This window comes from Mustela putorius, unplaced genomic scaffold (genome assembly GCF_011764305.1).
Source record: "Mustela putorius furo isolate JIRA1106 unplaced genomic scaffold, ASM1176430v1.1 tig00001094_pilon_pilon_pilon, whole genome shotgun sequence".
In the NCBI taxonomy this organism is placed as follows: Eukaryota; Metazoa; Chordata; class Mammalia; order Carnivora; family Mustelidae; genus Mustela; species Mustela putorius.
Window position 1 is genome coordinate 3,042,746 of NW_025421566.1, and position 144,179 is coordinate 3,186,924.

Here is a 144,179-nt window from a genome sequence, read left to right on the forward strand (position 1 = left end):
TTAGGGTCAAAATGAGTCTCTTGTAGACAGCATAAGGATGAGTCCTGCGTTTTTATCCAAAAGCAACCCTGTACCACTTCATGGGAGCATTTAGGCCATTCACATTGAGAGAGACAATTGAAAGATTTGATTTTAGTGCCATCATGTTGCCTGCAAAGTCCCTGTTTTTATATATTGTCTCTGTAGATTTCTGGTCTATATTACTCTTGGAGTTTTCTTCTTTTATAGAACCCCCTTAACATTTCTTGCAGTACTGGCTTGGTGGTCACCTATTCTTTTAGTTTTTGCTGGTCATGGAAGCTCTTTATCTCTGCATCCATTCTGAATGTTAGCCTTGTTAGATTAAGTATCCTTGACTATATGTTCTTCTATGTTAGTACCCTAATATTTCTTGCCACTCTTTGCTGGATAGCCAGACCTCTGTGGACAGGTCTGATATTAGTCTGATGTTCTTCCCTCCGTACAGAAGAAATATCTTTCCCCTACCTGCTTTCAGGATTGTTTCTTTGGGTTTAAGATTTTCAAGTTGTATTATTATATGTTGGGGAAGGGTGTTCTGTTGACATTGATCTTGGGAGGTGTCCTCTCTGCCTCTTGGACATGAATGATTGTTTCTTTTCCCAGATTAGGGAAGTTCCTGGCTAGGATTTGCTCAGCTATATATTTTAAATGGGCTCCTCCCCCCCCCCCGGGGTCTAAGTAATTCTGACATTGGAACATTTCATGGCATCATTAACCTCTCTCAGTCTGATCTCTTGGACTTTAAGTTGTTTTTACCGGGCCTTGGTATCCACCTTCTATTTCATCTTATCTTCTGGAACACTAATTTGTTCTTCTTCCCCTTTGCTCTGTCAGTCAGAGTATCCAGTTTAGACTGCATTTCAATCATAGAATTTATAAGTCCAGGCTGATTTGATCTCACTTTTGTCCTTACGATTCTATATTGTTCTTACTATTATTCTCAAGCCTAGCTATTGAATTCATAATTGTTACACTAAAATCTTTCTCTATTTTCTTGCTTATATCCACATTCATTTCCTCTATGGCAGACACCATGTTGTCTGGTTCTTTCCTTTGTTGGGGTTTCCTTTCTTAATCATTCTCTTATGGGGTGTTTAAGGATATCTAGACTCCACAATATTAACCATGACCCAAGCAAGATAACCTGTTTTAGAGGGTGGTTTTTCAGGCTGCCTTCAGGGGGAGAGTTCTGTTATGCTGTTACTCAGGCCTGCTTCGGAAGAATTGCCTTCTCCCCTGTCATAGATGATAGTCTCAGTGAAAACTGTTTTACTTGAGGTTTTGTTCTCCGGTGGCCTTCCACATCTCTTTTAAGAGTCAGAGCAGATGTGGATGCCCCCAAAACTCTGCCCCAGAGCAGAGAAATTGCAGTCTGCTCTTCACTGAGTCCTCCATGGCACAGAGTCCGATTCTGTCTCTACTGCTAACCACCACTGTCTCCCTGGATGTGCATCCCACAACAACACTCCCAGAGGTGGAACCATGGAATGGACCCATCTCTACCCATTGTGCTTCTAAAGCTGTGAGCAACCCCTGGTCCATGTACATGCACCTGCAGCTCCTGGGGGACTCGACAAAAGTACTTTCCCCACCACAGCAATAGAAGAGTATGTGCCCAGGCCCAACACTGAGGCTTTTGTGCTCCTGTGTTATATCACCTTGCCAATACCAGCATATGTAGGAAACCTTCCACTTTTGTTTATCTTCCGATATCTGTGTGCAGAAACAGGCCTCTACCCTTCATACCTCAAGACTAACAATGATTTTCTGCTTGTAGAGATCCAGATATATATTCTTACTTGTTAGGCTGGTTTCATGGGATTTCACAATGGTTTGGTAGATAATCAACTAAATTCTAGAGACTGGTTGAAATAAGACCCCCTACTCTTCCAACATTTTCCCTCCCTTATTCCCAACAATAAAAACCCTGGGTATATTTGAAAGACTCCTATCCCTCAGTTATACAGCTAGCCACTGTTTACAGTTTCCTATGTAACATTTCTGATACTTTTATGCATGTGTGAACACACTTATTACTATAAATAATAAATTTACAATCTGATTTTCTCCATCAATGATATGTTAGAAATGTCATTCCATATCAATTACATGATGGTTTTCTTACACATCTTAATGGTTGTATAGCATCAAATGTTCCCTCATGGGGGAGAATAGAGTGAAAATATGGTAGGAATTAAACATGAATTTACCTATCTGAAAGTATGGCTATGTTCCAGATGAAATAAAGTTAAGAGCAGCTATTTTTAGTTTATCCCCTAAAAAATGGAGATAACAATGTTAAAAGTAAAATTGACAGTTAGTTTATCAGCACAATGAGTTTATTTAGGAATACCCGAGGAACTTCAATTCAGGAGAAGCAACTATGGTGAACAATAGCCTGTCAAAACATACAAAAGTTCACCTTTAATCAAGTCTTAGGAATAAAGTTAGAAGAAGAGTTTAGAAAAAAATTCGTGGAGAAGAACAAGAATCTGTGATGAGTTAAGGTAGTGGAGTAGTAGGGGAAGCTGGGCTTATCTCATCCCTTGATCACAGCTAGGTCAAGATCAAATAACTTTGAGCAACGAGGAAGATGACCTGATGATTAAGAAGGCAATATGCACAGTTGAAGAGAGAGAACATGACAGATGCAAGGTTGAGAGACATAAACTGAGAGAGAGAAAAGCTCTGTGAACCTAAATGGGGAATAATCCTTTTACACTAAGATATGTTAGGGAGAGAGGGGGGCAGTGGGAAAGAAAGGGGTGTGAATGGTTTGTGTAAGTTGCCCTGGTATACAGATTCAAGGAGTTTCACACTAAGAGAGAATGTTTCCCTTCTTGGAGTACATTTGGTAAAAGGATATTATGCCTCTTCGAGGTAAAAGACCCAAAGTTAGATGTTGACCAGTCATTCAAATGCAGGGGCAGAGGCACACACAAAGGGCAGGTGATCTGCTCACTCCTTTTCTCTGTGCTTCATACACCTGCCTGACTGTGTGACAGCTCTTTGGGAAAGATCATGCAAAGTAAAGTCACTCAGAGCTCTCTTCCTCCGGGGGGGGAGCAGATAGTCTAAGATTGGGAGCTTTCAATGCTAGCCAGTGGCCAGAGATAAAACCCATGAGAAATGTGGTGGTAGCTGTGTAAATGGCTGGGTAAATACAGGTTGAGAGCAGGGATCTAGCCTGGGAGGATCTAGCCTACAAGGAGGGAGCCTGTTCACTTTTCTCTGAGGGCCTCCAGAACATGGGTTCCTCTCCCAAGTATGATAGGACAAGGTGATGCCATCTTCCACTCCACCACCCACACCCACCAGAAAGATGGGACTTTAGAGAGAATAAAATATTTTTAGATGAGGTTGCAGTAACTTATGTCAAACTCTGCCTCCCCTGTGCAGGTCTGACTGACTTGGTTTTGTGCAGGGGTCCTCTCCTGAAGTTGACCCACATAAGACCATGATATGTACCAAATAGACTGATCACAGAGTGTTGCAAAATGTCAAATTCACTTCCTCTGGGAAAAGGAACAGAATTTCTTTTCCCACCTCCTCACTTTTTGAATCAGGATTATACTTTTCTGTTAATTGGTTTGTTTCCTTTTCTCATTTTTTGGCTCTGTCTTCTTTTTGTTTTTATTCATTTTTCTTTTTATCCTCCTTTCTTTTTATTTGAAATAAGGCTCCCACATTTTTGTTTGTCCATTTGTTTTTTTTGTTTTCTTTTTCTCTTTCCTTGGACCAACTGATGTCCTTTACAAAGCTTATTTAAAAATAAAAAAGAATAATAAAATATGTCATTTATTTGAAAGTAATCATAACCAGAAAGTAGTGCTAGATGAACACAAAAGTGGTAAAGCCTATAAAGGTATCCCTTTAATGTGGGAAACAAAGACAAAAGAAAAATTATTAAATTTCATCACTACTTACAGCCTTTTGACAAGTCCTTGAAACAGGCTGGGAGAGATTTCTAGGGACTGAGAAGAACAAAATAATAAAAAAGAAAGCAAATCAAAGTACTCCAAGATAAAGGTCCAAACACTCCTCAAGGCAAGCAAGGTTGAATTCTTCAGAGGCCTGACCCAGGGGAAAAATCACAATAGCAGAGTGCATACAGCATACACCAACCCAATAGCAGAATGCATATGGCATACACCGAAAACACTTCCAGAAGGGACAGGCCGCTCTTAATATACCCTTACTCTCAAGTGCAGAAAAGAGTACAAGCTTTCATAACCCACACATGATAGAGATTTAGTCAAAATGACTGGATTGAAGAATTCTTCCAAAAAGAAAGTACAGAAGAATAGACAGACAGGGACCTGCTGAAAACAAATATAGGGAATTTATCAGAACAAGAATTAGATCAACAGTGAGAAGACTGCTAGCTGGACTTGAAAGAAACAGAAGACGCCAGAGAAATCCTGGCTTCTGGGATAAAAGTTCTATCAGCCGGTCAGGCTGAAATGGAAAATGCTAGAACTGTGAGGCAATACAGATTCGATATCATGACAGTGAGGGTTGAAGACAAATATAGGTGAATTATAATATAATGAAGTTGAAATGTAGAGGGCAAGAACACTATCAGATCACAATGGTACAAACTGGCTATCAAAGAAAGCAAGCTTATATCCATATTGTAGAAGCCCCAGAAGAAGTAGTGCAAAGAAAGAGTAGAAGAGTTATTTGAATAAGTGATAGCTGAGAAGTTTCTTAATCTGGGGGAAAACATGGGCATTTGAGTCCTAGAAGCACATAGAACTCCCCTCAAAATCCACAAAAATAGGGCAACCCAAGACCTATCAGAAGGAAACTAGCAAATGACAGGAAGAATGATAAGAGTCTGAAAGCAGTTCAGTAGAACAGGTCCTGAAATAACAAGGGTAGTTGCAGAAGGCCAGCAGCAGAACAGTCCACCAATGCCTGGCAGGCTAAAAAAGGACTTAGGCTCAACGTGCTAAATGGGAAACATATGCAGCCCAGTATCCTTGATTCAGCAAGACTATCATTTAGAAGAGAGGAGAAATAAAGAGTTTCCACAACAAACAAAAGGAATTCAGGAACACTGAATCACTTTTGCAAGAAATAGTAAAGGGGACAATTTGAGTGGAAAGAGGCTGGAAGTATCAAAGCTGAGAAAGGAACAGAGACAATCTACAGGCACAAGGAATTTACAGGTAATACAATGGAACTACATCCATATATTTTCATTCATTACTCTACATGTAAATGGACTAAATGTTCCAGTCAATACACTGTGGGTATCAGAACCGATTAAAACAAAACAAAACAAAATGAAACCCAACCAACCAACCAAACACAAAAACCAAATTGGCAACAATACCCATCAATCATTGAGCTCATTTGTGACCCATAGACTCCTCCTCATGGAATTTCCTCAAAGAGTTAAAAATAGAACTATCCTATGATCCAGCAATCTACCTCTGTATCTCCTCATCTTACCGTTCGTCCATATTCTTTCGCATGACCTTTAATAAGTTCATAAACATTAGTGAGTTTTGTCAGCTTCTCTAGCAAATTAATTGAACACAAAAAGAGGGTCATTGGAACCTACAAATTGCACATGGTGAGTAAGAAGCATATGATATCCCATGCTTGTGTCTGGTTCCCACAGGGAATGGCAGCAGTGTTGTAGCTGTCCTGTGGGGACTGACATTATCTCCATGCAGATAGTGTCAAAGTTAAGTTAAATTACAGGCCGGGGTTATTTTAGAGAATCACTTGTTACAGGGTAAAAAACACACTTTTGTTACCCAAAATGTGACAATTTAAAAATATATATATTTATTTAAAATAAGATTTATTTATTTTATTTGAGAGAGAGAGAAAGAGAGAGAGAGGAGGGGGCAGGGGAAGAAGAGGCAGAGAATCTCAAGGAGACTCTGCACTGACTGAACAGCTTGGCATGGACCTCAATCTCACAACCCTTGAGCACATAATCTTTGCTGAAACTGAGTCAGACCCTTAACTGACTGAGGCACCCATGTGCCCCAGAAGTGTCACAATGGTCATGGTGTCTGTATAATAATAAGGGAGAAACACAAGAGAGAAAATTCACATTCCCCAAAAGAGGAAGAAAAAGACTTGAGATTTTCCTGTTAACTTACTCATATTATATGTCACTTAAATCTTTAAAAAGCTAATAAAAATAAAGTGAGGTTTCAATCCAACTATTAAAAACAGTATCAGCTTTTGTAAGCATTTTGGTGATATGCCCTTCTTGGTGTAATTCCATATATCCAAGGGAACTCTAATTAACAATTATTGTAACAACAGCAACAAAAAAAAGATAATAATAAACATGGTATATGCTTTTTCCTGTTAAAATATTTTAACAGACAATTAAGTATAAGTAGTTCTAATGCTTTGGCAGCCAGCCAGAGGAAACAAACCTAATCCAAAGTCAGTTTCTGTACTGAGATCAAAGTCAAGAAATTGAAACTTAAGAAAAATCAATCACAAACACTAAACTACACTTTCCTATCATTTAGGTTATTGCCTATCAAATAATGTCTCTGCTTTACTCTGTGTCTTCTTTAGAAAAACTATTTCCCTGATCCTATCCACAGAGCACTACAAATGACATCTGTTTAGTACAACCTGATATTCATCATTGTTTACTCAGATAAACTATGGAAAATTTTAATTGCGTCAGTGTTTTCTTATTTAAAAATTATTTGTTTATTTATATATTACATTCCAGTGTGGCTGATATTGGGTACAACATTAGTTTCAGGTATACAATGTAGTGATTCAAGAATTCTGTTCATAACTCAGTACTCACCATAGTAATTGCACTCTTCATCCCCAACACCTGTTTGACCCATCCCTCACCCACCTCTTCTCTGGCTATCCATCAGGGTGTTCTCTGTAGTCAGGAGGCAGAATTTTGGGTTTTTATGGGGGTCAGGTAGGGCCAATTTGGTCCCCTTTTCTTCCTCTGTTATTTTGTTTATTTCTTAAATTCCTCATATCAGGGAAATTTTACGCTACTTGTCTTTCTTTCACTGACTAGATACATCCATGCTTTGGAAAATGTCAAGATCTCATTCTTCTTTATGGCTGAGTATCATTCAATTGCATATATATAGAGATATATTTATACATATGCATATATATTGCATATGTGTGAGTGTATACTGCATCTTCCCTATCCATTCATCAACCAATGGACACTTGGGTTCCTTCTGCATCTTGACTATTGTAAATAATGCTGTAGTAAACATAGGGATGCATCAGTTTTTCTTTTTATTTTAAAGATTTTATTTATTTGACAGACAGAAGTCACAAGTAGGCAGAGAGGCAGAAAGAGAGAGAGAGAGAGGGAAGCAGGCTCCCCATTGAGCAGAGGGCCTGATGTGGGGCTCTACACCAGGACCCTGGGATCATGACCTGACCCAAAGGCAGAGGCTTTAACCCACTGAGTCACCCAGGCACCCAGGCACCCCATATCCGTTTTTCTTTTAACATCCATATTTATATCTTGTAGACACAAGTATGCCAGAGATAAGCTACTATTTTGTGAAGGTTTCAATATTCCACGAACTATCTTAAGTGTTCTGCATGGATAGTATATTATTTATTATGACTACACTATGATGTAGGCTTTCTGCTTATCCCAGTTACAGATAAAAATAGAGGGCAATGAATCCCACAGAAAGAGAATAAATAAAACTGGTTTCACTAAAAAGCTTACAGATTTTATTGTCATTAAAAATTATACTGCATTAGGATTTTAACAACTTTATATTTTTTAAGCACTTATTTAAATTCCAGGTACTTAACATAGAGTGTAATAAATCTTGTAGTACCATATAGTGTTTCACCACTTTCATACCTCATCTGGTGTTCATCATCACAAGTGCACTCCTTAATCCCTATCACCTATTTCACTCATCCCCCCTTGACTCCCTCTAGTAAGCCTTGGTGTGTTCTCAGGAGTTAAGATTCTGTTTCATGGTTTGCCTCTCCCTCTCTTTTTCCCACATTGCTCATTTGTTTTGTTTCTTAAAATACACATTTAAGTGAAATTATATGATTGTCTTTTTCTGACTGACTTATTTTCCCTAGCATAATACTCTAGCTCCATCCATGTCACTGCAAATATCAAGACTTCATTATTTTAATGACCTAGTTCTACTATATATTTTTATACACACAACACACATACACACACACACATACAATATATATACCACTCCTTCTGTATCTTCTTTATCCAACCATCAGTGCATGGACCCTTGGGCTCTTGCCATAATTTGGCTCTTGGAGATAATCTTCCATGAATAGTGGGGTGTATTTATCTCTTTGAATCAGTATTTTTGTGTTCTTTGGTCGAATGCAATTGCTGGATTGTAGGATAGTTCTATTTTGAACTTTGTAAAGGATCTCCATATTGTTATCTATATGTGCTGCACAAGAGTAAGAGTATTCCTTTCCTCTCCATCCTCATTAACCCGCATTGTTTCCTATGTTGTTAGTTTTAGTCATCCTGACAGGTGTGAGGTGGTATCTCATTGTAGTTTTGACTTGTATTTCCTTGATGATGAGTGTTGTTGTGCATCTCTTCATGTGTCTGTCTGTTAGCCTTCTGGGTGTCCTTTTTGGGAAAATGACTGCTCAAGTCTTCTGCCCAGTTTTAACTGGATTTTTTGTTGCTTTATTTGTTTTGGGATGTGTGTGTGTGTGTGTGTGTGTGTGTGTTGTGTGAGTTTGATAACTTCTGCATAGAGTTTGGACACTAACCTTTAATCTGTTAAGACATTTGCAAGTATCTTCTCTTATTCTGTATGTTGGCCATTAGTTTTGTTGCTTGTTTCCTTTGTTGTGTAGCAAATTTTTACCTTGATGATATCCCAATAGTTCTTTTTTCTTTTCTTTCCCTTGCCTCAGGAGACACATCTATAAAAAATGTTTCAGTCTATTTTTATTTTATATTTTATTTCTTTTATATTATTTTATTATATTATTTATTTACTTTTAATTTAAATTCTATTTAATTAATATATAGTGTATTTTTAGTTTCAGAAGATTTTTAGTTTCAGAGTATTTTTACTCTGATTATTAGTTTCATTATTATTATTTTTAATTTCACTTCTTTTAATAACTTACTAACTAAATTTTACTAACTTCACTACTTAACTTACTTAACTGCTTACTAACTTAACTACTTAATACTAACATACTACTTAACTAAACCACAACTTTATGAACAAAATTATTAGTTTCAGAGTATTTAGTGATTCATCAGTCACATATAACACCCAGTGCTCATTATATCAAATGCCCTCCTTAATGCACAGCACCCACTTACCCCATGCCCCTACCCACAACCTCTCCAGCAACATCCATTATTTCTTATACTGGAGTTTCTTATAATTCTTCTCCCTCTCTGTTTTCATCTTATTTTAGTTTTCCTTCCTTTCCCTATGCTCATCTGTTGTTTCTTGAACTAAATATATGTAAATTAAATATATATATATATGTGTGTGTGTGTGTGTATGTATATGTATGTATGCATATGTATGTAAACATATATATATACATTATATATATACACACATATATATCTCAAATTATCAATACATTTAAACAAATATAGTGTGTGTGTATACATTATATATATATATCTCAAAGTCTCACTCTGAGATATATATATATATATATATATATATCTTCAATTCTCTTTATCCATTCATTTTCTTTTTTATATAATTACTTTTCAGAGTACCAGAATTAATTGTTTATGAATGACACCCATTATTCCTACACCACCCAGCTAGCTCAACTTCCCACTCCCCAGCCCTTCAAAACACCCAGATTGTTTTTCAGAGTCCATAGTCTCTCATGGTTCACCTCCTCCTCCAATTTCCCTCAACTCCCTTCTCCTCTCCATCCCTGCATCTCCTCGTAATATTTCTTATTGCTCCACAAATAAGTGAAACCATATGATAATTGACTCTCTCTGCTTGACTTATTGCACTCAGCATAATCTCTTCCAGTCTTGTCCATGTCCAGTCTTGTCCATGTCAATACTAAAGTTGGGTATTCATTCTTTCTGATGGAGGCATAATACTCCATAGTGTACATGGGCCACAACTTCCTTATTCATTCGTCCGTTGAAGAGCATCTTGATTCTTTCCACAGTTTGGCGACTGTGGCCACTGCTGCTATGAACAGTGGCATAGACATAGCCCTTCTTTTCAGTACATCTGAATTTTGGGGGTAAATACACAGTAGTGCAATTGCAGAGTCATAGGGAAGCTCTATTTTTAATTTCTTTTTTTAAAAGATTTTATTTAATTTATTTGACAGATAGAGATCACAAGTAGGCAGAGAGGCAGGCAGAGAGAGAGAGAGAGAAAGAGAGAGAGAGGAGGAAGCTGGCTCTTTGCTGAGCAGTGAGCCTGATGTGGGACTCGATTCTAGGACCCTGGGATCATGACCTGAGCTGAAAGCAGAGTCTTTAACTCACTGAGCCATGCAGCTGCCCCTGTTTTTGATTTCTTGAGGAATCTCCATGATGTTCTCCAAAGAGGTTGCACCAACTGGCATTCCCACCAACAGTGTACGAGCGTTCACTTTCTCCACATCCTCTCCAACACACGTCGTTTCCTGTCTTGTTAATTTTGGCCATTCTAACTGGTGTAAGGTGGTATCTCTGTGTGGTTTGGATTTGAATCTCCTTGATGGTTAGTGATGATGAACATGCTTTCATGTGTCTGTTAGCCATTTGTATGTCTTCATTTGAGAAGTGTCCATTCATTTCTTCTACCCATTTTTTGACAAGATTATCTGTTTTGTGTGTGTTGAGTTTGAGAAGTTCTTTATAGATCCTGGATATCAGCCTTTTGTCTGTACTGTCATTTGCAAATATCATCTCCCAACCCGTGGGTTGCCCCTTTGTTTTGCTGTTTCTTTTGCTGTGCAGAAGCTTCTCATCTTGTTGAACAACTAACACCAAAGAAATAGAAAAAAATCATCAGAAATTATTATGAACAGTTATATGTCAAGAAGTTAAGCAACCTAGATCAAATGGACGCATTCCTAGAAAACTATAAACTTCCAAAATTGAACCAGGAAGAAATTGACCACCTGAATAGACCGATGTCTAGTAATGAGATAGAAGCTGTGATCAGAAACCTCCCAAAAAACAAGAGCCGAGGACCTGATGGAATCCCTGGGGAATTATACCAAACTGGCAAATAAGAAATAACAACTATTCTCCTGAAGCTGTTTCAAAAAATTGAAGCAGAAGGCAAAATTCCAGACTCTCTTTATAAAGCCAGCATTACCCTGATCCCCAAACCAGGCAAAGACCCCACCAAAAAAGGGAATTTCATATAAATATCCCTGATGAATATGGATGCTAAGGTTCTCAACAAGATTCTAGCAAATAGGATCCAACAGCACATTAGAAAGATTACCCATTCATTTTTCAAAGGACACCTATGCTCTGCCTATATTTTGGCGATTATTGTGGACATTGCTGCTATGAACACTGGAGTGCATATGTCCCTTCAAATCACTATGTTTGTACCTCTTGGGTAAATACAGAAGTAAAACTGCTGGGTCATATGGTAGCTCTATTTTTCATTTATTCAGGAACTCCCATACTGTTCCCCAGAGTGGCTACACAGTTTCCATTCGCAACAGAAGTGTAAGAGGGTTCCCCTTTCCCTGCATCCTGGCCAATATGTGTTGTTTCCTGTCTTGCTAATTTTAGCCATTCCACCTGTAGGGTGGAATCTCATTGTTGTTATGGCTGGTATTTCCCTGATGCTCAGGGATGTTGAGCATTTCTTTCATGTATCTGTTAGCCATTTCTATGTCCTCTTCGAGTAATGTTTGTTCATATCTTCTGACCATTTCTTGGCTGGATTTTTGGTGTCTTAGGCATTGAGTTTCACATTTTCTTTATAGATTTTGGATGCTACCCTTCTATCTATAGGACATTCGTAAATATATTTTCCCATTCCATTGATAGGCTTTTGGTTTTGTTGACTGTTTCCTTTACTATGAAAAAGCTTGTTATGTTCTAATGTTCCAATAATTAATTTTTGATTTTATTTCCCTTGTTTCTGGAGATGTGCTTGCAAGAGCTGCCAATGCTCTTCCCTAGGATTTTGATGGATTCTATATTGACATTTAGATTCTATCATTAATTTGGAGTTAATTTTTGTGTGTGGTGTAGGAAAGTGGTCCAGTGTCATCCTTCTTCATGTTGTCCAGTTTTCCTACCAGCATTTCTTGAAGAGACTGTCTCTTTTTTTCTGTCTGATTGTCTTTCCTGCTTTGCCAAAGACTGGTTGGCCATAGAGTTGAAGGTCCATTTTTGGGCCCTCAAGTCTGTTCCATTGATCAATGTGCCTGTTTATGCCAGTTACCATACTGTCATGCTGATGACAGCATTGGGATATAGCTTGAGGTCTGAGATTGTGATGTCTCAAGGTTTGGTTTCCTTTTCAACATCACCTTGATGATTCAGGAACCTTTCTGACCCACTAAAAATTTTAAGGTTGTTTGTTCCAACTCTGTAAGAAAAATGTTAATCTTATTTATATAGGGATTTCATTGGCTGTGAGACTGCTTTGGGTTGTGTGGATTTTATAACTGGATTTGTTCTACCAGTCCATGAGCATGGAATGTTTTTGTATTTCTTCGTGTCTTCCTCAGTTTCTTTCAAAAGTTTTCTATAGTTTTCAGATAAAGATCCTTTACCCCTTTGGTTATGTTTATTCCTTGGTATTTTATCATTTTTGGTGACATTGCAAATGGATTAATTATTTGATTTCTTTCATCTGTCCAATTTTTATTGTGTAGAAATGCAACTGACTTTTGTACATTCATTTTATATCCTGTGACATTGCTGAATTCCTGTATCAGTCCTGGTTCCTATGTCAATTTTTTGTTGTAGCCTTTTCGGTTTTCTACATAGACTTTCATGTCATCTGCAAAGGGTGACAATTTCATTTCTTCCCTTCCAATCTTGATGCTTTTTACTTTTTTTTTCTTGTCTTATTTCTGAGGCTAGGACTTCCACACTGGAACTGAGCAACAGTGATGAGAGTTGGCATCCTTATCATGTTTCTGACCTTAGTTGAAAAGCTTTCAGGTTTTCCCTGTTGAGGATGATACTCATTGTGGAGTTTTTGTATATGGGTTTCATGATACTGAGGCCTGCTATCTTTAACCTCCCCGAAGAGAATTTTTATTAAGAAATGGTGCTGCTGGGGCACCGGGGTGGCTCAGTGGGTTAAAGACTCTGCCTCCAGCCCAGGTTATGATCCCAGGACCCTGGGATCAAGTCCCACATTGGGCTCTCTGCTCGGCAGGGAGCCTGCTTCCTCCTCTCTCTGTCTGCCTCTCCGATAACCTGTGATCTCTGTCAAATAAATAAATAAAATCTTTTAAAAAAGGGTGCTGAAGTTTGTCCAATGTTATTTCTGCATCTATTGAGAGTATCCCATGTTTATTGTCCTTTATTTTATTAACATGGTGTATCACACTGATTGATTTGCAGATGTTCAACCACAGTTCCACCAAAGAATAAATCCCACTTCGTCATGGTGAGTAATCCTTTTAATGGACCTTTGGGTCATATGGGCTAGTATCGTGTGGAGAGTTTTTGCATCCATTTATTAGGAGTATTGATTTGCTATCCTTTTAAGTGGGATCTTGATCTGTATTTGGGATCAAGGATGCTGGCGTCATAAAATGAGTAAGGAAGTTTTACTTCCGTTTCTATTTTGGAAGAGTTTCTAGAAGAATAAGTGTTCATTCTTCTTTATTTTTTAATTTAATTTTATTTTCTCAGTGTCCCATATTCATTGTTCATACAACACACCCAGTGTTCCAACCAATATGTGCCCTTCTTAATACCCACCACCAGGCATACCTAACCCCCACTCTCCTCCTTCCAAAACCCTCAGTTTGTTTCTCAGAGTCCATACTCTCTCATGCTTCCTCTCCCCCCGTTGATTTCCCCCAAACTCACTTTTCCTTTCCTTCTCCTAATATCCTCCATTTTATTCCTTATGTTCTACACAAGTAAGTGAAACCATATGATAATTGACTTATTTCACTCAGCATAATCTCCACCAATCCTGTGCATGCTGGTAGAAAAGATGGGTATTCATCCTTTCTGATGGAGGCATAATACTCCATCGTATATATGGACCATATCTTCCATATCCATTCAACTGTTAGGGCATCTTGCCTGTTCCCGCAGTTTGGCATTTGTGGCCATTGCTGCTATGAATATTGGGCTACAGATGGCCCTTCTTTTCACTGTATCAGTATCTTTGGGGTAACTACCAAGTAGTACAATTGCAGTGAACCAGGGTAGCTCTATTTTTAATTTTTGAGGTATCTCCACACTGCTTCCTAAGTGGCTGCTCCAACATGCATTCACACCAACAGTGTAAGAGGGTTTCCCCTTTTCCACATCCTCTCCAACACTTGTTGTTTACTATCTTGTGAATTTTGGCCATTTTAAGGTGGTATCTCAATGTGGTTTTGATTTGAACTTCCCCTGGTGGCTAAAGATGATGAAGATTTTTTTATGTGTCTGTTAGCTTTAGTATGTCTTCAGTGGAGAATTGTCTGCTCATGTCTTCAGCCTATTTTTTGACATGATTGTCTCTTTGTGAGTTTTGAGTTTGGGGGATTATTTATGGATCTTGGACATCAGCCCTTTGTATTGTCATTTGTGAATATCTTTTCCAATTTCGTGGGTTGGCTCTTGTTTTGTTGACTGTTTCCTTTGCTGTGCAGAAGGTTTTGACCTTGATGAAGTCCCAAAAGCTCATTTTTGCTTTTTTTCCTTTAACTTTGAAGATATACCTTGAAAGAGTTGCTGTGGCCAATGTCAAAGAGGTTACTGCCTATGTTCTCCTCTAGGATTCTGATATATTACTGCCTCACATTGAGGTCTTTTATCCATTTTGAGTTTGTCTTTTTGTATCGTGTAAGAGAATGGTCAAGTTTCATTCATCTATACACAGCCGTCCAACTTTACCAGGACCATTTATTAAAGGGAATGTCTTTTTTCCGCTCTATATGTTTTCCTGCTCTGTTGAAGATTAATTGACCATAGACTCATATGTTCACATCTTTACTCTCTCCTCTATTCTATTGGTGATGGTATCTGTTTTGGGGTCAGTACCATGCAGTCTTGGTGATCACCGCTTTGTAGTAAAGCTGGAAATCAGGCAACATTAGGCCCCAGTTTGATTTTTTCTTTTTCAACATTTCCTTAGCAATTTGGGGTCTCTTTTGTTTCCATACAAATTTTAGGATTGTTTCAGGAGTTTGAAAAATGCCAGTGGAATTTTGATCAGAATGGCTTTTAAAGTATACTTTGCTCTGGGCCATATAAATATTTTAAGAATGTGTATTCTTCCCATCCATGAGCATGGAAAGTGTTTCCGTCTTCTTGTGTCTTCATCAGTTTCTTTCATAAAAGTCTTGTAATTTCTTGATTAAAATCCTTTATCTCTTTGATTAGGTTTATTCCCAGGTTGTTATGGTTCGTGGTGCTATAATAAATGGAATCGATGTTCTAATTTCCCTCTCTGTATTTTCATTGCTAGTGTATAAGGAAACAACTGATTTCTGTGCATTGATTTTGTATCCTGCCTTATTACAGATACTGTGTGAGTTTTAGTATTTTGGGGGAGGAGTCTTTTGTTTTTTCTTTATAAAGTGTCATGTTTTCTGAGAAGAGAGAGAGTTTGACTTCTTCTTTATAAATTTATTTCTTTTGTATTTCTTTTTGTTGTCTGATTGTCGTTTCTAGTTCTACTATTACTATGTTGAACAACAATGGTGAGATGGGGTATCCTTGCTGTGTTCCTGATCTCAAAGGGAAGGCTTCAGCTTCTCCCTCTTGAGAATGATAGTCACTATGGGTTTTTCATAGATAGATTTTATTAAGTTGTGGAATGTTCCTTATTCCCTAAGTTTTGAAGAGTTTTAATCAGGAACAGAGGCTGTATTTTTTCAAATGCTTTTTCTGCAACCATTTAGAGTACCATGTATATCGTCTCTCTTCTCATATTGATTTGTTCTATCACATTGATTGATTTGTGAAAGTTGAACCACCTTTGCGTCCCAGGGATAAATACCATTGTTCCTTGTAGAAAATATTTTTAAATTTACTGTTGGATCCTATTACCCAGGATCTTGTTGAGAATCCCGGGCTCCTTTACATCAGGGTTGGTCTGAACTTCTACATTTTGAAGCTTTTTGGGGATTTTGGGATTTTTGCCTGGTTCAGGGATTAGGGTAATTCTGGCTTCATAGAAAGTGAGCGTTTTCCTTCTCTTTCTATTTTTTGAAACAGCTTCAGTAGGATAGGTATTTTTTGTTTGTTTCTTTTGTTTTGTTTTGTTTTTGAATGTTTGGTAGCATTCCCCAGGGGATTCATCAGGTCCTGCGCTCTTGTTTTCTGGGAGGCTTTTGATCACTGCTTCAATCTCTTACTAGATTTTGGTCTATTCAGGTTTTCAGTTTTTTCCTGTGTCAGTCTTGGATGTTTATAGATTTCCAGGAATGCATTGTTTTCTTCTAGGTTTTTAACTTCTTGGCATATAGCTGTTGAGAATAATTTCTGATGATCATTTCTATTTCCTTGGTGTTAGTCATGATATATACCCTTCCATTCATAATTTTATGAGTTAAGGTCCTCTCTCTTTTCTCTTGGATGAGTCTGACCATTGGTTTTATATCTTTGATTCTTTCAAAGAACGAGTTTCTAGTTTCTTTGATGTGTTATACTGAATCTGAAGCTTCTAAGTCATTGATCTCTGTTCTAATATTGATAATTTCCCTTCGCTAGCATGTGGTTGGCTTATTTTGTTGTTGATTTTCCAGTTCCTTAAGGTGTAAAGAAAGCTGGTGTATTCTGGATTTTCCAATTTTTTTGAGAGAGAGGCATGGATGACTGTTTCACCCTTAGGACCTCCTTTGCCATATCCTTAAGTTTTGGACTGAAATGTCTTCATTCTCATTGGTTTCCATGATTTTTTTTAAGTTCTTTATTGATTTCCTGATTGGTCCAAACATTCTTGAGCAGATTGATTTTTAGATTCCAGTGTTTAAATTCCTTCCAAACGTTTTTCTTGGGACTGAGTTACACTTTCAAAGCATTGTGGTCTGAAAACATGCAGGGAATAATCTCAATCTTTTGGTACCAGTTGAGACCTTGATTTGTGTCACAGCATGTGTTCTATTCTGGATAGAACTCCATGTGTGCCCGAGAAGAATCAGTATTCTGACTTTGTGTGTGTGTGGGGGGTGTTCTGTATATATCTATGAGGTCATCTGGTCCAATATGTCATTCAATGTTCTTGTTTCTTTATTGATTTTCTGCTTAGATGATTTGTTTCTTGCTGAGAATGGCATGTTAATATCCCATACAATTAATGCATTCATATCAATATGACTTTTTATCTAGTTGAACAGTTGGTTTATGTGGATGGATACTCCCATATTGGGTACATAAATGTTTACAATTGTTAGATCCTTTAGGTGTATTGACCATTTCAGAATTATGTAGTGTGCTCCTGTACTTCGGACGACAGTCTTTAGCTTAAAATCTAATTTATCTGACATGAGAATTGTTACCCCAGCTCTCTCTCTCTCTTTCTCTTTTTTCTTTTCAGCATAACAGTATTCATTGTTTTTGCTCCACACCCAGTTCTCCATGCAGTATGTGCCCTCCTTAATACCCACCACCTGCCTCCCCCAAACTCCCACCCCCGCCCCCTCAAAACCCTCAGGTTGTTTTTCAGAGTCCATAGTCTCTCATGTTTCACCTCCTCAAGATTCCCTCACCTCCCTTCTCCTCTCCATCTCCCTATATCCTCCATGTTATTTGTTATGCGCCACAAATAAGTAAAACCATATGATATTTGACTCTCTCTGCTTGACTTCTTTCACTCAGTATATTCTCTTCCAGACCCGTCCATGTTGATACAAAAGTTAGGTATTCATCCTTTCTGATGGAGGCATAAAATTCCATAGTGTTTATGGCCCACATCTTCCTTACCCATTTGTCTGTTGAAGGGCATCTTGGTTCTTTCCACAGTTTGGCAACTGTGGCTATTGCTGCTATGAACATTGGGGTACAGATGGCCCTTCTTTTCAGTTCATCTGTATCTTTGGGTAAATACCCAGGAGTGAAATTGCAGGGTCATAGGGAAGCTCTATTTTTAATTTCTTGAGAAAACACCACACTTGATCTCCAAAGGGACTGCACCAACTTGCACTTCCACCAACAGTGTAAAAGGGTCCCCCTTCCTCCACATTCTCTACAACACATGTTGTTTCCTGCCTTGCTAATTTTGGTTATTCTAACTGCTGTAATGTGGTATCTCAATGAGGTTTTAATTTGAATCTCTCTAATGGCTAGTGATGTTGAACATTTTTTCACGTTTTTGATAGCCATTTGTATGTCTTCATTGGAGAAGTGTCTCTTCATATCTTCTGACCATTTTTTGATATGCTTATCTGGTTTTTGTGTGTTGCATTTGAGAAGTTCTTTATAGATCTGGATATCAGCCTTTCTTTTGAGGCCCATTGGTATTAGAGATGCTTCTCCATCCCTTCACTTTCTGCCTCGATGTATCTTTAAGTTCCAAATATGTGTCCTTTAGACACACATGGATGGGTCCTGTAATTTAATCCAATTTCCAAACCTGTTCCATTTAATGGGAGCATTTAAGTTGTTCAAATTGGTTATTGAAAGATGCATTTTTATTGACATCATGTTGTCTTGTAAATCCTGGTTTCTATAAAATTTCTCTGTAAATTTCTGTTCTGTCCTTCTTGGATTTTTCTTCTTTTATAGCCCCCCCCCCAAATTTAATATTTCTTTTAGTGCTGGCTCAGTGGTCACATACTCTTAAACCTTGCTGGTCTTGGAAGCTCTAAATCTCTCCATTCATTTTGAATGTCTACTTTGCCAGATCAAATATTCTTGGCTGCATGTTCTTTTCATTTAGTGCTGTGATATGTCTTGCAGACTTTTTTGTCTTGCCGGGTTTCTGTGGACAGTTCTGACCTTATTCTGATGGGCCTTCCTCTGTATGTTAGGAATCTTCCCCCTAGCTTCCCTTAGGCCCTCTTCTCTAAAATTATGATTCATGAACGTCACAATGAAGTGTCTGGTGGTCTTTCTAGCTTCGTTGTTCTTGGTGGGTGTCCTTTCTGCCTGTAGGACATGAATGTTTGTTCCTGTCCCCAGACCAGGGAAATTTTCATCCATATTTTTAAACTATATCTTTTCATTTTCTCTCTTTCTCCACCTCTTTAAGGATGCTAACAATTCTGACTTTGGAATGTGTCATGGCGACATTTATTTCCCTAATTCTGTTTTCATGGCTTCTAAACTGCTTGTTCCAGACCTACTCCTTAACCTTCTTCACAATCAGTTTGTCCTCTAGATCACTAATTTTATATTCTGCCTTGGTACCCTATCTGTTAGTGTAGATTAGATTGGATCTCATTGATAGCCATTTTAACTTCTGCCAGATTGGCTTTCACCTTTACCCTTAGATATTCTATGTTCTCAGTAATGGTTTTCTCCAACCTAGCCATTGCCTGGATAATTGTTACCCTAAAATCTCTTTCCAACATACTGTTTATGTCCACATCCAATAGTTCTGTGGGAGAGGGCACAGTCTCTGAATTTATCTTCTGGTGGGTGTCCTTCCTCCTAGTCATTTTGGTGAGAGGTTATTGAGGAGGGATGTATAACTGAATGTATCAACCATGATCCAGGCAGGTTGCACTCTGGAAAGTATCAGAGCAATTGGGAGTCACCAACAGAAAGAAAGAAAAAAAGAATAGAAAGAGAGAGGGAAAGAGAAAAATACAAATGAGAAAATCCAGCCAAAATGAACTCCAAAAGTAGGATTTATAAAGTATATAAACAAAAATGAACAGCAAAAAGACCAGTAAAAGAAAATGTTAAGAGAGAAAAAAAATAGAAAAACCCACCCTAAATGAACCCCAAGATTAAGATAGATAATACAAGATCAAAAAGAAATACACAGAAACACTGACAGAAGAATAAGATAGGAGGGAGTATATCAAACCTTGACGTGGGCAAGGAAAGTTATTTTTGTTCTTCCTGGGTGTATCTTGATATCTTTGTTAAAGGACTCAGCCTTCCAAAGATAATGGGAAATTAAAACTGGTTTATATGTAAGGGGGTAGTATTGAATAGGGAAAAAGTCTTACCTTGAAGCTTATATCTATCATATATCTATCTATATCCATCATCTATCATCTATATCTATCTAATCATCTCTCTATTAAAAAATAAAAAGAATAGGAAGCACAGATATATGCATGAAAAAATTCAAGTAAACGTTATTATGGAATATGTGTATTAAAACTCTAGCTATAATGGTAAGTAGGTTTACAATTTAGAACAAGAATAATGAGAATGAATTAAAAAATTAATTTATGAAATATACAGGTTTTAGGGCATTATCAGGAGCTCAATATATTGTTTTTCCCTGATGTTGGGGTTTTACAATCTCATGGGAACCCTGTGATGGTAGTCCTCTCCTTTTGTTAGTTTTCCTTCTGGAGGAGGAGCCAGCAGATTTTTAAGGGGCTGGGCTGTGGAAATTTGCTTTTCAGGCTTTTGTTCTCTGGAGATTTTTGTTCTTTTGAAGCTTTTTCCTGCATTTAAGAAGGCCAGAGAAAAGAAAGAATCTCTCTGCACCCAAACCTCTACTTCAGATACAAGTTCAGACTGTTCCCCACTGGGTGGTCCACAACACACAGACTCCCCTCTGAATACTTGCCTGAATAGCACAACCTATAACAAGAGTTGTGCATCACCCTCAGCCACAGTCCCAGTTGTCACCAGAGGCCTCTTCTTGTCTCTTCAGCCCCATATTACTAAACGGCAAACAATATTGGTCCAGGAACCACTTCCAGTGGCTGTCTTTGCCAGGATTGCAATCTGGAGTCCAGAACGATCAGGTACACTCAGACCCAGTGGTGGCACAGTTGTTGGAAGGCTGCCTCCAAGGGATCCTGACCAGAGATCATGCCAAGTTCTTTCAGGCAGAGGTTTGGAGCATTTTGAGCATGTGTCTGGTAGTGGAATGCTTATATCCTAGAGAACACGCATTGGCACCCACAATAGGCTCTCAAGTGGGGGTATTAGAGTGCCCAGTCAAAAAGTGGTGCAACAGACAGAACCGTGGGCTCTGGCAACACAGATTGGAGGCCCTGCCAGACTGTTTCTGACAGGGGTGGACTCCAGGGGAGGCTATCCTGGGAATGTAGGACTGGCCACTGCCATGATTGCCAGAATCCACCAGTTGCTTTTTAAGTTCTTTTGCTCTTTTTGAGTACTTTAAAAATATATATTTTAATTATTATTTTAACAGAGAGAGATCACAAGTAGGCAGAGTACAGGTAGAGAGAGAGAGAGGGAGATGGTTCCCAGTGAGCAGAGAGCCCAATGTGGGACTCAATCCCAGGACCATAGGATATGACCCTAGGTGAAGGCAGAGGCTTTAACTCACTGAGCCAGCAGACTCTAAGTTAATGCAGGGCCCAATCAGAGAGCACTTTTGTATTGGGGTATTGCTTCCCAGTGGGTTAGTTCTGGTGGCTCTGTCTCCCTTCAGTTTATTCTTCAATATCAGTGTGAGCATTTGCACTCTGTCCTACTTCTCCACGATGAGAGATCCAGAAGTCTATAATCATACATCTCAGGCTGACTTCCTAGTTGTTCAGATTGTTCTGGTAGACATTTAGCTCACATTAGGGGGCCAGTTGAAACAGGAGCTACTAGTTTTCCGTGATCTTCCCCCTCCTCCAAAGATAATCAGTCCTTTCTCTTTTCTTTTTGTTAAGGCTATCCAGTGGTTTATCGATGTCAGTAACCCTTTCTGAGAACCAGCTTCTAGGTTTTTTTTTTTTTTTGATGTGTTCTACTGCATTTCTGGTTTCTAATTCATTTAACTCCTCTTGCATGTCTTAAGCTCAGTTTGTTGTTGATTCTCTAGTTCTTTAAGATGTAGAGATAGTTTGTGAATTCATGATATATATTTCTTCCTTTTGAGTGAGGCTTAGATGCCTTGTGTTTCCACCATAGGAGACATCTTGCCATATTCCACAAGTTTTAGACTGATATGTTTTCATTCTCATTAGTTTCCATAAGGTATATAAGTTCTTCTTTGGTTTCCCGGCTAACTCACCTTTCTTGGTCAAGATGGTCTTTACCTTTCAAGTGTTTGAATTCCTTCCAAAACTTTTTTTTTTTTTTTTTTTTGTAATTGAGTTCCAGTTTCAAAATACTGTGGTCTGAGAATATGTACGGAACAAACTCGATCTTTTGGTATTGAGGGAGACCTGATTTGTGACCTAATAGGCGGTCTATTCTGGAGAAAGTTCCATGTGCACTGGAGAAGAATGAGTATCCTGTTGTCTTTGGGTAGAATGTGCTGTGTATGTCTCTGAGGTCCAGTGTGTTATTCTATGCTCTTGTTTCTTTGCTGAATTTCTTCTCAGATGATCTGTCCATTGCTGAGATTGGAGGATTGAGGTCGCCTACTATTACTATGTTATTATCAATATGTCTCTTTCGTTTGGTTAACAGTTGGATCCTGTAGTTGGATGCTCCCATGGTGGAGAATAGATTTACAATTGTTAGACCTTCTGGGGTGTTGGATACACCCTTTAAGTATAATATAGTGTACCTCTTCATCTCTAACTACAGAGTTTAACTTAAAATAATTTGTCTGATATGAGAATTGCTAACCCAGCATTTTTCGAGGACCATTGACAGCAAAAGTTTTTACTCCATCCCTTCACTTTTACACTGGATGTAACATTAAGTTCAAAATGAGTCTCTTATAGACTGTATGTGAGTGGGTCCTGTCCTTTTATCAGACCTTCAGCCAAGTGACACTTAATGGGAGCATTTAGGCCACTCATGTTGATAGTGATTATTGAAAGATTGGATTTTATTGTCATCACATGGCATGTGATGAACTTGTTTCTATAGATTGCCTCTGTATATTTCTGCTCTGTATCTTACTTGGGGATATTCTCCTTTTGTAGGACAGTGCCCCTTAATATTTTTGCAGGGTGGCTTAGTAATCACATATTCTTTCTGTTTCTGCCAGTCCTGGAAGGTCCTTATCTCTCCCCCTGCTCTGCATGACAGCCTTGTCAGATATAGAATTCCTCTGTGCATGTTCCTCTTGTTTAATATATTACATATGTCTTCCTATCCCTTTCTCACTTCCTGGGTCTTGGTGGACAAGCCTGATGTTATTCCGAAGTTTTTCCCTTCGAATGTCAGGAATCTCTTCCCCCTACCTGTTCTTAAGATGGATTCTTGTGGGCGCCTGGGTGGCTCAGTTGGTTAAAGAATCTGCCTTCAGCTCAGATCATGATCCCAGGGTCCTGGGATCGAACCCGACATTGGGATCTCTTTCAACAGAGAGCCTGCTTGACTTATGCTCTCTCTCTGCCTACTTGTGATCTCTGTCAAATAAATGAATAATTAAATAAATAAATCTTTAAAAAAAAACCCATGGTTTCTTGGTTGTAAGATTTGTGAGTTTTAGTATTACATGTCAGGGTGTTGGTCTCTGAAACCAACACCTGAAAAACTCAGTCTCTGAGTTTTTCCTATGTTGAGGGTTACTTCTCTGAGTCTTTCTGTTGAGAGGTGGTTGAGGAAGTGTACAGATTCTCAATTACTGACCACAGCCCAAGGAAAAACACCTGTTTTATAGGGATATTTGAGTTTTCAGTCTCTTTTCTTCCAGACTGTCTTCTGGGAGAGGGCCATGACACACTGTTGCTCAGGCAATCCTGTTTGGACAGCGATGCCCTACTCACTGTTAGAAGATGGACTCAGCGAGAGGGAATAAATGGGACTTTTGATCACTGGTGGCTTTCTCTGGTGGCTTTCCATGACCCCCAAGGAAAAGGAAAAGTGGAGGAAAAGTGTCCTTTTCCAAACCTCAATTCAGAACATAGAGATTACTTCTACCCCTCAGTGAGCTTTCTCTGTGCTGTTAAAAACCACAGCACCGGGGCGCCTGGGTTGCTCAGTGGGTTGGGCCGCTGCCTTCAGCTCGGGTCATGGTCTCAGGGTCCTGGGATCGAGTCCCGCATCAGGCTCTCTGCTTGGCAGGGAGCCTGCTTCCTTCTCTCTCTCTCTCTCTCTCTGCCTGCCTCTCAGTGTGCTTGTAATTTCTCTCTGTCAAATAAATAAATAAAATCTTTAAAAAAAAAAAAAACACAGCACCACTGCAGTGGGTCGTGTGCCCCACTGAAGGACTCCCAGACTCAATTCCAGGTCCAGGCGCTTCTCTGCCCTTGTGCTTCTAGTACTGTATGTCATCCCTAGTTCACATGTGTGCCCCCAAGCTCCAAGTATCAGTGTGGGGGCATTCCCTTCAAGTGCTTCCCCTGATGCTACTGTTCTGTAGGTCTGTGCCTGGTCCCCAGCATGGGATTCGTTTGAGGTCCAATAGCTTCCCCTTTCCTTTCATCTTCTAATAACTGCCAGAGAGGCATGGGGCCCTCCTCTCTTATACCTTAAGACCAACCACTGGAAATATCCTCTTTTTTGAGACACAGATATATCTTTTTATATCACAGGCTGATTTTGTGGGCATTAAGAATGGTCTGGTAGTTTATTTTATGTTTTGTAGCACCGTTTCTGAAAACATGCATAGTTTGGTCTTAATCTTTTTATAATGGCCAAAACCTGATTTTCCAGCCAATAAGTGTTTTGATGTTGTTCTTGTTGTTGTTTTTTTGTAGGGTTTTTTTCTTTTTGTTTTGTTTTTGTTTTTTTATGGAAAATATTTCATGGGCACTTGTGAGGAATTTGGATCTGCTGCTTTATGATGGGCTGCCCTGAATATATTTGTTAAGTCGCTTTGATTCAGGGTATTATTCAAAGTTCTTGTTTCCTTGTTGCTTTTCTGCCTAGATGATTTGTCCATTGCTTCATGTTGGGTGTTAAAGTCCCCTAATATTTGTTTTATGTTTCTTTATATTTACTATTAATTTACTATTAATTGCTTATATTAGTTGCTTCCATTGTGGCGACAGAAAGAAGTTTACTTTCTCTTTGATAGAGAGTACCCTTAATTATGACATAGTTCCCTTCTTCATATCGTGTTACAATCTCTGGTTTAAAGTCTCTGTGGGGTCAAAAGAAACATTAGGCTCTCCCACCACAAGCATGGTGTTAAAGTCCCCTAATATTTGTTTTATGTTTCTTTATATTTACTATTAATTTACTATTAATTGCTTATATTAGTTGCTTCCATTGTGGCGACAGAAAGAAGTTTACTTTATCTTTGATAGAGAGTACCCTTAATTATGACATAGTTCCCTTCTATATATTGTGTTACAATCTCTGGTTTAAAGTATCTGTGGGGTCAAAAGAAACATTGGGCTCTCCCACCACAAGCATAAATACCAAGCTACCTTTTGTTTGTTAAAAGCATTGCACTCCAAGTTTTGTTGTTTTTGTTGTTTGTTCTGGCTTTCTTTGATACCCATTTGCATGATGAATTTTTCTCCCTACCCTCAGTTTCAGTCCAAAAGTGTTCATAGGTCTATAATGAGTCTCTTCTTCATATTCAGAAAAATTGGTAATAGATCTGAATTTAGTGTTATTATATTTGTCATCTTGTCATTGTTTCTGAAGATTTTCTCTGTTCCTTTCTTGTCCTAGTCACTCTTGGTTTCTCCTTTTCAGACAAAGGTGTCCTTTTATATTTCTTGTAGGGCTGATTGAATGACCCTTAATTCCTTTACAGTTTGTAAGTCTAGGAAAATCTTCATATTTCTTTCTTTTCTGCACGACAGGTTTACTGTATAGCATATTCGTGGCTGTAGACTTTCCCCACTAAGCACTCTGAATATATCATGTCAATGACTTTTAGCTTGCCAAGTTTCTGTGGAGAGATGTGCAGTTAGCACATGGGTATTCTTTTGTAAGCTAAGGACTTCTTTTGTCTTGCCACTTTAAAGAGAATTATTTTATTGCTAGATTTTGCAAATTTAATGACAGAATGTCTTGTGTTGGTCTGCTTCTGGTGACTTTGATGGGATCCCTCTGTGACTCTGAATCTGGATCTCTGTTTCTTCTTCCAGATTAGGTAAGTTCTCAGCGATGGTTTACTCAAATAAATTATCAGCCCTCTTTCTCTCTACTATGATTCCTACAATAGACATGTTAATACATTTGATGGAGTCAGTGATTTCACTACATCCACCCACATGTTCCATAATCCTTCCTACTCTCTTTTGTTTAGCTTCATTATTTTCCATTATTTTGTTTCCCAGGTCAATAATTTGATCCTCTGGTTCTTCTAGCCTCTGTTCATTGCAGTTTCTCTGCTCCAATTTTTTCACTCCGGATTTTAATTTATTTTATTTTTTACTCTTTTATCTCTGTGGTACAGGTCTCCGTGATGTCTTCTAATCCTTTCTCACATCCATCAAGTATCTGGACTGCTGCATTAAACACCTGATTGTGAATGTTACATGTATCTGTTTCACTTAGATTTTAGACTGCCTGGTCATGATCTTTTCTCATTATTTCACTTCAGATTCTTCCATCTTGCATTTGGTCTAAGTTTCTGACTTCTTCTCTGTATTTGAAAAGCCCATTATGTTTTCTGGACAGCTACTGAGAGTAATGGCATTAGAAAGAGGAGATCATGTAGTGGCCAATTCCTGGTGCTTCAGAGAGTCTCAGGTGTGTGTCACATGTACTCTGCTGTTGTGTTGTGGCTTCCCTCTGTCCCTTGCCAGCCATCTGCAGAATCTCTTCTAGCCATGGGGAGTGTTTGGTGCCTGGCATGATATGGTGAGGTTTCTTTCATGGACTCTGGTTTGCCTGTTAAAGGAAACTTAACACCAACTCAACAGAACTAAGGGTTGTAGAATGCTATGCTCAGGAGACCATGGGCATGCCTTTATTCTAGTCCATAAGGTAGGGCCTGTTCTACAGGAACTGAATGGGTTTGACTGAGAAAGGCAGTGCCCCCAGAGTGCAGAGGTTGGGACTTCATGTTTGCAAGTCAGGCAGCCAATGTCCTCTCTGCCTTGCTTTTGGCAGGTAGCTTGGTATTTATGCTTGTGGTGGGAGAGCCCAATGTTTCTTTTGACCCCACAGAGACATCTCTGCAAACACTGCCCCTCAGAGATAGACTCAAAGAACAAATAATCTCTCCAGTTTGTCTCTAATTATTGTCTCTGTCCATTTTTTCCAGGCTGTCTGCACCTAGTTGTTTGCCTGTGATCCCTCCAGGAGCAACACAGTGTTCTCCAGATTTGATGTCATCCAATCCTGATGACTTAAAACTCAGGGCTTTAAGCCCCCCTGGTTGCAAGAACTCGTCATTCAGTCCCTCATTTTCACAGCCAACAGCTTTGGGTAACATTCTCCTTATGGGTTCCCAGTGTGCTCCTCCCTCATGTATCTTTCTCTTAGGCCATGGATCTCTCCCCTCTGCAGCACCAACCATCCACTTCTCCCCTAAGCCACATCTCCACACTCCCTCCTGTATTCCATGTGGCTTCTCTTTTTTGCTGTGGATTTTAATCTGTAGGCATCAGATCAAGTTCTGTCATGTTTAGATCGATTGGAAAATCTTCTATTTGTGTTCTGTATCAAGACAAACCTGTAGTTTCCCAATTCTACACCATCTCCCTGTCCTCCATATACACCATAGACTCTTACTCAACCATAATCAAGTAAGAAATCTTGTCACTTGCTACATGTGGGATGGAGCTAGAGAGCATAAGGCTAGGTGAAATCTACCATTTACAGAAAGCAAATAGCATATGATCTCACTCATTTATGTAATTTAAGACACAAATGAAGAAATTGAGAAAAAGAGATATAGGATAAACCAGACTCTTAAATGTGTACAGAAATGTGTGCTCTTAAATGTGAGGTGGTTATAAGGATGGTTAGTGGGTATATGTGTGAAATAAAGGGGATTAAATGTGACATTAGTTACAGGAAATGTGACTGAAGGTTAATTAAAATGAGTTTCTATTCCATCAAAGTTACATCATTATAACAAAGAGACTTTATATGTCTAGAAATTTGATTTTAGCCTTCTACTAACCACAAATAAAAAATTTATAGTAGATACACAAAATATAGGAAGCAAGTGAGGAATAGCACAAAAAGACATAAATCCCAAAACAAAACTCCAAACAAGGAGAACGTAGAATAAAATTAAATTCAGAAACCAAGAAAATGCAACAGTTATTTTCTTATGCATCAATAATTAATTAAAGCATACAGGACCAAATTCTGTCCATAGAAACAGAGCTACTGAATGGATTTAAAAAATATAAAAACAGACAAAATACAAAACAACAACAACAACAACAAAGCAACATCCAACAATATGTTGCCGATAAGAGATTTACTTCAACTTTAATTATACCCATTGCTTGAATGTAAAGGAATGAGAAAAGATAGTTCATCCAAAGGGCAAGAAAGACAGAGCAGAAGTGGTTGTGCCTATGTCAGATAGACATATTTTAAATCTAAATCAGTTACAAGACACAAAGAAGGTCCTTACTCATGATAGGGTATCAATTCATCAAGAAGATACAAGAATTGCAAATATATGTGAAACCAACATGGGAGTATCTAAGTGTTTGAAGCATATTAACAGAATCTAAGGGAGATATAGACCACAATAAAATAATTGTAGAACTACAATATTCCACCTTCAGAACAGAGCAGATCATCCAGATGGAAATGTGGTAAGGAATAACAGACATCAAGGGCACTATAGGCTTAAGAGACACATGTATGAGATTGCATTTGTCAGAACCATAATATAAGTTCTTCTCAACATTCTCTTCTCTAGTTGTTCTCTAACATTCTTTACCATAGACCCTGTGCTGGACCACAAATCCCGCCTTAACTAATTTAAAAATATTCAAATAATATTTTGTATACTTATGACTACAGTGTATGAAAAAAAGAAATCACCTAGCAAAGAAAATCTAAGCAAGATACTAATCAGTGGAAATCACAACACACTCCTGAATAAACAATGGAACAACAACAACAACAAAAATCAAAAGGAAAATCAGAATGTATCTTGAACAAAGAAAAATAAATGAACTTATGGTATGCTACAAAAGCCATTTCTATGAAGGAAGAATATAGGAATAAATGTGCATATTAAAAAAATAAAAAACCTAAATAAAACAACCTAAATTTACATAATAAGGAATTAGAAAAAGAACAAACTAATTCCAAAGTTAGGAGATAAAATGAAATAATAAATATTATTGAAGAAATAAATGAAATCCAAACAAGAGGAACAGTGAAACTGACATTCGGTTTTTTTTCTTAAATTTAGTTATATTTTAAATTCCTTTTTAGTATTTAAGAATTCATGGTTTATGCACCACACCCAGTGCTACATGCAATATGTGCCCTCCGTAATGCACCCCACAAGGCTCACTCAACCCCCAACCACCTCTCCAAAACTCTCAGATTATTTCTCGGAGTGCACAGTCTCTTACGGTTCATCTCCACCTTAAAATTCCCCCAAGTCTCTTCTCTTCATCTCCCCATGTTCTCTGTGTAATTCCTTATGCTCCACAAGTAAGGAAAACCATATGGTAGTTGACTCTGTGTTTTATTTCACTTAGCATAATCTCTTCTAGTCCCATCCATATTGATACAAAAGTTGGGTATTCATCTTTTCTGATAGTATAGTATATATTCTCCATAGTACCTATAGACCATATCGTCTTTATCCATCTGACTGCTGAAAGGCATCTTGTTTATATCCACAAGTTGGTGACTGTGGTCTTAGCTGCTCTGAATATTGGGGTACAGATGGCCCTTCTTTTCACTACATCTGTATCTTTGGGGTAAATACCCAGTAGGCAATTGCAGGGTCATAGAGAAGTTCTATTTTTAATTTCTAAAGGAATTGCCACACTGATGAGCTATTACTGAGAATGGAGAGTTAGGATTCCTTATTTTATTGTATTCACATCAATATGTCTCTTTATCTTGATTAATTTTTGTCTAATATAATTGTCTCTTAAATACAGTCATTAGGTGTTTTTGGTGGACAGACCCTTTAAAGATGATGTTGTGTCCTTCTGTATCTCTGACTATTCTACCTATTCTCATGAAACTGTTCCAAAAAAAATTGAAGCAGAAGGAAAACTTCCAGACTCTTTCTATGAAGCCAGCATTACCCTGATGCTCAAACCAGGCAAAGACCCCACAAAAAAGGAGAACTTCAGACCAACATCCCTACTGAATATGAATGCTAAGATTCTCAACAAGATCCTACTAATAAGATCCGACAGTACATTAAAAAGATTATCCACCATCACCAGGTGGGATTTATCCCTGGGTTGCAAAGGTGGTTCAACATTCAAAAATCAATCAATGTGATAGAACAAATCAATAAGAGAAAAAGAGAAGAACCACATAGTCCTCTCAATTGATGCAGAGAGAGCATTTGACAAGACACAGCACCGTTCCTGATTAAAATGTTTCAAAGTATAAGGATGGAAGAAACATTCCCCAACTTCATAAAATCTATCTATGAAAAACCCACAGCGAATATCATCTCAATATCAAAAGCTGACAGCCTTCCCTTTGTGATCAGGAACATGACAAGGATGCCCACTCTTACCACTCTTGTTCAATATAGTGTTAGAAGTTCCAGAAACAGCAATTAGACAACAAAGAGAAGTAATAAGTATTCAAATTGGCACTGAAGAAGTCAAACTCTCTCTCTTCGCAGATGACAGGGTTCTTTATATAGAAAACCCAAAAGACTCCACCCCCAAACTACTATAACTCATACAGCAATTCAGGAATGTGTTAAAATCAATGTACAGGACGAGGAGTCAAGATGGCAGAGAAGAGGAGGCTGAGACTACATCAGGTAGCAGGAGATCAGCTAGATAGGTTCTCTAAACATTGCAAACACCTATAAATCCAACGGAGACTGAAGAGAAGAGGAACAGCAATTCTAGAAACAGAAAATCAACCACTTTATGAAAGGTAGGACTGGCGGAGAAGAGAATCCAAAGTGACAGGAAGATAGACCGTGGCAAGAGGGGCCGCCTCCCAGCAAGTGGTGGAGCAATGGAGCACTAAATCAGGACTTTTAAAGTCTGTTCCACTGAGGGACATCACTCCAGAGGCTAAACCGGTGTGAACCCCACCTGGGATCAGTGTGGTCCCAGGTCCCTCCGGGTCACAGAATGATTGGGGGTGTCTGAGTATTGCAGAACTTGCAGGTATTAGAATGGGGAAGCCAGCTACAGAGACAGAACTGAGGAGTTTGCTCTCAGTTTGGGGGTACCTTGAACCAGTCACAGGCTGGGTGAGCTCAGGGCGTAACCAGAGGCCAGGGAAACAGGAGTGATTGGGCGCTATTCTCCGAGGGTCCACTGAGGAGTGGGGCCTCGAGCCCTCGGCTCCTCTGGGCTGACGACTGGGAGGCTGAAATTTTAATTCCCATCATCAGGAACTCTATGTAAAGCATTCAGGGAACAAAAGCTCCCAGAAGCAAACCCAAGCAGAATACTCAGCCTGGCCCCAGGTAAGTGCGGTGCAATTCCACCTGAGACAAAAACACTTGAGAATCACTATAACAGGCCCCTCCCCCAGAAGATCAACAAGAGATCCAGACAGGATCAAGTTCACCTATCAAGGAGGGTTACCTTGTTATCAGTAGGTTGAATACCAAGGAGAGCAGCGAAATTCAAGAGGAGGAGAAAGCAAAGCACAGAACTCATGGCTTTCTCCCCAAGATTCTTTAGTCTTGCAGTTAATTTAATTTTTTTTCCATTTTCTGAATTGAAAATTAAAAAAATTCTTCTTCTACTGTTATTTATTTTAACTTTCAACATTTTCTTTTTAAATTTTTTAACTAGTTTATCTAAATATATATATATATATATATATATATATATATATATATATAATGATTTTTAAATATTTTTTCTTTGTTTTCTTTTCTAAATTTTTTTCTAAACCTTTTTTTATCGCCTTTCTTCCTTTCATGATTTGGGGTTTCTTCTGATTTGGTTAAAGCATATTTTCCTGGGGTCTTTGCCACCCGTTTAGTATTTTACTTGCTCCTTCATATACTCTTATCTGGACAAAATGACAAGGCAGGAAAATTCACCACAAAAAAAAAGAAAAAGAGGCAGTACCAAAGGCTATGGACCTAATCAATAAAAATATTGGGAATATCTGACCTGAGTTCAGAATGACGATTCTCAAGTTTCAAGCTGGGCTTGAAAAAGGCATGGAAGATATAAGAGAAGCCCTCGTGGGAGAATAAAGGCCTTCACTGGAGAAATAAAAGAACTAAAATCTAACAAAGTTGAAATCAATAAAAGCTATTAATGAAGTGCAATAAAAAATGGAGGCTCCCTTTGGTTAGGATATTCCCAGGTATCTTATACTTCTTGGTGCTATAGTAAAAAGAATTGATTCTCTAATTTCCCTTTCTGTATTTTCATTGTTAGTGTATAAGAAAGCCACTGATTTCTGTACACTGACTTTGTATCCTGCCACGTTACTGAATTGCTGTATGAGTTCTAGTAGTTGGGGGGTGGAGTCTTTGGGTTTTCCATATAAAGAATCATGTCATCTGTGAAGAGAGACTTTGACTTCTTCCTTGCCAATTTGGATACATTTATTTCTCTTTGTTGTCTGATTGCTGTTGCTAGGACTGCTAAAACTATGCTGAACAAGAGTGGTGAGAGTGGGCATCCTTGTCGTGTTCCTGATCTCAATGGGAAGGCTGCAAGCTTTTTCCCATTGAGGATGATATTTGCTGTGGGTCTTTCATAGACAGATTTGATGAAGTTCAGGAATGTTCCCTCTATCCCTATATTTTGAAGCGTTTTAATCAGGAGCGGATGCTGGATTTTGTCAAATGCTCTTTCTGCATCTATTGAGAGGATCATGTGGTTCTTCTCTCTACTCGTATTAATTTGTTGTATCACATTGATTGATTAGCAAATGTTGAACCATTCTTGTAGCCCAGGGATGAATCCCACCTGCTCATGGTGGATAATCTTTTTAATGTGCTGTTGGATCCTGGTGATAGGCCTTGTTGAGAATCTTAGCATCCATATTCATCAGTGATATTGGTCTGAAATTCTCCTTTTTGGTAGGGTCTTTGCCTGGTTTGGGCATCAGGGTAATGCTGGCTTCATAGAAAGAGTCTGGAAGTTTTCCTTCTGCTTCAATTTTTTGAAACAGCTTCAGGAGAATAGGTGTTATTTCTTCCTTGAAAGTTTGGTAGCATTCCCCAGGGAATCTGTCAGGTCCTGGGCTCTTGTTTTTTGGGAGGTTTTGATCACTGCTTCAATATCACTACTAGTTATTGATCTATTCAGGTTGTCAATTTCTCCCTGGTTCAATTTTGGGAGTTTACAGTTTTCCAAGAATGCATCCATTCCATCTAGGTAGCTTAGCTTATTGACATATATCTGTTGATATTAACTTCTGATGATTGTTTCTACTTCCTTGGTGTTTGTTGTGATCTCTCCTTTTTCATTCATAATTTTATGAAATTGTGCTTGCTATCTTTTCTTTTGTATTAGTGTGGCAATGGTTTATCAATCTTATTGATTCTATCCAAAATAACCAGCTTCTAGTTTCATTGATACGTTCTATTGAATCTCTGGTTTCTACCTCTTTGATCTCAGCTCTAATCTTGATTATTTCCCTTCTTATGTGTGGAGTTGGTTTGGTTTGTTGTTTATTCTCCAGTTCTTTAAGGTGTAGAGACAGCTGCTGTGTTCTGGATTTTTTAGTTTTTTGTTTTGTTTTGTTTTTTTGAGGGAGGCTTGGATGGCTATGCATTACCCCTTAGGAACGCCTTTACTGTATCCCATAGGTTTTGCACCAAAGTGTCATCATTCCCATTGGCTTCCATGAATTGTTTCAGTTCTTCTTTGATCGCCTGGTTGATCCAAGCATTCTTAAGCAATGTGGTCTTTAGTTACAGGTGGGGGAGCTCCTTCCAAACTTTTCCTTGTGATTGAGCTCCAGTTTCAAAGCATTGTGATCTGAGAATACACAGGGAATAATCTCAGTCTTTATGTATGGGTTGAGTCCTGATTTGTGACCCAGTATGTGGTTTATCCTTGAGAAGGTTCCATGTGCATTGGGGAAGACTGAGTATTCTGTTGTTTTAGGGTGGAATGTTCTGTATATATCTATGAGGTCCATCTGGTCCAGTGTGTCATTCAATGCTTTTGTTTCTTTATTGATTTTCTGCTTCGATGATCTATTTCTGAGAAAGGTGTTTTGGGATGTCCTACTTTTAATGTGTTCATATTAGTATGACTCTTTATCTTGATTAACAGTTTTCTTATGTAATTGGCTGCTCCCATATTGGGGCCATAGATATTTACAATTGTTAGATAATCTTGGTGGATAGTCCGTTTAAGAATTATGTAGTGTCCTTCTGTATCTCTGACTAGTCTTTAGTTTACAATCTAATATATCTGATATGTGAATCATTACCCAGGCCTTCTTTTAAGGCCCATTGGCATGAAATATGCTTTTCCATGCCTTCAGTTTCAGTCTGGGTGTATCTTTAGGTTCAAAATGCGTCTCTTGTAGACAACATATGGATGGGTCCTGTTGTTTTATCCAATTTGCAACCCTGTGCCATTGTATTTTATAGAACGCACTTAATATTTCTTGCAGTGATGGCTTGGTGGTTGCATGTTCTTTTAAGCCTTACTGGTCTTGGAAACTCTTTGTTTCTCCACCTATTTTGAATGTCAGTCTTGCTGGATAAAGTATATTTGGCTGCATGTTCTTGTCATTTAGTGCCCTGAATATATCTTGCCAGGCCTTTCTGGCTTGCCAGGTCTCTGTGGACATGTCTGACGTTATTCTGATGGGCCTTCCTCTGTACATGAGAATCCTCTTTGACCTAGCAGCTTTCAAGAGACTATACTTACAATTATGATTCCTCAATTTGACTACGTGATGACTTGATGATTTTTTGGAATCTATAATTTTGTTTGGAGACCATTTGGCCTCTAGTCCATGCACGCTTGCTCCACTTGCGAGAAATGGGAAAATTTTCATGAAGAACTTGTTCCACTATATCTTCTAGAATTCTTTCTTTCTCTTCCCCTTCATGGATTCCAATAATTCTGACGTTGAATCATTTCATGGCATTATTTATTTCCCTAAGTCTGTTTTCTTAGCTTGTAAACTGTTCTAGGCTTCCTCCTGGTCCTTTCTCTCTATCTATTTGTCCTCCAGGTCACTAATTCTATCTTCTGTATGAGTTACCCTAGCTTTGAGAGAGTTTAGATTAGATTGGAACTCATTGAGAGCATTGTGAACCTCATCCCTGGTAGCTTTTAGCTCTGCCCAAACATTGTGTACATTATCTGTGGTCGCTTTCAGTTCCTCCCTAATCAATTCCATTTGGTCATCCATGGCTTTCTCCAACCTAGGTATTGCCTGGATAATTGTTAGCCTGAAATCTCTTTCCAACATATTGTCTATATTGATAGCCAACAACTCTGTTGCAGAAGGTCCATCCTCTGTATTTTTCTTCTTTTGGGCATTCCTCCTCCTAGTCATTTTGGTGAGAGATGACTTAACAGATGTAGCTGGATGTATCAACCGTGGTGCTTCAAGGAGCTCCCTGGAACACTTCTGAGCAATAAAGATTTCCCAACCAAAGGAAGAAAAAAGAATAAAAGAGAGAGAGAGAGAGGAAAGAAAGGGAAGATAAAAGAGATTCTTGAGCCCAAATGGGACCCAAGGTACAATTTAGGAATTATACAAACAAAAAGACTGATAAAAGTTATGACAAGAGAAAACAAATATATATATATATATATATATATATATATATATATATATGCCAATAAAGGAAAGCCTAGTCACAAAGAACCCCAAGTCTAAGATTTATATACTATCAGGACAAACACCAAAACACAGAAACACTGCTGCAAGAAAGAGATGGGAGAGTGGTTATGAATTCTCAGTGTGGGCGAGGAAGATTGTTTTGATTCTTTCTGGATGTATCTTGATATCTTTTAAAGGACTCAACTTTCCTAAGATCAAGGGGGATGAAAAATTCGTTTAATATAGGGGTAGTTTTGATTTGGGAAAGGGTATTACTTTGAAGTGTAACTCTATGTGAATATAGAAAATAAAAATAAAATGCCATAAACTAGACTAAACTAAACTAAAATTTTAAAAATAGAAATTTAAAAAAATAGAAATGTGAAAAGAAAAACACAGGTGTGTTTTCTAAAACTTCAGGTTAGAAGGTTATTATGGAATTTGATGTACTGGATAGCTCACTGTGATGGTAAATAGGTTAAAAATTATCTATATAAAAAATGAGCCATAATAGTGGGAACATATTTAAAATAAAAGTTGTCTTATGAAGAAGCGGTGGTTGTTCTCTTGTAGTTTTTTTTTCTTTCCACGATTTTCTTGGTGAGGGGCTAGCCACGTGAGTTTTCAGTAAATGATGTTCCCTCAGTTAAGTCCTCCTACCCCCTTCAAGAAGGTGGGCTCTGTGGAAGCCGGTTTTTTCAGCCTTTTGTTCTCTGGAGGTTTTAATGTGTGTTCACTATTTTTTTTCTCTCTCTCGCCTTGACCACTTTTGATGGTTTTCGTAGGTTAAGGGGAAAGCGAGCTGCACCATGACCTCTCTCTCAGAGAGAAGCCATAGTTTGCTCATCTGTGGGTGTTGCAGAGCCCATATAAACTCCCCCTTGGCTTCTGGCAGAGTAGGTTCCGAGTTGTGGTTCCTGGGCACACAGGATCTTCTGCTTGTACCCAAAACCACGGCAGTGGTGGCCATCGGGGCAGCTCCAGACCTTCAGAGAGGTTCCAAGCAGCAATCACACACTGAGATTTTACCACTGGCCATGGCAGGGATACCTGGTCTTTCTGCTTCTGAGTGACGGGCCTGTGCACACCTCTCTCAGGGGAGACTGTGGGTTGCGTGCATGTCTCAGGCTCTGAGAACAGGGTGCTGTTCTGAGACCACCAGGATGGGCCTTCCAGCACCTGTCTCAGGGGAGGGTTTGGGAAGCATGCACATTTCATGTACTGCTCAGTGATGTCTTCTGCCCCTTAGAGATCCAGGCGTTTATAATTCTAATCTCAGGCTGATTTCATGGGTGATAGCAGTTCTTTGGTAAGTAATCAGGTCACTTTAGTGTTCAGGTTGAAATGGCACCTCCTCCTACTTGCCCACCATCTTGACTCACCATCCTTATTTGTTTTCTATTTAATTTTTTTCTGAACTTTTTTATCCCCTTTCTCCCCTCCCATGATTTGGGGTCTCTTCTGATTTGGTTAAAGCACATGTTTATGGGATCCTTGTCACCCTTTTAGTATTTTATTTGTTCCTTCATAGAGGCTTACCTGGACGAAACACAAGGCAGAAAAACTCAAAACAAACAAACAAAACAACAGCAACAACAAAACAAAACAAGAGGCAGTGCCAACGGCTAGGGACCTAATCAATACAGGCACCGGTAATATGTCAGACCTCGAGTTCAGAATGATGATTCTCAAGGTTATAGCTGGGCTCAAAAAAGGCATGGAACATATTAGAGAAACCCTCTCCAGAGAAATAACAGCCCTCTCTGGAGAAATAAAAGACCAAAAATCTATCCAAGTTGAAATTTTAAAAAAGCTATTAATGAGGTGCAATAAAAAATGGAGGTTCTTACTGCTAGGTAAATGAGTCAGTAGAAAGAATTAGTTATATAAAGAACCAAATGAAAGAGAATAAAGAAGCTGAGCAAAAGAGAGACAAAGAATTACTGGACCACGAGGGGACAATTTTAGAGACAACTGATACCATATGATGAAAAAACATTAGAATAATTGGGATTCCAGAAGAAGAGAGAGGGGAGCAGAAGGTTCATTGGAGAGAATTATTTTAGAGAATTTTCCTAAAACAACAAAGGGGGAAAGCATCAAAATCCAGGAGGTGCAGAGAATTCCCCCTCAAAATCCATAAGAATAGGACCACACCCTGTCATCTAATAGTAAAATTTACAAGTCTTCGCGACAAAGAGAAAATCCTGAAAGCAGCCCAGGACAAGATGTATGTAACATACAATGGTAAAAATATTAGATTGGCAGCAGACTTATCCACAGCGACCTGGGAGGCCAGAGAGAACTGGCATGATATATTTAGAGCACTAAATGAGAAAAACATTCAGCCAAGAATACTATATCCAGCTAGGCTATCATTGAAAATAGAAGGACAGATAAATAGCTTCTAGGACAAACAGAAACCAAAAGAATTTGCAAACACCAAAGAAGCTCTACATGAAATACTGACAGGGTATCTCTAAGCAAAGAGAGACCCTAAAAGTAGTAGATCAGAAAGGAACAGAGACAATATACAGTAACAGTCACCTTACAGGCAATACAATGACACTAAATTCATATTTCTCAATAGTTACCCTGAATGTAAATGGGCTAAATGTCCCAATCAAAAGATACAGGGTATCAGAGTGGGGGAAAAATGTATATTCTGCCTACACAAAACTCATTTTTGACCCAAAGGCACTTCCAGATTTCAAGTGAAGGGTGGAAAATAATTTATCATACTAATGGACAGCAGAAGAAAATGGGGTGTCAATCCTTATATCAGACCAATTAGAATTTGAGCCAAATGCTATAATAAAAGATGAAGAAGGACATTATATCATACTCAAAGGGTCTGACAACAAGAAAATCTAACAATTTTATTATTTTTAATTAAGTTCTTTTCAGCATAACAGAATTCACTGTTTATGTATCACACCCAGTACTCCATGCCATATGTGCCCTTCATAATAACTACCACATGGCTCCCCCAACCTCCCACTGCCCGCCGGTCCAAAACCCTCAGGTTGTTTATTGGAGTCCATAGTCTCTCATGGTTCATCTCCCCTTTCAATTTCCCTCAACTTTAAATATCTATGCCACTAACATGGGAGCAGCCAACAATATAAACCAATTAACAAAATCAAAGAAACATCTTGACAATAATACAATAGTAGTAGTAGACTTTAACACTATCCTCACTGAAATGGACAGATCATCCAAAGAAAAGATCAACAAGGAAAAAAGGGTCTTAAATGACACACTGGACCACATGGACATCACAGACGTATTCAGAACACTCCATCCCAAAGCAGCATAGTACACATTCTTCTCTAGTGCACATGGAACATTCTTAAGAATAGCCCACATCCTGGATCATAAATCAGGACTCAGCTGGTATCAAAAGATTGGGATCATTCCCTGCAAATTTTCAGACCAAAATGCTCTGAAGCTAGAACTCAACCACAAGAGGAAATTTGGAAAGAACCCAAATACAGGGAGACTAAAGAGCATCCTTTAAAGAATTAATGAGTCAAGCAGGAAATTGACGAAAAATTGAAAAAAAAATTCATGGAAACAAATGGCAATGAAAACACAAAAGTTCAACATCTGTGGGACACAACAAAGGCAGAAATCAATGAAATGTAAATAACAACAACAACAATAATAAAAAGAACAAATCAAGGAAACTAGGAACTGGTTCTTAGAAAGAATTAATAAGATTGATAAACCCCTTGTCACACTTATCAAAAAGAAAATAGAAAGGACACAAATAAATAACATCGTGAATGAAATAGGAGAGGTCACATCAACACCAAAGTAATACAAACAAGTATAACAATGTATTATGAGCAACTCTACACAAGAAATTTGACAATCTGGAAAAAATGGCTATATTCCTAGAGACATATAAACTACTGCTACGGAACCATGGAGAAATAGAAAACCTGAACAGACCCATAACCAGTAAGGAGATTGAAACAGTCATCCAAAATCTCCAAACAAACAAGAGACCAGGGCCAAACAGCTTCCCAGGGAATATTTTATTTGAATATTTAAAGAGGAATTAATTCTTATTCTCCTGAAACTGTTCCAAAAAATAGAAATGGATGGAAAAGTTTCAAAATAATTTTATGAGGCTAGCATCATCTTCATCCCCAAATCAGACAAGGATCCCATCAAAAAAGAGAACTACAAGACTAATACCCTTGATGAACACAGATGCGAAAATTCTCACCAAAATACTAGCCAATAAGATCCAACAGTACATTAAAAGGATTATTCGCCACAACGAAGTGGGATTTATTCCAGGGCTGCAAGGTTGCTTCACCATCCTCAAATTAATCAATATGATACAATACATTAATAAAAGAAACAACAAGAACCATATGATACTCTCAAAAGATGAGGAAAAAGTATTTGACCAAGTACAGCATCCCTTCCTGATCAAAACTCTTCTAAGGGTAGGGATAGAGTGCACATACCTTAATAGTATCAAAGCTGTCTATAAAAACCCCACCACAAATATCATTCTCAATGGAGAAAAACTGAGAGCTTTTCTCCTAAGATCATGAACACGGCAGGGATGACCATTATCACCACTGCTATTCACCCAGTACAAGAAATCCTAGCCTCAGCAATCAGACAACAAAAAGAAATTAAACGCATCCAAACAGGTAAAGAAGAAGTCAAACTATAACTCTTTATGATGATATGAAACTATATGCAGAAAAACCAAAAGACTCCACTCCAAAACTGCTAGAACTTGTACAGGCATTTAGTAAAGTGTCAGGATATAAAATCAATGCACAGAAATCAGTTGCATATCTTTACACCAACATGAAGACAGAAGAAAGAGAAATTATGGAGTCAATCCCATTTACAATTGCACCCAAAACCAAAAGATACTTAGTAATAAACCTAACCAAAGTGGCAAAGGATTTATACTTAGAAAACTATAAAGAACTCATGAAAGAAACTGAAGAATACACAAAGAAATGGAAAAAATATTCAATGCTCTGGAATTGGAAAAACAAATATTGTAAAAATGTCTATGCTACCTAAAGCAATCTACACATCTAATGCAATCCCTATGAAAATACACAGAGGATTGATGAAAGAGAAAACCAAATCTGTCAGCTCCACAATTCCAGACTTCAAACACTATTACAAAGCTGTCATCATCGAGACAGAATGGTACTGGCACAAAAGCAGACACATAGATCAATGGAACATAGTAGAGAGTCCAGAAACTGACCCTCAACTCGATGGTCATCTAATCTTCGACAAAGCAAGAATGAATTGTCCAACTGGAAAAGAGTCTCTACAACAAGTGCTATTGGGAAAATTGGACAGCCACATCCAGAAAAATTAAACGTGACCATTTCCTTAAAACACACACCAAAATAGACTTTAAATGGATGAAGAGAGATGTGATATGAGAAAAGAATGCATCAAAATCCTTGAGGAGAACACAGTCAGCAGTCTTTGGCCTCAGCCACAGCAACTTCTTCCTAGGAACATTGCCAAAGACAAGGGAAGCAAGGGCAAAAATGAACTATTGGGACTTCTTCAAGATCAAAAGCTTTTGCACAGCAAAGGAAACAGTTAACAAAACCAAAAGGCAACTGAAACAATGGGAGAAGATATTTTCAAATGACACATCAGAAAAAGGGCTAGGATCCAAAACCTACAAAGAGCTTAGCAAACTCAATACCCAAAGACCCAATAATCCAAACAAGAAATGGGAAGAAGACATGGACAGACATTTCTGCAAAGAGGACATCCAAAAGACCAACAGACACATGAAAAAATGCTCCACATCCCTTGGCAACAGGGACATACAAATCAAAACCACAATGAGATACCACCTCACACCATTCAGAATGTCTAAAATTAACAAGTCAGGAAATGACAGAGGCTGGTGAGGATGTGGAGAAAGGGGAACCCTCCTACACTGTTGGTGGGAATTCAAGCTTGTGCAGCCACTCTGGAAAACATCATAGAGGTTGCTCAAGAAGTTGAAAATAGAGTGACCCTATGACCCAGCAATCACACTACTGGGTGTTTACCCTAAAGATACAAATGTAGTGATCCAAAGGGGCACGTGCACCCGAATGTTTCTAGCAACAATGTCCACAAGAGCCAAAGTATGAAAATAAACTAGATGTCCATCAACAGATGAATGGATAAAGAAGAGGTGGTGTCGATATAGGATGGAATACTATGCAGCCCTCAAAAGAAATAAAATCTTGCCATTTGCGACAACGTGGATGGAACTAGAGGTTATTATGATTCGTAAAATAAGTCAATGGGAGAAAGACAACTATCATAGGATTTCCCTGATAAGAGGAAGTGGAGATGCAATGTGGGGGGTTTGGGGGGTAGAAAAAGAATAAATGACATCAAGATGGGATCAAGAGGGAGACAAATCATAAGAGACTCTTAATCTCACAAAACAAAGGGGTGCTGGGCGGACAAAGGGGAGAGGGTGGGGGAGTTGAGAAGGATATGTGTTATGCTGAGTGCTGTAGTTTGAAAACCTGGTGATTCACAGACTTGTCTCCCGGGGCTAATAATACATTATATGTTTATAAAAAATAATACATTATAATAATACATTATATGTTTATAAAACTTTAAATATATATATACATATAATGTATTATTATAATACATTATAATAATGTATTATAATACATTATAATTTTATAAAAATTTTAAATATATATGTATATTTAAAGTTTTATAAACATATAATGTATATTTTATGTATATTTTATTTTATGTATAATGGGATATATATCTATATATATCCCAAGGAATCAAACTGAGAGATTAGGGAGAATGAAATGCTCCATTATCAGAATTATGGGGATCCCTGAGGGGGTGGAGAGAGAGAGGTCTAAAATATATATTAGAGCAAATCCTAGCTGAGACCTTCCCTAATCTGGGGAAGGAAATAAGCTTGTGTGCATGAGGCAGAGAGGACCCCTCCCATGATCAGCGAGAACACACCAACATCAGGACATATAATAGTACAATTCTCATTTCTTAGACTCATGGAAACAATCTTGAAAGCAGTGAGAGGGAAGAAAGTTCTTACATACAGAGGGAGGAATATCAGAATAATTCAGACCTGTCCATAGAAACCTGGCAAGCCAGAAAGGGCTGGCAAAACATATTTAAGGTACTAAATGAGAAGAACATGCAGCCAAGAATCCTTTAGCATGGCTGTCAATCAGAATGGATGGACAATTAAGGAACTTCCAAGATGGGCAGAAACAGAAAGAATATGTGACTATCGAGTGAGTCCTGCAAGGATTATTAAGGGGGAGGAGTCTAAAATGGAGCAAGATATAAAACGGATACAATCTGTAGAAACGAGAGCTTCACAGGCAACTTGATGGCAAAATATATATATATGTCTTTCAATAATCACTGTCAATATGAATGGCCTAAATTCTCCCGTGAAATGGAACATGATTGCAGATTGGATGAAAAGAAAGCACATATCCATATGCTGTCTCCAAGAGACTCATTTTGAGGGGCACCAGGTTGGCTCAGTGGGTTAAGACACTGCCTTCAGCTCAGGTCATGACCTCGGGGTCCTGGGATGGAGTCCCACATTGGGCTCTCTGTTCAGCAGGGAGCCTGTTTCCCTCCCTCTCTCACTCTCTCTCTGCATGCCTCTCTGTCTACTTGTGATCTCTCTCTCTGTCAAATAAATAAAATCTTAAAAAAAAAAAGAGGGAGGGGACAAGATGGTGGAGAATTAGGAGGAGGCACCTTTTCAACCTGTACCCTAAAGTGAGCTGATTACCTACAAAAGAACTACAATCACTCATGAAATCAGCCTAAGATCAGAACTATACACGTCTGGAACTCTACAGGGGTAGAAGTTACCAGTGTGCAGTTAAAGCAGAGTGGGAATGGTGGACTGATATCAGAAGATAAACAAAAAGTTGAGGGAGCCACCAAAGGCAACCGGTTGGAAAGTAATAACCCAATCCAAGAATTCGCTACATCTGGGGACCAGCATTAACTTGGAGTCTGGTAGAAAGCACTCAAAAAGAGCAAAGGATCATGGTGGGGGGGGGGTGTGTGAATCGGGGCAGCTAGGGACAGGGGCTTAAGTCCCAGGTCCCAGGACAGCCTCCCCTGCCATTGAGACAGAGAGAGTGGGCGGAGAAACCATGTCTTCTTGGTCCATAAGCTGCCAGCATGCCTGAGAATGCATGGGCTCTGGCTCCTGTGAGGGAATGGGAGCCACGCCAGTTGGCAGAACATGCGAATCCTGATACAGAGCCTGAGATATCCACGCCCCTCATCCTCCCCTGAGAGAAGTACAAAGGGCCCTCCGGCGCTCTTTGAACCACGCCATTGTTTCAGGGCCAAAGACAAACACCCCAAACTCTCCCCTGACAGAGGTGTGTGAAGGCCCAGCCTGGTGCTTTCAGACCTGTGCCCATTCTTAGAGCCTGAGACGGCTGCACGACCCACAGCCTCCCCTGAAAGAGGTGTGTGCAAGCAGGGAGCTCTTAGACCCAGAAAGACCAGGCATTCCCAGCCTGCGCCAGTGGGAAAATCTTAGTGTGTGATACCTGCTTGGAACCTCTATGGTGGTCTGGAGCTCCCAGACAGCCATTGCTGCTGTGGTTTGGGGTATAAGTAGGAGATCCTGAGTCCCCAGGGACCGGAACTTGGAACCTGCTCTCCCAGTGGCCAAGGGGGAACTTATTTGGGCTCTGCAGTCAGACTGAGGCTTTTCTCTGAGAGGGAGGTCAGGGTGCAGATTGTTTTCCTCTAAAACTACAAAAACCATCAAAAGTGGTCAAGGTGAGAGGATAAAAAAAAGTGAACAAACATAAAAAACACTAGAGAACAGAAGGCTAAAAAAAAAAAAAAGTTTCCTCAGAGCCCACCCCCTTGAAGGGGGTGTGAGGACTTAATTCAAGCAACATAATTGACTGAAAACCCACATGGCTAACACTTCCTTCAGAAAACAAACCAAGAAAGGGAAAAAAAAAGACTGCAGGAGAACTACCACCCATTACTTCATAGGACAACTTTTATTTTTAACTTTTTTATAGATAATTTTTTAATATTTACCATCACAGTGAGCTGTCCAATAAACAAATTCCATAATAGCCTTCTAACCTGAACTTTTTGATTAATACACCTGTGTTTTTCTTTTGCATTTCTATTTTTTGAATTTCTTTTTTTACTTTAGTTTAGTTTAGTCTAGTTTATGCCTATTTTTATTTTCTAATATTCATATAGAGTTGAACTTCAAAAATAATCCCCATACTCCATTCAATACTATGTAAACCAATTTTTCATCCCCCTTGATCTTAGGAAAGTTAAATCCTTTAACAAAGATATCAAGATACATCCAGGAAGAATCAAAACAACCTTCCTCATACCCACTGAGAATTTATAACCGCTCTCCCATTTTTTTCTTCCAGCACTGTTTCTGAGTTTTGGTTTTTGTCCTGATAGTATAGAAATCTTACACTCGGGATTCTTTGTGACGAGGTTTTCCTTTATTTCATTATATATATATTTTTATTTTCTCTTGTCATATACTTTTATCAGTCTTTTTGTTCATCTGTTTTTGTTTGTATACTTTTTAAATTGTACCTTGAGTCCCATTTGGGCTGCACATTCTTTTTTATCTTCCCTTTCTTTCCTCTCTCTCTTTTCTTTTTTCTCTCATTTGGTTGGGGAATCTTCATTGCTCAGAAGTGTTCCAGGGTGCACTTTGTCTGCACCACAGTCGATACATCCAGATACATCTGTTAAGTCATCTCTCACCAAAATTACTAGGAGGAGGAATGCCTAAAGAAGAAAAATACAGAGGATGGAACTTCTTCAACAGAGCTAATGGCTATCAACATAGACAATATGTCAGTAAGAGAATTCAGGCTAACAATTATCCAGGCATTAGCTAGGTTGGAGAAAGCCATGCAGGACCAAAAGGAACTGATTAGAGCTGAGATGAAAGCTACCAGACAGGATGTTCATAATGTTAGTTTGGAGCTTAAAGCTACCAGGGATGAGGTTCCCAACACACTTAATGTGATCCAATATAATCTAAATTCTCTCCAAGCTAGGGTAACTGGGATAGAACATAGAATTAGTGATCTGGAGGACAAACAGAGAGAACGGATCAGGAGGAAGCCTGGAAGAAACAGCTTAGAAACTACGAAAACAGAATCAGGAAAATAAATGATGCCATGAAACATTCCAACGCCAGAATTATTGGAATCCCTGAAGGGGAGGAGAAAGAAAGAAGTCTAGAAGATATAGTGGAACAAGTACTTTATGAAAATTTTCCGCATCTCACGAATGGAACCAGCGTTCATGTACTAGAACCCAGCGGTCTCCACCCAAGATTATAGATTCAAAAAAAAACATCAAGGTATCTGATAGTCAAATTGAGGAATGATAATTGTAGGTATAATCTCTTGAAAGCTGCTAGGACAAAGAGGCTCCTTATTTACAGAGGAAAGCCCAACAGAATAACGTCAGACCTGTCCACAGAGACCTGGCAAGCCAGTAAGTGCTGGCAAGATATATTCAGGGCCCTAAATGAGAAGAACATGCAGCCAAGAATACTTTATCCAGCAAGACTGACATTCAAAATGGATGGAGAGATAAAGGTTTCCAAGACCGAGAAGGCTTAACAGACTATGCAACTACTAAGCCGACACTGAAGGAAATATTAAGGGGGGTTGTATAAAAGAGGAAAAACCCTAAGAATAGCATTAAACAGAAAAATAGAGACAATCTACTGAATTAACGACCTCAAAGGTAACAAGATGTCAATAAAAACATATTTATCAATAATCACTCTATGTGAATGGCCTAAATGCATCCATAAAATGGCACAGGATTACATATAGGATAAATGACAGGAACCATCCATATGTTGTCTACAAGAGACCAAATTTGAACCTAAAGATACACCGAGACTGAAAAAATGAAGGGATGGAGAAGCATTTTTCATGCCAAAGGGCCTCAAAATAAGCCCGTGGTAGCAATTCTCATATCAGATAAGTTAGATTGTAAACTAAAGACTGTAGTCAGAGATACAGAAGACACTACATCATCCTTAAAGGGACGATCCACCAAGATGATCCAACAATTGTAAATATCTAGGGCCCCAATATAGGAGCAGTAAATTACATAAGAAAACTGTTATTCAAGAAAAAGAGTCATATTGATATGAATACATTAATAGTTGGAAATCTTAACACGCCTCTCTCAGAATGAGACAGATCATCGAAGCATAAAATCAATAAAGAAACAAGAGCATTGAATGACACACTGGATCAGATGGACCTCATAGATATATATGGAACATTCCACCCTAAAACAACAGAATACTCATTCTTCTCAAGTGCACATGGAACCTTCTCAAGAATAGACCACATACTGGGTCACAAATCAGGACTTAACCTATACCAAAATACTGAGATTATTCCCTGCATATTCTCAGATCACAATGCTTTGAAACTGGAGCTAAATCACAAGGAAAAGTTCCAAAGGAATGCAAACACCTGGAAGCTAAAGACCACCTTGCTTAAGAATGCTTGGATCAACCAGGAGATCAAAGAAGAACTGAAACAATTCATGGAAACCAATGAGAAGAAAGACACAATTCTATGGGATACAGAAAAAGCGGTCCTAAAGGGGGAATATATAGCCACCCAAGTCTCTCTCAAAAAAAATTGAAAAAGCCAGAACACAGCAGCTGTCTCTACACCTTAAAGAACTGGAGAATCAACAACAAACAACACTAACTCCATACATAAGAAGGGAAATAATCAAGATTAGAGCAGAGATCAATGAGGTATAAACCAGAAATACAATAGAAAGTATCAATGAAACTAGAAGCTGGTTTTTGATCGATAAAACATTGACCACACTAATCCAAAAGAAAAGAGAGAAAGCCAAAATTTATAAAATTATGAATGAACAGGGAGAGATCACAATGAACACCAAGGAAGTAGAAGCAGTCATCAAAAGTTATTATCAACAGTTATATGCCAATAAGCTAAGCAACCTAGATGAAATGGACGCATTCTTGGCAAACTATAAACTCCCAAAATTGAACCAGGAAGAAATCAACAACCTGAATAGAACAATATCTAGTAACGAGATTGAAGCAATCATCAAAAACCTCCCCAAAAAACAAGAGCCCAGGACCTGATGGATTCCCTGGGGAATGCTACTAAACTTTCAAAGAAGAAATAACACCAATTCTCCTGAACATATATTTCAAAAAATTGAAGCTGAATGAAAACTTCCAGACTCATTCTATGAAGCAAGCATTACCCTGATGCCCAAACCAGGCAAAGACCCTACCAAAAAGAAAATTTTCAGACCAATATCACTGGTCCTAGAAAACAGGATCCAACCGCACATTTAAAAAGATTATCCTCCATGACCAGGTGGCTTTCATTCCTGGGCTACAAATATGGTTCAACATTGCAAATCAATCAATGTGATAGAAGAAATTAATATCAGAAGAGAGAAGAACCACATGGTCCTCTCAATTGATGCAGAAAAAGCATTTGACAAAATCCAGCATCCGTGTCTCATTAAAACACTAAAAAGTATAGGGATAGAGGGATCATTCCTGAACTTCATAAAATCTATCTATGAAAGAAACACAGCAAATATCATCCTCAATGGGAAAAAGCTTGCAGCCCTCCCGTTGAGATCAGAACATAACAAGGATGCCCCTTCTCACCACACATGTTCAACATAGTATAAGAAGTCTAAGCAACAGCAATCAGACAACAAAGAGAAATAAAAGGTATCCAAATTGGCAAGAAAGAATTCAAACGCTCTCTCTTCACAGATGACATGATTCTTTATATGGAAAACACAAAGGACTCCACCCCCAAACTATGAGAACTCATCTAGCAATTCAGCAATGTGGCAGGATACAAAATCAATGTACAGAAATCAGTGGCTTTCTTATACACTAACAATGAAAATACGGAAAGGGAATTTGGAGAATCTATTCCATTTACTATAACACCAAGAACCATAACATACATGGGAGTAAACCTAAACAAAGAGGTAAAGGATCTGTACTCGAGGAACTACAGAACACTCATGAAAGAAAAGGAACAAGACACAAAAAGATGGAAGACCATTCCATGCTCTTGGATCAGAAGAATAAGCACTGTTAAAATATCTATACTGCCTAAAGGAATATATACTTTTAATGCAATTCTGATAAAAATTCCACTGGTATTCCTCAAAGAGCTGGAGTAAATAATTCTAAAATTTGTATGAAATCAGAAGAGAACCCGAATCACTAAGGAAATGTTAAAAACAAAAATACAACTTGGGGCATCATGCTATCTGATTTCAAGCTTCTCCTGCTGGGTTTAGGCTTTTTTGTTGTTCTTTTTCCAGCTCCTTTAGGTGTAAGGTTAGGTTGTATATTTGAGACCTTTCTTGCTTCTTGAGAAAGGCTTGCATCACTATATACTGTTCTCTCAGGAATGCCTTTGCTGTGTCCCACAGATGTTGAAATTTTGTGTTTTCATTGCCATTTGTTTCCATGATTTTTTTTTTCAATTTTTCGTCAATTTCCTGCTTGACTCATTAATTCTTTAAAGGATGCTCTTTAGTCTCCCTGTATTTGGGTTCTTTCCAAATTTCCTCTTGTGGTTGAGTTCTAGCTTCAGAGCATTTTGGTCTGAAAATTTGCAGGGAATGATCCCAATCTTTTGATACCAGCTGAGTCCTGATTTATGATCCAGGATGTGGGCTATTCTTAAGAATGTTCCATGTGCACTAGAGAAGAATGTGTACTATGCTGCTTTGGGATGGAGTGTTCTGAATACGTCTGTGATGTCCATGTGGTCCAGTGTGTCATTTAAGACCCTTTTTTCCTTGTTGATCTTTTCTTTGGATGATCTGTCCATTTCAGTGAGGATAGTGTTAAAGTCTACTACTACTATTGTATTATTGTCGAGTAGTTTCTTTGATATGTTAATTGGTTTATATTGTTGGCTGCTCCCATGTTAGTGGCATAGATATTTAAAGTTGAGGGAAATTGAAAGGGGAGATGAACCATGAGAGACTATGGACTCCAAATAACAACCTTAGAGTTTTGGACGTGCGGGCAGTGGGAGGTTGGAGGAGCCAGGTGGTGGTTATTAGGAAGGGCACATATGGCATGGAGTACTGGGTGTGATACATAAACAGTGAATTCTGTTATGCTGAAAAGAACTTAATTAAAAATAATAAAATTGTTAGATTTTCTTGTTGTCAGACCCTTTGAGTATGATATAATGTCCTTCTTCATCTCTTATTATAGCATTTGGCTCAAATTCTAATTGATCTAAGGATTGACACCGCATTTTCTTCTGCTGTCCATTAGTATGATATATTGTTTTCCACCCCTTCACTTGAAATGTGGAAGTGCCTTTGGGTCTAAAATGAGTTTTGTGTAGGCAGAATATACATTTTCCCCCCACTCTGATACTCTGTATCTTTTGATTGGGACATTTAGCCCATTTACATTCAGGGTAACTATTGAGAAATATGAATTTAGTGTCATTGTATTGCCTGTAAGGTGACTGTTACTGTATATTGTCTCTGTTCCTTTCTGATCTAATACTTTTAGGGTCTCTCTTTGATTAGAGATACCCTGTCAGTATTTCATGTAGAGCTTCTTTGGTGTTTGCAAATTCTTTTGGTTTCTGTTTGTCCTAGAAGCTATTTATCTGTCCTTCTATTTTCAATGATAGCCTAGCTGGATATAGTATTCTTGGCTGAATGTTTTTCTCATTTAGTGCTCTGAATATATCATGCCAGGTCTCTCTGGCCTCCCAGGTCGCTGTGGATAAGTCTGCTGCCAATCTAATATTTTTACCATTGTATGTTACATACATCTTGTCCTGGGCTGCTTTCAGGATTTTCTCTTTGTCTCTAAGACTTGTAAATTTTACTATTAGATGACAGGGTGTGGTCCTATTCTTATGGATTTTGAGGGGGATTCTCTGCACCTCCTGGATTTTGATGCTTTTCCCCTTTGCTGTTTTAGGAAAATTCTCTAAAATAATTCTCTCCAATGAACCTTCTGCTCCCCTCTCTCTTCTTCTGGAATCCCAATTATTCTAACGTTTTTTCATCTTATGGTATCAGGTATCTCTAAAATTGTCCCCTCGTGATCCAGTAATTCTTTGTCTCTCTTTTGCTCAGCTTCTTTATTCTCTTTCATTTGGTTCTTTATATAACTAATTCTTTCTTCTGACTCATTTACCAAGCAGTAGGAACCTCCATTTTTTATTGCACCTCATTAATAGCTTTTTTAAAAATTTCAACTTGGATAGATTTTTGGTCTTTTATTTCTCCAGAAAGGGCTGTTATTTCTCTGAAGAGGGTTTCTCTAATATGTTCCATGCCTTTTTTGAGCCCAGATATAACCTTGAGAATCATCATTCTGAACTCTAGATCTGACATATTACCGGTGCCTGTATTGATTAGGTCCCTAGCCGTTGGCACTGCCTCTTGTTTTGTTTTGTTGTTGCTGTTGTTTTGTTTGTTTGTTTTGAGTTTTTCTGCCTTGTGTTTCGTCCAGGTAAGCCTCTATGAAGGAACAAATAAAATACTAAAAGGGTGACAAGGACCCCATAAACATGTGCTTTAACCAAATCAGAAGAGACCCCAAATCATGGGAGGGGAGAAAGGGGATAAAAAAAGTACAGAAAAAAAAATTAAATAGAAAACAAATAAGGATGGTGAGTCAAGATGGTGGGCAAGTAGGAAGAGGTGCCATTTCAACCTGAACACTAAAGTGACCTGATTACTTACCAAAGAACTGCTATCACCCATGAAATCAGCCTGAGATTAGAATTATAAACGCCTGGATCTCTAAGGGGCAGAAGACATCACTGAGCAGTACATGAAATGTGCATGCTTCCCAAACCCTCCCCTGAGACAGGTGCTGGAAGGCCCATCCTGGTGGTCTCAGAACAGCACCCTGTTCTCAGAGCCTGAGACATGCACGCAACCCACAGTCTCCCTGAGAGAGGTGTGCACAGGCCCGTCACTCAGAAGCAGAAAGACCAGGTATCCCTGCCATGGCCAGTGGTAAAATCTCAGTGTGTGATTGCTGCTTGGAACCTCTCTGACGGTCTGGAGCTGCCCCGATGGCCACCACTGCCGTGGTTTTGGGTACAAGCAGAAGATCCTGTGTGCCCAGGAACCACAACTCGGAACCTACTCTGCCAGAAGCCAAGGGGGAGTTTATATGGGCTCTGCAACACCCACAGATGAGCAAACTATGGCTTCTCTCTGAGAGAGAGGTCATGGTGCAGCTCGCTTTCCCCTTAACCTACAAAAACCATCAAAAGTGGTCAAGGCGAGAGAGAGAAAAAAAATAGTGAACACACATTAAAACCTCCAGAGAACAAAAGGCTGAAAAAACCAGCTTCCTCAGAGCCCACCTTCTTGAGGGGGGTAGGAGGACTTAACTGAGGGAATATCATTTACTGAAAACTCACGTGGCTAGCCCCTCATCCAGAAAATCAACGAGGAAAGAAAAAAAAAAAACTACAAGAGAACAACCACTGCTGAAAGCGACCACAGATAATGTACACAATATTTGGGCAGAGCTAAAAGCTACAAGGGATGAGGTTCACAGTGCTCTCAATGAGTTTCAATTTATTCTAAACTCTCTCAAAGCTAGGGTAACTCATACAGAAGATAGAATTAGTGACCTGGAGGACAAATAGATAGAGAGAAAGGACCAGGAGGAAGCCTAGAACAAACAGCTTACAAGCTATGAAAACAGACTCAGGGAAATAAATAATGCCGTGTAATGATCCAACGTCAAAATTATTGGAATCCATGAAGGGGAAGAGAAAGAAAGAATTCTAGAAGATATAGTGGAACAAGTTCTTCATGAAAATTTTCCCATTTCTTGCAAGTGGAGCAAGCGTGCATGGACTAGAGGCCAAATGGTCTCCAAACAAAATTATAGATTCCAAAAAATCATCAAGTCATCACGTAGTCAAATTGAGGAATCATAATTGTAAGTATAGTCTCTTGAAAGCTGCTAGGTCAAAGAGGATTCTCATGTACAGAGGAAGGCCCATCAGAATAACGTCAGACATGTCCACAGAGACCTGGCAAGCCAGAAAGGCCTGGCAAGATATATTCAGGGCACTAAATGAGAAGAACATGCAGCCAAATATACTTTATCCAGCAAGACTGACATTCAAAATAGTTGGAGAAACAAAGAATTTCCAAGACCAGTAAGGCTTAAAAGAACATGCAACCACCAAGCCAACACTGCAGGAAATATTAAGTGCGTTCTATAAAATACAATGGCACAGGGTTGCAAATTGGATGAAACAACAGGACCCATCCATATGTTGTCTACAAGAGACTCATTTTGAACCTAAGGATACACTCAGACTGAAATTGAAGGCATGGATAAGCATCTTTCATGCCAATGGGCCTCAAAAGAAGGCCGGGGTAATGATTCACATATCAGATATATTAGATTGTAAACTAAAGACTAGTCAGAGATATAGAAGGACACTACATAATTATTAAATGGACTATCCACCAAGATGATCTAACAATTGTAAATATTTTATGCCCCAATATGTGAGCATCCAATTACATAAAGAAAACTGTTTCAACAAAAAGAGTCATATTCATATGAACACATTAAAAGTAGGACATCCCAAAACACCTTTCTCATAAATAGAGAGATCATCGAAGCCGAAAATCAATAAAGAAACAAGAGCATTGAATGGCACACTAGACCAGATGGACCTCATAGATATATACAGAACATCCCAACCTAAAACAACAGAATGTTCATTCTTCTCAAGTGCATATGGAACCTTCTCAAGAATAAACCACATACTGGGTCAAAAATCGTACTCATCCGAAACCAAAAGACTGAGATTATTCCCTGCATATTCTCAGATCACAATGTTTTGAAACTGGAGCTCAATCACAAGGAAAAGTTTGGAAGGAGCTCATCCACCTGTAACTAAAGACCACATTGCTTAAGAATGCTTGGATCAACCAGGCTATGAAAGAAGAACTGATACAATTCATGTAAGCAAATAGGAATGAAGACACTTTGGTGCAAAACCTATGGGATACAGCAAAGGTATTCCTAAGGGGTAATACATAGCCATCCAAGCCTCCCTCAAAAAAATGAAAAATCCAGAACACAGCAGCTGTCTCTACACCTTAAAGAACTGGAGAATAAACAACAAACCAAACCAACTCCACACATAAGAAGGGAAATAATCAAGATTAGAGCTGAGATCAAAGAGGTAGTATCCAGAGATACAGTAGAATATATCAATGAAACTAGAAGCTGGTTATTTTGGAAAGGATTAATAAGATTGATAAACTATTGGCCACACTAATCCAAAACAAAAGAGAAAAATCCTAAATTTATAAAATTATGAATGAAAAGGGAGAGATCACAAAAACACCAAGGAAGTAGAAAGAATAATCAGAAGGTATTATCAACAGTTATATGCCAAAACTCTAAGAAAACTATATGAAATGGATGCATTCCTGGAAAACTATAATCTCCCAAAATTGAACCAGGGAGAAATCAACAACCTGAATAAAGAAATATTTAGTGGTGAGATTGAAGTAGTGATCAAAACCTCCCAAAAAACAAGAGCCTAGGACATCAGGGATTCCCTGGGGAATGCTACCAAGCTTTCAAAGACGAAATAACACAGCTGTTTCAAAAAATTGAAGCAGAAGGAAAACTCCCAGACCCTTTCTATGAAGCCAGCATTACCCTTATCCCCAAACTAGGAAAAGAACCCTCCAAAAAGGAGTATTTTAGACAATTATCACTGATGAATACGGATGCTAAGATTCTCAATAAGATCCTAGCAACCAGGATCCAACAGCACATTACAGATTATCACCATGACCATGTGGGATTTATCCCTGGGCTACAAGGAATGTTCAACATTTCCAAATCAATCAATGTGATAGAACAAATAAATAAGAGAAGAGAGAAGAGCCATATGGTTCTCTCAATCGATGCAGAAAGAGCATTTGACAAAATCCAGCATCCGTTCCTGATTTAAACACTTCAAAGTATAAGGATAGAGGGAACATTCCTGAACTTCATCAAAACTGTCAATAAAGAAACACAGCAAATATCATCCTCAATGGGAAATAGCTTGCAGCCTTCCCATTGAGATCAGGAACACAACAAGGATGCCGACTTTCACCAATGTTGTTCAACATAGTATTAGAAGTCCTAGCAACAGCAATCAGACAACAAAGAGAAATCAAAGGTGTTGAAATTGGCAAGGAAGAAGTCAAACTCTCTCTTCACAGATGACATGATTCTTTATATGGAAAACCCAAAGACTCCACCCCCACAACTACTAGAATTCATACAGCAATTCAGTAACGTGGCAGGATACAAAGTCAATGTACAGAAATCAGTGGTTTTCTTATACACTAACAATGAAAATACAGAAAGGGAAATTAGAAATTAGAAAAAGAAATCAATTAGAAATTAGAAAAAGAAATAAATTCTTTTTACGATAGCACCAAGAAGTATAAGATATCTGGGAATAAACCTAAGCAAGGGGAGCCTCCATTTTTTTATTGCACCTTATTAATAGCTTCTTTTTATATCAACTTGGTTAGATTTTAGTTCTTTGATTTCTCCAGAGAGGGCCTTTATATCTCCCAAGAGGGCTTCTCTAGTATCTTCCATGCCTTTTTCGAGCCCAGCTTGAACTTTGAGAATCGTCATTCTGAACTCTAGGTCAGATATTCCGAATATTTGTATTGATTAGGTCCCAGCCTTTGGTACTGCCTCTTGTTCTTTTTTTGTGTGGTGAATTTTTCTGCCTTGTCATTTTGTCCAGATAAGAGTATATAAAGGAGCAAGTAAAATACTAAAGGGGTGGCAAAGACCCCAGGAAAATATGCTTTAACCAAATCAGAAGAGACCCCAAATCATGGGAGGATGAAAAGGGACAAAAATGGATTCAAAGAAAATTAAAAAAAGAAAACAAATAAAGAAAAAGTATTTAAAAATATACATATATGTTAGATAAACTAGTTAAAAAAAAGTTAAAAAGAAAAAGGGAAAAGTTAAAAAAAATAGCGGCAGAAGCAGAATTTTAAAAACTTAAATTAACTGCAAGACTAAAATTAAATTAACTGCAAGACTAAAGAATCATGGGAAGAAAGCCACGAGTTCTGTGCTTTGCTTTCTCCTCCTCTGGAATTCCGCTGCTCTCCTTGGTATTGAACCTGCACTCCTTGGTAGATGAACTTGGTTCTGGCTGGATCTCTTGTTGATCTTCTGGGGGAGGGGCCTGTTATAGTGATTCTCAAGTGTCTTTGTCCCAGGTGGAATTGCACCGCCCTTACCAGGGGCCGGGCTGAGTATTCCTCTTGGCTTTGCTTCTGGGAGCTTTTGTTCCCTGAATGCATTCCATAGAGTTCCTGATGAAGGGAATTAAAATGGCAGCCTCCCAGTCTTTAGCCCAGAGGAGCCAAGGGCTAGGGCCCCACTCCTCAGTGCACCCTCGGAGAATAGCGCCCAATCACTCCCGTCTCCCTGGCCTCTGGTTGCACCCCGAGCTCACCCAGCCTGTGACTGGGTTCAAGGTAACGCCGAGCTGAAATCCAACTCCTCATTTATGTCTCTGTAACCGGCTTCTCGATTCTAATACCTGCAAGCTCTGCAACACTCAGACACCCCCAATCCTCCTGTGACCCTGATGGACGAGGGACCACACTGACACCATGTGGGCTTCACACCGGTTTAGCCTCTGGAGTGATGTCCCTCAGTGGAACAGACTTTTAAAAGTCCTGATTTAGTGCTCCATTGCCCCGCCACTTGCCGGGAGGTGGCCCCTCTCGCCACGGTCTATCTTCCTGTTGCTTTGGATTCACTTCTCCGCCAGTCCTATCTTTCAGAAAGTGGTTTATTTTCTGTTTCTAGAATTGCTGTTCCTCTTCTCTTTGATCTCCTCTTGGATTTATAGGTGTTTGCAATGTTTAGAGAAGCTATCAAGCTGATCTCCTGCTACCTGATGTAGTCTCAGCCTGCTCTTCTCTGCCATCTTGACTCCTCATCCTGTACATTGATTTTTTACCCTGACACATTCCTGAATTGCTGTATGAGTTCTAGTAGTTTGGGGGTGGAGTTTTTTGGATTTTCCATATAAAGAATCCTGTCATCTGCAAAGAGAGGGAATTTGACTTCTTCAGTGCCAATTTGAATACTTATTATTTCTCTTTGTTGTCTAATTGCTGTTTCTGGAACTTCTAAAACTATGCTGAACAAGGATGGTAAGAGTGGGCATCCTTGTCATGTTCCTGATCACAAAGGGAAGGCTGTCAGTTTTTGACATTGAGATGATATTCGCTGTGGGTTTTTCATAGATAGATTTTATGAAGTTGAGGAATGTTCCCTCTATCCCTATACTTTTAAACATTTTAATCAGGAACGGTGCTGTGTCTTTCCAAATGCTCTTTCTGCATCAATTGAGAGGACTATGTAGTTCTTCTCTTTTTCTCTTATTGATTTGTTCTATCACCTTGATTGATTTGTGAATGTTGAACCACTCTCACAACCCAGGGATAAATCCCACCTGGTGATGGTGGATAATATTTTTAATGTACTGTTGGATCTTATTAGTAGGATCTTTTTGAGAATCTTAGCATTCATATTCAGCAGGGACATTGGTCTGAAATTCTCCTTTTTGGTGGGGTCTTTGCCTGGTTTGGGGATCAGTGTAATGCTGGCTTCATATAAAGAGTCTGGAAGTTTTCCTTCTGCTTCATTTTTTGGAACAGCTTCAGGAGAATATGTAAAATAACCAGAGATACGTAAAGAAAGAACATCATTCTTACAGGGTCTATCCACTTAAAGGGTCTATCTAACACCTAATGATTGTAAATATTTAGACCCCCAATATGGGAAGAGCCAACTACATTCAACAAAAATTAATCAAGATAAAGAGACATATTGATGTGAATACAACAAAGTAAGGAATCCTATCACTCCACTCTCTGTAATAGACAGCTCATCAGTGTGGCAATTCCTTTATAAATTAAAAAATAGAGCTTCCTATGACCCTGCAATTGCTTACTGGGTATTTACCCCAAAGATACAGATGTAGTGAAAAGAAGGGCCATCTGTACCCCAATGTTCCGAGCAGCAAAGGCCACAGTTACCAACCTGTGGGTATAAACAAGGTGCCTTTCAACAGTCAAATTGATAAAGACGACATGGTCTAAAGTCACTATGGAGAATATATATTATACTATCAGAAAAGACGAATATCCAACTTTTGTATCAACATGGACGGGACTAGAAGAGATTATGCTAACTGAAATAAATAAAACACAGAGAGTCAATTACCATATGGTTTTCCTTACTTGTGGAGCATAAGGAATAACACAGAGAATATGGGGCAATGGAGAAGAGAAGTAAGTTGGGAGAATTTGAAGGTGGAGATGAACTGTAGGAGACTGTGCAATCCGAGAAATAATCTGAGAATTTGGAGAGGTGTTGGGGGGTTGTGTGAGCCTTGTGGGGTGTATTATGGAGGGCACGTATTGCATGTAGCACTGGGTGTGGTGCATGAACCAAGAATTCTTAAATACTAAAAAGGAATTTTAAAATAATTTAAAAAAACAATGTCAGTTTCACTGTTCCTATTGTTTGTATTTCATTTACTTCTTCAATTATGTTTATTATTTCATTTTATCTCCTAACTTTGGAATTAGTTTGTTCTTTTTCTAATTCCTTATTGTGTAAATTTAGGTTGTTTTATTTAGTTTTTTTTATTTTTTTAAATATATGCATCTATCCCTATATTCTTCCTTCAAAGAAATGGCTTTTGTAGCATACCATAAGTTCATTTATTTTTCCTTGTTCAAGATATTTTCTGATTTTCCTTTTTTTTTTTTTTTTTTTTTTGTTGTTCCATTGCTTATTCAGGAGTGTGTTGTGATTTCCACCAGTTACTATCTTGCTTAGTTTTCCTTTGCTAGGTGATTTCTTTTTTCATAACATTGTGGTCATAAATATACAAAATAGGATTGGAATCTTTTTAAATTAGTTGAGGCGGGATTTGTGGTCCAACAAAGTGTCTATGGTAAAGAATATTAGAGAACAACTAGAGAAGAAGAGAATGTTGAGAAGAACTTATATTATGGTTCTGACAGGCGCAATCTCATACATGTGTCTCTTAAGCCTATAGTGCCATTGATGTCTGCTATTCCTTACCACCTTTCCATCTGGATGATCTGCCCTGTTCTGAAGGTGGGATATTGTAGTCCTACAATTATTTTATTGTGGTCTATATTTCCCTTAGATTCTGTTAATATGCTTCAAATATTTAGATACTCCCATGTTGGTTTCACATATATTTGCAATTCTTGTATCTTCTTGATGAATCAATACCCTATCATGAGTAAGGACCTTCTTTGTGTCTTGTAACTGATTTAGATTTAAAATATGTCTATCTGACATAGGCACAACCACTTATGCTCTGTCTTGCTTGCCTTTTGCATGAACTATCTTTTTTCATTCCTTTACATTCAAGCTATGGGTATCATTAACGTTGAACTGAATCTCTTATTGGCAATATATTGTTGGATATTGTTTTGTTGCTATTGTTTTGTAGTTTGTCTGTTTTTGTCTTTTTTAAAATCCATTCAGTAGCTCTGTTTCTATGGACAGAATTTGGTCCTGAATGCTTTAGTTAATTATTGATGCATAAGGTCATAACTGTTTCATTTTGTTGGTTTCTGAATTTAATTATTTTCTAGTTTCTCCGTGTTTGGTGTTTTCTTTGGGGATTTATGTCTTTAGTGCTATTCCTCACTTGCTTCTTATATTTTGTGTGTACTATAAATTTTTTATTTGTGGATAGTAGAAGGTTTAAAGTCATATTTCTAGACATATAAAGTCTCTTTTTTATAATGATGTAACTTGGATGGAATAGAACCTCATTTTAATTCACCTTCAGTCACATTTCCTGTAACTAATGTCACATTTAATCCCCTTTATTTCACACATATACCCACTAACCATCCTTATAACCACCTCAGATTTCTGTACATAGTTAAGAGTCTGGTTTATTCTATATCACTTTTTCTCCATTTTTTCATTTGTGTCTTAAATTACATAAATGAGTGAAATCATATGCTATTTGTCTTTCTGTAAATGGTAGATTTCACCTAGCCTTATGCTTTCTAGCTCCCTCCCACATGAAGCAAGTGACAAGATTTCATACTTGATTATGGTTGAGTAAGATTGAGAGTCTATGGTGTATATGGAGGACAGGGAGATGGTGTAGAATTTGGGAACTACAGTCTTGTCTTGATACAGAACACAAATAGAAGATTTTCCAATCGATTTAAACATGACAGAACTTGATCTGATGCCTACAGATTAAAATCCACAGCAAAAAAAGAGAAGCCACATGGAATACATGAGGGAGTGTGGAGATGTGGCTTAGGGGAGAAGTGGATGGCTGGTGCTGCAGAGGGGAGAGAACTATGGCCAAAGAGAAAGATACATGAGGGAGGAGCACACTGGGAACCCACAAGGAGAATGTTACCCAAAGCTGTTGGCTGTGAAAATAAGGGACTGAATGACATGAGTTCTTGCAACCAGGGGGGCTTAAAACCCTGAGTTTTAAGTCATCAGGATTAGCTGACATCAAATCTGGAGAACACTGTGTTGTTCCTGGTGGGAACACAAGCAAACAACTAGGTGCAGACAGCCTGGAAACAATGGACAGAGACAATACTTAGAGACACATTGGAGAGATTATTTGTTCTTGGAGTCTATCACTGAGGGGCAGTGCTTGTGGAGATGTCTCTGTGGGGTCAAAGGAAACATCGGGCTCTCCCAACACAAGCATAAATACCAAGCTACCTGCCAAAAGCAAGGCAGAGAGGACATTGGTTTCCTGACTTGCAAACATGAAGTCCCAAGCCCTGCACTCAGGTGGTACTGCCATTCTCAGTCAAACCCATTTGGTTCCCATAGAACAGGCCCTACCTTATGGAATAGAATAAAGCCCTGCCCATGGTCTCCTGAGCATAGCATTCTACAGTCCATAGTTCTGTTGAGTTGGTGTTAAGTTTCCTTTAACAGGCAAACCAGAGTCCATGAAGGAAATGTCACCATATCATGCCAGGCACCAAACACTCCCCATGGCAGGCAAGAAGAGATTCTGCAGATGAATGGCAGAGGGTAGAGGGAAGCCACAACACAACAGCAGAGTACATGTGACACACACCTGAGACTCTCTGAAGCTCCAGGAATTGGCCACTACATGATCTTCTCTTCCTAATGCCATTACTCTCAGTACCTGTCCATAAAATATAATGGGCTTTTCAAATACAGAGCAGAAGTCAGAGACTTAGAGAAAATGCAAAGATGAAAGAATCCAAAGTCAAATAATGAGAAAAGATCATGACCAGGCAGTCTAAAACCTAAGTGAAAAAGATACATGTAACATTCACAATAAGGGGTTTAAAGAAGCAGCCTGGATACTCGCTGGATGTGAGAAAGGATTAGAAGACAGCAGGGATACCTGTAACACAGAAATAAAAGTATAAAAAAATATAATAAAATAAATTAAAATCCGGAGTGAAAAGATTGGAGCAGAGAAACTGCAATGAACAGAGGCTAGAAGAACCAGAGGATCAAATTATTGATCTGGGAAACAAAATAATGGAAAATAATGAAGCTAAACAAAAGAGAGTAGGAAGAATTATGGAACATGTGGATGGATGTAGTGAAATCACTGACTCCATCAAATGTATTAATATGTCTATTGTAGGAATCATAGTAGAGAGAAAGAGGGCCGAAAATTTATTTGAGGAAACCATCGCTGAGAACTTACCTAATCTGGAAGAATAAACAGAGATCCAGATTCAGAGTCACATAGGGATCCCATCAAAGTCACCAGAAGCAGACCAACACAAGACATTGTCATTAAATTTGCAAAATCTAGCAATAAAATAATTCTCTTTAAAGTGGCAAGACAAAAGAAGTCCTTAGCTTACAAAGGAATACCCATGTGCTAACTGCACATCTCTCCACAGAAACTTGGCAAGCTAAAAGTCATTGACATGATATATTCAGAGTGCTTAGTGGGGAAAGTCTACAGCCACGAATATGCTATACAGTAAACCTGTCATGCAGAAAAGAAAGAAATATGAAGATTTTCCCAGACTTACAAACTGTAGAGGAATTAAGGGTCATTCAATCAGCCCTACAAGAAATATAAAAGGACACCTTTGTCTGAAAAGGAGAAACCAAGAGTGACTAGGACAAGAAAGGAACAGAGAAAATCTTCAGAAACAATGACAAGATGACAAATATAATAACACTAAATTCAGATCTATTAGCAATTTTTCTGAATATGAAGAAGAGACTCTTTATAGACCTATGAACAATTTTGGACTGAAACTGAGGGTAGGGAGAAAAATTCATCAAGCAAATGGGTATCAAAGAAAGCCACAACAAAAAAAGTTGGAGTAGCAATGCTTTTAACAAACAATCTAGACTTTAAATCAGAGAGTGTAACATGATATGAAGAAGGGAACTATGTTATAATTAAGGGTTCTCTCCATCAGAGAGAAAGTAAACTTGTTTCTGCCTCCACAATGGAAGCAACTAAGTATATAAGCAATTAATAGAAAATATAAAGAAACATAAAACAAATATTAGGGGACTTTAACACCCAACACGAAGCAATGGACAAATCATCTAGGCAGAAAAGCAACAAGGAAACAAGAGCTTTGCGTAATACCCTGAATCAAAGCGACTTAACAAATTTATTCAGGGCAGCCCATCATAAAGCAGCAGATCCAAATTCTTCACAAGTGCACATGGAACATTTTCCAGGAAAAACAAAAACAAAACAAACAAACAACAACAAGAACAACAAAACACATATTGGCTGGAAAATCAGGTATTGTCCAGTATAAAAATATTAAGACCAGGCTTGCCTGGGTGGCTCAGTGGGTTAAAGCCTCTGCCTTCGACTTGGGTCGTGATCCCAGGGTCCTGGGATCGAGCCCCCCATCAGGCTCTCTGCTCCGTGGAAAGCCTGATTTCTCCTGTCTCTCTGCCTGTCTCTCTGCCTGCCTCTCTGCCTACTTGTCATCTCTGTCTATCGAATAAATAAATAGAAATTTTAAAAAATATTAAGACCAAACTAGGCATGTTTTCAGAAAACGGTGCTACGAAACATAAAATAAACTACATAAAAATAAATGGGGAGATGGAAGTTAAAAAATATCCTGTTAAAGAATGAATGGGAGTGGGCAAGGATCACAGTGGAGTAGGGGACCATATTTTGACCAGTTCCCTAAATTTTGATGGATATTTACCAGAGCATTTTTAATGCCCACAAAATCAACCTGTGATATAAAAAGATATATCTATGTCTCAAAAAGAGGATATTTCCAGTGGTTGGTCTTAAGATATAAGACCATGCCTCTCTGGGAAGTTATTAGAAGATGAATGGAAAGAGAGGAAGCCATTGGACCTCAAATGAATCCCATGCTGGGGACCAGGCACAGACCTACAGAACAGTAGCAGCAGGGGAAGCACTTGAAGGGAATGCCCCCAAACTGATTGTCGCTCTCGCCAGCAAGAATGACCAGGAGACCTCAGCGAAGCAAGCTTTATTTTTGCATAGCTGTTGGGATCTCTCTCTCCCCCACCCGTGCATGTCTATAAATACCAAGGTTGCACAACCAATCACTCGCAGCCACATAGATACAAAATCCTAAGTTCCACCTACTGGCTCGCATCCAGCCGCCATCTTAATGGCCTGTTTACTTTCGGGCACCAAAAAAGTCGTGCGGCGCCCCGGGCCCCCCTGCAGGCCCAGCTGGAGCAGCTCCGCACCGTGGCCACCAGGAGTCCGCAACAGGTTGAGGCAGCAGCGGCCAAGGCAACCAGCGGACACGGCAGAGCCCAGAAGCATCACCGCGCATGCGCTACAAGCCTCTCGGGCACTGAAAACTGATACTTGGAGCTGTGGGGGCACACATGTGAACTAGGGATGACATACAGTACTAGAAGCACAAAGGGCAGAAAAGTGCCTGGACCTGGAATTGAGGCTGGGAGAGCTGCAGTGGGGCATACGATCGAGTTTGTTCCGTTGTTGCATGGTGCTGTGGTTTCTAACAACACAGGGAGTGCTCACTGAGGGGTAGACTCTGATCTCTCTGATCTGAATTGAGGTTTGAAAAAGGACATATTTCCTCTGTACTTGGGGGACATGGAAAGCCACCAGAGAAAGCCACCAGAGATCAAAAGTCCCCTTAAACCCCTCTCGCTGAGTCCATCCTCTCACAGGGAGTAGGGCATCACTGTTCAAACAGTATTGCCTGAGCAACAGTGTGTCAGGGCCCTCTCCCAGAAGACAGTCTGGAAGAACAAGAGGCTGAAAACCCAAATATCCCTATAAAAAAGGTGCTTTTTCCTTGGGCTGTGGTCAATAACTGGGAATCTGTACACTTCCTAACCACCTCTCAACAGAAAGACTCAGAGAAGTAACCCTCAACACAGGAAAAACTCAGAGATTGTGACTCTGGCACAAAACAAATGCATATGATTATAAGCAAGATGTCAGAAATAGACTACAGGATAACAGTGATGCAGACAATGGCTAGGATGCATAGAACCTTTAATGGCAACATCAATTCCCTAAGGGTGGAAGGGAGAGCTGATGGTAGAACTTAAAAATTCTCTCAGTGAGATCTAATACAATCTAGATACTCTAACAGCTAGGGTAAATGAGGCAGAAGAAAAAACTAGTGGTCTAAAATACAAAGTTATAGAAAAAAAGGAACAGGAGTAGGCCAAGAACAAATACCTTAAAACCCATGAAAACAGTTAAATAAATAATCCATAAATATTCCAATGTCAGAATTACTGGGATCCTTGGGGGGGGGGGTGGAGAGACGGAGAGGACTAGAATATATATTAGAGCAAATCACAACCAAAAACATCCCTAAACCAGGGAATGAAACAAGAGTTCCAGTCCTAGAGGCAGAGGTGATTCTCCCAATCCAAGGGGAAAAAAACAACACCCTGACATGTAATACTAACACTCACAAATCTCATAACCAAGAAACCATCTTTTTTTTTAAGAGCAATTAATTAATTAATTAATTAATTAAATTTGACAGAGATCACAAGTAGGCAGAGAGAGAGCATAAGGCAAGAAGGCTCCCTGCTGAGCAGAGAGCCCAAAGTGGGGTTCGATCCCAGGATCCTGGGATCATGATCTGAGCTGAAGGCAGATGCTTTAACCAACTGAGCCACCCAGGCACCCACAAGAATCCATCTTAAGGGCAGCTAGGGGGAAGAGATTCCTGACATAGAAAGGGAAAACTTTTGAATAACATCAGGCTTGTCCACCAAGAGCAAAGGATCTGAGAAAGGGATAGAAAGACATATGTAATGTACTAAACAAGAGAAACATGCACCCAAGAATTCTGCTGTCATGCAGAACAGGTGGAGAGAAAAGGACCTTCCAGGATTGGCAGAAAGATTAGTGATTACTAAGCCACCCTGCAATAAGTATTAAGGGGCACTGTCCTATAAAAGGAGAAAATACCCAAGTAAGATCAGAGCAGAAGTATACATAGGCAATCTATAGAAACAAGTTCATCACATGCCACATGATGACAATAAAATCCAATCTTTCAATAATCACTCTCAATGTGACTGGCCTAAATGCTCCCATCAAATGGCACTTGGTTGAAGGTCTGATAAAAGGACAGGACCCACTCACATACAGTCTATTAGAGACTCATTTTGAACTGAATGTTACATCCAGGGTAAAAGTGAAGGGATGGAGTAAAAACTTTCCTGTCAATGGTCCTCGAAAAATGCTGGGTTAGCAATTCTCATATCAGACAAATTATTTTAAGCTAAACTCTGTAGTTAGAGATGAAGAGGTACACTATATTATACTTAAAGGGTGTATCCAACAAGAAGATCTAACAATTGTAAATATCTATTCTCCACCATGGGAGCATCCAACTACAGTATCCAACTGTTAACCAAACTAAAGAGACATATTGATAATAACATAGTAATAGTAGGAGACCTCAATCCTCCAATCTCAGCAATGGACAGATCATCTGAGAAGAAATTCAGCAAAGAAACAAGAGCATAGAATAACACACTGGACCAGTTGGACCTCAGAGACATACACAGAAAATTCTACCCAAAGACAAGAGGATACTCATTCTTCTCCACTGCAAATTGAACTTTCTCCGAATAGACCGCCTATTAGATGACAAATCAGGTCTCCCTCGATACCAAAAGATCGAGTTTGTTCCGTACATATTCTCAGACCACAGTATTTTGAAACTGGAACTCAATTACCAAAAAAAAAAAAAAAAAAGTTTTGGAAGGAATTCAAACACTTGGAAGGTAAAGACCATCTTGACCAAGAAAGGTGAGTTAGCCTGGAAACCAAAGAAGAACTTATATACTTCATGGAAATTAATGAGAATGAAAACATATCAGTCCAAAACTTTGGGGATATGGCAAGATTTCTCCTATGGTGGAAACACAATGGCATCTAAGCCTCACACAAAAGGAAGAAATATATATCCTGAATTCACAAACTATCTCTACACATTAAAGAACTAGAGAATCAACAACAAACTGAGCTTAAGCCATGCAAGAGGAATTCAATGAATTAGAAACCAGAAATACAGTAGAACACATCAACAAAACTAGAAGCTGGTTCTCAGAAAGAATTACTGACATTGATAAACCACTGGATAGACTTAATCAAAAGAAAGAGAAAGGATTGATTATCTATTGGAGGAGGGGGGAGATCACAGGAAACTAGTAGCCCCTGTTTCAATGGGCTAATGTAAGCTAATATCTACCAGAACAATCTGAACACTAGGAAGTAAGCCTGAGATGTGTGATTATAGACTTCTGGATCTCTATGGTGCAGAAGACATCGTGCAGAAGTAGGGCAGAGTGGGAATGCTCACACTGATATTAAAGGATAAACTGAAGGGAGACAGAGCCACCAGAACTAACCCACTGGGAAGCAATACCCCAACAAAAAATAGCTCTCTTATTGGGGCCCTTAGAGTCTGCTGGCTCAGTGGGTTAAAGTCTCTGCCTTCACCTGAGGTCATATCCTATGGTCCTGGGATTGAGTCCCACATTAGGCTCTCTGCTCAGTGGGGAACCTCCTCCTTCCTCTCTCTCTCTCTACCTGTCCTCTGCCTACTGGTGATCTCTGACTGTTAAATAAATAAAATATTTTTTAAAAAGCACTCAAAAAGAGCAAAACACCTTAAAATCAACTGGTGGAATCTGGCAATCACCTCGGGGGCCTAATTCTAAATTCCCAGGATGGCCTCCCCTGGAGTCCACTCCTGTCAGAAAGAATCTGGCAGGGCCTCCAGTCTATGTTCCCTGAGCCTACGGTTTTTTTGCCTGTTGCACCACTTTTTGGCTGGGCACTCTACTACCCCCACTTGAGAGCCTGTTTGGGTGCCAATGCGTGGTCTCTAGGATCTCAGCATTCCACAACCAGCCACATGCTCAAAATGCTCCCAGCCTCTGCCTGAAATAAATTGGGATGGTCTCCTGTCAGGATCCCTTGGGGGCAGCCTTCTGACAACTGTGCCACCACTGGGTCTGAGTGTACCTGGTCGTTCTGGACTCCGGATTGCAATCCTGGCAAAGACAGACACTGGAAGTGAGTCCAGGACAAATATTATTTGTGGTTTAGTAATATGGGGCTGCAGAGACAAGAAGAGGCCTCAGGTGACCCCTGGGACTGTAGCTGAGGGTGATGCACACCTCTTGTGCTAGGTTGTGTTATTCAGGCAAGTTTTCAGAGAGGACTCTGTGCGTTGTGGACCACCCATGGTGAAACAGTCTGAGCTTGTATCTGAAGCAGAGGTCTGGGTGCAGAGAGATTCTTTCTTTGCTCTGGCCTTCATAAATACAGGAAAAAGCTTCCAAAGAACAAAAATCTCCAGAGAACAAAAGCCTAAAAAACACGTTTCCACAGCCCAGCCCCTTGAAAACCTGCTGGCTCCTCCTCCAGAAGAAAAAGTAAGAAAAGGAGAGGTTGTAAATTGTGAAATTTACATGAGATTGTATAAACCCAACACCAGGGAAAAACAATATATTAAGCTCCTGATATTGCCCTAAAACCTGTATATTTCGTAGATTATTTTTTTTAATTAATTCTCATGATTCTTGTTCTTTTAATTTTTAAACCTACTTACCATTACAGCTAGAGATTTAATACAACATATATTCCATAATAATGTTTTACTTGGATTTTTTCATACATATATCTGTGCTTTCTTTTCTTTTTATTTTTTTAAATAGAGAGATGATTATGTAGATATAGATGATAGATAGATAGATACATGCTAGATTTAAGCTTCAAGGTAAGCCTTTTTCCCTATTCAATACTACCCCCTACATATAAACAAGTTTTAATTTCCCATTATCTTTGAAAGTTGAGTCCTTTAACAAAGATATCAAGATACACCCAGGAAGAACAAAAATAACCTTCCTTGCCCACGTCAAGGTTTGATAACCTCCCTCCCATTTTATTCTTCTGACAGTGTTTCTGTGTATTTGTTTTTATCTTGTATTATCTGTCTTAATCTTGGGGTTCATCTAGGGTGAGTTTTTCTTGTTTTTTCTCTTATCCTTTGCTTTTGTTGGTATTTTTGCTTGTTCATTTTTTTTTTACATACTTTATAAATCCTACTTTTGGTGTTTATTTTGTAGATTGTCTCATTCTAATTTTTCTCTTTCTCTCTTTCTAATCTTTTTTCTTTCTTTTTGTTGGTGACTCCCAATTGCTCTGATACTTTCCAGAGTGCAACCTGCCTGGATCATGGTTGATACATTCAGTTATACAACCCCCTTCAATAACCTCTCACCAAAATGACTAGGAGGAATAACACCCACCAGAAGATAAATTCAGAGACTGTGCCCTCTCCCACAGAACTATTGGATGTGGGCCTAAACAGTATGTTGGAAAGGGAATTTAGGGTAACAATTATCCAGGCAATGGCTAGGTTGGAGAAAACCATTACTGAGAACATAGAATCTCTAAGGGTGAAAGTGAGAGCCAATCTGGCAGAAGTTAAAAAGGATATCAATGAGATCCAATCTAATCTACTCTAACAGATAGGGTCCCAAGGCAGAAGATAAAATTAGTTATCTGGAGGACAAACTGATTGTGAAGAAGGGTAAGGAGGAGGTCTAGAAAAAGCAGTTTAGAAGCCATGAAAACAGAATTAGGGAAATAAATGTCGCCATGACACATTCCAAAGTCAGAATTATTAGGATCCCTAAAGGGGTGGAGAAAGAGAGAAAACTAAAAGATATAGTTTTAAAATCTGGATGAAAATTTCCCGGGTCTGGGGACTGGAACAAGCATTCACGATCTACAAGCAGAAAGGACACCCACCAAGAACAACGAAGCTAGAAAGACCTCCAGACACTTCATTGTGACGTTCATGAGTCATAATTTTAGACAAGAGGTGATTAATGCAGCTAGGGGGGAAGAGATTCCTAACATACAGAGGAAGGCCCATCAGAATAAGGTCAGAACTGTCCACAGAAACCCGGCAAGACAAAAAGGTCTGCAAGATATATCACAGCAGTAAATGAAAAGAACACGCAGCCAAGAATATTTTATCTTGAAATAAAATAAAATAAAATTAATTATTTCAAAATTAATGGAGAGATTTGGAGCTTCCAAGACCAGCAAGTTTAAGAGTATGTAACCACTGAGCCAGCACTAAAAGAAATATTAAGTGTGGGGGGGCTATAAAAGAAGAAAAATCCAAGAAGAACAGAACTGAAATTTACAGAGAAAATTCATAGAAACCAGGACTTACAAGACAGCATGATGTCAATAAAAATGCACCTTTCAATAATCAATGTGAACAAACTAAATGATCCCATTAAATGGCACAGGTTTGGAAATTGGATTAAATGACAGGGCCCATCCACCTGTGTCTAAAGGACACATATTTGGAACCTAAAGATACATTGAAGCAGAAAGTGAAGGGATGGAGAAGCATCTCTAATATCAATGGGCCTCAAAAGAAAGGTTGATATCCAGATCTATAAAGAACTTCTCAAATGCAACACACACAAAACCGATAATCATATAAAAAATGGAGATATATCCTGAAAGAAGTTGCTGTGGCTGATATCAAAGATATTACTGCCTATGTTCTCCTCTGGGATTCTGATGCATTCTTGTCTCACGTTGAGTTCTTTTATCCATTTTGAGTTTATCTTTGTGTATGGTGTAAGAGAATGGTCGAGTTTCATTCTTCTACATATAGCTGTCCAGTTTTCCCAGCACCATTTATTGAAGTTACTGTCCTTTTTCCACTTATATTTTGTTCCATTATGTCAAAAATTATGTTACCATAGAGTTGAGGGTCCATATCAGGGCTCTATATTCTGTTCCTCTGGTCTATGTGTCCATTTTTATGCCAGTACCATGCTATCTTGGTGATCACAGCTTTGTAGTAAATCTTGAAATCAGGTAGCGTGATGCCCCCTGTGTTATTTTTGATTTTAAACATTTCCTTAGCAATTCTGGGTCTCTTCTTATTTCATACAAATTTTTGGATTATTTGCTCCAGCTCTTTGAGGAATACTGATGGAATTTTGTTCAGAATGGCATTAAAAGTATAGATTGCTCTAGACAGTATAGACATTTTAACAATGTTTATTCTTCTTATCCAAGAGCATGGAATGGTCTTCCATCATTTTGTGTCTTCTTCAATTTCTTTCATGAGTGTCCTGTAGTTTCTCGAATACAGATCCTTATCTCTTTGGTTAGGTTTACTCCCAGGTATCTTATGGTTCTTGGTGCTATAGTAAATGGAATTGATTCTCTAATTTCCCTTTCTCTATTTTGATTGTTAGTGTATGAAAAGGTCACTGATTTCTGGACATTGACTTTGTATCCTGTCACGTTTCTGAATTGCTGTGTGAGTTCTAGTAGTTTGGGGGTGGAGTCTTTTGGAGTTTCCATATAAAGAATTATATCATCAGCGAAGAGAGAGATTTTGACTTCTTCATTGCCAATTTGGATACCTTTTATTTCCCTTTTTTGACTGATTGCTGTTGCTAGGACTTCTAATACTATGTTGAGCAAGAGTGGTGAAAGTGGGCATCCTTGTGTTCCTGATCTCAACTAGAAGGCTGCAAGCCTTTTCCCATTGAGGATGATATTTGCTGTGGGTCTTTCATAGTTTTGATTACGTTCAGGAATGTTCCCTCTATCCCTATACTTTGAAGCATTTTAATCAGGAACAGATGCTGGATTTTGTCGAATGCTTTTTCTGCATTAATTGAGAGGACCATGTAGTTCTTCTCTCTTTTCATATTAATTTGTTTTATCACATTGATTTGCGAATGTTGAACCATCCCTGCAGCCAGGGATGAATCCCACCTGGTCATGGTGGATAATCTTTTTAATATGCTGTTGGATCCTGTTTGCTAGGATCTTGTTGAGAATCTTAGCATCCATATTCATCAGTGACATTGTTCTGAAATTCTCCTTTTTGGTAGGGTCTTTGCCTGGTTTGGAGATCAGGGTAATGTTGGCTTCATAGAAAGAGTCTTGAAGTTTTCTTGCTGCTTCAATTTTTTGAAACAGCTTCAGGAGAGTAGGTGTTATTTCTTCTTCGAAAAATGGGAAAAAAATATGAACAGACACTTCTCCAATGAAGACATACAAATGGCTATCAGACACCTGAAAAAATGTTCATCATCACTAGCCATTAGTGATATTCAAATTATAACCTCATTGAGATATCACATTACACCACTTAGAATAACCAAAATAGCAAGGCAGGAAATAACATGTTTTGTAGAGAATGTGGTGGAAGGGGGGCCTTCTTACACTGTTGGTTGGAATGCAAGTTGGTACAGTCACTTTGGAGATCAATGTGGTGATTCCTCAAGAAATTAAAATTAGAGCTTCCCTATCACCCTGAAATTGCACTCCTGGGTATTTAACACAATGATAGAGATGTACTGAAAAAAAGGGCCATCTGCACCCCAATGTTCATAGCAGCAATAGCCACAGTTGCCAAATGTGGAAAGAACCAAGATGCCCTTCAATGCACGAATGGGTAAGGAAGATGGGGGCCATATATACTATGGAATATTCTGCCTCCGTCAGAAAGGATGAATACCCAACTTTTGTTATTAACATGGATGGGACTGGAAGAGAATATACTGAGTGAAATAAGTCTAGCAGAGAGAGTCAATTATCATATGGTTTCACTTATTTGTGGTGCATAACAAATAACATGGAGGACATAGGGAGATGGAGAGGAGAAGGGAGGTGAGGGAAACTTGAAGAAGAGGTGAACCATGAGAGACTATGGACTCTGAAAACCAGCCTGAGGGTTTTGAGGGGGTGGGGGTGGGAGTTTGGGGGAGTCAGGTGGTGGGTATTAAGGAGGGCACATATTGCATGGAGAACTGGATGTGGAGGAAAATAATGAATACTGTATGCTGAAAAGAAATAAAAAAAAAAAGAGAGAGAGCTCGGTTAATGATTCTCATACCAGATAAATTAGATTTTAAGCTAAAGACTCTAGTCTGAAGTACAGAAGCACACTACATAATTCTGAAACGGCAATACACCAAAAGCATCTAACAATTGTAAACATTTATGTCCCCAATATGGGAGTAGCCATCTACATAAACCAACTGTTCAACAAGATAAAAAGTCATATTGATATGAATACATTAATTGTATGGGATATTAACATGCCATTCTCAGCAAGAGACAAATCATCCAACCAGAAAATCAATAAAGAAACAAGAACATTGAATGACATATTGGACCAGACGGCCTCATAGATATATACAGAACATTCCCCACCCAAAAATGAGAATACTCATTCTTCTCGAGCACACATGGAATTCTATCCAGAAGAGAACACATGCTGTGACACAAATCAAGGTCTGAATTGATACCAAAAGATTGGGATTATTCCCTGCATGTTCTCAGACCACAATGCTTTGAAAGTGGAATTCAATCTCACACACACACACAAACACACACACACACACACACACACACACACACACACACACACACACACACACGTTTGGAAGGAATTTAAACATTGGTATCTAAAAATCAACCCGCTCAAGAATGTTTGGACCAATCAGGAAATCAATGAAAAACTTAAAAAAATCATGAAAACCAATGAGAATGAAGACATTTCAGTCCAAAACTTCTGGATATGGCAAAGGTGAAACACATAGTCATCCAAGCCTCTCTTAAAAAAATTGAAAAATCCGGAATACTCCCACTTACTTTACACCTTAAGGAACTGGAAAATCAACAACAAATTAAGCCAACCACATGCTCAAGAAGGGAAATTATCAATATTAGAACAGAGATAAATGATTTAGAAACTAGAAATTCAGTAGAACACATCATAGAAATTAGAAACTAGTTCTTTGAAGAATCAAAGATATAAAACCAATGGTCAGACTTATTCAAGAGAAAAGAGAGAGGACCTTAACTCATAAAATTATGAATGGAAGGGTATATATCATGATTAACACCAAGGAAATATAAATTATCAGAAATTATTATCATCAGTAATATGCCAATAAGTTAAACAACCTAGAAGAAAACAATGCATTCCTGAAAACCTATAAACATCCAAGACTGACATAGGAAGAAACTGAAAACCTGAATAGACCAAAATCTAGTAAGAGATTGAAGCAATTGTCAAAAGCCTCCCAAAGAACAAGAGCCCAGAACCTATGGGTTCCCTGGGGAATGCTACCAAACATTCAAAGACAAAAAAAAAAAAACCTATCCTACTGAAGCTGTTTCAAAGAATAGAAAGAGAAGGAAAAATCTCACTTTCTATGAAGCCAGCACCCTAATCCCTGAACCAGGCAAAATCCCAACAAAATGTAGAAGTTCAGACCAACCCTGATGAAAAGGAGGCCGGGATTCTCAACAAGATTCTGGGTAATAGGATCCAACAGTAAATTTAAAAAGATTATCTACCAGGAACAATGGTATTTATCCCTGGGATCCAAAGGTGATTCAACTTTCACAAATCAATCAATGTAATACAACAAATCAAGATGAGAAGAGAGACGATATACATGGTATTCTAAATGGTTGCAGAGAAAGCATTTGAAAAAAAAAATACAGCCTTTGTTCCTGATTAAAACTCTTCAAAACTTAGGGACTAAGGGAACATTCCACAACTTCATAAAATCTATGAAAAAACCCACAGCGACTATAATTCTCAAGGGGGAGAAGCTGAAGCCTTCCCTTTGAGATCAGGAACACAGCAATTGTTGTTCAACATAGTAATAGTAGTACTAGCAACAACAATCAGACAACAAAAAGAAATAAATTTGTAAAGAAGAAGTCAAACTCTCTCTCTTCTCAGACGACATTATACTTTATATGGAAAAAACAAAAGACTGCACCCCCAAAATACTAGAACTCACACAGTATCTGTAATAAGGCAGGATACAAAATAAATGCACAGAAATCAGTTGATTCCTTATACACTAGCAATGAAAATACAGAGAGGGAAATTAGAACATCGATTCCATTTACTATAGCACCAAGAACCATAACCTACCTGGGAATAAACCTAACCAAAGAGATAAAGGGTTGTACTCAAGGAATTACAAAACACTCATGAAAGAAATTTATGAAGACACAAGAAGACAGAAACACTTACCATGCTCATGAATGGGAAGAATACAAATTCTTAAAATATTTATACACCCAGAGCAAACTATACTTTAAGTGCCATTTTTCAAACTCCTAAAACAGTCCTAAAATTTGATCGAATTAAAAGAGACCCCAAATTGATAAGGAAATGTTGAAAAAGATAAACCAAACTGGGGCCTAACGTTGCCTGATTTCCAGCTTTACTACAAAGTTGTGATCACCAAGACTGCATGGTATTGACTGCAAAACAGTTACCATCACCAATAGAATAGAGGAGAGAGTAAAGATGTGGACATGCAAGTCTCTGGAAAAAAATATATAATGGAAAAAAGACATTCTCTTTAAAATGGTCCTGGTAAAGTTGGATGGTTGTGTATAAATGAATGAAACTTGACCATTCTCTTACACCATACACAAAGACAAACTCAAAATGGATAATAGACCTCAATGTGAGGCAGTAATATATCAGAATCTAGAGGAGAACATAGGCAGTAACCTCTTTGACATTGGCCACAGCAACTCTTTCAAGGTATGTCTTCAAAGGCAAAGGAAACAAAAGCAAAAATGAGCTTTTGGGACTTCATCAAGATCAAAACCTTCTATACAGAAAAGTATACAGTCAACAAAACATAGAGGCAACCCACAAAATTGGAAAAGATATTCACAAATGACAATACAGACAAAGGTTTGATGTCCAAGATCCATAAATAACCCCCCAAACTCAACACTCAAAAAAGATAATCATGTCAAAAAATAGGCTGAAGACATGAGCAGACACTTCTCCAATGAAGACATACTAAGGCTAACAGACACATAAAAAGATTTTCATCATCTTTAGCCACCAGGGAAGTTCAAATCAAAACCACATTGAGATACCACCTTAAAATGGCCAAAATTCACAAGATAGTAAACAACAAGTGTTGGAGAGGATGTGGAAAAGGGGAAACCAGTGTAGGGGAAACCCTACACGTTCGTGTGAATGCATGTTGGAGCAGCCACTTTGGAAACAGTATGGAGATTCCTCAAAAAAATTAAAAATAGAGCTACCCTGGTTCACTGCAATTGTACTACTTGGTAGTTACCCCAAAGATACTGATACAGTGAAAAGAAGGGCCATCTGTAGCCCAATATTCATAGCATCAATGGCCACAAATGCCAAACTGTGGGAACAGGCAAGATGCCCTAACAGACGAATGGATATGGAATATATGGTCCATATATACGATGGAGTATTATGCCTCCATCAGAAAGGATGAATACCCGTCTTCTCTATCAGCATGCACAGGATTGGTGGAGATTATGCTGAATGAAATAAGTCAATTATCATATGGTTTCACTTACTTGTGGAACATAAGGAATAAAATGGAGGATATTAGGAGAAGGAAAGGAAAAGTGAGTTTGGGGGGAATCAGCGTGGGGAGAGGAAGCATGAGAGACTATGGACTCTGAGAAACAAACTGAGGGTTTTGGAAGGAGGAGAGTGGGGGTTAGGTATGCCTGGTGGTGGGTATTAAGAAGGGCACATATTGCTTGGAGCACTGGGTATGTTGTATAAACAATGAATATGGGACACTGAGAAAATAAAATTAAATTAAGAAATAAAGAAGAATGAACACTTATTCTTCTAGAAACTCTTCCAAAAAAGAAATGGAAGTAAAATTCCCATACTCATTTTATGATGCCAGCATCCTTGATCCCAAATACAGATCAAGATCCCACTTAAAAAGATAGCAAATAAATATCCCTAATGAATGGATGCAAAAACTTTCCACACAATACCAGCCCATATGACCCAAAGGTCCATTAAAAGGATTACTCACCATGACGAAGTGGGATTTATTCCTTGGTGGAACTGTGGTTGAACATCTGCAAATCAATCTGTGTGATACAACATGTTAATAAAAGGACAAGAACCATGTGATACTCTCAATAGATGCAGAAATAACATTGGACAAACTGCAGCACCTTTTTTTAAAGATTTTATTTATTTGACATACAGAGATCACAGGTAGGCAGAGAGGCAGACAGAGAGAGGAGGAAGCAGGCTCCTTGCCGAGAAGAGAGCCCAATGTGGGACTTGATCCCAGGGCCCTGGGATCATAACCTGGGCTGAAGACAGAGTATTTAACTGTCATAGCCATCCAGGAGCACCAGCAGCACCATTTCTTAATAAAAAGATAGCAGATCTCAGTATCATGAAACCCATATACAAAAACTCTAGTGAGTATCATCCTCAACAGGGAAAACCTGAAAGCTTTTCAACTAAGGTCAGAAACATGATAAGGATGTCCACTCTCATCACTGTTGTTCAGTTATGGCGTGGAATTTCAAGCCTCAGAAATAAGACAAGATAAAAAAAGTTAAAAGCATCAAAATTGGAAGGGAAGAAATGAAATTCTCACCCTTTGCAGATGACGTGAAAGTCTATGTAGAAAACCAAAAAAACTACAACAAAAAATTGACCTAGGAACCAGGACTGATACAGGAATTCAGCAATTTCATAGAATACAAAATGAATGTACAAAAGTCAGTTGCATTTCTACACAATAATACTGGACAGAGGAAAGAGAAATCAAATAATTAATCCAATTGCAATGGCGCTAAAAATGATAAAATACCAAGGAATAAACCTAACCAAAGAGGTAAAGAATCTACATCTGAAAACTATAGAAAAGTTTTGAAGAAACTGAGGAAGACACAAAGAAATACAAAAACATTCCATGCTCATAGACTGGAAGAACAAATATTGTTATAAAATCTTCACTACCCAAAGCAGTGTCACAGCCAATGCAATCCCTATCTAAATAAGATTAACATTATTTTTACAGAGTTGGAACAAACAACCTTAAAATTTTTAGTGGGCCAGAAAGGTTTCTGAATCATCAAGGTGATGTTGAAAAGGAAACTAAACGTTGAGACATCACAATCACAGACCTCAAGCTATATCCCAAAGCTGTCATCATCATAACAGTATGGTAACTGGCATAAACAGGCACATTGATCAATGGAACAGAATTGAGAACCCAAAAATGGACCTTCAACTCTATAGCCAACCAGTGTTTGGCAAAGCAGGAAAGACAATCAGACAGAAAAAAAGCATTTCAAGCATTCTGAAAGCTTTTGGTCAAAAGCATGAACAAACATTACTCGAAGAGGACATAGAAATGGCTAACAGCATTTCAAGAAATGCTGATAGGAAAACTGGACAACAACATGAAGAAGGATGAAACTGGATCACTTTCCTACACCACACACAAAAATTAACTCCAAATTAATGAGAGAATCTAAATGTCAATATAGAATCCATCAAAATCCTAGGGAAGAGCATGGGCAGCACCTATTCGACCTAGACCATAACAATTTCTTGCTAATACATCTCCAGAAACAAAGGAAACAAAAGCAAAAATTAAGTATTGTAACATTAGAAAGTAACAAGCTTTTTCATAGTAAAGGAAACAATCAACAAAACTAAAAGCTTACCAATGGAATGGGTATTTGTTAATGACCTATAGATAGAAGGGTAGCATCCAAAATCTATAAAGAACTTGTAAAACTCAATGCCTAAGACACCAAAAAATCCAGTCAAGAAATGGTCAAAAGACATGAACAAACATTACTCGAAGAGGACATAGAAATGGCTAACAGATACATGAAAGAAATGCTCAACATCACTGAGTATCAGGTGAGTACCAATCAAAACAACAATGAAATTCCACCCTACTGGTGGAATGGCTAAAATTAGCAGGACAGGAAACAACACATGTTGGCCAGGATGCAGGGAAATGGGAACCCTCTTACACTGCTGTTGAAAATGGAAACTGTGTAGCCACTCTGGGAAACAGTATGGGAGTTCCTGAAAAAATGAAAAATAGAGCTACCATATGACCCAGCAGTTTCACTTCTTTATTTACCCAAGAGGTACAAACATAGTGATTTGAAGGGACATATGCACTCCAGTGTTCATAGCAGCAATGTCCACAATAATAGCCAAAATATAGGCAGAGCATAGGTGTCCTTTGAAAAATGAATGGGTAATCTTTCTAATGTGCTGTTGGATCCTATTTTCTAGGATCTTGTTGAGAACCTTAGCATCCATATTCATCAGGGATATTCATATAAAATTCTCTTTTTTGGTGGGGTCTTTGCCTGGCTTGGGGATCAGGGTAATGCTGGCTTCATAAAAAGAGTCTGGAATTTTGCCTTCTGCTTCAATTTTTTGCCAGTTTGGTAGAATTCCCCAACGATTCCATCAGGTCCAGGGCTTTTGTTTTTTGGGAGGTTTTTGATCACTGCTTCAATCTCATTACTAGACATCAGTCTATTCAGGTTTTCAATTTCTTCCTGGTTAATTTTGGAAGTTTATAGTTTTCCATGAATGCGTCCATTTCATCTAGGTTGCTTACCTTCTTGGAATATAACTGTTCATAATAATTTCTGATGATTTTTTCTATTTCTTTGGTGTTAGTTGTCATTAAGATCAGAAGTTCTGAACAGCAAAAGAAACAGTCAACAAAACAGAGGGGTAACCCACAGGATGGGAGATGATATTTGCAAATGACAGTACAGACAAAAGGCTGATATCCAAGATCTATAAAGAACTTCTCAAACTCAACACACACAAAACAGATAATCATGTCAAAAAATGGGCAGAACACATGAATAGACACTTCTCCAATGAAGACATACAAATGGCTAAAGACACATCAGCTCTAACCATCAGGGAGATTCAAATCCAAACGACATGGAGATACCTCCTTACACCAGTTAGAATGGCCCAAAATAACAAGACAGGAAACAACGCGTGTTGGAGAGGATGTGGAGAAAGTGAACTCTCTTACACTGTTGGTGGGAATGCAAGGTGGTGCAGTCACTTTGGAGAACAGTGTGGAGATTCCTCAAGAAATTTAAAATAGAGCTTCCCTATGACCCTGCAATTGCACTACTGCGTATTTACCCCCAAAATACAGATGTACTGAAAAGAAGGGCCATGTCTATGCCACTGTTCATAGCAGCAGTGGTCAAAGTCACCAAACTGTGGAAAGAATCAAGATGCTCTTCAATGGATCAATGGATAAGGAAGATGTGGTCCATGTACACTATGGAGTATTATGCCTCCATCAGAAAGAATGAATACCCAACTTTTGTATCAACATGGACAAGACTAGAAGAGATTATGCTGAGTGCAATTAGTGAAGCAGAGAGAGTCAATTATCATATGGTTTCACTTATTTGTGGAGCATAAGAAATATTATGGAGGAGATGCAGGGATGGAGAGGAGAAGGGAGTTGAGGGAAATTGGAGGAGGAGGTGAAACATGAGAGACTATGGACTCTGAAATTTAATCTAGGTGTTTTGAGGGGGGTCGGGGGTGGTAAGTTGAGCTAGCCTGGTGGTGGTTATTATGGAGAGCACATATGGCATGGAATACTGTGTGTCATTTATAAACAATGAATTCTGGTACTCTGAAAAGTAATTTTAAAAAATTAAAAAATATATATATATATATATAAAAGAAAATGAATGGATAAAGAGAATTTAAGATATATATATCTCAGAGAGTGAATTTGAGATATATATATATATATATATATATATATATATATATATGCACACACACATATATGTTTAAATGTATTGATAATTTGAGATATATATGTGTGTATATATATATATATGCATATACATATGTATACATACATATGCCTACATATATATACATACACAGATATATATTTTATTTACATATATTTAATTCAAGAAACAACAGATGAACATAGGGAAAGGAAGGAAAACTAAAATAAGATGAAAACAGAGAGCGAGAAGAATGATAAGAAACTCATGTATAAGAAATAAATGGACGTTGCTGAAGAGGTGGTGGGTAGGGTAGGGGCATGGGAAAGTGGGTGATGTGCATTAAGGAGGGAATTTGATGTAATGAGCACTGGGTGTTATATGTGACTGTTAATTCACTAAATACACTAAAACTAATAATTTTGTTTGTAAAGTTGTGGTTTAGTTAAGTAGTAAGTTAGTAGTAAGTAGTTAAGTAAGTTAATTAGTGAAGTTAGTAAAATTTAGTTAAAAGAAGTGAAATTGAAATTAATAACGAAATATACTAAAATAGAAATATATTTATAAAAATATAAAATATATAAATATAAAATATTTATTGAGTATTTTCGCATCTGTGTTCATCAAGGATATTGGTCTATAGCTCTCTTTTTTGGTGGGATCCTTGTCTGGTTTTGGGATCAAGGTGATGCTGGCCTCATAAAATGAGTTTGGAAGTTTTCCTTCCATTTTTATTTTTTGGAACAGTTTCAGGAGAATAGGAATTAGTTCTTTAAATGTTTGGTAGAATTCCCCTGGGAAGCCGTCTGGCCCTGGGCTTTTGTTTGTTTGGAGATTTTTAATGACTGTTTCAATCTCCTTAAAGGTTATGGGTCTGTTCAGGCTTTCTATTTCTTCCTGATTCAGTTGTGGTAGTTTATATGTTTCTAGGAATGCATCCATTTCTTCCAGATTGTCAAATTGATTGGCGTAGAGTTGCTCATAGTATGTTCTTATAATAGTTTGTATTTCTTTGGTGTTAGTTGTGATCTCTCCTCTTTCATTCATGATTTTATTTATTTGGGTCCTTTCTCTTTTCTTTTTGATAAGTCGGGCCAGGGGTTTATCAATTTTATTAATTCTTTCAAAGAACCAGCTCCTAGTTTCGTTGATTTGTTCTATTGTTTTTTTGGTTTCTATTTCATTGATTTCTGCTCTGATCTTTATGATTTCTCTTCTCCTTCTGGGCTTAGGGTTTCTTTCTTGTTCTTTCTCCAGCTCCTTTAGGTGTAGGGTTAGGTTGTGTACCTGAGACCTTTCTTGTTTTTTGAGAAAGGCTTATACCGCTCTATATTTTCCTCTCAGGACTGCCTTTGTTGTGTCCCACAGATTTTGAACCATTGTATTTTCATTATCATTTGTTTCCATGATTTTTTTCAATTCTTCTTTAATTTCCCGGTTGACCCATTCATTCTTTAGAAGGATGCTGTTTAGTCTCCATGTATTTGAGTTCTTTCCAAACTTCCTTTTGTGGTTGAGTTCTAGCTTTAGAGCATTGTGGTCTGAAAATATGCAGGGAATGATCCCAATCTTTTGATACCGGTTGAGTCCTGACTTAGGACCGAGGATGTGATCTATTCTGGAGAATGTTCCATGTGCACTAGAGAAGAATGTGTATTCTGTGGCTTTGGGATGAAATGTTCTGAATATATCTGTGATGTCCATCTGGTCCAGTGTGTCATTTAAGGCCTTTATTTCCTTGCTGATCTTTTGCTTGGATGACCTGTCCATTTCAGTGAGGGGAGTGTTAAAGTCCCCTACTATTATTGTATTATTATTGATGTGTTTCTTTGATTTTGTTATTAATTGGTTTATATAGTTGGCTGCTCCCACGTTGGGGGCATAGATATTTAAAATTGTTAAATCTTCTTGTTGGACAGAACCTTTGAGTATGATATAGTGTCCTTCCTCATCTCTTATTATAGTCTTTGGCTTAAAATCTAATTGATCTGATATAAGGATTGCCACTCCTGCTTTCTTCTGATGTCCATTAGCATGGTAAATTCTTTTCCACCCCCTCACTTTAAATGTGGAGGTGTCTTCAGGCTTAAAATGAGTTTCTTGGAGGCAACATATAGATGGGTTTTGTTTTTTTTATCCATTCTGATAGCCTGTGTCTTTGGACAGGGGCATTTAGCCCATTCACATTTGGGTAACTATTGAGAGATATGAATTTAGTGCCATTGTATTGCCTGTAAGGCGACTGTTACTGTATATGGTCTCTGTTCCTTTCTGATCTACCACTTGTAGGCTCTCTCTTTGCTTAGAGGACCCCTTTCAATATTTCCTGTAGAGCTGGTTTGGTGTTTGCCAATTCTTTCAGTTTTTGTTTGTCCTGGAAGCTTTTAATCACTCCTTCTATTTTCAATGATAGCCTAGCTGGATATAGTATTCTTGGCTGCATGTTTTTCTCGTTTAGTGCTCTGAAAATATCATGCCAGCTCTTTCTGGCCTGCCAGGTCTCTGTGGATAAGTCAGCTGCCAATCTAATATATTTACCATTGTATGTACAGACTTCTTTTCCCGGGCTGCTTTCAGGATTTTCTCTTTGTCACTGAGACTTGTAAATTTTACTATTAGGTGATGGGGTGTGGGCTTATTCTTATTAATTTTGAGGGGCGTTCTCTGAACCTCCTGAATTTTGATGCTCGTTTCCTTTGCCATATTGGGGAAATTCTCCCCAGTAATTCTCTCCAGTATACCTTCTGCTCCCCTCTCTCTTTCTTCTTCTTCTGGAATCCCAATTATTCTAATGTTGTTTCATCTTACGGTGCCACTTATATCTCGAATTCTCCCCTCGTAGTCCAGTAGCTGTTTGTCCCTCTTTTGCTCAGCTTCTTTATTCACTGTCATTTGGTCTTCTATATCACTAATTCTTTTTCTGCCTCATTTATCCTAGCAGTGAGAGCCTCCATTTTTAATTGCACCTCATAAATAGCTTTTTTTATTTCAACTTGGTTAGATTTTAGTTCTTTTATTTCTCCAGAAAGGGCTTATATATCTCTCAAGAGGGTTTCTCTAATATCTTCCATTCCTTTTTCGAGCCTGGCTAGAACCTTGAGAATTGTCTTTCTGAACTCTAGATCTGACTTATTACCAATGTCTGTATTGATTAGGTCCCTAGCCTTCGGTACTGCCTCTTGTTCTTTTTTTGTGTGTGTTGAATTTTTCTTTCTTGTCATTTTGTCCAAATAAGAGTATATGAAGGAGCAAGTAAAATACTAAAAGGGTGGCAACAACCCCAGGAAAATATGCTTTAATCAAATTAGAAGATATCCCAAATCGTGAGGGGGGAGAAAGGGGATAAAAAGAGGTTCAAAAAGGAAGAAAAAAAAGAAAAAAGAAAAGAATTTAAAAAAATAAAACACTTAATAAAAATATAAAATATAAAAATATATATATCAGATAAACTAGTAAAAAATCGTTAAAAAAGAAAAAAGGTAACAGTTAAAAAAAATTTTACCCAAAGGCGAGAAAAAAAACAAAAACAAAAAAATGAAAAAGAAAAAAAATTATATTAACTGCAAGACTAAAAAAATCACAGGGAAAAAGCCATCAGTTCCGTGCTTGGATTTCTCCTCCTCTGGAATTCTGCTGCTCTCCTTGGTATTGAAACCGCACTCCTTGGTAGGTGAACTTGGTCTCGGCTGGAATTCTTGTTGAACTTCTTGGGGAGGGGCCTGTTGTAGTGATTCTCAAGTGTCTTTGCCCCAGGTGGAATTACACTGCCCTTACCCTGGGCCGGGGTGATTAATCCGCTCTGGTTTGCTTTGAGGAGCTTTTGTTCCCTGAGCGCTTTCCGTAGAGTTACGGAGGACGGGAATACAAATGGCGGCCTCCTGGTCTCTGGCCCGGAGGAGCCGAGAGCCCAGGGCTGCACTCCTCAGTGCGCCCTCAGAGAACAGTGCCCAGTTACTCCCATCTGCCTGAACTCCGGCCACGCTCCAAGCTCACTGAGCCTGCGACCGGTTCAAGGTCACCCCGAGCTGCGAGCTTACTGTCGGCTCTCTCTCTGTAGTCAGCTTTCCCGTTCCAATACCTGCAAGCTCTGCGACACTCAGACACCCCCTATCCTTCTGTGACCCTGCAGAATCTGAGGCCATGCTGACCCCGTGTGGTCTTTGCTCTGGGTAGCCTCTGGAGTGATGTCCCTCAGTGGAACAGACTTTTAGAAGTCCTGATTTTGTGTGCGGTTTCTCTGCCGCTTGCCAGGAGCCGGCCCCTCCCCCCGGGGTCTATCTTCCCATCGCTTTGGATTCACTTCTCCGCCGGTCCTACCTTTCAGAAAGTGGTTGTTTTTCTGTTTCCAGAATTGCTGTTCTTCTTCTCTTCCATCTGCCGGTGGATTTTCAGGTGATGCAATCTTTAAATAAGCTATCTAGCTGATCTCGGCTAGCTGAAGTAGTCTCAGCCTGCTACTTCTCTGCCATCTTGAATCCTCCTAGTCTTCTGACTATTGATCTAAGTCTTGTTCCCATTAATTCCCTATATCTGTTTTCAGCAGGTCCCTGTAAATTCTTCTGGCCTTTATTTTTGGGAGAATTCTTCAATCCAGTCGTTTCACTAAATATCATTTGTGGGTTATGAAAGCTTGTACAGTTTTCTGTACCTGAGAGTAAGCGTATATTAAGAAGGGGTCTGTCCCTCGGGATGTATTTTTGGTGTATGCTGTATGCATTCTGCTATTGTGTTGGTTTATGCTGTATGCACTCAGCTATTGTGCTTTTCCCCCCGGGTCAGGCCTCTGAAGAATTCATCCTTGCTTGCCTTGAGGAGTGTTTGGAACTTTATCTAGGGGTACTTTGAATTGCTTGTTAAATAAGCTTTGTACGGGAGGACAGCTGCTCCAAGAAAAGAGAAAAACAAAAACAAAAAAGCAAATGGACAAACAAAATGTGGGAGACTTATTTCAAATAAAAAGAAAGGAGGATAAAGGAAAATTGAAGAAAAACAAAAAGAAGCCAGAGCCAAAAAATGAGAAAAGGAAACAAACAAATGAACAGAAAAGTATAATCCTGATTTTAAAAGTGAGGAGGTGGAGGGAAACTTCCTGTTCCCTTTCCCAGTGGAAGTGAAGTTGACATTTTGCAGCACTCTGTGATCAGCCTATTTGGTACATATCATAGTCTTGTGTTGGTCAACTTTGGGAGAGGACCCCTGCACAGATCCAAGTCAGTCAGACCTGCACAGGGGAGGCAGAGTTTGACATAATTTACTCACCCTCCATTAAAAGCTTTTTAATTTCTCTTTAAAGTCCCATCATGCTCGTGGTTGTGGGTGGTGGAGTGGAAGATGGCATCACCCTGTCCTCTCATCCTGGGGAGAGGAACCCATGCCCACTGTTGTTCTGGAGGCGCTCAAAGAAAAGTGAGCAGGCCTCTGTCCCCTTCTTTTGAATAACTGGTCAACACCTACCTTTGGGTCTTTTACCTTGAAGAGGCACAATATCCTTTTTCCAAATGTACTCCGGGACTGGAAACATTCTCTCCCAGTGAAACCCCTTGAATATGTACACCAGAGCAACTTACACAAGCCTTACACACCACTTTCTTTCCCACTGCCCCCCTCTCCCTAACTTCTCTTAGTGTAAAAGGATTATTCCCCATTTGGGCCCACAGAACTTTTCTCTCTCCCAGTTTATGTCTATGAATCTTGCATCTGTAATGTTCTCTCTCTTCAACTGTGCAGATTGCCTTCTTAATCATCAGGTCATCTTCCTCATTGTTCAAAGTTATTTGATCTTGACCTAGCTATGATCAAGGGATGAGATAAGCCCAGCTTCCCCTACTACTCCACTACCTTAACTCATCCATCACAGATTCTTGTTCTTCTCCAAGAATATTTTTCTAAACAATTCTTCTATGTTTATTCCTAAGACTTAATTAAATCTGAACTTTTGTCTGTTTTGGCAGGCTATTGTTCACCATAGTTACTTCTCCTGAATTGAAGTTCTTTGGGTATTCCTAAATAAACTGATTGTGCTCGTAAACTAACTGTAATTTTTAGTTTTAACATTGGTATCTCCATTTTGTAGAGGAGAAACTAAAAATAGCTGCTTTTAACTTTATTTCATCTGGAACATAGCCATACTTTCAGATAGGTAAATTCATGTGTAATTCCTACCATATTTTCACTCTATTCTCACCCATGAGGGAACATTTGATGCTATACAGCCATTAAGATGGGTAAGAAAACCTTCATGTAATTGGTGTGAAAAGACATTTCTAACATATAATTGATGGAGAAAACCAGATTGTAAATTTATTATTTAAAGTAATATGTATGTTCACACATGCATGAAAGTATCAGAAATGTTACATAGGAAACTCTTAACAGTGGATAGCTGTGGAATAGAGGGGTAGGAGTCTTTCATATATACCCAGGATTTTTTTTATTATTGCTGGGAGGAAGGGAGGGAAAACAGTGGAAGAGTGGGGGATCTTAATTCAACAAGTCTCTTGATTTTATTGATTATCTACCAAACCATTCTGAAATCCCATGAAACCAGCCTAACAAGTAAGAATATATATCTGGATCTCTACAAGCTGAAAATCATTGTTAGTCTTGAGGTAAGAAGGTAGAGGCCTGTTTCTGCACACAGATATTGGAAGATAAACAGATATTGGAAAGTTCCTTACATATGCTGGTATTGGCAAGGTGATATAACACAGGAGTACAAAAGCCTCCCATGCTGGGCCTGGGCACAGACTCACCTACTGGTGTAGTGTGGAAATTACTTTTGTTGAGTCTCCAGACCGGATCCAGGAGCTGCAGGTGCATGTACATGGACCAAGGGCTGCTCGAAGTTTTAAGCACAATGGGTAGAGACAGATCCATTCCATTGTTCCAACTCTGGGAGTGTTGTTGTGGTATGCACAGACAGGAAGAGGGTGGCATTTAGCAGTACAGACAGAATCAGAGACTCTGTGCCCTGGAGGACTCAGTGAAGAGCAGACTGCAATTTTTCTGCTCTGTGGCAAAGTTTTGGGGGCATCCACATCTGCTCTGACTCTCAAAAGAGATGTGGAGGGTCACCAGAGAACAAAAGTTCAAGAAAAATGGTTTTCACTGAGCCTATCACCCATGTCATGGGAAAAGGCAATTCTTCCCAAGCAGGACTGACTGAGTAACAGCACAACAGAACTCTCCCTCTTAAGGCAGCCTGAAAAAACAAGAGGATGGCAACCCAACAGTTCCTCAAAACAGGTCCATCTCGCTTGGGTCATGGTTAATAATGTGGAACCGAGATTCCCTTAAACACCCCAGAAGAGAATGGCTAAGGTGGAAACCCCGACAAAGAAAAATAGAGCAAACGGATGTGGATATAGGCAAGAAAACAGAGAAAGACTTCAGGGTAACAAATATGAAGTCAATACATAGGCTTGAGAAAAATATTAGCAACAATATAGAATCATAAGGACACAAATGAGATCAAATCAGCCTGGACTTATAAATGCTATAAATGAAATGCAGTCTAAACTGGATACTCTGACTGCCATGGCAAAGGTTAAGAAGAACAAATTTGTGTGCCAGAAGATAATATGGTAAAAAAGATGGAAACCAAGGCAGCCTGGGAAAAACAACTTAAAGTCCAAGAGATCAGACTGAGAGAGGATAATGATGCTGTAAAATATTCCAATGTCAGAATTATTTAGACCGCAGAGGGGGTGGTTAGAGGGAGGGGGGTATAAGGATATAGTTGAGCAAATCCTAGCCGGGAACTTTCTAATTTGGGGAAGGAAACAAGCATTCATGTCCAAGAGGCAGAGAGAAACCCTCAAGATCAATGTCAACAGAAAACCCCTCCCCGACATATAATACTACAATTTACATTCTTAGACCCAAAGAAACAATCATGAAAGCAGATAGGGGAAAGACATTTCTTAGGTACAGAGGGAAGAACATCAGACTAATATCTGACCCATCCACAGAGGCCTGGCTAGCCAGAAAGGGCTGGCAAGACATATTCAGGATACTAACTTAGAAAAACATATAGCCAAGGATACTTTATCCATCAAGGCTGATATTCAGAATGGATGCAGAGATAAAGAGCTTCAAAGACCAGCAAAAACTAAAGAATATATGACCACAAAGCTAGTCCTGCAAGAAATATTAAAGGGGTTTCATTAAAGAAGAAAACTCCTAGAGTAATATAGACCAGAAATTTACAGAGACAATGTATAAAAACAGGAACTTCGCAGGCAACATGATGGCACTAAAATCAGACCTTTCAATTGTCACTCACGATGTGAAGAGCATAAATGATCCCATGAAGTGGCACAGGGTTGCCTTTTGGATAAAAACACAGGACTCATCCATATACTGTCTACAAGAGACTCATTTTGAACGTAATGAGACATCCAGTCTGAATGTGAGGGAATAGAGAACTATTTTTCAGGTCAAAAGTACTCAAAAGAATGCTAGGGCAGAAATTCTCATATTGGACACATTAGATTTTAAGCTAAAGACTGTATCCAGAGATAGAGAGGGTCATGATAGCATTCTTAAGTGTGCATCAACAAGAAGATAGAACTTTGTAAATATTGCTCCAATGTTGGGGAGCATAAACTACATATGTCAACTGTTAACCCAAATAAGGAGTCATATTAATAATAGTATTTTAATAGTAAGAGTCCTCAACACTCCACTCTCAGCAATAGACAGATCCTCTGAGCAGAAATTCAGCTGAGAAACAAGAACTTTGAAAGACACACTGGACCAGATGGACTTCAGAGAAATATGCAGAACATTCCATCCTAAAATCATGGAATACTCAGTTTTCTCACATGCCCAGTGAATTTTCTTCAGAGTAGAGTACATATCAGGTATCAATCAATACCAAAAGATTGAGATTATTCCTTGCATATTTTTAGACCACAGTGCATTGAAACTGGAACTCAAACACAAGGAAAAGTCTGGAAGAAATTCAAACACTTGGAAGCTAAAGACCATCTTGCTTAAGAATGTTTGGGTAAACCAGGAAATCAAAGAAGAACTTAAACAATTCATGGAAACCAGTGAGAATAAAAACACTTCAGTCCAAAAACCTATGGGATTCTGCAACGGCAATCCTAAGGCTGAAATATATATCCATCCAAGCCATCTTGGAAAAAGTAGAAAAATCCAAAATCCACAAGTTAACCTTACACCTAAAGGAATTGTAGGACAAACAGCAATTGTCACCTTAACCAAGCAGGAGAAGAAAGATAATCATGATTAGACCAGAGATCAATGAAATAGAAACCAGAAAACAGTAGAGCAGATAACTTAACTAAAAACACTAGGTCTTGAAAGATCAATAAACCTCTGTTCAGTCTCACCAAAAACAAAAGAGAAATCACCCAAATTAATAAAAGTATGAATGAAAAGGGAGAGATCACGACCTACACCAAGGAAATAGAAAACAATTATCAGAAATTTTCTGAAAAGCCCTATGCCAATGAATTGAACAACCTGGAAGAAATGAATGTTTTCTTAGAAACTTAAACTGCTAAGACTGAAACAGCTAGGAGTCATTGAGAGGTTCTCAAAAACAAGACCAGTTGGGTCCAGAAGGCAGAAAGCTGCAGTAGCCTTACACCTTTGTTTGGCCCCAAACAGCTGCATTTATGCAGCAGATGTGAGAACAGAGCAGAATGAGGAGACTGGAGATGATCTGATGCTGGTTTTTGCTATCAGCCACAAAAGAATCAAACCTGTGCATGGGCTTTTCTGGGAAAAAAGGAGCAGGAATAGAGTCATGTGAAGAGTGCTGATAAACTGGTTGAAGCTTTTTTGCTAAGCACTACAATAAACTCTAGCAACTCCAGTTGCCAACACTGCACAACTCTTTCAGGGGCTGGGAGGGTGGACACATGCAGAGCCTCTCCTCTAGAGGATGGGAGTGGGTCAGCAACTAACCTGGTCCTTTAAACCTTGGAGCTTTTAATTGCAGCCACTTACCAGAAATGAAATAAAGGAGATCTGTCTCTCTGGATGTACCAACACCCCAGGCCCCAGGCACAGACAGGTTAAAGGCAGTGAACTGGACAAAGCCCCTGACATGGGGATTGTTTGTTTTTCTAAGAGGGCCCCTGAACAGTGATCAGCAGTTCTCCTCAGGAAGGAGAATGGGTGTGATGCCATATTCTCTCTCCTCCACCACACCTCTAACACTGCCTAGCAGCACAGATGGACTTAGAGGGAATCACTCTGCTTCCAGTCTCCACTGGACTCCACTGGAGTATGCTTTGCTAAAACCCCCACCATCTTTCCTGATAGGGGCATCTTTACAAGAGCAGGTCACCTTGTAGAGCAGAACAGCAAGCCTCTCCTTCAGAAGATAACAAAAGCCTCCACATATGACAAGTCTACTGATTGAAAATATTACAAAACATCATCTTCTGTTGGAAACAGGACCAGGATGCTTCCCCCCCACACTTTTTTCTATATTTAAATTATATTAAACATTTATATCTTTTTAATCTTTTAATCGTATGTATTTGTTTTCTTCTTTGCTCTTTTTCTTTCTTCCTATCAGGCTTATTTTTGTTGTTGTTGTTCAATTGTTGATTTGTTTTCTTTCCTTCTCTTGTTTTTCAGCTCAGGTATCTTTTTATTCCTCTTTTTTTCTGTCCCCACTCATTATTTTTTTCATCCTTCTTATTATTTAGAATCAGGCTTACACTTTTTTGTTATCTCTTTCATTTTGATTCCTTTTCCTTTTTTTCTTGTCTTGGGTCTGACTTTTTTTTTTAATCTTTTCTTCTTTCCTTTCATTGGTGTAATGGTGTAACTAGCCCAAGTTATCATAACATGCCTAGGTAACATTGAAACACTGCCCATACAAGCAAGGAGAAAGGATCAGTGGGAATCAGCAGCCAAAATACAACAGCAGAGAATCATTCACCCAAAGCACTTCCTGAAGCAGTTTTTGTTGTTTTGTTGTTCTTGTTGCTTGGTTGTTTTCTTGAAAAATTTTTTTATTCTTTCTTTGTTGCTATCTTTCCTGGAAATATTATGCAATGGGAAAATTCACCCCAAAAAAGAAAAGAAAAAAAAAGGAGATTATACTCACTGGAAGGGATTTAATCAGTATGGATATAAGTAAGATGTCTGAACTAGAATTTAAAACAATGATTATAAAGATAATAGCTGGGCTTGGGTGAAAAAAATAGAAGAAAATATGTAATTCCTTAGTAGAGAGATAAAGGAATTAAAATCTGCTTGCATCAAATTAAAATTGACATATTTTGAGGTGCAGTCTCAAATGAAGATTATAAAATTGAGGGTAAATAAGGCATAAGAGCCAGTCAGTGATGGAAAAGATTATGATGTAAAATAAGGAGGCTTAAAGAAATAGAGAACCTGAGCTATTAGTTCATGAAGGGAGGCATATAAGAGCAAATAACAGCCAGAACTTCCTGAATTTCAGGAAGGAAACAGATATCAAAATCCAAGAGGCACAGGGATCTCTTCTCAAAACCAACAAAAATAGCTCAGCACCCCATCTTCTAATAGTAAAACTTGCAAGTCTAAATGACAAAGAAAATCCTGAAACCAGCTCAGTACAAGAGGTCTGTAATCTATAACAGTAGAAATATTAGAAAGAAGGAGACCTAGCCACAGAGACCTGGCAGGCCAGAAAGGACTGGCATGATATATTCAGACTAAACAAGAAAAGTATGCAGCCAAGAATGCTATAGCCAGGTACACTGTCACTGAAAATATAGGGAGAGATAAAAACCTTCCAGGACAAACAAAAACTAAAAGACTTTGCAAACACCACTATCCCTACAGGAAATATTGAAAGGGGCCCTCTAACCAAAGAAAGAGCCCCAAAGTCACATAGATCAGAAAGGAACAGAGATAATAAATAGTAAAGATCACTTTACAGGCAACATAATAGCAATAAATTCATATATTTTCATTGATATCCTGTATTTAAATAGAATTAATGCCCCACTCAAAGACATACGGTATCAGAATGGATTTTTAAAAAAAGACCCATCAAAATGCAGTATGCAAGAAACTCATTTTGGAGCCAAAGGCACCTGCAGACATCACAGATATATACAGCCATTCCGTCCCAAAGCAACAGAATACACATATGTCTCTAGTGCACATGGAACATTCTCCAGAATAGATCACATCGTGGATCAAAAATCAGGTCTCAACTGGTACCAAACGATTGGAATGATTCTCTGCCATTTTCAGACCACAATGCTCTGAAACTAAAACTCAATCACAAGAGGAAAGTTGGAAAGAACACAAATACATAGAGGCTAAAGAGCATCTTACAAAAGAATTAATGGGTCAACCAGGAAATTAAAAAAGAATTTTTCAAAATTCATGGAAACAAATAAAAATGAAAACACAACTATTAAGATATTTAGGATGCAGCAATAGCAGTCCTGAGAGGAAACTACATTGAATTACAAGCCTTTCTCAAGAACAAGAATGGTCTTAATTACACAATCTCATCATACACCTAAAAGGAGGTATAGAAAGAATGGCAAAGAAAGTCTAAACCAAGCAGCATAAGAGAAATAATAAAGATCAGGTCAGAAATCAATGAAATAAAAAGCAACAGAACAGTGGAACAGATTAAAAAAAAATACTAGTAGCTGGTTCTTTGAAATAATTACTAAAATAAATCCCTGGCCAATTAATTGATAAACCCCTGGCCAGGCTAATCACAAACAAAAGAGAAAGGATCAAATTAATAAAATCATGAATGAAAGAGGAGAGATCACAACCAATACCAAAGAAAATATAAGAACATTGTAAGAACATATAATGAGCAACTATGTGCCAGAAAATCTGACAATCTGGAAGAAATGGATACATTTCTAGACACACATAAACTACCAAAACTGAACCAGGAAGAAATAGAAAACCTGAACAGACCCATGACCAGTAAGTAGATTGAAGACATTATAAAAAATGTCCCCCCAAAAACAAAAGCCCAGAGCCAGACAGCTTCCCAAATGAAATTTCACCCCCCCCATTTAAAGAAATGCATCAATTTCCAAAAAAAATACCCCACATTTAAAGAAATACATCTATTTCCAAAAAAATAGAAATAAAAAAAATTTCCAAACTCATCTTATGAGACCAGCATTGCTCTGACCCCAAAGCCAATCAAGATCCCATCAAAAGGGGGAATTATAGACCAAAATCCCTAATAAACATGGATTCATAAATTCTCACCAAAATAAAAGCCAATTGGATCCAACAATACATAAAAGGGATAATTCAGTATGACTGAGATTTATTCCTGTGCTGCAAGGATGGTTCAACATCTGCAAATCTATTAGTGTGACAGAATATATTAATAAAGCAAAGAGAAAGAACCATATGATACTCTCAACAGCTGTTGAAAAAGCATTTGACAATGTATAGCATCATTTATTGATCAAAACACTTCACAGTGTAAGGATTGAGGATACATACCTCAATATCATCAAAGCCATGTATGCAAAACCCAGAGTAAATATCATTCATGATGGGGAAAAAATGGAAGCTTTTCCTCTAAGCTCAGGAACAATTCTCTCTGAAAATTATCACCACTGCTATTCAACACAGTACTGGAAGTCCTAGCCTCAGGAATCAGACAACAAAAAGAAACAAAAGGCATCTGAATTGGCAAAAGAACAATTCAAACTCTCACTCTTTGCAAATGATATTACACTTTATGTGGAAAACCCAAAAAGGTTCCACTCCAAATCTGTTAGAACTTATGCAGGGATTCAGTAGTGTCTCAGTATATAAAATCAATGCACAGAAATCAGTTGCATTTTTATACACCAACAACAAGACAGACAAAGGAGAAAGTAAGGAGTCGATTCCATTTATAATTGCACCCAAAACCTATGATACCTAGGAATAAATATAATAAAAGAGGCAAAGAATCTGTATTCAGAAAACTATAAAGTACTCTTGAAAGAAATTGAGGAAGAGACATCAAAATGGAAAAAAATGTTTTACACACATGGATTGGAAGAACAAATATTGTGAAAATGTCCATGTTACCTAAACCAATCTACAGATTGAAAGCAACCCCTATCAAAATATCACCAGCTTTTTTTTTTTCAAAGAAATGGAACAAATATTTGTATGTTATGAGAAGAGACCCTGAATAGCCAGAGGACTGTTGAAAGAGAAAACCAAATCTGTCAGCTCCACAGTTCCAGACTTCAAACACTATTACAAAGCTGTCATCGTCAAGACAGGATGGTACTGGCACAAAAGCAGACACATAGATCAATGGAACATAGTAGAGATTCCATAAACTGACCCTCAACTCGATGGTCAACTAATATTCGACAAAGCAGGAATGAATTGTCCAATGGGAAAAGGGTTTCTTCAACAAGTGCTGTTGGGAAAATTAGACAGCCACATGCAGAAAAATTAAACTTGACCATTTCCTTACACCACACACAAAAATAGCCTCAAATGGATGATAGACACTAAGTGAGACAGGAATTCAACAAAATCCCTAAGGAGAACACCAGCAGCAACCCCTTCAACCTTAGCCAAAGCAACTTCTTCGAAGAAACATCACCAAAGGCAAGGGAAGTAAGGGTAAAAATGAACTAATGGGATGTCATCAAGCTCAAAAGCTTTTCCACAGCAAAGGAAACAGTCAACAAAATCAAAGGACAACTGATAGAATGGAAGATAATACTTGCAAATGGCATATCAGATAAAAGGCTTGTCTCTAAAATCCATGAAGAACTTATCAAACTCAACACCCAAAGAACAAAGAATCCAATCAAGAAATGGACATAAAACATGAACAGAAATTTCTACAATAAAGACATCCAGATGGCGACAGATGCATAAAAAATTGATGCTCCCCATCACTTGGCATCAGGGAAATACAAATCAGAACCACATTGAGATACTGCCTCACACCAGTTAGAATGGACAAAATTAACAAGTCAGGAAATGACAGATGTTGGTGGGAATACGGAGGAAAGGGAAGGCTCCTGCATTGTTGTGGGAATGCAAACTGGTGCAGACACTTTGGAAAACAGTATTGAGTTTCCTCAAAATGTTGAGGATAGAGATACCTTACGATCCAGTAATCACACTACTGGGTGTTTACCCTAAAGATACAAATGTAATGATATGAAGGGGCACATGCACCCCAATGTTTATAGCAGCAACACAGCCAACAAAAAATGAAATATTGCCAATTGCAATGATGTGGATGGAACTAAAGAGTATTATCCTCAGCAAAATAAGTCAATCAGAGAAAGACAATATATGATCTCACTGATATGAAGCACTTGAGAAACAAGACAGAGGATTGTAGGGGAAGGGAGGAAAAATTTGAAACAAGAGGGGACCAGAGAGGGAGACAAACCATTAGAGATTTCTTAATCTCAAGAAATAAACTGAGGATTGCTGGAGTGGAGAGGGTTGGGAGGCATTGGAGGGCTTGTGATGGACATTGGAGAGGGTATGTGTTATGGTGAGTGCTGTGAATTCGGAAAGACTGATGAATCACAGGCCTGTACCCCTGAACCAAATAATACATTATATGTTAATTTTTAAAAAGTGATACATCTATTTCAGTGCTCACAATTAATCCATAATTAAGATAGTCATGAAGTAAAATGTGAACTTGTTAGAAAACGTTATATTGTTTTCTTTTCCCATTTTTGATTCACATGTTCATTTGGTCAAAGAACTGAGATTTTGCAACAAGATATGCATCCTGATGTTTGATACAAAATTACCAGAAAAAAATTTAAATGTTTATATTATCTTTCACCTAGTATGAGGTTCCTAATTCTTCAGTAATTTGGTCCGAGATAATAAGTGGGATAACATGTTGATTTCTTGGAAATCTGCTTTATTCTCAGTCTAATATTTATATTGACACTTAAGAACAGGGTATAGTGTATGGATATATGGTGGGAATAGGACAGAGTAGAAAGAAAGTTCTAGAGTAGTACTTCAAAAACATTATAGGTAAATGTTTTCTTTGAAGAATACTCAAAACAAAGCAACTTACAAAAGACATTTTTTAATTTATTTATTTTCAGAAAAACAGTATTCATTATTTTTTCACCACACCCAGTGCTACATGCAATCTGTGCCCTCTATAATACCCACCACCTGGTATCCCAACCTCCCTCCCCCCGGCCACTTCAAACCCCTCAGATTGTTTTTCAGAGTCCATAGTCTCTCATGATTCACCTCCCCTTCCAATTTACCCCAACTCCCTTCTCCTCTCTAACACCCCTTTTCCTCCAAGATATTTGTTATGTTCCACAAATAAGTGAAACCATATGATAATTGACTCTCTCTGCTTGAGTGATTTCACTCAGCATAATCTCTTCCAGTCCCGTCCATGTTGCTACAAAAGTTGGGTATTCATCCTTTCTGATGGAGGCATAATACTCTATAGTGTATATGGACCACATCTTCCTTATCCATTCATCCGTTGAAGGGCATCTTGGTTATTTCCACAGTTTGGCGACCATGGACATTGCTGCTATAAACATTGGGGTACAGATGGCCCTTCTTTTCATGACATCTGTATCTTTGGGGTAAATACCCAGGAGTGCAATGGCAGGGTCATAGGGAAGCTCCATTTTTAATTTTTGAGGAATCTCCACACTGTTCTCCAATAGGCTCCACTAACTTGCATTCCCACCAACAGTGGAAGAGCTTTCCCCTTTCTCCACATCCTCTCCAACACATGTTGTTTCCTGTTTTGTTAATTTTGGCCATTCTAACTGGTGTAAGGTGATATCTCAATGTGGTTTTAATATGAATCTCCCTGAGGGCTAGTGATGATGAATATTTTTTTCATGTGTCTGTTAGCCATTTGTATGTCTTCATTGGAGAAGTGTCTGTTCATATGTTCTGCCCATTGTTTGATATGTTTGCCTGTTTCATGTGTGTTGAGTTTGAGGAGGTCATTGTAGACCCTGGATATCAACCTTTTGTCTGTACTGTCATATGCAAATATCTTCTCCCATTTTTTAAAAGATTTTATTTATTTATTTGACATACAGAAATCACAAGTAGGCAGAGAGGCAGGCAGAGAGAGAGGAGGAAGCAGACTCCCAGCTGAGCAGAAAGCCTGATGTGAGGCTTGATCCCAAGACCCTGGGACATGACCTGAGCCAAAGGCAGAGGCTTAACCCACTAAGCCACCCAGGCACCCCAACAAAAGACATTTTTAAGGCATGAATAAAAAGGAAACATGACACATCTCTCATAAGTTAGACAATAACAAAATTATGGTGAGAAAACACCAATATCATTTGAAAAAAATATCATTTCATTGAATTGCCACACATTTCCATTTACACATTACTGGAAATAAAATCAAATGCTGCTTTTAGAATTAATAATATTAATAGAATCAATTAATAAATTATTAATTGTTAATTAAATAATAATAAATTAATGGAATAATAATATTATTATTAATAACACAAATAATATCTTACTGTAACTAAATGAAAAAATTCAACAGAGTACAGAATTTTAAAAGTGTAGGAAACAAACTGAGGGTTTTGGAAGGAAGCGGGTTGGGGCCTGGGTGAGCCTGGTGGTGGGTCTTAAAGAGGGCACATATTGCATGGAGCACTGGGTGTGGTGCATACACAGTGAATCTTGGAATACTGAAAAAAAATAAAATTAAATTAAGATGTTAAAAAATATAAGAAGTAAAAGTGTAGGAAAAGAATGGAATCAAGGTGGCAGAAAGGAAGAAACTGAACTTACATCCTCTCAGTGTATCCAATAAATGCATTTAGGGCAATTCCATCTGAAAAATAACTGAAAGACTAGCGGATAAGCTGTCCCATAGATACAGATATGAAGAAAAAGGTCACATCAAAATGGTTATGATGCAGAAATGTCATCTGGAACACATCCACAAGCAAGAGTAATATCATACTGAGGCACTTCTTGAATATTGAGTAATCAAAGCCCCACATCAGGCATACTATTCTCTGTGGACCTGAACAAGGGAGAAAGACTCCATTTTGTCTGTATTTAAAAATTAAAACAAAAAAATCCTTAACTATGGGGGGTTACAACTCAGTGCTGCTTAAGTCCAGGAGAGAGGGAGAGTTGTAGGAAATGAAGACTCCAATCTTAAAGGGTAGAGCAGTGTATCACTCAACATGAGACCCAGCATGGAAGAAGTATTTTGAAAATAACCTGAATAGATGTGCTGGAGATCACTGAGAGTGATCACAGAAAGCCAGGAAAAATGAGGAAATGGATCAGTATGTTCCAAATAAACAAAAATCAAAACTAAATGTCAGAAAAAGAACTACACAGGACAGAGATCAGCAATGTGTCTGATAAAGAATTTGAAGAAATGTGATCATAAAGGTGCTCACAGACCTCAAGAAAAAGGGAGGCAAATAACATAAAGATATATACAATATAAAGAACCAATCAGAGAAGAGCCACACTGGCAGTAGTAGCCTGGCCTGGCAGCCTGGGTGGCCAGCAGGCAGCACAGTCTTGGCCTATGTGACTGGGTAATAGTAGTCAGCCTCTATATGGAGATGATTCAATATGACCAATGAGAACTTCCTCCCATATGGGTTCGACAATGTTATGGCATGAGATGAGTTAATTCTGAGATGGAAACAGTATGAACCATATGCCCAAGCTTCAGAGGCCAAGGGACCAGATATGAATTCTAATGATGTAACCAGGGTAAGGGAGTCTGAAGAAAAACTAAAAGAGCAACAATACTTGTCAGCAACCAGTGAGCAAGAGATACAAGCGTGTACTACTCAAATCCAGTACCTCAAGCAAGTCCAATAGTCCAGCATTACCCAAATGAGATCAACAATGGAACTGAGTGTCTGGGAGTTTACACCTGATAGAGGCTTGATTGTGTTGGACTATTCCTAAGTGGCCACCTCTGAAAAATCCCCCTTCTAAACAAGTAGAACCTTAAGAAATGTTTCTGTTTGAGGAAAATAGATAAAGAAACAGAAGTCTTAAGTTTTTGGAGGAACGAAACTGTTTTTGGAGGAACGAAAACATAGAGATTTGAACTCCTGAATTGAATATGTAAAATTCCATTAAAATGGAAACTTGGAACTTGGAATTTGGATCACTCTTAACCTTGCCCATAGTGATCTAAGGACACTATATATCAGCTTTGCTATCAAGACTATGGACTTCATAATTCTTGTTGAGCTTCTGGGTCAAAGCTCAAATGAGGTAAACTTTGTCATTAAAGAGTTTATTTGCTGAGGATAATTTAATAGTCATGAGAGAATCAAATGATAGATGTCAGCACAAATAATTCATATATTTAACCAATTAGTTTGGGGCTCTGTATTACTAGTTTCAATTAATGGTTTGTTCTTTGAATGATTGCTAATGTTATGGGTAATCTCACAGAGGACTGTACATATATAAAGTGGTGTTATAAAACCTCAGGATGAAACTTTTGGAAGCCCTATAAACATTCATGTCATTATAGATAGTATAAGGTTATTGGCTGTGATGAGACTCACTGTTATTCTTTTTTCAGTATTAAAATTAAATCCACATTTTGTTACAGGTATTTTCTGAAAGAGCATTGTAATTTGTGGTGATGTGTTTCTTTAATTGTATTTGGGCCTTTTCTTCCATTGCATTCTTGTTATTAAAATAAATGTGCTTTGAAATAAAAAGTACTAGAATGCCTGGGTTGCTCAGCCCGCTGATCATCTGCTTTTGTCTCAGGTCATGATCCCATGGGTTTGGGGTTGAGCCCTGCATTGGACTCCCTGATCAGCGGGGAGTCTGCTTCTACCTCTACTTCTGTCTCTTTCTCAAGGTATGTTCTCTCTTACTTGCTCAATATATGTCTCAAATAAATAAAATTTCTTTTCAAAAGAGAAAGAAAGAAAAATGCCAATCAAAACTGAAGAATAAAATAAGCAATATGCTAGAAGGAATGAATAAACAGTACATTATAGAACAGGAAGAATGGATCAGTAAGTCGAGAGAGGGTTGGAATGTAAAACATTCAAGCTGAGGAGCAGGAAGAAAAAAGAATTTTAGAATGAGGACATCTGGGGCAGCATCAAGCATAACATTCGCACTTCAAGGTGACCAGAAGGAGAAGAGGACGAAAGGACCAGAAAACTTACTTGAAGAAAGGAGTGCTGAAAATTTCCATAATGTGGGGAATGAAACAGAAAACTGGGCTTAGGAAACATGAGAACCTTCAACAAGATGATCTGAAAGAGTCCACATGAAGGCACATAATAATTAAGAAGGTAAAGATTAAATACAAATTTAGAAAATCAAAAGGAAAATGACTAACTATATACAAGGGATATTGCTTAAGGCTATCAGCTGATTTTTCAACACAGGAAAGGGCATCATGATATATTCAAAGTGCTAACACATAAAGCCTACAACCACTCTACCCACAAAGGTGGTCAGAATTGACAAAGAAAGAGATCTGTTTGTCAGAAGAATAAAAATTAAGAATTCATTGTCAATATGCTGGTATTACAAGAAAAGTTAAAAGGATTTCTTTAAGTAGAAAAATATCATAACTAGAAATAAGAAAATAATGAAAGAAAAAATCTCACACTAAAATAAATAGTAAAGGTAATGTATCAGCTACTTAGAACTGTGGGATAAAGGTTAAAACACTGATATAGTAAATTATAGTCTACAGATATTAAGTGTTACACAATGTAGGGACACCTGTGGCCCAGTAGTTAAATGCTGCCATTGGCTCAGGCCATGATCCCAGGGTTCTGGAATCAAGTCCTGCATTAGGATCCTTGCTCAGTGGGGAGCATGCTTCTCCCTCTGCCTGCTGTTCCCTTGCTTTGCTTGCAATCTCTCTCTCTCTCACTCTCTCTTTCTCACAAATAAAAAATAAAATAAAATATTTTTTTAAAGGGAAGTTAAAATAAAAGAGGCAAAATATGACATTAAATATAAAATAAGTGGAAGAGGGAGTAAAAATATAATGCGTTTAAAATTTGTTTTAACTTAGGTGACCATCAACCTCAAGTAGATTTCTATATATGCAGATGTACTATGTGTTCCTCTTGCTAATCACACACAAAAAAAATTAAAGGAAAAATGACTCCAAACATAGTTTTAAAAAGTCACCAAATCATGATGACAGAGAGCAAGAAAAAGAAACGATTCAGCAGATATTTAGAAAAAGGAAGAATACAATGAACAAAGTAGCAATAAATATATAGAATATCAATTATTCTGAATGTGAATTTTTTAGTAAAAAGATATAAGGTGACTGAATAGATTAACAGAAAATATGGCCATCTATATGCTGTCTCCAACAGACTGACTTCAGACCTAAGACACATATAGTGTGAAAATAAAAGGATGAAAAAAGCATTTCATGCAAATAGAGACAAAAGGAAATTGGGGTAGCAATATATGATATGGGACAAAATAGACTATTTATTATTTATTTATTTATTTAAAATTAGGCTCCATGAGGGGTCCAAAGTAGGGCTTGAATTCATGACCCCGAGATCAAGTTCTAAGCTGAGATGAAGAGCCTTATGCTTAACCCACTGAGCCACCAAGGCACCATGATACAAATTAGCCTTAAAAGTCAGAAGTAAGTTAGTGATATTTTTGAAATAGCATTTTGAAATTATATTTCACAAACAGGAGTTAACTTTAGTAAGAGACAAGGTGTGGTCTAATAATATCTGTTGGATAAAGCTTTATTGAAATCCAAGGATGATTATTCTATAAATGACTGTACAGATGAAGTCAACCATGTTATGTTTAAAAATGGAGTCATGGGGTGCCTGGGTGGCTCAGTCAGGTAGGTGGCCAACTCTTGATTTCAGCTCAGGTTATGATCTCAGGGTTGCACCATGTCAGGATCCAGGCTCACTGGGGAGTCTGCTTAATATTCTCTCTCTCTCTCTCTCAAATATACAAATGAACAAACAAACAAATAAATAAATAAATCTTTAGAAAAGAGAACACTTATTATGACCCTGCATTTGCACTACTGGATATTTCCTCCAAAGATACAGATGTAGGAAAAAGAAAGGCCATCTGTACTCAAATGTTTATAGCAGCAATGGCCACGGTCACCAAACTGTGGAAAGAACCAAGATGCCCTTCAATGGACGGATGGATAAGGAAGATGTGGTCCATATCCACTATGGAGTATTATGCCTCCATCAGAAAGGATGAATACCCAACTTTTGTAGCAACATGGATGGGACTGGAAGAGATTATGCTGAGTAAAATCAGTCAAGCAGAGAGAGTCAATTATCATATGGTTTCACCTATTTGTGGAGCATAAGAAATAGCATATAGGACATGGGGAGTTAGAGAGGAGAAGGGATTTGGGAAAAATTGGAAGGGGAGGTGAACCATGAGAGACTATGGACTCAGAAGAACAATCTGAGGGGTTTGAGGTGATGGTGGGTGGGAGATTGGGGGAACCAAGTGGTGGGTATTAAAGAGGGCACGGATTGCATAAAGAACTGGGTGTGGTGCAAAAATAATGAATACTGTTATGCTGAAAATAAATAAAAGAAAAAAAAGGATTCTTGAAAAAAAGTAAATAAATAATTAAATAGAAAAATTTCCGCTGGGAGGAGTCAAGATGGCGGAGAAGTATCAAGCTGAGACTGCTTCAGCTAGCCGGAGATCAGCTAGATAGCTTATCTAAAGATTGCAAACACCTGAAAATCCATCGGCAGATCGAAGAGAAGAAGAACAGCAATTCTGGAAACAGAAAAACAACCACTTTCTGAAAGGTAGGACCAGTGGAGACGTGAATCCAAAGCGACGGGAAGATAGACCCTGGGGGGAGGGGCCGGCTCCCGGCAAGCGGCGGAGCAACCGCACAAAATCAGGACTTTTAAAAGTCTGTTCCGCTGAGGAACATCGCTCCAGAGGCTAAACCGGGGCGAAGACCACGCGGGGTCAGCGTGGCCTCAGGTCCCGCAGGGTCACAGAAGGATCGGGGGTGTCTGAGTGTCGCAGAGCTTGCGGGTATTGGAACAGGAAAGCCGGCTACAGAGACAGAGCTGACAGCAAGCTCGCAGCTCCGTGTTACCTTGAACCGGTCCCAGGCTCGGTGAGCTCGGAGCGGCCGGAGGTCAGGCAGCCGGGAGTAACTGGGCACTGTTCTCTGAGGGCGCACTGAGTAGTGGGGCCCTGGGCTCTCGGCTCCTCCGGGCCGGAGACCAGGAGGCCGCCATTTGTATTCCCGTCCTCTGGAACTCTACGGAAAGTGCTCAGGGAACAAAAGCTCCTGAAAGCAAACCCGAGCGGATTACTCACCCCGGCCCCAGGTAAGGGCGGTGTAATTCCGCCTGGGGCAAAGACACTTGAGAATCACTACAACAGGCCCCTCCCCCAGAAGATTAACAAGAAATCCAGCCAAGACCAAGTTCACCTACCAAGGAGTGCGGTTTCAATACCAAGGAGAGCAGCAGAATTCCAGAGGAGGAGAAAGCCAAGCACGGAACTCATGGCTTTTTTCCTGTGATTTTTTTTAGTCTTGCAGTTAATTTAATTTTTTCTTTTTCATTTTTTTTTTTTCTCGCCTATGGGTAAATTTTTTTTTTAACTGTTACCTTTTTCTTTTTTAACGATTTTTTACTAGTTTATCTAATATATATATATATTTTTACATTTTTCTTAGGTGTTTTCTTTTTTTAAAAATTCTTTTCTTTTCTTTTCTTTTTTTTTTCTTTTCTTTTCTTTTTGTTTTTTTTTTCTTTCTTCCTTTTTGAACCTCTTTATATCCCCTTTCTCCCCACTCAAGATTTTGGATCTCTTCTAATTTGGTTAAAGCATATTTTCCTGGGGTTGTTGCCACCCTTTTAGTATTTAACTTGCCCCTTCATTTACTCTTATCTGGACAAAATGACAAGACGTAAAAATTCAACACAAAAAAAAGAACAAGAGGCAGTACCGAAGGCTAGGGACCTAATCAATACAGACATCGGTAATATGTCAGATCTAGAGTTCAGAATGACAATTCTCAAGGTTCTAGCCGGGCTCAAAAAAGGCATGGAAGATATTAGAGAAACCCTCTCGAGAGATATAAAAGCCCTTTCTGGAGAAATAAAGAACTAAAATCTAACCAAGGTGAAATCAAAAAAGCTATTAATGAGGTGCAATCAAAAATGGAGGCTCTAACTGCTAGGATAAATGAGGCAGAAGAAAGAATTAGTGATATAGAAGACCAAATGACAGAGAATAAAGAAGCTGAGCAAAAGAGGGACAAACAGCTACTGGACCACGAGGGGAGAATTCGAGAGATAAGTGACACCATAAGACAAAACAACATTAGAATAATTGGGATTCCAGAAGAAGAAGAAAGTGAGAGGGGAGCAGAAGGTATACTGGAGAGAATTATTGGGGAGAATTTCCCCAATATGGCAAAGGGAATGAGCATCAAAATTCAGGAGGTTCAGAGAATGCCCCTCAAAATCAATAAGAATAGGCCCACACCCCATCACCTAATAGTAAAATTTACAAGTCTCAGTGACAAAGAGAAAATCCTGAAAGCAGCCCGGGAAAAGAAGTCTGTAACATACAATGGTAAAAATATTAGATTGGCAGCTGACTTATCCACAGAGACCTGGCAGGCCAGAAAGAGCTGGCATGATATTTTCAGAGCACTAAACGAGAAAAACATACAACCAAGAATACTATATCCAGCTAGGCTATCATTGAAAATAGAAAGAGAGATTAAAAGCTTCCAGGACAAACAACAACTGAAAGAATTTGCAAATACCAAATCAGCTCTACAGGAAATATTGAAAGGGGTCCTCTAAGCTAAGAGAGAGCCTACAAGTGGTAGATCAGAAAGGAACAGAGACCATATACAGTAACAGTCACCTTACAGGCAATACAATGGCACTAAATTCATATCTCTCAATAGTTACCCTTAATGTGAATGGGCTAAATGCCCCTGTCAAAAGACACAGGGTATCAGAATGGATAAAAAAACAAAACCCATCTATATGTTGCCTCCAAGAAACACATTTTAAGCCCGAAGAAACCTCCAGATTTAAAGTGAGGGGGTGGAAAAGAATTTACCATGCTAATGGACATCAGAAGAAAGCAGGAGTGGCAATCCTTATATCAGATCAATTAGATTTTAAGCCAAAGACTATAATAAGAGATGAGGAAGGACACTATATCATACTCAAAGGGTCTGTCCAACAAGAAGATTTAACAATTTTAAATATCTATGCCCCCAATGTGGGAGCAGCCAACTATATAAACCAATTAAAAACAAAATCAAAGAAACACATCAACAATAATACAATAATAGTAGGGGACTTTAACACTCCCCTCACTGAAATGGACAGGTCATCCAAGCAAAAGATCAGCAAGGAAATAAAGGCCTTAAATGACACACTGGACCAGATGGACATCACAGATATATTCAGAATATTTCATCCCAAAGCAACAGAATACACATTCTTCTCTAGTGCACATGGAACATTCTCCAGAATAGATCACATCCTCGGTCCTAAATCAGGACTCAACCGGTATCAAAAGATTGGGATCATTCCCTGCATATTTTCAGACCACAATGCTCTAAAGCTAGAACTCAACCACAAAAGGAAGTTTGGAAAGAACCCAAATGCATGGAGTCTAAACAGTATCCTTCTAAAGAATGAATGGGTCAACCGGGAAATTAAAAAAGAATTGAAAAAAATCATGGAAACAAATGATAATGAAAATACAACGGTTCAAAATCTGTGGGACACAACAAAGGCAGTCCTGAGAGGAAAATATATAGCGGTACAAGCCTTTCTCAAGAAACAAGAAAGGTCTCAGGTACACAACCTAACCCTACACCTAAAGGAGCTGGAGAAAGAACAAGAAAGAAACCCTAAGCCCAGAAGGAGAAGAGAAATCATAAAGATCAGAGCAGAAATCAATGAAATAGAAACCAAAAAAACAATAGAACAAATCAACGAAACTAGGAGCTGGTTCTTTGAAAGAATTAATAAAATTGATAAACCCCTGGCCCGACTTATCAAAAAGAAAAGAGAAAGGACCCAAATAAATAAAATCATGAATGAAAGAGGAGAGATCACAACTAACACCAAAGAAATACAAACTATTATAAGAACATACTATAAGCAACTCTACGCCAATAAATTTGACAATCTGGAAGAAATGGATGCATTCCTAGAAACATATAAACTACCACAACTGAACCAGGAAGAAATAGAAAGCCTGAACAGACCCATAACCAGTAAGGAGATTGAAACAGTCTTTAAAAATCTCCAAACAAACAATAGCCCAAGGCCAGACGGCTTCCCGGGGGAATTCTACCAAACATTTAAAGAAGAACTAATTCCTATTCTCCTGAAACTGTTCCAAAAAAATAGAAATGGAAGGAAAACATCCAAACTCATTTTATGAGGCCAGCATCACCTTGATCCCAAAACCAGACAAGGACCCCACCAAAAAAGAGAACTATAGACCGATATCCTTGATGAACACAGATGCGAAAATACTCAACAAAATACTAGCCAATAGGATTCAACAGTATATTAAAAAGATTATTCACCACGACCAAGTGGGATTTATTCCAGGGCTGCAAGGTTGGTTCAACATCCACAAATCAGTCAATGTGATACAACACATCAATAAAAGAAAGAACAAGAACCATATGATACTCTCAATAGATGCTGAAAAAGCATTTGACAAAGTACAACATCCCTTCCTGATCAAAACTCTTCAAAGTGTAGGGATAGAAGGCACATACCTCAATATCATCAAAGCCATCTATGAAAAACCCACCGCAAATATCATTCTCAATGGAGAAAAACTGAAAGCTTTTCCGCTAAGGTCAGGAACACGGCAGGGATGTCCATTATCACCACTGCTATTCAACATCGTACTAGAGGTCCTAGCCTCAGCAATCAGACAACAAAAGGAAATTAAAGGCATCCAAATCGGCAAAGAAGAAGTCAAATTATCACTCTTCGCAGATGATATGATACTATATGTGGAAAACCCAAAAGACTCCACTCCAAAACTGCTAGAACTTATACAAGAATTCAGTAAAGTGTCAGGATATAAAATCAATGCACAGAAATCAGTTGCATTTCTCTACACCAACAGCAAGACAGAAGAAAGAGATATTAAGGAGTCAATCCCATTTACAATTGCATCCAAAACCATAAGATACCTAGGAATAAACCTAACCAAAGAGACACAGAATCTATACTCAGAAAACTATAAAGTACTCATGAAAGAAATTGAGGAAGACACAAAGAAATGGAAAAATGTTCCATGCTCCTGGATTGGAAGAATAAATATTGTGAAAATGTCTTTGTTACCTAAAGCAATTTACACATTTAATGCAATTCCTATCAAAGTACCATCCATCTTTTTCAAAGAAATGGAACAAATACTTCTAAAATTTATATGGAACCAGAAAAGACCTCGAATAGCCACAGGGATATTGAAAAAGAAAGCCAACGTTGGTGGCATCACAATTCCGGACTTCAAGCTCTATTACAAAGGTGTCATCATCAAGACAGCATGGTACTGGCACAAAATCAGACACATAGATCAATGGAACAGAATAGAGAGCCCAGAAATAGACCCTCAAATCTATGGTCAACTAATCTTCGACAAAGCAGGAAAGAGTGTCCAATGGAAAAAAGACAGCCTTTTCAATAAATGCTGCTGGGAAAATTGGACAGCCACATGCAGAAAAATGAAATTGGACCACTTCCTTACACCACACACAAAAATAGACTCAAAATGGATGAAGGACCTCAATGTGCGAAAGGAATCCATCAAAATCCTTGAGGAGAACACGGGCAGCAACCTCTTCAACCTCTGCCGCAGCAACTTCTTCCTAGGAACAACGCAAAAGGCAAGGGAAGCAAGGGAAAAAATGAACTACTGGGATTTCATCAAGATCAAAAGCTTTTGCACAGCAAAGGAAACAGTTAACAAAATCAAAAGACAACTGACAGAATGGGAGAAGTTATTTGCAAACGATATATCAGATAAGGGACTAGTGTCCAGAATCTATAAAGAACTTAGCAAACTCAACAACCAAAGAACAAATAATCCAATCAAGAAATGGGCAGAAGACATGAACAGACATTTCTGCAAAGAAGACATCCAGATGGCGAACAGACACATGAAAAAGTGCTCCATATCACTCGGCATCAGGGAAATACAAATCAAAACCACAATGAGATATCACCTCACACCAGTCAGAATGGCTAAAATCAACAAGTCAGGAAATGACAGATGCTGGCGAGGATGCGGAGAAAGGGGAACCCTCCTACACTATTGGTGGGAATGCAAGCTGGTGCAACCTCTCTGGAAAACAGCATGGAGGTTCCTCAAAATGTTGAAAATAGAACTGCCCTATGACCCAGCAATTGCACTATTGGGTATTTACCCTAAAGATACAAATGTAGTGATCCAAAGGGACACATGCACCCGAATGTTTATAGCAGCAATGTCCACAATAGCCAAACTATGGAAAGAACCTAGATGTCCATCAACAGATGAATGGATCAAGAAGATGTGGTATATATACACAATGGAATACTATGCAGCCATCAAAAGAAATGAAATCTTGCCATTTGCGACAACATGGATGGAACTAGAGCGTATCATGCTTAGCAAAATAAGTCAAGCAGAGAAAGACAACTATCATATGATCGCCCTGATATGAGGAAGTGGTGATGCAACATGGAGGCTTAAGTGGGTAGAAGAAGAATCAATGAAACAAGATGGGATTGGGAGGGAGACAAACCATAAGTGACTCTTAATCTCACAAAACAAACTGAGGGTTGCTGGGGGGAGGGGGTTTGGGAGAAGTGGGTGGGATTATGGACATTGGGGAGGGTATGTGCTTTGGTGAGTGCTGTGAAGTGTGTAAACCTGGTGATTCACAGACCTGTACCCCTGGGGATAAAAATATATGTATATAAAAAATAAAAAATTAAAAAAAAAATTTCCAACATGATAGGGGTGTTAGCTAATCTAATGCTAATGCTAAGGTGGTAATCATATTGCAATATATAAATGAATCAAATCAATGTGTTGTATACCTTACAATGAAACAATGTTATATGTAAAAAATTATAAATCAATACCAGTTAATTTGGGACATTTCTTGATACTATGGAATTTTAAATAATAAATCTGATAAGATAAGTTATAAAATAAATGAAAGAGACCATCTATGGAATAAACGTAGGAAATGATGGGGATTGTGAAGGAAGTATGATAAAGGACTTAAAGTGTGAAATAATTGATTATTTTTCTTAAAGAATTCGCTTTGAGTTGCATACTCACCTTCCCTCTTCTGAAAGGTTTTGGAAGATGTTAACCAGCTCTCAAGAGGGGCAATTTTCACTAACATTATCAACTAACATTAACTTCTGAGAATCAAGCTCACTCCCTAAATAATTTAACATTACTAAGAGCAACACAAGCAGACTTACCTCCTGATAATGATGTGTTAAGAAGTACTTTGCACTACCTATGAAATTTATCAATTAAAAAAGATTCTTAGTCTAAGTCTATGAATTTTAGTAAACATTTCACAGGAATTCTGCAGAAGGGATAAATATGTTAATAGGTCACGATGAAGGATGTAACCAGAGAAATTCAAATTACAGAAAATTATATTTTAAAATGACAATTTCTTCAACAAATAAATGACATTTCAGAAAAAATTGGGACTGGAAATTTTTAATTAAAAGAGACTTAAGAGATGGAACAACCAAATGACACAAGTCAACTAAAAAAGACAAGTAGGGAAATTCAATAAATCATGGGAATAAGGAATTATTATACTTGTTCAGGTTTGATGAAGAGAATATGGTATTTTTAAGAAGTTATTAAGTATTAAAGATAAACAATGACATTAATGAATAAAAGAATAGAATGCATACTTTAAAATACTGTGTAATTACTGAGATGATTAGATTAAAAGATGGGCAAAATGCTGATAATTCTTGAAATTTGGAGGAAGATTGATGAAGTTAATTATACTACCTCTAATACCTATTACTGGCACCAGATTGCAATTTGGACCTTGCACTTGGTCCGACTTCTCAGTTTCTTCCAGAATTTCCATGAAAGTATTTTTTAATTTTTTTTTTCATTTGACAGACAGAGATCACAAGTAGACAGAGAGGCAGGCAGAGAGAGAGGAATGGAAGCAGGCTCGCTGCTAAGCAGAGTCAGACACTGGGCTCTATCCCAGGACCATGGGATCACGACCTGAGCCACAGGCAGAAGCTTTAACCCCCTGAGCCAAATAAGTGCCCCAACCATGAAAGTTTTATACCAATAATTTATTATATAGAATATTTATGTTTGAGGTGCCTCAGTGGTTCAATTGGTTAAGTATCTGCCTTGCCTCAGGTCATGATCCCAGAGACTTGGACACTTGGGATTGTGTCCAAGTCTCTGCTGAGCATGGAGTCAGCTTCTCCATCTGCTCCTGTTCTTCTCCATCTGCCCCTACTCCCACTCTTTCTCTTAGTCTCTGTCTCTCTCTCTTTCAAATAGAGAAATAAAAACTTAGTAAACATTTTTTAAAGAGTGATTATGTTTTATATGTCAAATTATTCATTGTTAATATTTTATTTAGTCTTAAGTTCATGGAAAGCTTGTTATCACATATTTTTTCTCACAAATACATAAAGATAGTATATATTAGGCAATGAATTTAATTACTGAAATTTAGCTATTGGTCATGCTAAATTTGAATCTTTAGGTCTTTTGAAAGCAGAAAGAATTAGAATGGTGTACTGAAAGTGAAGTAAGATATTATACAATTAAAAGCTTCAGTAACAATGTAAAAGAAATGTATATACTTGTATCAACTTACCAAGAAGAATGTATAGTACCTTGGACCTATTGCTGCATTACCGATACACTTTACAAAGATAAGAATGGGACAAATACTTAGACATTTTCTAAGGACTGGTGAATGGCAAGTATCTGAAGCAGTATTACATTGAGAAAATGTACATACCTCTACGTGGCAAACATAACTGCTGTAAAATTGCAGCACTTACACAGAAACCAATTTGGGTCTCACTGGCAATGCTAACTTGACAGTCATTACAATTGCACATGAGTAGCAGGACAATCATGTAGAAAGGTGACAAGGCCTCCCACAGGAAGGTCTCTAGGTCCAATGGCTGGTGAGTCCTTGGGAAGAGGAAACAACCAAATCAGACAATGTGTGAATACGAGTAGGATTGGTTAAGCTAACTGATTAATTATGATTCATCTAAGCAAACTATAGATACTGATTTAACTTAATTAAATAGAATATTTGGATAATGTGGAAAATTTGTTAAAATGCTTTGAATCTTATAATATACTATGATTTTGAATTTTTGGTGACTGGAAAATAATCCACTTGCTGATTGATAACATTAAGATGAGAAGAGTGTGTCCATGCTGCTAATTTACATTTTTTATGTGTATATGAAATTAGTCATTTTCCATGAGTCCTTCATTTTCCTTATCTCTAAACAGTTAAAACTGTAAGACAATTCCTTTATAAATACAGCACCAAATATGTAGACAAAACTGTTAGCAAAGTAAATCATGTAAGCCAATTCCTACTCACAGCAAATTCCTGCTCTCAGTGTCTGAGCAAAACTCTTGATGCTGTCACTATCTACGAGTGTTAAACACAGAGTTAAATATATTACTCTTCAATCCAATGTTCTGATTTGCAAGCCTGTTTCTTTTTCATTTTTTTTTTATTTCTTAGGAGTAAATATATTTGCTTAAAGTAGGATGTGTAGGTAAATGACATATTTTACTTATAAACTACAGTTAGAGAATCTTGATACTGTCTTATAAACTCAGAACAAAATCAACTTTCATGCAGGGTTCCTGGCTGGCCTGGTCAGTTAAATGTCTGACTCTTGATTTTGACTCAGAGTCATGATTTCAGGACCATGGGACTGAGTCCCACTTGGGGTTCTGCACTCAGTGCGATTTTATCTCCCTCTCCCACTATCCTTCTCAACCCGGATTCTTCTCTGAAATAAAAGTAATCTTCAATGCCCCCTCAAATTTTCATGGCATTTTTAAAAAGTCAATGTTCTTTAAATAACGTGTCCAGCTTTAAATTCTTTAGAAACAAAAATATAGTTACAGAAAGAGTATTTACTTTAGAAATTTTGCAAACAGTTATTTCTTTAAAAAAAAACTTGATATTTTCCTAATTAGGAAAATCTGAGTAAATTCTCCAGACATAAAGTGCTAATATTGGTCCACAAAGTTGATCAAATAATGCTCCACCTAAATATACTATTTACCTTGGCGACTTCAGTGATATATTCACTAACTCCAGGGTAGTAAGATAACAAGAGGATTGCAGGGAGGAGGAGAAGAGCTAAAACACCCAACATTGAAAGAATGAAATTATGCAGATACCTTCAAAGAGAGAGAAAGGAATGAACACAACCAAGGACAGGGATGAGGTAAGGAATTGGATTTCATAACACCTGGGAATTCTGATAATTTGATAAAATGAATAGAAGTAACAAGACAGATATGTACACATATTAGTTACATAAGACAAATAGCTAAAGGCCTTTTAAATTTTAGATATTAAAATTAAGCCATCAGTATGTTAATATCATGTGGAAGACCAGATGCTAATACAATTTAAAACTAAAAGACTCTTCATAATCAGTTTACTAAACCATGAAGTCCGAAAAACTTATATATGATATTTTTTTCTTTTACTTCTTTCCAGTGTTCCAGAATTCATTGTTTATGCACCATATCAAGTTCTCCATGCAATATGTGCAATCTATAACACCAGGTTCACCCAGTCTCCCACTCTTGTGCCCTCCAAAACCCACAGTTTGTTTTTCAGTGTCCACAGTTTCTCATGTTTCCTGTCCCACTCCAATTTACCCAAATTCCCTTCTCCTCTCAATCTCCTACATGTCCTTGGTGTCATTCCATATGCTTCACAAATAAGGGGAAACATATAATAATTGACTTTCTCTGCTTGACTTATTTCACTTAGCATAATCTCTTCCAGTCCCATCCATGTTGACACAAAAGTTGAGTATCCATCCTTTCTGATGGAGGCATAATAGTCTATAACATATATGGACCATATCTTCTTTATCCATTTGTCTGCTGAAGGGCGTCTTTGTTCTTTTGACAGTTTGGGGGTCTGTGACCATTGGTGCTATGAATATTGGGGTACAGATGGCCCTTCTTTACACTATATCTGTATCTTTGGAGAAAATACACAATAGAGTATTTTCAAGGTCATAGGGAAGTTCTATTTTAATTTCTCAAGGAAGCTCTATAGTGTTTTCCAAAGTGGCTGCACTAGCTTGCATTCCCACTAATAGTGTAGGAGGGCTCCCCTTTCTCCACATCCTCTCCAACACATGTTGTTTACCATATTTTAATTTTAACCATTCTAACTGGTGTGAGGTGGTATCTCAATGTGGATTTGATTTGAATCTCCCTGATGGCTAGTGATGGTGAACATTTTTTTCATATGCAGCCATTTGTATGTCTTCATAAGAGACTGGTTGAGTTTCATTCTTCTATACATAGCTCTCCAATTATCCCAGAACCATTTATTGAAGAGACTGTCTTTTTTTCCACTGTATATTTTTTCCTGCTTTGTCAAATATTATTTGACCAAAACGTTTCAGGTCCATATATGGACTCTCTACTCTCTCCCGCTAGTATATGTGTCTGTATTTGTGCCAGTACTGGGCTGTCTTGGTGATCACAGCTTTGTTGTAAATCTTAAAATCAGGCAATGTGATGTTCCCCACTTTGTTTTTCTTTTTCAACATTACCTTAGCAATGAGGATTCTCTTATGGTTCCATACAAATTTTAGGTTTTTTTGGTCCAGCTGTTTGAAAAATGCTGGTGGAATATTGATTGGGATTGCATTTAAAGTATAGATTGTTCTACAGAGTGGATATTCCTTAAGAAATTAAAAATAGGGCATTCCTATGACTTGGCAATTTCACTACTGGGTATTTACCCCAAAGATACAGGTGTAGGGAAAAGAAGGGCCATCTGTACCCCAATGTTTATAGCAGCAATGGCCACGGTCGCCAACCTGTGGAAAGAACCAAGATATCCTTTAACAGATGACTAGATAGAAAAGATGTGGTCCATATACAGTATGGAGTATTGGACCTCCATCAGAAAGGATGAATACCCAACTTTTGTAGCAACATGGATGGAACTGGAAGAGATTATGCTGAGTGAAATAAGTCAAGCAGAAAGAATCAATTATCATATGGTTTGACTTAATTGGGGAGTAAAAAAATAACATGGAGGACATGGGGAGAGGGAGAGGAGAAAGCAGTTGAGAGAAATTGGTAGGGGAGATGAACCAAGATAGACTATGTACACTGAAGAACAACCTGAGGGTTTTTAAGGGGCAGGGGGATGGGAGTTTGGGGGAGCCAGGTGGTGGGTATTATGGAGGGCACATATTGCATGGAGCAGTGGGTGTGGTAATGTGGTAATTCATTCATAAGCAATGAATTCTGTTATGCTGAAAATAAATAAATAAATTTTTTAAAAATATGGATTTTTCTAGGCACTACTGATATTTTAACAATGTTTATTCTTCTGAGCCATGAGCATGGAGTGGCCTTCCATCTTTTTGTGTCTCCTTCAATTTCTTTCATGAGTGTTCTGCAGTTCCATGAGTATAGATCTTTTACCTCTTTAGTTAGGTTTACTCCCAGGTATCTAATGGTTCTTAATGCCATAGTAAATGGAATTGGTTCTCTAATTTCCCCTTCTGTGTTTTCATTGCTAGTGTATAAGAAAGCAACTGATTTCTGTACATTGATTTTGTAACTTGCCACATTACTGAATAGCTGTATGAGTGATAGTGTTTGGGAGTGGAGTATGTTGGGTTTTCCATATAAATTATCATGTCATCTGTGAAGAGAGAATGTTTGACATTTTCACTGTTAATTTGAATACTGTTTATTTCCTTTTTTTATCTGATTGCTTTGACTAGGACTTCTAACACTATATTGAACAAGAGCAGTGAGAGTGAACATCCTTGTCCTATTCCTGATCTCAAAGTGAAGGCTATCATCTTTTCCCCATTGAGGATGATTTTGCTGTAGAATTTTCATTGATGGGTTTTAAGAGTTGAAGAATTTTCCCTCTATCCATATACTTTGAAATATTTTAGTCAGGAACAAATGCTTTATCTTGTCAAATGCTTTTTCTGCATCGGTTGAGGGACCATGTGGTTCTTCTCTCCTACCTTTTTAGATTTGTTCTATCACATTGATAGATTTGTAAATGTTGAACCATCATTGCATTTCATGGACAAATCCCACCCGGTCCTGGTGGATAATCTTCTTAATGTACTGTTGGCTCCTATTAGCTAGGATCTTGTTGAGAATCTTAGGATCCATATTTATCATGGGTATTCATCTGAAATTTTCCTTTTAGGTGGAGTGTTTGCCTCTTTGGGGATCATGGTAATTCTGGCTTTGTAAAATGAGTCTAGAAATTTTCCTCCTGCTTCTATTTTTTGAAACAACTTCAGGAGAACAGGAGTTATTTTTTCATTGGAAGTTTGGTAGAATTCCCTGGGAATCTGTCACATCCTGGGCTCTTGTTTTGGGGGAGGTTTTATAATCACTGTTTCAATCTCATTACTAGATATTGGTCCATTCATATTGTCACTTTCTTCCTGATTCAGTTTTGGAAGCTTATAGGTTTCCAGGAATGCATGAATTCTGTCTAGACTGCTTAACTAATTGGCACCTGTTGATAATAATTTATAAATATTGTTTATATTTCCTTGGTGTTAGTCATGATCTCTCCCTTTTCATTCATAATTTTATTAATTTCGGTCCTCTCTCTTCTTTTGGATTAGTATTGCCAATGATTAATAGATCTTATTGATTCTTTCCAAAAACCAGTTATTGTCTCATTTATGTATTCTACTGTATCTTTTTTTTTTTTTAAAGATTTTATTTATTTATTTGACAGAGAGAGTTCACAGTAGACAGAGAGGCAGGCAGAGAGAGAGAGAGGGAAACAGGCTCCCCGCTGAGCAGAGAGCCTGATGCGGGACTCGATCCCAGGATCCTGAGATCATGACCTGAGCCGAAGGCAGCGGCTTAACCCACTGAGCCACCCAGGCGCCCTCTACTGTATCTTTTTACCTCATCAATCTCAGCTTATTTTTGATGATTTCCCTTCTTGTGTATGGAGTTGACTTGTTTCTCCAGTTCTTTAAGGAGTAAAGAAAGCTGGTATATTCTGAATTTTTCCATTTTTTGTTTGAGGGAGGCTTGGATGGGTATGTATTTCCCCCTTAGGACCACCTTTGCTGTATCTTATAGGTTTTGGAATGAGATGTTTCATTCTCATTGGTTTCCATAAATTGTTTAAGTTTTTTGATTTCCTTGTTGAGCCTAACATTCTTAAGCAAGGTGTTCTTTAGTTTCCAGGTGTTTGAATTCCTTATATTCTTTTACTGGGGTTGAGTACAAGATTCAAAGCATTGTGGTCTGAGAATACACAGGGAATAATCTCAATATTTTGGTAATGGTTGAGTCCTGATTTGTGATCCAGTATTTGTGATCCTGGAGAAATTTCCATGTGCACTTGAGTGGAATGAGAATTCTGTTGTTCTAGGGTGAAATTTTCTGTTTATACCTATGAGGTCCATCTGGTTCAATGTGCCATCCAATGCACATTTGATTGATTGATTTTCTGCTTGGATGAACTATCAATTACTGAGAGAGGTATGTTAAGACACCCTACTTTTAATGTATTCAAGCCGATATGAATCTTTATCTTGATTAACAGTTTTCTTATGTAATTGGTTTCTCCCATATTGGAGGCTTAAATATTTACAATTGTTAGATCTTCTTGGTGGATAGACACCTTTAAGAATGATGTTAGGTCCTTCTTTATCTCTTACTACAGTATTTAGTTTAAAATCTAATTGATTTGATACAAGAATTGCTACTCCAGCTTTCTTCTGAGGTCCATTGGCATGAAAGATGTGTCTCCATTCCTTCACTTACAGTCTGGATATATTCTTAGGGTCAAAATGGGTCTCTTGTAGACAACATATGGGCAGGTCCTGGCGGTTCTGTTTGTTTGTTTGTTTCTTTCTTTCTTTCTTTCTTTCTTTCTTTCTTTTGTTTTATTTTTGTTTTTGTTTTAAGGTTTTATTTATTTGACAGAGAAATCACAAGTAGAGAAATAGGCAGAGAGAGAAGACAAAGCAGGCTCCCCAATGAGCAGAGAGCCCGATGTGGGGCTTGATCCCAAGACCTGAGATCATGACCTGAGTTGAAGGCAGAGGCTTTAACCCACTGAGCCACCCAGGCGCCCAGGTCCTGGCGTTTTATTCAATCTTCAACTCTGTGTCATTTGATGGGAGCATTGAGGCCTTTCACATTGAGAGTCATTATTGAGGGATATGTTTTTATTGACATTGTGGTGCCTGTGAGTTCCTTGTTTCTATCTCTCCACCCATTTTGAGTGTCAGCCTTTCTGGATAATGTATTCTGGTTGGATCTTCTTTTCATTTTGTGCCCTGAATATCTCTTGCCAGCTCTTTATGACTTGCCAGGTTTCTGTGGACAGGTGTGATGTCATTTTGATGGGCCTTCCTCTTTGTGTAAAGAATGTCTTCCCCCTATCAGCTCTTAAGAGCTTCTGTCCAAAATTATGATTCATCATTTTCACAAACAAGTGTATCGACGTCTTTCTAGATCTATGATCTTGGGGGGAAACCTTTCTCCCTCTTGGACACAAACACTGGTTCCAATCCCCAGGTGGGAAATTTTTCATGGAGAATTTATTCAACATTATCTTCTAGGATTAATTCCTTCTCTCCCCCTCCTCCGAATTTCCAATAATTTTGATGTTGGAATATTTCATGGTCTGATTTATTTCCCTATTCTGTTTTCATGGCTTCCAAGTGGTTTGTTCCAGGCTTTCTCATGATCCTTTTTCTCTATCAATTTGTCCTCTACATCACTAATTCTATCTTCTGCCTCACTTACTCTAGCTGTGAGATAATTTAGATTAGTTTGAAATTTATTGATAGCAGTGTTAACATCTTCCCTGGTTCCTTTAATGTATGCCCTGATCAATTCCATGTTGTCACTAATGGTTTTCTCCAGCCTAGCCATTGCCTGGATAATTGGTTAGCCTGACTTCCCTTTCTAACATAGTTTATGTCCATATTCAATAGCTCTGATGGAGAGGACACAGCCTCTGAATTTTTCCTCTTTTGGGCATCCTCCTCCTAGTCATTGTAGGGGGAGATGACTGAGGAGATGTGTAGCTGAATGTATCAACCATGATCCAGACAAGGTGAATCCTGGAATGCTTCTGAGCAATTGGGAGTCCCTGCTAAAAAGAAAGAAGAATAAGAATAAGAATAAGAATAAGGATAAGGATAAGGATAAGAAGAAGAAGAAGAGAAAGAGACAGAAAGAAAAAAATAAGAGAGAGAGAGAGAGAAGACCCAGCCATAATGGGCTCAAAAGGTAAGATTTATAGGGTTTACAAACAAAAATGAACAAAAAGACTGACAAAAATAAATGAGAAGGGAAAAAGGACACAGCCATAGTGAACCCTAAGTATAGGGTTTATATAATAACAGAACAAAAACAAATACACAGAAACACTGACAGAAAAAAAATAGGAGGGTGGTTTTAAACCCACAGTGTGGGCAAAGAAGGTTATTTTGATTTTGATCCTTCCTGGGTGTATCTTGACATCTTTGTTAAATGACTCAACTTTCCTGAGATAAAGGGGTATTGAAACTTGTTTATCTAGGGGTAGTTTTGATTGGGTAAAGGGTATTATGTTGAACTTTATCTTTGTATGTTTATTTAAAAAGAAAGAAAGAAAAAGAAAAACACAGGTATATGGGTCCAAAAATTTCAAGTTAAAACGTTTAGTTCAGAATTTATTGTATTGAACCACTCATTGTGATGGTAAATAGGTGAAAAACATAAAAAGAATGATAATATTGGGGAAGAACTAAAATAAAACTTGTATCTATGAAATATACAGGCTTTAGGGAAATAACAGAAACTTAATATCTTCTTATCCCCTGATATTTTGGTTTTACAGTTTTATGGGGACCCTGTGGTGGTTGTCATGTTGTTTCTTTGCTGGATTCCTGGGGCAAGGCCCTGGCAGGTTGTTGTTTTCCAGGTAATCTTGCTTGGGATGAGTCCTCCTACACTCTATCAAGGTGCTGGGCTCTGAGGAAACCGGTTTTTCAGGATTATGTTCCTTGTTTTGTTTTGTTTTTTTCTTGTTTTGTTTTCTTTCCCTCTGTGGCTTTTGGCAGTTCTTCAGAGGTTTAGAGGAAAGCAAACTGCACCCAGAAGTCCATCTCAGAGAGAAGCCTCAGTCTGATCCCATGTGGTCTGGACCACACAGACTTTCCCTCTGCCACCTCCCACCAGCAGAGAGCATCTCCAGACACTGTCTCAGGGGTCACAAGAGCTCCTGCTTCTCTCTGAACCCTAGAGCTATGAAAACTGTGAGTGATATCAGTCCAGGGAGCCTGCTTCCACTGGATGCCTTTGCAGGGCTGCAGTTTGGTCAGGCCCAGTCTGCCGGAGAGAGGCCCCTACAACAGAGAGCCCACTGATATTTTCACACCTTCCCAGATTGGGACTGTTCAGACTCAAGGCAGCCCCTAGAGACCACTGGCTAGTGCCCACAGGGATGTCTCTCAGGAGAGAGTGTAAAACGTGGCTTAGGCCCCGGTCCTGAAGCATAGATGCAGAGTGAAAAAGGGTGTGGCTCTAGAGAACACTGATTGGCATCCACCTTGACTCTCTCCCAAGCACTGGCATCCCAGGGATCATGGCCTGAAGGTTGGCACGTTTCTCTGGCATGGGTGGTTGCTGGTGGTGACCATCCTGGGACCGTGAGCTTAAGCCCATGCCTGTGATTGCCTGGTTCCACCTGTTTAGATATTTTGCTTTTGTTAAGTGCTTTCAACCAGCCTCCAAGTTAATGATAGTCCCCAGTCAAGGGTACTCTTTTATTAGGGTATTACTTTCAAATGGGTTGTTTCTGGTGGCTCCAATTTTCTTCCACTTTCTTAAGATATCAGTCTGATCCTTCCCACTCTGCTTTACCTCACCACTGGAGACTTATGTCCTCACAGAGACCCAGAACTGTATGATCCTACATCTCAGGCTGATTTCATGGGTGTTCGGAGTGTTCTGGTAGATAATCAGCCCATTTTAGGGGACCAGTAAAAACAATGTCTTCTGGGGCGCCTGGGTGGCTCAGTGCGTTAAAGCCTCTGCCTTCAGCTCAGGTCATGATCCCAAGGTCTGGGATTGAGCCCCACATCGGCCTCTCTGCTCAGCAGGGAGCCTGCCTCCTCCTCTCTCTGCCTGCCTCTCTGCCTACTTATAATCTCCGTCTGTCAAATAAATAAATAAAATCTTTAAAAAAAAAGTCTTCTGCTTCTCCGCCATCTTGCCCCCTCCTCCTATATGTCATTAATTTAAATCAATGTGTAATCAATGAAAGAAACTTCAGAGATATTCAAACAGATGGCAATATAAATTTTAATATTTCTACTAAACTGTGGTGAGCAAACTCAAATCATACTTGGAAAAAGAGGTGGTTGTCATTTTGTTAAAATTATCAAAAATTTATACTTGTGAAAGACTAATAAACATGTCTTACATCATGTCATAAAGATAAGACAACCATGTGCTTCTCAATAAAAGACAAAAAAATGTAAACATTGGAAAAGAGCAGAGAGCCCAGATATCGACCCCAACTTTATGTTCAAATAATCTTTGAAAAAGCAGGAAAAATATATACAGTAGAAACAAAACAGTCTCTTCAATAAATGGTGCTGGGAAAATTGGACAAATATGTGTAGAAGAATGAAACTCGACCGCTCTCTTACACCATATACAAAGATAAACTCAAAATGAATAAAAGACCTCAACATGAGGCAGGAATTCATCAGAATCCTGGAGGAGAACATAGGCAGCAATCTCTTTGACATTGGCCACAGACACCTTCTTTCAAGATTCATCTCAAAAGGAAAAGGAAAAAAAGTGAAAATGAACTTTTGGGACTTCAGCAAGATCAAAACCTTCTTTGCAGCAAAGGGAACAGTGAAAAGAACAAATAGGCATCCCATGGAGTGGGAGAAGATATTCGCAAATGATAGTAAAGACAAAGGGTTGATATCCAGGATCTATAAAAAAAAACCCTCAAACTCAACACACACAAAACAGATAATCATGTCAAAAAATGGGCAGAAGACATGAACAGACACTTCTCCAATGAATACATACACATGGCTAAGAGGGGTGGGAGAAGAATCAATGAAACAAGATGGGATTGGGAGGGAGACAAACCATAAGTGACTCTTAATCTCACAAAACAAACTGAGGGTTGCTGGGGGAGGGGGTTTGGGAGAAGGGGGTGGGATTATGGACATTGGGGAGGGTATGTGCTTTGGTGAGTGCTGTGAAGTGTGTAAACCTGGTGATTCACAGACCTGTACCCCTGGGGATAAAAATATATGTTTATAAAAAATTTTTTAAAAAAGTACATCATCATTAGCCATCAGGGAGTTTCAAATCAAAACCACATTGACATAACACCTCACACAAGTTAGAATGGCCAAAATTAACAAGACAATAAACCACACGTTTTGGAGAGGATATAGAGAAAGAGAAACCCTCTTACACTGTTGTGAATGCATGGGAAATGCAAGTTGGTGCAGCCACTTTGGAAAACAGAATGGAGATTCATCAAGAAATTAAAAATAGAGCTTCCCTATGACTCTACAATGCACGATTGGGTATCTACCCCAAAGATACAGGTGTAGTGAAAAGAAGGGCCATCTGTACCCCAATATTCATAGCAGCAGTAGCCACAGTCGCCAAACTGTGGAAAGAATTAAGACGCCCTTCAGTGGATGAAAGGATAAGGAAGACGGGGGCTATATCTACTACAGAATATTATATCTCCATCAGAAAGGGTGAATACCCAACTTTTGTATGAACATGGATGGGACTGGAGGAGATTATGCTGAGTGAAATAAGTCAAACAGAGAGAGCCAATTATCATACGATTTTGCTTATTTGTGGAGCATAAGGAATAACACCAAGGACATGGGGAGATGGGGAGAAGAAGAGGGTTGGTGGAATTTAGAGGGGAAGACAAACCATGAGAGACTGAGGACTCTGAAAACCAAATTGAGGGTTTTGGAGGGGCAAGGGTGGGGGGTTGGGTGAGCCAGGTGGTGGGTTATGGATGGAGCACTCAGTGTGGTGCATAAACAATGAATTCTGGAAAAATGAAAAGAATTTTTTTTTAAAAAGGAAGTTTTTAGAAATGAAGTATAAATCTATGTAGAAAAGATAAAAAAGGAAAAAAGGCAAAATGATAATGGAATCTTTAAAAGTTACATGGCAATTTTAAAACCTCACTAAGATATTGTAAACAATTTTCCATATTATTAAATATTTTTCATGCTTATGAATGTAATAAGACACAGAACCCCAAAGAGTTGGACAACTAAACTGTTTCCAAATTCTGGTTCATATTTACCTTTGAACTTAGTATGTTCCTTATGATAAATTCCACTAATTGGAAATGAAACAAAAGAATATCTTCTCCCATTCCATGGGTTGCCTCTTTGTTGACTGTTTCCTTTGCTGTGCAGAAGCTTTTGATCTTCTGAAGTCCCAAGAGCTTATTTTCACTTTTTTTTCTTTTGCCTTTGGAGACATATCTTGAAAGAAGTTGCTGTGGCAATGTTGAAGAGGCTGCTGCCTACGTTCTCCTCTAGGATTCTGATACGTACATTGATGTTTTTGAGATATGCCCCCAAAACGTCCTCTAGAGAAGGAAACAATTTATGATCTCAGCATTTGCATATGGAATTGTCTTTTCTCCCCAATCCTGCTGACATTGTGTATTATTAAAACAGAAAGAGTAAAAAAGACAAATATTTAGTAGGTCAATAGAATCATTTCATTGATTCTCAGTCAGGGTGGTAACTTTGACACATGTAAATTTGGTGTTTGTAGTTCTTAAAAATTGTAGGAAATATATGGAAGGTAAAATTTGCTTTTTTAAAGTTTTTGTTTATTTATTTGACAGACAGAGATCACAGGTAGGCAGAGAGGCAGGCAGAGAGAGAGAGAGGAAGAAGCAGGTTCCCTGCTGAGCGGAAAGCCTTATGTGGGGCTACATCCCAGGACCACGGGATCATGACCTGAGCCAAATGCAGAGACTTTAACCCACCAAGCCACCAAGAGGCCCCTAAAATTAGCTATTTATACATTTAAAGCTATTTAAATGTATAGTGCAGTGACGTTAAATATATTCACAATGTTATTCAACCACTATCTCTACCATCTTCAGAATTGTCTTCTCCAGCTGAAACTCTGCACCCTTTAAACAACTTCTCAATTTCCCCTCCTTCTCTTACCCAAAGCCCCTGTCACCATTCCACTTTAATATATATGAGAGTGACTACACCAAGTACCTCAAATAAGTGAATCATACAGTATTTGTATTTTTGTGACTGCCTTATATCACTGGCTTGATATGCCCAAACTTCATCCATGTTGGAGCATATTGCAGAATTTTGTTATTTTTTAAAATGAATAATCTTCTATTTTATATTTATCCCACAGTCTTATGTCCATCCATACAGATATAATGGATACAGTTATATCTATTAATCCATTGATGCATGCTCCGGTCAACTGCACCTTCTATTTATTGTGAATAATGCTGATAGAAATACGCATATACACAGAGAGGTAGCTTGTACTTTCCAAACTTCACATTATGTCACTCTGATTGTTTTATAAAATTAAACAGACAAAAAACCCCTACACTAGTGTAGAGGACTACACTAATATATGTTTTTGCTCACGAAAGAGAATTTTTATTTTTACAAAAAAATTTATTACTATACACATAGAGATATTTCATGAAAAATGAAATGGCATAAAAAAACCTTTTGCATTGTGGGGGATAGTCTATTTTTTGTCATTTTGCTTATAAAAATATGAATATTTTATATTTGGTGGGGAAACCTGTATTTGAGTGTCTGTTTTCCTCCTTTCTTTTTTTAATTTTGGTTTTATTTTATCAGTGTTCCAAGGTTCATTGTTTATGCATCCCACCCAGTGCTCCATGCAATACACGCCCTCCATAATACTCACCACCAGGCTCCCTTATCCCCCCCCCCACTCCTTTCCCTTTCAGAACCCTCAGTTTGCTTCTCAGAGTCTACAATCCCTCATGGTTTGTCTCCCCATCTGATTTACCCCAATTCATTTCCCTTTCCTTTTCCTAATGTCCTCCATGTTATTCCTTATGTTTCCCCAAGTAACTGAAACCATATGATAACTGACTTTCTCTGCTTAATCTGCATAATCTCCTCCAGTCGCATCCATGTTGATACAAAAGTTGGGTATTCATCTTTCGTGATGGCTGAATAATATTCTATTGTTGAAGGGGATAATATTCCATTCCATATCTTCTTTATTCATGCATCTGTTGAAGGGTATCTCAGCAACTTCCACGGTTTGGCAATTGTGGACATTCCTGCTATGAACAGTGAGGTGCAGATGGCCCTTAAGATCACTACATTTAGGAGTGCATTTCCTAGATTATAAGGTCATTCTATTTATAATATTTCGGGGAACCTCCACTCTGTTTTCCAGAGGCAATAAACCAGCTAGCATTCCCACCAGCCGTGTAAGAGGGTTCCCGATTCTCTACATACTCACCATCTGTCATTTCTTGACTTTTTAAATTTTATTATTCTGCCTGGTGTGAGCTGATAGCTCACTGTGGTTTTGATTTGTGTTTCCCTGATACCAAGTGATGTTGAACAGTTTTTTCATCCATCTGTTGGCCATTTGTATATTTTCTTTGAATAAATATCTGCTCATGTCTTCTGCTTATTTTCCTACTGGATTTTCTGCTTTGTGGGTGTTGAGGTCAAAGACCTTGTTGCCTGTGTGCTCCTCTAGGATTTTGATGGATTCCTATTTCACCTTTAGGTAATTCATCCATTTTGAGTCTATTTTTCTGGATGGTGTAAGAAGGTGGTCTAATTTCATCCTACTGGGGATGACTGTCCAATTTTCCCAACACCATGTGTTGAAGAGACTCTTGTTTTTCCATTAAATATTTTTACCTGCTTTTTCAAATATTAGTAGACCATTGAACTGAAGGTCTATTTCTGGGTTCCCTATTCTATTTGATTGATCTGCGTTGTGATACTCTCTTAATCATTAGAGCTTTGTAATACTACTCGATGTCCTGAAGGAGATGCTACCATCTTTAGTTTTCTTTTTCAACTTTCCCTTCAATACTTGGGATATTTTCTTGTTCCAAACAAATTTCAGGATTATTTATTCCAGCTCTGAGAAAAATATTGACGGTATTTTCCTATGGGCTTCTCTGAATGTATAGGTTGCTCTGGGAAGTGTAGGTATTTTAACAATATTTGTTCTTACACTCCATGAGCAGGGAAAGGGCTTCCAATGCATTGTGTCTACCTCATTTCTCTCATAAGTTTTCTAAAGTTTTCAGAGACTTTTTTTTTTTTTTTTTACCTCGTTGAGGTTTCCTCCCACGTATCCTATGGCTTGGTTTGCAACTGGGAATGGAAGTGATTCCTTGACGACTCTCCGGGCTGCTTCGCTGTGAGTGGGCAGAAACACAGGTGACTGCTGTGAATTGCTGTGATATCCTGGGTAGAGGTGAATTCCTGGAGAGGTTCTGGCACATTTTATTCTGTGCTTATTCTTATGATTATCATGGAGTCTATCTGGTATTCTATATAGACTCTCAAGATGTCTGCTAGGAGTGACTGAGTTACTTGTTCCTTGGCAACTTGGATGCATTTAATTTCTTTTCGTGGTCAGATGGCAGAAGCTATCACATCAGGGACTAGATGGAACAAGAGTGGTGAGAGTGTCCTCATCATAGTTTTGCCCTTTCCTCTGGGGGAACGCTCTTGTTGCTGCCTTATTGATGAGGATATTATCTGTGGGACTTTCATATGTGACCTGCAAGATGTTGAGGTGGGTGGTCCCTATCCCTACGTGGTTGAGGATTTTATGCAACATTTGATCAAATGCTTTTTCTACATCAAATGGGAGGACCATATGGTGCTTCTCCTTCCTTTCAGGAATGGGTTGATTCCTGTGGATAGAATTGTGAATGTTGAGCCATCCCTTCAGACCAGGAATACATCTCAGTTGGTCATGGTGAAACTTCCTCTTATTCAGGATCTGAGGATCTAGTATCTCATTGAGTATTTCTGCACCCCTCTGCATCAGGGTTGGTGCCTATAAAGCCCCTCCATGGATGGTGTGTGTCTTGTTTTGGGATCAAGGTAAAGCTGTCCTCATTAAATGAGGTTGGGAAGTTTCTTTCCCTTACTCTCTTGGGACAGGTTCAGAAGAAGAGAAGTTCTTTCTCCTTGCAGTGCTTGGGCCAATTGACCATAGCTGACTCTATGTGGCCCAAGAGTCTTTGTTGAATAGGAGACCTTGGATTAATGCTTTCAGTTCTTTGCTGGCTATGGGTTACATCTTTCTTCCTGCTCCAGTCGTGGATGTTTGCATATTTTTAGGGATTTTATCCCTTTCCTCCTGATTGTTTAGTTGGGGTGGGCGCATTTCATTGCTCCTCATCTTCACTTTCAATGGGGTTTCTGCATGGTGAGGTCTCCTCTTTCATTCAGGAGCAGATCAATTGGAGTCCTTGGTCTGTTCTCACTGAGAAGCCTGCGAGGGCTTTACCAACTGGTTTATTCACTCAGAAGGGCAGCTTGTCCTTTTGTGGATCTATGTTCATGGATTTGAGGTTTGCTTTTCCTACCATGACTTTAGGCTTCCTTCTTGATGAGTTCTCATCTTTTGCTGGGTTTAGGCATTCCTTGCTTTTGTTTTTGCAGCCCCTTTAGGTGTAAGGTCAGGTCGTGTCTTGGAGACTGCATGCTTCTTGAGGAAGGTTTGCATCGCTGTCTACTTCCTTCCAATGGCTTGGCTGCCTTCCAAAGGTCACAAACTGATGCCTTTGTGCTTCAGAATCTCTGGCCCTGGTGTCTAAAGTTTCTACCAGACTCATGTCCCCAAGATACAAACCTGTTAGATGTATGCAGAGTGAACAGATTTCTGATAGAAACTGCGGACAAAAGAATGACCGACTGTGCTCCCATGAGAGCTCACTGATGGCGGTGGGTTGTGAAATTTCAACTCCATGGCTGGACAAGGATGGATGCTATATTCATCCCACCCATCACTGCTAAAAGCATTTAAGAAAGGAAAACAGCCGCATACAGGAGAGAGGGAAGAAGGCTCCCTGCTGAGCATAGAGCTTGATGTGGGGCTCGATCCCAGGACCCTGAGATCATGACTCAAACAAAAGGCAGAGGCTTATCCCACTGAGCCACTCATGTATCCCATACATGGTCTTTTTAAAAATCCATTTTGATACACTGTGTCTTTTGATTGGAGATTTTAATTCAAATATATTCAGACTAATTATAGATAGGTATGTGTTTAGTGTCATTTTATTACTTGCTTTGTCATAGTGTCTGGAAATTCTCTCTGATTCCCTGCAGGCTTTCTCACTTTTGGTGTCTCCATTCCACTCAATGAGTCCCCATTCATATTTCTTTTTTTTTTAATTTTTTATAAACATATATTTTTATCCCGAGGGGTACAGGTGTGTGAATCAACAGGTTTACACACTTCACAGCACTCACCAAAGCACATACCCTCCCCAATGTCCATAATCCAACTCCCTTCTCCCAACCCCCCAGCCCCCAGCAACCCTTAGTTTGTTTTGTGAGATTAAGAGTCACTTATGGTTTGTCTCCCTCCCAATTCCATCTTGTTTCTTTGATTCTTCTTTTACCCACTTAAGCCCCCATGTTGCAGCACCACTTCCTCATATCAGGGCGATCATATGATAGTTGTCTTTCTCTGCTTGACTTATTTCGCTAAGCATGATACGCTCTAGTTCCATTCATGTTGTCGCAAATGGCAAGGTTTCATTTCTTTTGATGGCTGCATAGTATTCCATTGTGTATATATACCACATCTTCTTGATCCATTCATCTGTTGATGGACATCTAGGTTCTTTCCATAGTTTGGCTATTGTGGACATTGCTGCTATAAACATTCGGGTGCACGTGCCCCTTTGGATCACTACGTTTGTATCTTTAGGGTAAATACCCACTAGTGCAATTGCTGGGTCACTGGGCAGTTCTATTTTCAACATTTTGAGGAACCTCCATGCTGTTTTCCAGAGTGGCTGCACCAGCTTTCATTCCCACCAACAGTGTAGGAGGGTTCCCCTTTCTCCGCATCCTCGCCAGCATCTGTCATTTCCTGCCTTGTTGATTTTAGCCATTCTGACTGGTTTGAGGTGATATCTCATTGTGGTTTTGATTTGTATTTCCCTGATGCCGAGTGATACGGAGCACTTTTTCATGTGTCTGTTGGCCATCTGGATGTCTTCTTTGCAGAAATGTCTGTTCATGTCCTCTGCCCATTTCTTGATTGGGTTATTTGTTCTTTGGTTGTTGAGTTTGCTAAGTTCTTTATAGATTCTGGACACTAGTCCTTTATCTGATATGTCGTTTGCAAATATCTTCTCCCATTCTGTCAGTTGTCTTTTGATTTTGTTAACTGTTTCCTTTGCTGTGCAAAAGCTTTTGATCTTGATAAAATCCCAATAGTTCCTTTTTGCCCTTGCTTCCCTTGCCTTTGGCGTTGTTCCTAGGAAGATATTGCTGCGGCTGAGGTCGAAGAGGTTGCTGCCTGTGTTCTCCTCAAGGATTTTGATGGATTCCTTTCGCACATTGAGGTCCTTCATCCATTTTGAGTCTATTTGTGTGTGTGGTGTAAGGAAGTGGTCCAATTTCATTTTTCTGCATGTGGCTGTCCAATTTTCCCAGCACCATTTATTGAAGAGGCCGACTTTTTTCCATTAGACATTCTTTCCTGCTTTGTCGAAGATTAGTTGACTGTAGAGTTGAGGGTCTATTTCTGGGCTCTCTATTCTGTTCCATTGATCTATGTGTCTGTTTTTGTGCCAGTACCATGCTGTCTCGATGATGACAGCTTTGGAATAGAACTTGAAGTCCAGAATTGTGATGCCACCAACATTGGCTTTCTTTTTCAATATCCCTTTGGCTATTCGAGGTCTTTTCTGGTTCCATATAAATTTTAGAATTATTTGTTCCATTTCTTTGAAAAAGATGGATGGTACTTTGATAGGAATTGCATTAAATGTGTAGATTGCTTTAGGTAGCATAGGAATTTTCACAATATTTAATCTTCCAATCCAGGAGCATGGAACATTTTTCCATTTCTTTGTGTCTTCCTCAATTTCTTTCATGAGTACTTTATAGTTTTCTGAGTATAGTTTCTGTGCGTCTTTGGTTAGGTTTATTCCTAGGTATCTTATGGTTTTGGGTGCAATTGTAAATGGGATTGACTCCTTAATTTCTCTTTCTTCTGTCTTGCTGTTGGTGTAGAGAAATGCAACTGATTTCTGTGCATTGATTTTATATCCTGACACTTTACTGAATTCTTGTATAAGTTCTAGCAGTTTTGGAGTGGAGTCTTTTGGGTTTTCCACATATAGTATCATATTATCTGCAAAGAGTGATAATTTGACTTCTTCTTTGCCAATTTGGATGCCCTTAATTTCCTTTTGTCGTCTGATTGCTGAGGTTAGGACCTCTAGTACTATGTTGAATAGCAGTGGTGATAATGGACATCCCTGCTGTGTTCCTGACCTTAGTGGAAAAGCTTGTGAATGATATTTGCGGTGGGTTTTTCATAGATGGCTTTGATGATATTGAGGTATGTGCCCTCTATCCCTACACTTTGAAGAGTTTTGATCAGGAAGGGTTGCTGTACTTTGTCAAATGCTTTTTCAGCATCTATTGAGAGTATCATATGGTTCTTGTTCTTTCTTTTATTGATGTGTTGTATCACATTGACTGATTTGTGGATGTTGAACCAACCTTGCAGTCCTTGAATAAATCCCACTTTGTCGTGGTGAATAATCTTTTTAATGTACTGTTGAATCCTATTGGCTAGTATTTTGTTGAGTATTTTCACATCTGTGTTCATCAAGGATATTGGTCTATAGCTCTCTTTTTTTTATTTATTTTTTTAAAGATTTTATTTATTAATTTGACAGAGAGTAATCACAAGTAGATGGAGAGGCAGCCAGAGAGAGAGAGAGAGGGAAGCCGGCTCTCCGCTGAGCAGAGCGCGCGATGCGGGACTCGATCCCAGGACTCTGAGATCATGAACTGAGCCGAAGGCAGCGGCTTAACCCACTGAGCCACCCAGGCGCCCTATAGCTCTCTTTTTTGATGGGATCCTTGTCTGGTTTTGGGATCAAGGTGATGCTGGCCTCATAAAATGAGTTTGGAAGTTTTCCTTCCAATCTATTTTTTGGAACAGTTTCAGGAGAATAGGGATTAGTTCTTCTTTAAATGTTTGGTAGAATTCCCCCGGGAAGCCGTCTGGCCTTGGGCTTTTGTTTGTTTGGAGCTTTTTAATGACTATTTCAATCTCCTTACTGGTTATGATTCTGGTCAGGCTTTCTATTTCTTCCTGGTTCAGTTGTGGTAGTTTATATGTTTCTAGAAATGCATCCATTTCTTCCAGATTGTCAAATTTATTGCCGTAGAGTTGCTCATAGTATGTTCTTATAATAGTTTGTATTTCTTTGGTGTTAGTTGTGATCTCTCCTCTTTCATTCATGATTTTATTTATTTGGGTCCTTTCTCTTTTCTTTTTGATAAGTCGGGCCAGGGGTTTATCAATTTTATTAATTCTTTCAAAGAACCAGCTCCTAGTTTCGTTGATTTGTTCTATTGTATTTTTGGTTTCTATTTCATTGATTTCTGCTCAGATCTTTATGATTTCTCATCTCCTGCTGGGCTTAGGGTTTCTTTCTTGTTCTTTTCCAGCTCCTTTAGGTGTAGGGTTAGGTTGTGTACCTGAGACTTTTCTTGTTTTTTGAGAAAGGCTTGTACCGCTATATATTTTCCTCTCAGGACTGCCTTTGTTGTGTCCCACAGATTTTGAACCGTTGCATTTTCATTATCATTTGTTTCCATGATTTTTTTCAATTCTTCTTTAATTTCCCGGTTGACCCATTCATTCTTTAGAAGGATGCTGTTTAGTCTCCATGTATTTGGGTTCTTTCCAAACTTCCTTTTGTGGTTGAGTTCTAGCTTTAGAGCATTGTGGTCTGAAAATATGCAGGGAATGATCCCAATCTTTTGATACCGGTTGAGTCCTGATTTAGGACCGAGGATGTGATCTATTCTGGAGAATGTTCCATGTGCACTAGAGAAGAATGTGTATTCTGTGGCTTTGGGATGAAATGTTCTGAATATATCTTTGATGTCCATCTGGTCCAGTGTGTCGTTTAAGGCCTTTATTTCCTTGCTGATCTTTTGCTTGGATGATCTGTCCATTTCAGGGAGTGGAATGTTAAAGACCCCTACTATTATTGTATTATTGTTGATGTGTTTCTTTGATTTTGTTATTAATTGGTTTATATAGTTGGCTGCTCCCACGTTGGGGGCATAGATATTTAAAATTGTTAAATCTTCTTGTTGGACAGACCCTTTGAGTATGATATATTGTCCTTCCTCATCTCTTATTATAGTCTTTGGCTTAAAATCTAATTGATCTGATATAAGGATTGCCACTCCTGCTTTCTTCTGATGTCCATTAGCATGGTAAATTCTTTTCCACCCCCTCACTTTAAATGTGGAGGTGTCTTCAGGCTTAAAATGAGTTTCTTGGAGGCAACATATAGATGGGTTTTGTTTTTTTTATCCATTCTGATAGCCTGTGTCTTTTGACAGGGGCATTTAGCCCATTCACATTTGGGTAACTATTGAGAGATATGAATTTAGTGCCATTGTATTGCCTGTAAGGCGACTGTTACTGTATATGGTCTCTGTTCCTCTCTGATCTACCACTTGTAGGCTCTCTCTTTGCTTAGAGGACCCCTTTCAATATTTCCTGTAGAGCTGGTTTGGTGTTTGCCAATTCTTTCAGTTTTTGTTTGTTCTGGAAGCTTTTAATCTCTCCTTTTATTTTCAATGATAGCCTAGCTGGATATAGTATTCCTAACTGCATGTTTTTCTCATTTAGTGCTCTGAAAATATCATGCCAGCTGTTCTGGCCTGCCGGGTCTCTGTGGATAAGTCAGCTGCCAATCTAATATTTTTACCATTGTATGTTACAGACTTCTTTTCCCAGGCTTCTTTCAGGATTTTCTCTTTGTCACTGAGAGTTGTAAATTTTACTATTAGGTGATGGGGTGTGGGCCTATTCTTATTGATTTTGAGAGGCATTCTCTGAACCTCCTGAATTTTGATGCTCGTTTCCTTTGCCATATTGGGGTAATTCTCCCCAATAATTCTCTCCAGTATACCTTCTGCTCCACTCTCTCTTTCTTCTTCTTCTGGAATCCCAATTATTCTAATGTTGTTTCATCTTATGGTGTCACTTATCTCTCGAATTCTCCCCTCGTGGTCCAGTAGCTGTTTGTCCCTCTTTTGCTCAGCTTCTTTATTCTCTGTCATTTGGTCTTCTATATCACTAATTCTTTCTTCTGCCTCATTTATCCCTGCAGTGAGAGCCTCCATTTTTGATTGTACCTCATTAATAGCTTTTTAAATTTCAACTTGGTTAGATTTTAGTTCTTTTATTTCTCCAGAAAGGGCTTATATATCTCTCAAGAGGGTTTCTCTAATATCTTCCATTCCTTTTTCGAGCCCAGCTAGAACCTTGAGTATTGTCATTCTGAACTCTAGATCTGACTTATTACCAATGTCTGTATTGATTAGGTCCCTAGCCTTCGGTACTGCCTCTTGTTCTTCTTTTTTTTTTGTGTTGAATTTTTCCGTCTTGTCATTTTGACCAGATAAGAGTATATGAAGGAGCAAGTAAAATACTAAAAGGGTGGCAACAACCCCAGGAAAATATGCGTTAGCCAAATTAGAAGAGATCCCAAATCGTGAGGGGGGAGAAAGGGGATAAAAAGAGGTTCAAAAAGGAAGAAAGAAAGAAAAAGGAGAAAAAAAAAGATAAAGAAAAAAAAGAAAAGAGAAGAATTAAAAAAAGAAAACAAATAAGAAAAATATAAAAATATATGTATATTAGATAAACTAGTTAAAAAACGTTAACATAGAAAAAGGTAAAAGTTAAAAAAAATTTTAACCAGAAGGAGAGAAAAAAAAACAAAAAATGAAAAAGTAAAAAATTTAAATTAAATGCAAGACAAAAAAAAAAAAAATCACTGGGAAAAAGCCATGAGTTCCGTGCTTTGCTTTCTCCTCCTCTGGAATTCTGCTGCTCTCCTTGGTATTGAAACCGCACTCCTTGGTAGGTGAACTTGGTCTCGGCTGGATTTCTTGTTGATCTTCTGAGGGAGGGTCCTGTTGTAGTGATTGTCAGGTGTCTTTGCCCCAGGCGGATTTGCACCGCCCTTATCAGGGGCCGGGGTGAGTAATCCGCTTGGGTTTGCTTTCAGGAGCTTTTGTTCCCTGAGTGCTTTCTGTAGAGTTATGGAGGATGGGGAATACAAATGGCGGCCTCCTGGTCTCCGGCCTGGATGAGCCGAGAGCCCAGGGCCCCACTCAGTAGGCCCTCAGAGAACAGCGCCCAGTTACTCCCGTCTGCCTGACCTCCAGCAGTGCTCTGAGCTCACCCAGCCTGCGACCGGTTCAATGTAACACCGAGCTGTGAGCTTACTGTCAGCTCTGTCTCTGTAGCCGGCTTTCCCGTTCCAATACCCGCAAGCTCTGCGACACTCAGACACCCCCAATCCTTCTGTGACCCTGCGGGACCTGAGGTCACGCTGACCCCGTGTGGTCATCGCCCCAGTTTAGCCTCTGGAGCGATGTCCCTCAGTGGAACAGACTTTTAAAAGTCCTGATTTTGTGAGTCCTTGCTCTGCCGCTTGCCGAGAGCCGGTCCTTTCCCCCGGGGTCTATCTTCCCGTCGCTTTGGATTCACGTCTCCACTGGTCCTACCTTTCAGAAAGTGGTTGTTTTTCTGTTTCCAGAATTGCTGTTCTTCTTCTCTTTGATCTGCCGATGGATTTCCTGGTGTTTGCAATCTTTAGATAAGCTATCTAGCTGATCTCCGGCAATCTGAAGTAGTCTCAGCCTGCTACTTCTCCGCCATCTTGACTCCTCGTTGTGGTGTTTTTTTAGCCTATTGGTTTACCTGAATAGCTCATTTGAATTCCTTAGTTGACAGTACTATTTTACATTCCCAACAGCAGTGGTTCCTTTCTCTCTATAGCCTAAACAACACTTTGTTTCTAATGTTGTCAATTTCTGCCATTCTTACAGGTGTAATGTGATATCTCATGTCGTGGTGATTTATTTGCATTTCTCTGATGATGAGATGTGTTGAGCACATTTTCATGTGTCTGTTGGGCATTGGGGTGTATTCTTTTGAAAAATGTCTATTCAGATCATCTGCCTTCCTTTCAATCAAGCTATAAGTCTTCTTAATGTTGAATTATGTAAGTTCTTTGCATATTTTGGGTATTTACTCCTTATTGGGGTTATCCTCTGCAAATAACTTGTTCCATTCAGTAGACTGACTTTCTTATTTGTTTATGCTTTCTTTATATGTGCAAAAGCTCTTTTGCTTTTGTATTGTTTCCAAGAGTTTGATTTTGCTGTTGTTTTCCTTGCTACAGGAAGCTGAGAGTTTTTATCATGAATAGATGTTTGGAATGCTTCATCTGATTTTCATCCTTCATTTTGCTTGTGTAATGTATCACATTGAGGGCTGATTAATTGGCAAGTATTAAACCATCCTTGCACCCCCTAAATAGGTGTCGCTGATTGTGTTGAACGATTCCACTGGACTCCCATAGTATTTATATGACTTTAATGGTGTCCTGAAAATCCCTAGATTTTGTTTACTTTGCTATTTCTGTCACTTCCTTGACTCGAGTGCAAATAACTTGTTTATGTGTTCATTGATTCTTTCTTCTGCTTGACAAATTTGAGGCTACAATTTTCTAGTGAATTTTTAAGTTATTATGTTGTTTATGTTCATGCTTCTGCTTAGTTCTCTTTTTGCTATGTTCTTATTTTGCATATGCATCATTTCTGATTTCATTCTATTATCTGCCTTTTCTTTTAGCTGACTGCTCACCTCTGAGATGATTATTTTGGATTCTTTGTCAGGCATTTCTTTCTTTGGGGTCATTTCCTGGAGATTATTTATTCCTTTTTTAGTGAGCCATGTATTCTTCTTAATATGCATACATTATTCATGATCTTTCTTTGGCACTTCAGAACTTGGGAAAAAACAGCCATCTCTCTCCTTTATTTCAGATTGGCTTCATACAAGGAAAGACTACCAGTCCACTCAAGTAGAGCATCTGGGTTCTTAACAGACTTTTCTGAGAGTCAGTGTTCACTTGAATTGTACATGTAGTTTCCCATTGGAAGGTGTCTTTGTTCTCAAAACCCAATAATCTTTTGTTTTCCCGTATCTGTGGTATAGCGGGCTCTCTGTTCTCTATCAAGTGGTGCTTTCTTGTTATCAGTTCCAAGGTATGGGCTCTGACATGCATCTGTGTGGAAGTCATCTGTGGAGGCTCTCAGTCCTAATGTGGCTGTATCTGGAGATTAGGCCAGTAGGAGGCAATTGATGTCAAAGTGAGGATATAGAACATGGTTCTAATCCAATAGGACGGCAGCCTTATTAAAAAGAAAAGAAAAGAAAATCTCTCTCTTTCTCTCGATCACATGTAAACACAGTAAGATGTTGGCCACTGTCCAAGCACGAAGAATATCCTCACCAGAACCAGATCCACCAAGATCATAACTGGTTCTTTCCATCCTCCAGAAGTGTAAGAAACAGTTTATTCAGTTAAGGTAGCCTGATAAAATAATACAACACCCAAAGGATTCCCCCTTCACATCAGTGTTCTGAGTCAGACACACACAGAAAACAGTCCTTTTATACAGCTCTCTTCCAAAGCTAGAACATTTGACATGCATTCCACTCTTGTCTTTCCTCGTCTAGGGAGAATCTGAGATTTTTTTTCCCCTATATTTCCATTGTGCCAAGCGAGGGTGCTATCACATGTAAATTCAACACATTTTCTTACACGCTTCATTGCAGCTCTTTTTGACTACACTTGTTTCCACTGCTAGAAACTCTGAGCTGGCTCCTAGAGTTCTCATGAGGCCAATTTATTCCATATATTGTTAAGTCAGTGTCTCCAGACAGTGAAAACCTAAGAAGTTCAATTCCTCTAACGTCTGAAGGTTACTCAGCTATGTGGTCTTAATAAAGTCTTCATCAAAATCACAACAATTATGGATAAGTAGAAATATACATCCTAAAGTTCCTATGGAATTTCAAGGGACCTCAAATAATGAAAGCTAATTTATAAAGAACAAATTCTGTCATCTTGACTTTTCCTGATTCCAAAATTGACCACAAAGCTACCGTAAGCAAAGCAGTGTGTTACTAACATAAGGGCACACATGGAAAAGAATAGACAGCCCAAAATAGACTGTGGAATATGTGTCCAAGTATCTTCTACACATGCTTTCAGACCATTCATGGGTTCATACATCTCTTCAATCACAAGTGCAAGGAAAACTGCATATTCGGATACAAAAGAATGAACTTGTATTCCTTAACTTATACCATCATAAAAGATTTTACTTAGGAGGATTAAATACTGAAAGGTAAGAACTAAAACCAGGAAACTAGAAGAAAACAAGGGGTGAGACTGCATGACATTTGATTTGGTATCCATTTCTTGGATATCACATCAAATCACTGATGGTAAAAAAGGATAAATAGGTGAAAGGGACTACATCAAGTTCTATTCATCAAACAACAGAGTCAAGTGTGACAAGAATGAGAAATTATTTGCACACTGTATATGTAATAAAGAATTAACGTGTAGAATCTATGGGAAATTCCTACAACTCAATAACAAAACACTACCCAATTTTAAAATGTGTGAACAACTTAAGACACTTCTGCAAAAAAGATAAGAAATTGGCTAAAGTACATGAAGAGATGTGCAAAGTCACTATTCATTAGGGAAATGAAAATTCAAATGATAGTATCACTCTGGTGATATGACCTTGTTATTAAAAGTAACCTGATAGTAAAAGTAAACCTGGGTATTAAAAGTGACCCTGGTATTAAAAGTAACAAAAAAATAAATTTTGTTTGAGGAAATTAGAACCTTCTGTACTACCGGTGGAAATTTGGAATGGAGTTAGCTATAATGGAAAACAGTAGGGTAGTTCCTCAAAAAATAAAAATTGGAATTACCATATACTTCTATAATTCTACTTCTGATATGTGTGAATCAAAACAATATTAAGATGTTTGTGTCCCCATGTTTATTTAAGCATTGTTCACAATAGCCAAGAAGTGGAAAATACCTAAATGTCTGTGATGGATCAAAGGATAAACAAAATATGGCCTATTCCTCTGAATGGAATACTACTAATTCTTTAAAAGGAAAGAAATTCTGACACATGGTACAACATATGCTTGAAATAAATGTGCTTGAAATTGTGCACAGTGAAATAAACTAGCTGGAGAAGGACAAATTGTATATGAGTAAAATAATGCTTGCCAGTGGTGACTAGAGGAGTAACGGGTACACACAGTTTCAGTTTATAAGATGACAACAATTATAAGTAGTACTGTGGATGAATGGTTGGAATAGTGGCAGAACACTGGGAGTGTACTTGATGTCACAGAACAGAACACATAGGTTTTTATATGGTAAATTTTATGTTACATATATTTGCATCCTAAATTATAGTTTAAAATTCTTTTTAACTTCATGTCTTATTTTATTTTTCCTGTCATTCTTCATTCTCATTTTATTTTTCCTGTCATTCTGAGCCAGTATCCTACATTGTTATGGCCACAGCCTTTAAACCTTTAGCTTATTTAAAAGAGAACTCTATAGGTAGCCTATTAGGATTAATTCTGGTTTCTAAATTGGTGTGTGTTTGTGTGCTTTCATAGAAGAATTGGGTGTGCTTCAATGTTGGGCTGTACCTAGTTTCTGATTTTCTTTCTTTTTTTAAAAATTATGTTCACTTAGCCAACATGTAGTACATCCTTAGTTTTTTGTCATGGTGTTCAATGTTAGGTATAACACCTAGTCCTCATCAGCACACATACCCTCCTTAATACCCATCACCTTGTTACCCTCCCTTCTGTGGCCCTCATTTTGGTTCCCAAAGTCCAGAGTTTTGCATTATATGCCTCCCCCTCTGATTTATTCCCATTCAGTTTTCTCTTCCTTACCCCTTGGCCATTACATTTCTCCTTATGTTCCATATCTGAGTGAAACCATATAATAATTGGATTTCTATGGTTGACTTATTTTAATTAGCATAATACCCTCCAGTCCCATCCAACTGATGCAAATGATGGATATTCTTCCTTTCTGATGGCTGAGTAATATTCCATTGTATCTATGGGCCACATCTTCTTTATCCATTCATCTGTTGAAGGGCTTATCTTCTCCTTCCACAGTTTGGCTATTGTGGACATTGCTGCATGAACATTGGGCTGCATGAGGCCCTTCATTTCACTACATCTGTATCTTTGGAGTAAATACCTAGTCATCCAGTTTCTCAGTCTTAGGATAGTTCTATTTTTAATGTCTTGAGAACTGCCACACTGTTTTCCAGAGTGGTTCTACCAGCTTGCACTCCCCACATCAGTGTAAGAGGGTTCCCCTTTCTCCACACCCTCATCAAAATTAGTTCTTTTCTGCCTTGTTAATCTTTGCCATTCTATCTCTGAGCATGATTTGTTGGTCAGAGGTCCATGTCTGAGGAGGCTGGAAAGTATCTTTGTGATTCTGTGCATAGGAGGCTACTGAAAGGAAATGTCAGGGCTTTCCTGAAATTTATAAAATTATCAAAACTGAAATGTATTTGGTCTCTCACATTTCCAAAACAGCATTCCTTCTGGATAGGATTGCAGGTTACATTCCATCTCTGAGTGTATTTGAATGGGAGATTGTATACCTTCATGGGAACTCACCACAGTGAGTCTCAGTCTAGGCTAACTTTAGGTTTCATTTTTCCCCTTTTCACCAGTCCCAGAGTTTCAGGGTCAGAGTGTTGGTCATTGATCTCTATTAAGGTGCTGGGGTCCAGCTTCCAAGAGAGTGTACACTAATCATTCATGTTTGTATCCTGGTTCTTCAATAAATGCAGTAAGCATTTTTTGTTGTTGTTGTTGTTGTTTTTATTTAAATTTGTCAGTGAACTATACAGTGATATAGTATTTTCAGATGTACAATTTAGTGATTCAAGACATCCATACATTACTCAGTGCTCATAATGGTAAGTGCACATTTCATACCCATCACCTACTTCACCCATCCTCCACCCACCTTCCCTCTGGTAACCATTAGTGTGTTCTCCAGAGTGAAAAGTCTGTTTCTTGATTTGTCCCACTCTCTTTTCCCTTTCTCCTTTGTTTCTTAAATTCCACATATGAGTAAAGTCACGTGGTATTTGTCCTTCTCTTACTGACTTGTTTCTCTTAGAATAATTACTCTCTAGCTCCATCCATGTCACTGGAAATGGTGAAATTTCCTTCTTTTTGTTGGCTGAGTAATTCCAACCATATGTATATATCACTTCCTCTTTATCCATTTGTCAGTAGATGGACAACTGATTATTGCCATACGTTGGTTATTGTTGATAATGCTGCTATACAACAGCATTGGTGTGCATGTATCTCTGAATCTGTATTTTTATGTTCTTTGGGTAGATACCTAGTAGTGCAATTGCTGGGTCATAGGGTAGTTCTAGCTTTAACTCTTTGAGGAGCCTCCTACTCTTTTTGAGTGGCTGCAACAGTTTGCATTCCCACCAACAGTGCAAGAGATTTCCTCTTTGCTCCACATCCTTGCCAGTACCTGTAGTTGCTTGTGTTGTTAATTTTAGCCATTCTGAAAGGAGTGGGGTGTTACATCACTGAAGATTTGGCTATCTATACACACACACACACACACACACACACACACACTGGAATGTTATTCATCCATCAGAAAACAATGAAATATAGTTATTTACCATGATGTGGTGGGTGCTAGATTGAACCATGCTAAGCAAAATAAGTCAGAGAGTGACAAATACCATATTATTTCACTCATATTGGAATTTAGGAAAAAAAGAAAAAGAGAGAGATGAACATAGGGAAAGGGGAAAAAGAGAGGGAAGCAAACCATAAAAGACTCCTAATAATAGAGTACAAACTGAGTGATGATGGAGTGAGATGGGTGGGGGATGGGTTAAATGGGTTATGGATATTAAGCAATACACCTGTTATTATGAACACTGTGTGTTATATGTAAGTGATGAATTACTACATTCTACTCCAGAAGTCAATATTCCCCAATATGTTAACTAAGTAGAATTTATATAAAAATTTTAAAACATAAGCTATTAAAAAAAAAGAAGAAGAAGAAATACCCCCAGTTTGATGAAAATCTTCAATGTACACATCTGGCCAGCTAAACAAGCTCAAAGCTAGGCAAAATTCAAAGGGATCCACGCCAAGAGATATTATAATTAAACTATTAAAATCAAAGACCAAGAGAGAATCTTGGAGGCCCCAAGAGAGAAATAATTCATCACAAACAAGAGATTCTCATTTAGATTAACAACATTATTTCTTATGGCAATCATGCAGGCCAGATGCACTGGGATGATATATTCAAATACTGAAAGAAAAAAATATATCAACCAAAAATTTTAAATACAGCAAAATTATCTTTTGAAAATGAAGACAAATTATTAATTCATTATTAATTTATTGATTCATTATAGTTATTATTCCTTTGAAATGAAGACACAATTGGAACAATCCAAGGTAAACAAAAACAGAAACGTCATTAACATATCTGTTCTCTAAGAGGGAAAAAAACCTTGAAGCGAGCCTTTCCTACATATTTGACAGTAAGAGAGATTTACTAATAGAAAGAGCATCAGTAAAAGTGTATAGGTAAGGACAACCAATATTTTAAATGTATTTTTTGGTTTGAGTGATGGTAGATTGATAGTAGACCCTAAATATGCCCACATTCTAGACCACAAATCCTGTGTATGTCATATTATCTAGTCAAAGGAATGTCACAAATATGATTCAATTAAGAAACTTGAGAGGAGAGAATTATCTTGGTTTATTTGAGCCATCTCAACATGTTCCTTGTAAGAGGAATGCAGGAGAAGTCATAGAAGAGAAAGACTTAAAAAGACAGAGCTATGGAATGACAAAATTGAAGATAAAGAGGCCATGAGGGAATGGATACAGGCAACTACTAAATTAAAAGGGTCAAGAAAATGTGTTATCCCAGCAGAGACTTGAGATGAGCCAGCCCTGCTTGACACTTTGATTTCAGCGCAGTAAAATGGATTTTTAGTTTCTGATATCCAGAAATGTTAAGAGAATAATTTGTGTTGTTTTTACCCTGTGTATTTGTGGGAATTGGTTACAACAACAAGAGTGATTTAATCAGTAATTATTTCTCTCTTATCTGATTTGAAACCCTGATGTACAGAGAAATAATTCTAAATCTGTGCTGGTGGGAATACAGTGGTTAAAGATGTAATTTGTGAAACAACAACAACAACAACAACAACAATACACATACAGGGTGAAGACACAGAGAATCAAAGTTTAAATATTTTTAAATGAGGCTGGCATTAAACCAATCGAAAATGTCAACAATAATCTCCAAGGCAACTCCTAATTGAATAACTCTAAAATATTTAGCAAGAAATCAAGATCTAAAACAAAAACGAACAAACATAAAACCCAAGATATTTAAACAAACGCTTAGGTATTTAAAATGGTCCACTAGTCTCTCATGGTTCACCTCCCCTTCCAATTTCCATTCCAATTTCCAAACTCCATTCTCCTCTCCATCTCTCCATGTCCTCCATATTATTTGTTATGCTCCACAAATAAGTGCAACCAAATGATAACTGACTCTCTCTGCTTGACTTATTTCACTCAGCATAATCTCTGATAAACAAACAGAGGGATTTGAAGGGGTGGGGGTGGGGATGGGAGGGTGGAAGAACCAGGTGGGGTATTAGGGAGGGCACATATTGCATGGAGCACTGGGTGTGGTGCAATAAACGATGAATATTGTTATGCTGAAAGGAAATTTAAAAAATGCAAGGAAAAAAATTGTTCTAAATAAATATTTTAAAACATTTTTATTTAAATTCAATTAAAAAAATAAAATGATTCACTAGGAGATGTCCAGTTAAAATACAAAGATTGTCTATTCCCATTGATTTATTCAACAATGTACTGAAAGTCCTAGGCATATCAATGAAACAAGAGAAAGGAATAAAAGGCATCCAAACTAGTAAAAAAAAAAATTCCACTATTTGAGATGACATGATTCTGTGTAGGGAGAACTCAAAAGACTTCCCACAAAAGCTATAAACTAATAAATGAATTCAGTAAAATCACAGGAAACAAAGTTAATACACAGAAATGGGTTGCATTTCTCAAAACAAAGTAGCAGAAAAAGAAATTAAGAAAAAAAATACCCATTTGCAATCACACTAAAAAGTATAAAATGCTTAGGAACGAACTTAAGCAAGAAGGTGAAAGACCTGTACTCTGAAAACTGTAGAACACTGATGAAAGAAATTGGAGGGCATGTATTGCATGGAGCACTGTGTATTGTACATAAACAATGAATCTTGGAACACTGCATCAAAAAGCATGATACATTTTATGGTAACTAACATAAGATAAATTAAAAAAAAAAGAAAGAAAGAAAGAAATTGAAGGCAAGGCAAACAAATGCAAAGATACTCCATGCTCAAGGATAAGAAGAATTAATATTGTTAAAATGTCCATAATATCTAGGACAACCTACAGATTGAATATAATCCCTATCAAATCAATAGCATTTTCACATGACTAGGATAATGGTACAATTTTTATGGAATCATAAAGGATCCTGAATACCCAAAGCAATATTGATTAAAAAATGAATGAAGATGGAGGTTTCACAATCTCAGATTTCATGATATTACATGAAGTTATGGAAACTGCATGGTACTGGCACAAAAGAATACACATAGAGGTCATTGAGATAGTTTAGAGAAACCAAAACTAAAGTCACAGTTGTATGGCCAATTTATCTACAAGGAAGGAGGTGAAGATATACAATAGAGAAAGACAGTCTCTCCAATGAATGTAGTTTGCAAAACCGGACAGTTACTTGGAAAAGAATGAAATTGGACCACTTTCTTACACCAAACACACACACACACACACACACACACACACACACACACATAAACTCAATGGATGAAAGGCCAAATGTGAGGCCTAACATCATAAAATTCTGAAAAGAACACATAGGGAGTAATCTCTTGGGCACAGACATTAGCAATGTAATGTCCTTAGCCAAAGGAAACAAAAGCAAAAATAAACTATTGGAACAACACCACACTAAAAACTTTTGTTTAGCAAAGGAAACAAATGAAATGAAAAAGCACCCCACAGAAAGAGGAAGGGACATTTTCAAATGACATATCCAATAAAGGGTTAATATCCAAAATATACCAAGAACTCTTACAACTCAATGCCAATAATACAACTAC